Here is a 110398-nt window from a genome sequence, read left to right as displayed (position 1 = left end):
GCAGATCCGAATGGGGTTCTAAATGCAGAGGTAACATGGCCATATTGATTCCAGAACCATCGCATTTATAGACTAAATGCAGAGGTGACATGGCCATCTCGATTCCCTAACCATCGCATTTATAGACTTGGTTTTGTTTTGTTTTTGGGTTTTTTTTGTTTGTCATATTCTGAAAATGGATCCTCAGATTCTGTATAATACCCATCAGAACTTCATCTTTAAAAAGATGTCTGGTTTTGAAATTTATTTGAAACCACAAAGGATTTGGAAGAATAAACTAAGGAAAATCTTAAAGGAACTGATGAAATTGTCTGTCATTAACCCACTCATAAAGATGGAGCCCCCAGTGACCTAAATGCCTTTCAAAGGCCTTTATTCTTCCACATCAACCTTGCCACACTGAGGACTGAACTTCCAACACAACAGCCTTTGCGAGGTACACTCAGATCACAGCAAGCACACACCCAACATGGCAGGAGTGAAGATATCCTAAAGCACACATCCACTCAACTGTTGATTACTGAGACAATGAGCTCTAAAGGAATTGGCATTTCCCAAGAGTCCCATTCTAAGGAACCAAATCCTGAGACCTTGACACCAGTCAGAGAGGAGCTCGTCTCCTGGAACAAGACTGCACAGTACGCTGATGGATCACGACAGACTGAGAGCCAGCAGAAGTCCATGATGGGTCAGTGATGGGTGGGACTACATCCTGACTAGAAATACCCAGTGATGTGCACCATGTACCCTCTATTTAAACCTCATGTCAGAACTCCAGATGTGGATTTAGAGCACCACTGGGCCTCCTTACTTGTTCTTCTCAGTATGAATGCACTGAATAAATCTTTTTCTGCTCGTTACTATTACCCACCTATTGGTGGCTTGGCCTTGCTTGTTAGAGCTGCCAGGGTCCAGGCTCTGACCCTAAAAACTTCAGTAGCAGTATCAAGACACTCAGTAGAGAAAAACAGTATTCTCCATAAATTGTGCTTAGACAACTGGATATCCACATGCAAAAGAATTGAGATTGGAATTTTGCCTTACAATATGCAAAACTCAACCAAAATGGATAAAATATTTAAATCTAAGAGCTAAAATTATAAAACTTTTAGGAAAAAGCATAGTGATAAATCTTTGTGGCTTTGACTTAGTATCGGATCCCTACATATGATAGGGAAAGCACACATTTAATTTCAGTGGACTCTGAAAATTTATATGTCAAGTGAGGCTCTCCTCCCTCCCCCTCCCACACACAGAGAGAAGTGGGGGAGGGAGAGAGAGAGAGAGGAGAGAGAGAGAGAGAGAATATCTTTTTGTGCCTTGGAAGATGTTGAGATCAACTGGAGAAGCAGAGGCTTCTGGGAGAGGAAAGCCCTTGGCATTAATCTCCTTTGGCATGCCTTCAGCCTTGGTTAGAGCAGCAGCTGACAGAAAGATGTATCTTCCCTTGTCCCATCCACTTCTGCTCCTAGTCGGACCTCCTGCTCTCCCAGGGGCCTTTCCAGGTTGAGTGGGAGACGCGAGCCATAGTTCTACCCAGAAAGACCTCCAGATGGTGCTTTAAACTCACCAGTGACTACCTCGGCTTAAGCAACAGGCCACTGGAAAAGGCTCAAGGAAAAACAGCCAGTCTCTTTGCTTGGTCCTGGACACCCCCAGAGGAGCCTAAGGTGGTGCAGTCAACACATGAATGAGATGCCATAGCAGTTTTTCTCAGGTCTGGACAACTCTTAAGAGTTGTCTCACTCAGCAGGCAGAGGCAGGCGGATCTCTGTGAGTTCGAGAGCAGCCTGGTCTACAGAGTGAGTTCCAGGATAGCCAGGGCTACTCATAAAACAAAGAAACAAACAAATAAATAAAAATAAAGGTTGTCTCATTCAAAACCAATCTCCAATAAATAAAACAAGACTGACATGTTAAACTAAAGTAGTTGTTTTTGTATGTGTTGAGCAGTGTTGACATGGGAAGGACATAAGAAGAGTGGAGAGGAAGTAAACCGGTTGCTAGGGATCAAGTCGTGTGTCTACTGTATGAAGGAGCCTGAACTTTTTATCTTTAAGAAAGTGCCTCCCAGCCGGGCGGTGGTGGCGCACGCCTTTAATCCCAGCACTCGGGAGGCAGAGGCAGGTGGATCTCTGTGAGTTCAAGACCAGCCTGGTCTACAAGAGCTAGTTCCAGAACAGGCTCCAAAACCACAGAGAAACCCTGTCTCGAAACCCTCCCCCCCCCAAAAAAAAAAAAACAAAGTGCCTCCCAAACTTTATCATTAAAGTTCCCCTAAAGACGGGACAATATCGTATGAAGAACATCTTAGCGGAGACCCCAGATTTCCTTAAAAGTCTTCAAAATCATGTTGTTTTGCACTCTACTACATGTGTCGTTTCAATGTAAAAAATATTATTAGCCAGCAGGTGGTGGTGAACGCCTTTGATCCCAGCACTCAGGAGGCAGAGGCAGGTAGATCCCTCTGAGTTTGAGGTCATCCTGGTCTACAGAGAGAGTTCCAGGACAGCCAGAGCTGCACAGAGAATCCCTATCTCAAAAATAAACAAAAAGATATTGTTGTTCTTACTTTCTAGACAAAGCAAAAACCCGGAGAAAGCACTATTCTATAGCTCTTCCATCCTAAGTAATTATATGAATTTCCCACAGGTCAGTTTGTGAGGGAAAGCCCTGGGGATTTAAAGCTAGGGCTCTGTGAAAGGCTTTAGCTTGCGGAAAGAGCCCCAAGCAATGGTGTTAAGGGTGGATAAGAAATGGAGATACTGACAGAGAGGATAGGTGTGAGATAATGCCACTCCTAGGTCGGAGATGGTCCTGGTGAGAGAGATAAAGGAGGTAACAAACAGATGTGAGCGACATTTCAGAAGTAGAACTGACTATAATAGAAAATCGTCCTGGGGGTTGGAGAAGGGGTGGGTTAGGATTGTGCCCAGGTTTTTGGACCCCATCAACAACATTAGGACTAGGATGGGTATCGGTGAGTGGGAGGGGAATTATATTTCGCTTAAGCATACTGAGTGTTTTTTTTATGTCAGGGCTGCCTAGAAAGTCTAAGACTTGGGAGAACCAAAAGGATGGAGTCCCCCAAGTACAGAAGTCACGGGACACGATGAGGTCATTTAGGGAATGTGTATGGAGAGGAGGAAGCAGACAGGACTCTAGAACAGGGGGACTTACTGTTGGAGAGGGTAGAGTTTCAGTTTTACAAGATGTTTACAAGGGTTCTTCTGATGAGTGGGGGTGATGGGAACCAGGGAGACCACCCAGTGTTTGGGAGACATTATGGGACAAGGTAGAATGAAAAAAAGAAATGTCAAAAATGTCACGAGAGAGCAAATGGGCAATGAAAGAAAACATGAACACATTGTATTCCATGATTTTTTTTTTTTTTTTGGTTTTTCGAGACAGGGTTTCTCTGTGGTTTTTGGAGCCTGTCCTCGAACTAGCTCTGTAGACCAGGCTGGTCTCGAACTCACAGAGATCTGCCTGCTTCTGCCTCCCGAGTGCTGGGATTGGATTAAAGGCGTGCGCCACCACCGCCTGGCCCATGATCATTTTTTAAAAAAACTGGTGCATTAAGAAAAACAGTATCAACAGAGTGAAAAGGAAACCATAGAATGAGAGAAATTATTTGCAATTTACATATCTGATAAGAGATCAATTCCCAGAAAACATTCTGAATACTAAACACCAGGGAAAAAATAATCACAATTTAAAAATGGGAAAGAGAGACAACTCAGTGGTGGCTCACGCCTTTAGTCCCAGCACGGGAGGCAGAAGCAGGACGATCTCAGTGAGTTTGAGGCCAGCCTGGTCTACAAAGCAAGTTCCAGAACAATCAGGACTGTTGCACAGAGAAACCTTGTCTCGAAAAACAAACAACAACAAAGATGGGAAAAAGAATTCTAGAAGACATTTCTCCGCCCCATCCACAATGAACAAGTAGCCAGTAGAATACAAAATAGTCTCAAAGTTAAAGGCAAAACCAAATTACAATGTGATTCCAGCTCATAGACATTATGACAACTATCAAAAAGCAGAAAATGACAAATGTCTCCTCTAAAAACAGAACTACCCTGTGTTTCAACAATTCCACTTCTGAGTATATACCCCAAGGAATTTAAAACAAGGTCTCAAAGAGATATTTGTGTGCCCACGCTTAAAGTAGCATACAACACACTAGCCCAAAGGTGGGTCCAAGCAAAGGGTTCACTGACGGGCGAAAGGATCAGTAAAATGTTATATGAACATACATTGTCATTATCATTCGGCCTTTGTACTGAGGACAGCCTATGTGACACAGGCCTGTAGGCCAGCATTCGGGAGGCAGAGGCAGGAACATCAAGAGTTCAAGGCCAGCTTCAACTGCATAGGGAGTTTAATCAGGCTACTTACAACTTTATTCCAAAATAAGTAAAGCCAGGCAGTAGTGGCACATGCCTTTAATCCCAGCACTTGGGAGGCAGAGGCAGCAGGGGATCTGTGAGCTCAAGGCCAGCCTGGTCTACAAAGTGAGTTCCAGGACAGCCAGGGCTACACAGAGAAACTCTGTCTCAAAAAAAAAAAAAAAAAAAAAAAAAAAAAAAAAAAAAAAAAAAAAAAAAAAAAAAAAAAACCTAAATAGACAAATAAAGGATGTATCTGTCATAAATTGAGCATAAAGATAAGTTATCTGGGCTGAAGAGATCTCAATCAGGAAAGTGCTTGACCAGTAAGACAAGGACCTGAATTCCATAACCAGAACCCACATTAAAACAAAATAACAACAAAACCAAATGTGGTGGTTCGCACGTACAACCCCCGTGCTGAAAAGACGGGTGGATCCCTGTGTCGCTGGCCAGCCTAGCCTGTGTGTCAAGTTTTAGCTCAGAGAAACATCTTGCTTTTAATTTGAAAAATGTGAACCAGGCCAAGAGAACAATTCCCAAGGTTGTTCTCCCGCACACACACCTCCACACACACAAAATCTTAGGAAAGAATTATAACCCACTGGGCAAAAAAAAAATCTATATCCACATTTGTGTAAGTAAATGGAGCAATGGCAATACTGAACTGGTAGTGTGTCGCTGAATTTCAGTCACTGTGGAACAGTAACTGTGATCTACACCTTCGCCTTCCTTCCTCTTTGAAATGAGGCTGTCTGTGTCAACTATCCCACGTCTAGACTACCACTGTATGTTGACTATGTAAGAGGCAGGCGATGAGGTTTTTGACTTCATCCAAAAACTAATGGATGGACTGGTACCCAGGATTTGTAACCAGAATCCAGGACCAGAGGAGCCATATACACACTGGGACCTGATTCAGATGATGAGATCTGTCATTGGGCTGCTGGAATGAGACTTGAAGGTCTTGAGGGAAGAGATGGGTGAGTTTTGTAAACAGATGTCCAGATGTGACAAATGACACTTCCCACGCTAGTAGCATCAACATAGCTCCCATTCATATAAATGTATTGGACTTCAGTTCATAAATGCCTGCCACACAAGCTTGGGGATCCAGGTTTGATCTCCAATACCCAAGTAAAAGCTGGACATGATGGCATGAGTCTGTAATTCCAGTGCTGGGGATGGTGGAGACATGGGTCCTTGAAGCTTATTGACAATTAGTTTAGAAAATCAGTGAGCTCCAGTGGGGCCAGTGAGAGATCCTGCCTCAAAAACTAAGGTAGAAGCTGGATGTGGTGGTTCAAACCTTTAATCCCAGCATTGGAGAGCAGAGGCATTTAGATCTCTATACATAATAAGTTCTAGGCTAGTCAGGGCTATATAGTGAGACCCTGTCTCAAATAATTAGGGAGGGAGGGAGGAAAGGAGAGAGGGAGGGATGGACAGAGGGAGGGAGGGAGGGAGGGAGGGAGGGAGCAATCAGATACTGATATTGACCTCAGCCCTACACACACACACACACACACACACACACACACATACTCACACAAACACATATGAAAAAAATTGTTGCATACTTTGCTATATGACTTTGATCTTTCTTCCACTGAAACATGAGATCTATGCTCCCCACCTTGCAATTCTGTTTTTGGTTTCTTTGTTTGTTTGTTTTTATTTTTTAATGTCACATAAATTCATAGTTTATTAGTCAAGATTTTTTAAGATTTATTTATTATCTATATTTGTTGTGTCTGCATACATGCCTACTCACTAGAAGAGGGCACCAGACCTCTTTACAGATGGTTGTGAGTCATCATGTGGTTGCTAGGAATTGAACTCAGGACCACTGAAAGAGCAGCCAGAAGCCAGTGCTCTTAACCTCTGAGCCATCTCTCCAGCCCTGTTTTTATTTTTTAAATCAACAGGACATGACTCAAGTATAGGATTTTGAAGCTAGGTAATAAAAAGGGATTTCATTTTTCTTTGCATTGGAACATCTACTCTTGGAACCTTCAACTACCACGTGAGTAGCCCAATTGCCCTGAAGCTACAAGATGGTAGGAAAGCCAAAAATCTAGGAGATACCATGAAGGCAGGAGGTCGTCCAGGAAGCCCCTAATGTTTAAGCCCCAGCCACCATTTGACTGCAATGACACTAGAGACATCCAAAGGAGGTTGCCCTAAACTCCCAGCCCACAGAAATTAAGATAATGAAATGATTGTTTACACCATAGAAGTTATGGCGATTCACTATGTAAAAACAAACAAGCAAACCTTCAAGTGTTAAGGTGGGGAGACTCTGGAAGACGGGGTAAGTAGAGTGTGCTATAGCTCCTCTTGCCTCCCGTGTGATGAGAGCTGCTGACTTAGAACCTTTCATCTCGGGATTACACAGGCTGTCTGCACCACTCAGGTCTGTACCTGCAAACACAGGGCTGCAATAGAACTTCACAAGGAAGCAAAGTGCTCTGGGCCTGAAATCTCATCCTCGCTTTCCTAGCATCCAGACACCTTGTAGGTGCAGTCGGGAACCACATCGGGTTTCCAGTTCTGCGGCCAGGGGCAAATGTAAACTGGTACCTGCATTTCTAGTGGGAAGTATTTGACAGATTTCCTGAAAGTTCCTTTAGATGGGAAGGGGGATGAAGGACTGGTTCACTACATGCCAGGTTTTGTAGTTTTATTTTGTTTTCTCCTTACTCTCCTCTACCTCCTCTTTTCCCTGAGTAAACAGACCTGTTTGGGGTGCTTTGACATCAGTAGTCCTTGGGCGGTATTCATGAGAGCAAGAAACGGAGATTTATAGGAGAAAATTAGACCTCAAAAGCGACTTTTAAGTCACTCAAAGAGAACATAACATCTCTGGTGTGTCAACATGTCCAGAAGAATTCACTGATGTTCACCAAAGGGGTGTGATGAGAATAGTCCTGTGTTCATATAGAGGGTGACTGAAGTCAAGGAGGGGAGGAGGATGTCTTCAGCCAGTATGGACATACACCTCACGAGAAATGCCTGTAACTGTAGAAGGGAGGACTGCAAAAGGTGAGGATTCGGGATATAGAAAACACCAGAGTCTTGGTTAGTAGATGACGAGAGCCTTGGCAGCAAGATCAAAAGGTAAGGGTGTGGGCTAGCTAAAATAGTACCATCCGTAGTCTACAAAATATGTGCATAGACAATGAGGAAGATGTGGACTGAGAGCCTGAGGGAGTGGGGCCAGAGAAAGTGAGGGAAAATGAAGCCTTTGTCTTCGCGTGAGCCAATGACATACACACTCCTCTGTGTGTCACACTCTGTGCGAGATGCAGAGGAGGCTGATGAATAAGACAGAATTCCTGCCCACCCGGACACGTAGTCTGACGGGGGAGACAGAAGCGTAAACAAAGGATGTTACTGTCAGATGTGTGTAACAAAGGAAGCGTGTGTGAGGTGGGTTCAGGGGTTACCACAAGGCATCCATGGGAGTCAGGGCTGGGTGTGGAAGAGATGGGGAGACAAGCCAATGAACGACATCTCGTTGAAGCTGGGCATAACAAACCTGAAGAGAACAGTGTGAGTCAAGGGACTGCAGGCATTGGGAGGAAGATGCTTCCAAAACCTAGGCTGTCCATCAGAGCAGACTTGAAACAAGGAATTTGGCAACATGAATGGGTATGTCAATGAAGGATCTAGTTGTGAAGAGAAGAATACACACTGGCGTGGCGGCCAGGGGAAGGAACAAGAGCTGTTGTCAAGTGCACTGGAAGAGGACTACATGGCTGGTGGACACTCAAGGGATAGCTGATCAGAGATGGTAAGGTCAAGGCCACCAGGCTACAGAAAAGAGCCCCTGTCTTTTGTTTTTGTTTTGTTGTTGTTTAGAGAGGATATCACTCAGTAGCCTAGGAATGACTTTGAACTTTTGGCAACCCTCCTGCCTCCACCTCCCAAGTTCTAGAATCATAGGTGTGAGCCTGTAATTTACCAGGCTGGGAGGACCTGTCTCAAACAACAACGGCAAATAAACAAACCCTCGGATATGTGTATAAATGCCATTCTGTTAGCTCGACTTCGGGGTAAAGGTGCAGGTTTCCTCGCGGGAGGCTAAAAGGGATGCTTGGCTGAGGGAGTGGAAAACTACACGCCATTGAAGATTAGAGTAACAGACTGCAATTGGAAGGCAGAAAGCAAGAAAGGCCATTACAACCGGCTTCACTCCTCCAATATCAGCGAAAGAGAAGAAATAGACTCTTCTTTTGCCTTTGCTGAAGCAGTAAGAAAGAACCCATCATCCCGCCACTACGGAATCAGAAGTAAAGGTTTTTCTTTGACTAGACAGGGTGGAGGAATTGTTACCCTGTTGCTAAGGAAAAAGGAAGGGGCTGTTCCCAGTTGCCATGGTGACAAGGTAAGAGCGTTCCCTCGGTACTGTCGTACGTTTTCCTGGCGGTTTCTTGTCCTTGTTGCTATGGCGATCTAGAGCGATTGTTCTCGTCTCCCGCACCTCCCGCCGCCGTTGCCAGGACGAGTTAGAGGTAGGGGTTGTCCGCCTCTCGCCGCCCGGTTGCCGTGGAAACGGCGGGTGCTCTGGCCCCGCCCATCTCGGGCTGACAGCGGCGGCCGCATCGCGCCTGCGCACTGCTCTCTTACCCCCGCAGTCTCTGTGCGTTGAAGCCGGAGACCGCGGCGGCCTCTGCTAGGACCCTCCGCCCCGGAGCCTCCGGCCGGAGCCGCAGCCTCTGTCGCAGCGTCCCCGCCGCCCATCCCCTCCCCTGCCGCCTCCACCGGAGCCGCCTCGCGCACTGTGAGTCGGGGCCGAGGCCACGGTCGCCGTGGGGCTGAGTCAGCGGGAGGCCCGGGCCGGGCTGGGGGAGGGGAACCGGGCTCCCCATCTCCGCTGGCCCCCACCCCCACTCCCACCCGTGTCCCATTCCACCGGTCTTCGGCCCTCGGTGGCCTCCAGGGCCAGGCCTCCCCAGCCACTCCTCCTACCCTGCCCTCCTTCCTTTCTCCGTCCCTCCGAACCTCGGGGTTCTTCCCCTCTGGATGTGGCGCTGTGGCACCTTTGCCCGTGGCCTTGTATTTTCTCCCAAACTCCCTCCTGCCTGCCCTTGTCCCTTGTCCCTTCTCTTTACTCCGGGGCCTGACGTCTCCCGGCCTCTAGTTTCCCCAAGTGACATTCCAGAAAAAGAGTGACAAGTGAGACAGGCAGTGGAGACTTGGGGGAGGGGGGGGCATTGTATCTGTCCAAACCTTGGGACCCTAGGAACCAACTCACCTACCCTCTTCTGACCCACTCCTGACCCTCTCCTGACGGATTTGGTTTAGGAAAGCAGGTCTGGATAGTTCTAAGTAGCTGCAGAGAGCCGGCGCGGCTTTCCGAATAGCTTTTTGCTAAGAGGGGACAGGCTACTGTGTGATCAGCTACTGTTGGGTGCACGGGGCTCGTGCATGGTGGCCTTTTAGTGCGCTGAGCCACTGCCCTGGCCACAGGGAAGCAAAGGGAGGGGGGCATGGTTGGTTTGGGAGTTTAAGCTCATGTGCTTCCGGTGCGTTTTTAGAGTCACATTACATCCTTGGTATATGTGAAGTATATGTGAAGACCAGCCTGTAATACCTACTGCAAGTGCTTGCTGTGTGAGGGGTTTGGGCAGGACTTGATTTCCGATACGTGTAAAATTGGTGAAGTAACCAAGCAGGCAATAGTGGGTTTTGACGGCGGCGTGAGCAGAGTTGGGAGGAGGGGCGGTCGTGAGTCCTCATGAGTTGCTGGGAGACCCGTATTCCTGCCTCCTGCAGCCCTGAGTCTCAGCGGGGGCCCATGACTCCTAGGATTCCCAGGGTTGCCTTTGCCACCCACCCACTTGCCCATCTTGCCATACCTAGTGTTGAAATAGAGTCCCAAGCTATTTTCCTTTTTTTTTTTCCAGCAAGAAACTCAGCTGAAGTTCTGTTTTTGTGCTGGTAGCCAGAAAGTTCCTCATAGACATGCCTCAACTCGAGGGCTCCTAACTATTGTGTGTACCTCATTGCCAGCCTCTTTTCATTCCCTCCCAGATTTCAGTGTAGTGTTAGAAAAGGCGTGTAACTGTAAGGCAGTTCTAATGAATAAGAGGCTTTGGATTTCTTTTCTTTTTTCTTTTTCTTTTCTTTTCTTTCTTTCTTTCTTTTTTTTTTTTTAACTCCAGGCTACAAAGGGCATGGTCTACTAAAACCCTGGGTGAAAGACCCACTCATCAGGTGTTTCAGGAGTTGGAAACAAGGGTTTTGCTCCCGGGCCTGCTCACTCATGGCCTATTGGCAGCCTCCTCAGGGCCACTCCCTGCCCCCATGCCCATCAGATTCATTTGCAGCAGCAAACACGGCTGTCGCTCTAGTTTTAAGCACAGAGGTGGAGTTGAGGAAAATGACAGCCCCCATCCAACAGTGGCGTGTGTTCTGTCTCGGATGCCAGTCTGGGGTTTGGTGGGACGCACCTGCCTGTGGTGCAGTGGGAACTCTGGGGCCTGGGAGTTACATTCCTTCTTGTGGTCCCTCTGTGTCGCATAGCTTGCCTAAATACCCGAGGAGGGCAGGCAGAGACAGCTGTGCTGGAGAGCTGTGCTTCCTGGACTGAGTGTATTTTGGGAATCAGTGTTATTACTGGGGTGGATGGGGGTGAATTAAGCAAGGAAATGTGTCAAGGATAAAGCGATGAGGGGAGTGTGAAGTGCGGTGTTCCCTTTGCAGTCTGCTACGGGATAGAACATCAGCGTGGCTTTTATACGGGTTGATTTGCCTTTGAAATCCTAGCAGTGTTTTATGAGATAATGACTGGATGCTTTATAAACTGATCCTCTTAAGAAACATGGCTGAGACCTTTTTCACACACCTCTCCAACTGCTATTGAAGGTGATTGTTAAGATCAGGGAGCGGGGCATGATTTGGACCAAGTCAGACCTAAAGCTGTGTGACGAATGTTAAATGGTTTTATAGGAGTGTATTTCCTTGATCTTGAGACAAGCCTGTAATTTACCAACAGCTTTTAGGTAAAGTGTGTGTGTGTGTGTAGATTCTGAGCTACATCCTAGTTTCAGAAGCAGGAGTTATCAAGCCTTGAAGGAGATATTTGTGTGTCTTCGAGTTAGAATGGTGTTTTGTTTTTTGTGAAGATGCCAGGACTGCCCCACCTGAGTGCATTCATTGTCAAGATAGGTGTCTTCAAGCCCATGCTCCTTGTGGGCTTAGATGATTAACCTGACTTAGGTATGCTAGTAGTGTATTGTTTTGTTTAGTTTTTGTTTTTCGAGACAAGGTTTCTCTGTGTGTCTTTGACTGTCCCGGAACTCACTCAGTGGACCAGGCTGGCCTCAAACTCACCAAGATCCATCTGCCTCTGCCTCCCGAATGCTTGCTAGTAGATATTGAACAAACCGAAGTTCCCAGATGGGAGTCCAACTCAGGGCAATAATATAGTACTCTCCAGAAATTTAGCAAACAGCTGGAAGCAAACATCTTATGAATTAGCCCTGAATATAATAAGCAAGTAGCGTTTTCCAGAAGTTGAGTAGAAAATATAGGTGTTTTTCATATATTCATTTTACAAGAAGCACGTGCTCCAGTTCATTTGTAGGCATGTTTGTGAGGGTGCCAGACATATGTTCCTCTCCTTGTAGCATGTTAGAAATGATAGGACCAAAGATGTCATAATGTTCTTATCTCCGTGTTTTGACATGAGACACTAAGAAGTGATTTGCCCCAAGGTGACTCAACTAGTGTAGAAAGTATGTGAAAACTGTCCCCGTGTACAGTGTGTGAGTGGCGTTGGCGGCTCCCTGTGTCTGAGTCAGGAGCGTTTCCAGACTAGGGCTACGCTGCACCACCACACTGCTGCGTCTGTCACGTTTAATAGTACAAAGGGCTTTAATAAAAATAATTTAGTGGTCTCTAATTATCCCTGTAGACAAAGGCTTCTTTTATTGTCTGAGATGTTGCAAGGCCAGGCAAAATTTAATGTCCAAGTGTCTAATTAAATATTTATTCTTGCCACCTTAAAAATAATAATTTTTCCTCACGTGTTCCAACTTCGGGAGGCCTTCGTTTTTACAATATGCATCACCTAACAGAAAGCAGTGTGAAGCTGGGTGTTGAAGTCTTCTCTGCCCATCCGTGAGCTGCTGCATTCTGGAAAGCAAGGAGGAGAGAGCAGAAATGGGGCTGGGGCTGAGAGTGGGAGCCAGCGTGAGAGGCAGCTTCAGGGCCACCTTCCAGCTCTCAAGTGCAGCGTTTCATAGGTCCTGGGAGCCACGTGGTGTTCTCATCCCCAGCCTTTGGAAACTGAGTTGATCTGGCCTCTCAGATATATATATATCTGAGCACATATCCTAGTCTTTCTACTTCTAGCTTTGTGACATTGAGCAGGTTATGTAACTGCTGAGTGTCAGTTTTCTCGTCTGTAAACCTGGACGGTGGCCGTCCCCACAGTCCTCTGTAAACCTGGACGGTGGCCGTCCCCCAGAGCTGTTAGAGGATGCTAGTAAGCAAAGCTTGTAGAGTAGCTGCTTTATGGCTTATTTACATTTACTGGTGCTTTAAGTTTAAAAATAATATCTCCAAGTTTGTCAAGACAAATCCTGAGCTAATACTAAAGCCCCATTCCTCAGGAGCCTTCCTAGTATGTTCAGTGAGAACAAAGATTTGTTCCATGAAAAACTGAGACTTGTAGTGTTATTTCAACTGCCAAATGAGAGAGCATGTATATGAAATGGTCCTTTGTCTCTGCATTCAGCTGACTTGGTTGTCTGACAAAATGACCAGGCATGAGCAGTTGGACTGGAGCAGAGCACAGGCTGGGTGACTTGGTGTGGCGTGGAGTTGCTCCGTCCTTCTGCTGGGGAAGCTAGTCAGAAGAACAATCTTTTATTTTTTTAACATTTATTTATTTTTTGTGCATTGGTGTTTTTCCCTGCATGTATGTTTGTGTGAGGGCATCAGGTCCCCTGGAACCGAAGTTACAGACAGTTGTAAGCTGCCATGTGGGTGCTGGGAATTGAACCTGGTCCTCTGGAAGAGCAGCCAGTGCTCTTAACCCCTGAGCCATTTCTCCAGCACCCCCCACCCCAGGGATGACCTTAATTTGAAATAGAAAAGCTGAAGAGGGCTGGCGTATTAGTAAGCCTCACATGATCATTGTCGTTTGCTTCTTCTACTGTCAGGGGTGCACCTTGAACCCTGACTTTGTTCAGATCAGTTTCTCTACTTGTGAGATACAGAGGCCGTGGGAAAGGAGCCCCTCCTCCCCAGAGGTGACCCTCCTCCCTGAGTGAGGAGAAGAAATGGGCGGCCTTCTGGATGGAGCAATTACAGAACGGTTACCAGGGAATTAGTCGGGTGGCCAGACCCAGGTGGATCTAAATCCCTAGATCAAGTTCGTGTCCATCTGCAGGCCTCTAAAGACGAGCTCTGTAGTAGGTAGAGAGGCCCTAGTACGCGCAGCGTCCGGTTTGATTCCCAGCACTGCGGATAAACTTCGACAGTACCTACTTCTCACGGGAGAAGTGGGATTTGGGAGTAGAGATGGGGAAAGGAGACCAAAGGGGAACTTTTGTTTCCTGTGCTTCAGTCTTTGACCTGTTGGGAGATACACTGTTTTGTGCAGGGAGCTCAGTAAACACGTTTTAATATAACCCCAGTTGGAGGATTCAGTGATGGAGCAGATAGCACTAAATTGCTTCCTTCCGCAGACCAAGCCAGTGTCTAAACCAGGCGCTTGAGGAAGGAAGGGCCCTCTGAAGTGGCTGCTTCCCTGGCGGCCAAGAATGCTTAGTGAAATACCTACCTGTCAGTTCTTTGTCCCTTCATGCCCCTTTTGGAGGATAGTCCCCCTGTCTTGATTATCTGAAGCAAGCAGTACTTCCTAATAAGCTAATTTAATTTCAACTATTGACAAAAGTGGCATCTGCCCATGTGACCTTTACAACAAATCTGTAAGGTAGACATGGTGCTGCCCATGGAATCCCAGCACTTGGGATAACGTAGGCTACATAGTGAATCTGAGTCTCAGATAATGACAAGATATTAAGTCTTGTGCTACTCATCTCAAAAGAGCTTGAAGCTTAAGGATCCTACCACAGAGTGGGTACACTCTGTATTGGTAGCTGCAATCTAAATCAGGCCTGGCTGGTCTTTTAACACAATATTGACAGATTCTGTTAGAAATGACGAATAAGGGGCTGGAGAGATGACTCAGCAGTTAAGAGCACTTGCTGTTCCTGTACAGGACCTGGGCTCAGTTCCTAGCACCGACATGTTGGCTCACGACCATCTGTAGGCACTCATATGGTGCACATACATGCAGGCGAAACACTCAAGCACAAAAGATAAGTAAACCTAAAAAGAAAGGAGGATGAGGAAATGGCCATTACAGTGTGATAAGAGTTCACTAAGTGATGCTGAATTTTTAATTTTGTCATCAGTTGGCCTGTTGTCTCTTTCAACCAGATGTCTTGTTGAGTACAGAAAGATGACACGCTTATCAGTCGGGCATAAGCTTTGGGTACTTACCCAAAAGTAACATGGATCACGCTGGGTAATTTACAACCCATCACCCAATCTTTCCTTTGGCTAAGACAAATCTGCATGGTAGCTGGCCAGGGTTGGTGAGACATCCTACAGCCAAGGGTGGATTTTCCCTAGTGTGAAGTTGGCTGGTCAATTGCCACACACTAGATCATGTTTTCAGTAACACCATTGCCCTACCAACTTTGCTGAGCTGACTAGATGTTGTTTCCCAACTCCTTATCATAACATCTGTGTCCTACGCTCTGGATGCTTCATTTCTCACAAGTAAATAAGGACTTAGCCCATCTCAAATGTTTGTACTCCACACAAAATGTTTTCATGAAACTATTACCTATATATAGGAAATACATACTACTTATATAATATCATTAAAATAGCTGAGCAAAAAGCATGACTCCTAATCTGTCTAGTAGTTCAGACAGACATATGTACACACACATACACACACACATATAGCCTTAAAAGGAAACATATCCTTAGACCATAAATTGCCATTTTCAGACTATTTAGGACCTTTGGTGCATTTAAAAATATATGGATTTTTATTAATACATTATTAATAATATAAAATATTTAAAACAGCCAGAATTGTTGCCCTGGAAGTGCTGGGCATGGTGGCCCATACCTTTAATCCCAACATTTGGGCAGCAGAGTCAGGCAAATCTCTGTGGGTTCAAGGCCTACCTGGTCTATGTATTGGTCTATACATAGTTCCAGGCTAGCCAGGACTATAGTGTGAGACCTTGCCTCAATCTCCCCACCCCCAAATGTAAGTAAAACAACCAGAAGTGTTAAACACTGAGGACTGGGTCAGGTTCGCAGAAATAAAATACTGCATAGGCTTTAAAAACATTTGGTTAATACTGAAGCCAGGAATAGTGGCACATGTCTATAATCCTAGCACTCAAGAGCCTGAGGCGAGGAGCTCCAAGTGCAAGGCCAGCCTGGGCTGGACACCAAGTCCCTGGCCTCCTCAGCCACTGCACATACGTGGAATATACACATACATGCAGACCAGGCACCCTTACACACAAAATAAAAATAAGCTTTTTTAAAACGTGGATCTTAAAATAGCCTTATTTCCTTTTAACTTTTGCTGTCTAAATTTATCAGCTGCCACAGCCCCGACCTCTGTTTTGGGTGGCCTGCCTTCTCCCATGCCTCTCTAGATTCTCTGAATTGCCAGCTCCCCAGTGCTCTGGGCCTTCCTGTAGGCTTTCCCTTGTGTTGAGAGTACATATTCCCATTTGAACTGCTTTCAGTCTATGCTCAGGCCTTCATAGCCCCCTTCTTTTCTCTGTCCTTGGTCCCATTTTGTTTGCCCACCAGCTCAGAGATCCTTTCTCTTCCAGGGATGGATGTGGATGTCTAGGTTAAGCTTTTGCCAGTAGTGGAGTTTGTTCATCTTGAAATGCTAGGAAAGGGACACTTGTAACCTCCTCCTCCTGGGGATCGGACCCACGCGAAGTGAAGGGACATATGGCCCGGCACACAGCTTGGCCTGTGCTGCAATCAGTGTTTGCTAAACGGGGTCTGTCTCTGTTTCTGAGTGGTTTTGACTACCCAAACACTCATCCCAGATGGGACAGATGCAAGCCCTGCTGACTGCCTTTATTAGTGAACAAGTCTCTGGTTATGTCTGGCTGGAAAGACTCCACTAACAAGTGATTGTTGAACAAGCAGTCACCTTATCTAGAGGGCATTGTTGTCCTGGTTACCTCGTAACATGATATAATTATAATATAATGCCCTGTTGGCCTTGTAGTGCTGTTTCCTGGCTGGTAAGAAGTGATATCTTAGCTGCTTTTGAGTCAGCAAGATCATAGTTAGGGTTGATATGTGTGTGTTGCCATGTGGAAGAGGCAGGTCTGGGAGCCCTAGATGAAATTCAATATTCCTTCTCGTATGAGGAGTGTTGTGCTGAGGGCTTATCTCCAGGGCTGAGAAATGTACCTTGTAGCCAAACTTCCCTGTAGCACCAGACTCTTGGCCACTAGCCAGCCCTCATCCCCTTCCTTGTGGGTTAGTGCCGTCTGTCAAGCTCTCGGGTTTTGTCTCAACTTGTTCTGATTTTCGGTAGGTAGAGTTCACAGCTGGAAACTTGCCCTTTGGGTGTCACATTCAGACCCGTAAGCGACAGGACTGTGGCTACCGAGATGTGATGTGCTGGCCCCAAAATAGCAAGCTACGGTGTTTTGAGACAACCGATAAGACTTGTACTCCCCAAGAAGTAGAGTTTCCAGGTTTATAGGTTAGTTTTAGGATTGCACATGTTGTCTTCATGAGGCCATGGTGTAAGTAGAGTCAGCAGGTACTTGTCAAGTGTTTCTCTGACTTGCATACGTGATTGCTATGTGTTGATGTGGTCCAGCTAGCTTTCAGTTAGACTTTAGCGTTACAGTGATTTTGGAGAGGTCTTTACATATTTAATGACATAAAGAAGATGCACTAGAATCAACCATCTGTATCTATAGATTTAACCAACCAAAAAGCAAAACTTGAGTTTGGCATGTGCTGAGAGTCTGTGCTGAATCCGTGTGAGGTGCTGTGTAGTCACTGTGTTAGGTATTACAGGTAATCCTCTTGTGTCCTCCTGCATCATCCCCTTGACCCTGACCCTGATTTAAAGTATAAGGGAGATGGCTATACCTAGGCTGTGTGCAGGTCCTAGGTTATCTTTTAGAAGAACTGAGCATAAGACTTCAGCATCCATTGGAAGACCCTGGAGCCAGTCTCCTATGAAATTATGTACCAAGGGACATTTATATTTGGAGACATTCATTTAGTACAAAGGAGAAAGAGCGCAGAAAAGAACTGTTTTTGAGAGACCAGGGAAGGGATGCCTTCAGAGGCGAGGGCTCTTCTCCCTCTGAGACTGGTGGAGGAGTGGGGAGACAGCTCTTTCTGCCCAATAGGTAAAGTTCAGGGAAGATGGCTGGCTTCCTGGTAAGAAATGCCCTTCCCTTCTTCTGAAACTTGACTGTCAAGGCTGCCTGCTAAAGAGGAATGGGGTGTGGGGGGGGGGGGGGGGGGTTGGTGGTGGGAGATCGAGGTCTTGAAGACCTGAATTAACCACAGTGAAGATTTAGCCTGGACATTTGGAGATGAATAAAAGTCTTATTGTTCAGGGGCAAGGGCCTATTTGGGCATATGAATTCATAATGGGCCAGGTCTCCTTGCTGGACCAGAGACACAAGCAAGGAGGAGGGGCACCCGGGTTGGGGTTTGACATTTTCTAGGCAGGAATTCTGAGGAGGCAGAGTTTAGAATGGCTATGAAGCAGCCGGGCCAGAAAGGAGTGATCCCGATTTAAGCAGAGATGGCTGCCCACCAGAAAGTGGGAGCAGAGTGCAGGCCCCAATGAGAGCAGAAGACAGGTTTGCAATGAGGGATGAGCCATGAGGAGGCCAGGAGGTCTTCACTGGAGCTCTAAGTTCTATTGCAGCTGCCTTTACCTTTGCTTACCATTATTCAGTACTTGGAATTGTTTTAAGTGGACATATAGAACCAGCCACATCTGTAGTAGCTAAAATCTCAAGAGAAGACCTGGGCTTTCGTGGTCCAGCTGGCTTGCTTGGACACTGATAAGGGAGGCGTGATGAGGGAGACAGAAGCAGATCGCGGAGTCTGGCTCTACAAGTTGTCAGAACTGGGAGGAGCCTCTCTTGTCAGCTAATGGCTCTGCCGTCCCTGCTTGTCACCACTACAGAGGCGCCCAGCCATTAGCCCTTATCTGCCTGCACACAGGGTTTAAGCTTGAGGCACTGACGATCCTGGAGGCTCCAGAGCTGTATCTTAGACATGCAGTTGTGTGGCCCAGGCTGTTTCCCGTCCTCTGCCCACATGCCCTTCCAAGCCAGTCAGTCCTTCCTGGCCTTTGTCAGGGAAGAAGACGACTTCTGTGTCCTCAAGACTGATGCCGCCCCTTGCTAGAAGTGTAGTTTCCTCCCTTAGCCATCGCCTGAGCTGGGTGCTTTGTGCAGTGCAGAAACTGGACAATTTTATGTCCAGAAATCCTTCTTTTCTCTCCTGTTTTCAGTCCTAGCCTAAGGCCCTTGCCTCCGCTGACCCCTCTGTCCCCATGTCCTCCTAGAGAGTCTACTTTGACCCTGAACCTGGCCGACATCCTGCTAGACTCAGATTACTCTCATGCTGGACGACTGAAGGCATTTGCCAGCTAGTGCTCTGAACTAGTCACAGGGCTGATGACCCTGGACACACAGGGCGGAAACCTGAGGGAGGTCAGGTGCGAGTGTGGGGAGCTGGCAGAGCGGGCTGCCTCCAGTCCTGGGCTCTAAACCTAACCTAACCCTTGCCTGGATGCTGTGACCATACCCCTCCCTGAAAGCCAGGGCCCAAGCAGGAGCCTGGATCCCAGCCAGTCCCCACAGGAAGGAACAAACAGCCTGCACAGGCCTCAAGCCAGGTGGGTAGAGCGGAGGCACATTGTTGTACCCGGAGAATCAAATGGGCTCTTTGTAAACAGTCTTGTGCCCATTTTCTTCCCCTTTCTCCCACCATGCCTGGAAGAGAATCATTAGTGCTCGGCTCATGATTGGGTAAATCAAGGGAAGGATGACAGCTCAGGGACTGCAGTGGTGAACCTGGAGCTGGAGTTAGGAGACTTTGAGGAAGTCATATCTCTTTGATCTCGGTTTCTCTTCCTGTACCATGAGGGCGACCTGGTACAGGACACATCCTTCCCTGACTGTGTAAACCTCCTCTGTCCTGGCCTAACTGCTGTGCCCCCAGCAGCATTCTGCGACTCCTACCCTGTTCTCCTGGAGTTTAGGGTTCCTGGGTTACCTTTCTGTCCCTATGACAGAATCCTGAAAATCAATTTAGGAGAAGAAAAATATACATTTTAGCTCATGGGTTCCAGAAGTTTTTGGTCTATTGTCAACTGTCTTCATTGTTCTGGGCCTGCGGCAGGAAGAGCAGCCTGGCTGGGCGTGTGTGGTAGGGCAGAGCTGCTCACCTGTGATGGCCAGGAAGAAGTGGGGGGAAGAGGAAGGGCAGGGAGAATATCCCCAGTGACCTAACTTCCTCCTGATAAGTCCCACCACCTAAGGATCCCACCACCTCCCAGTAGGACCACAGTGTGACAACCAGCCCTTAATATATGGGACTTTAGGGGAGATTCCCAGATCCAAACTACAGTGGCCTCCATGATAGGCTTTTCCAGGTGGTGGGTCACAGTCATTAGCAGCTGAGAGCAGTTAATTGGGCGTATAGTCACTGTTTTTAAAATGAACAAGCCAGGGACTGAGGATATACCCCAACTGACAGAGTGTTCCAGCCCCTGCACCAGCTGGGCATGGTGGTACCTGCCTATCATCCTACTGCTGAGGAGGTGGAGAGGCAGGAGGATCAGAAGTTTAAGGTCATCCTTGTCTGAGGCCAGCCTGGGCTACGTGAGACATGTTCCCTCACCTCCCCCAAGAAGGAACAGATCAGAAAATACCGACAACAATTGCTTATGATACGAATAAGAATGTTTTAATGAATCATTTGTTATTACATACATCTCTGTCCATATGTTTATATATATGTTAAATTATAAAATGCATTTTTATAAGTAGATTAAAGGCCTATGTTTTAGAGATCTTCTTTCCCAGTACTTGTCCTTTTTGATATTTAATTTGCTATGGCAATAGCTTATAATTATCTCGAGTTATGGGTGTGATTTATCATAACTAACAGGCTCCTTGAGGCAAAGACCAAGACTAACTCACTCATCCACATAAGACTTGATGGTAATTTGGATGTGTCCTTATTTTGTGTTGGTGTGTATATGTATGTATGAATGTATGTGTGGTCTGCATGTATGTAGTATTGTACATATCTGAATACGTACGTGCAGGGCCGGAGGAGCCTGTCAGTCCCCTCCTCCATTGCTCTTCGCCTTCTTTCCTTGAGACAGGGTCTTGCGCTGAACCTGGAATCAGATGGGCACCAGCAAGCCCCGGAGACACTCCTCCTGTCTTTGCCTGACACAGCCCTGGGGTTACAGATGCTCATACTCAGGTTTCTGTGTGGTTCTGAGGATTCAGAACCTTATAAGGACTCAGGTCCTTTTACTTGCATACCAAGGACTACCCTGTCTTCTAGTGATAGGTTGGGATCAGCATGTCAGTGCCTTCTGGCCTTCAGGTTTATGCTGTGTTGTCTTTCCTTAGTCCTGGAGTCAGCACAGTAACTGTGAGGACAGAGGGAAAGCCTCACTATGTACGCAATGGACAGTAACACGGGGGAAGCAGCCTTTCCGCTTCTCCATCCTCAGTCGGGAATGACGCTAGAAAGTCCCCGCACCAGGCTGTTGGAGGCAGGAGGCCAGCTAAGACACCCCTGAGCACCTCGGGTCCAGCTTTTTCAGAGCAGCTGCTTCCCTTCCCCTCAGGCCCTTCCTGCTGTTGGGGTCTCAAGGACTGAGGTTCCCATCAGTTTCTGCCGCATGCGCAGCTTTTCCTCTAGAGAACTCCATTTCTGCACTGTAACATGAAGGTCCTGCTTACTGGGGTTTCTATCCCACCAGGTACCCCACAGTGGGCAAGCCCCAAAGAAAATCACACAGAGATCTCTATAAGTTATAAAGCTGATTGACCCATTAGCTCAGGCTACATATTAACTCTTGTAGCTTATATTAACATGGTTCGGTACCTTTCTCAGCAGGGCAGCTCACATCTTGCTTCTTCGGAGTCTGGCCAGGAGTGGGAGGAATCAACTTCCTCCTTCTCAGAATTCTCCTGTTCTCATTGCATCATTTCTACTTCCTGTCTGGTTTTCCTGCCTATTCTTCCTGCCTGGCCAATCAGCATTTATTTAAAACATGATTGACAGATTACAGACAATTCTCCCGCACCACTGCACCATCGCTTCATCTTGTCCTGGTAATGTCTGCACCCGTGTGTCTGCTTTTTCAGGAGCTGAAGGAGAAAAAAGACTACTCTCAAAAGCACTATGATTTTGCCCATGTTTTGAGAGAAACTTCCAAGAATACCAGAGGTGAAAGTTCTCCGTAACCTTGTCCCCAGAGAGTCACTGCCACTATTTAGTTGAGCAGTCCCCTTTTCTGCACACACTAATGTGACTAGTTTGTCTGTTTATTCAAGGCAGGGTCTCACTATGTAGCATTGGCTGTTCTGGAACTCATACTGTAGACCAGCCTGCTTCTGCCTCACAAGTGCTAGAATTAAAGGCATGTACCACCATGTCTGGCTTTAATATGTTTGTTTGTTTGTTTGTTTGTTTGTTTTTTAACAAACAAAGCAGCAACTTGAGGGGCTGGAGAGATGACTCAGAGGATGAGAGCCCTGCTGCTCTGTAGTGGACCCAGGCTCAGTTCCTAGGACCCACATGGTGGCTCACAATCACCTGTAACTCCAGTTCCCGGGAAAATGGTGCCCTTTCTGGGTTCCACAGGTACTAGATATGAATATGGTACACATACACGAAAGCAAACACTCAAGCACATAAAATAAAAGTTAAAAAAAATTGAGATCTTACTAATTTTCTTTCATAGAAAAATCAAGAGAGGTAAAAACTCCTTAGGCTGGGTGTAGTCCCAACACTTAAGAAAATGAGGCTAGAGGATTGTGATCTAGGCTAGCCTGGGGCTACACAAGATCATGTGTCAAAAAACTCAGAGAGTTGGGTGGTAGTGGCACATGCCTTTACTCCCAGCACTCAGGAGGCAGAGACAGGCAGATCTCTTTGAGTCTGAAGTACAGAGTGAGTTCCAGGACAGGCTCCAAAGCAACAGAAACCAAAAAAACAAAACAAAAAACAAACAAGCAAACCCCCCCCCCCCCCCAAAAAAAAAAAACCAAGCACCTCAGAAGGAAAAGAAAATTAGAACCATTTTTAATTATACTACCGAGAAGTGGTCCTAAGGGGTGTTTAAGTGGGCTTCAGCACTACCCAGTCTCTTCAAGCAGCCCTAAATAGAAACAGTACAGTGTGTGTGTGTGTGTGTGTGTGTTCTGCTTGTGTAGTTTCAAGACCCTCCAGGCGACCTTCCTGCAGAGGAAGACTTCTTGCCTCTGAGCTGTTTACTTTGGTAAAATGGATGCATTTTCTGGCACATCCTCTAACTAAATTAGAATCATCTGCCCCTAGGGTTTCCAGCAGTCATGTTCCAGTCCCAGGGCAGAGTCCCTGTGGGAAGCACTGCCGGTCGCTCCACAACTCTGGTGCTAGTTCTGCATTATTTCAAACAGGCGGAAACAAAATATCAGGAACTTTGCTCTGAATTACTGTGCCCTAGTCAGGGTTACTCTTGCTGTGATGGAACACCATGACCAAAGCAACTTGGAAAGGAAAGGGTTGATTTGACTTACACTACCACATCACTGTTCATCACTGAAGGAAGTCAGGACAGGAACTCAAACAGGACAGGAACCTGGAGGCAGCAGCTGATGATGCAGAGGCCATGAAAGGGTGCTGCTCACTGCCTTGCTCCTCACAACTTGCTCAGCCTGCTTTCTTAGAGAACCCAGGACCACCTCCTGAGGTGGCCCCACCCACAGTGGACTGTGTCCTCCCCCACCCATCACTAATTAAGAAAATGCCATACAGGCTTGCCTAGAAGGTCAGTCTGGGAGAAGCATTTTCTCAATACAAGTTCCCTCTTCTTATGTGATGACTTCTGCTTGTGTCAAGCTGAGATAAAACTACCAGCACACTCTCCCATGCTTCCGCTGTGGTCGCTGAAGAGCTAAACACTAAGGCCATCAGTGACTAGCTCCGCCCTAGCTGGACTCACCTGTGGGTGTCAGAATGCGAAGGAGCAGCAGGGGCTTCCTGGGTCCTAACCTCTTTGAGCCTGGGTACAAGTTGCTTCATGCCAGGTCCTGCTCAGATGAGCCTCTGCTTTGAGAAAGGCTGTTAAAGACATGCCATGCTAAACCTTTCTTCCCTTTTGTAGAAGGTTGTTGCCAGAGTCTTCTGGGTGCTGCCTGGTCATGCTCCATGCCACTAAGAGATGACATGATGTTCTTGCCCACAGTATTTCACGAGGGTCCTCTTCCATGCATCGATTCTCCATGAGCACATACCTTTCCAGAGGGACTTCTGAGAGAGTCAGGCTGAGCAAATGATGAAGCTATTCCTTTAGAGGTAGCATGGCAGACATAGGCTCTGGGGAGCCACCATATCAGACCAGCGCCAGCCACAGCCAGGCAACCATCATAACCACAGGAAGCTCTACAGGGCCAAGCAACAGAGAGACTTGGTGGGCCCAAGTGACAGGAGATAAGATTTACACAGTGATTTTCAGTGTTGCCTCTAACAACTTAGAAATGTGCTGGCTCAGAATAGCACGTCATCTTAGGCTTTGGAAGCCCAGAATCTATGCCAATGGGTGTAATGGGCAGAATGGTGTCTCCCAACATGTCCCTAAATCCCAGAACTAGAGTCTACTACTTCACAGGGCAAGACAATGAACATTACTTTATATGACAAAAGGTGGAGCTAAATTAAAGATCTGGTGATGGACACACTGAAACTCAGCACTAGGGGAGCAGAGGCAGACAGATCTCTGTGGGTTCAAGGGCAATGTAGTCTACACAGTAAGTTCCAGAACAGCCAGGGCTAGGTAGAGAGACCCTGCCTCAAAAACAAACAGCAAAACAAGTAACTATCTTGAGCCTGGGTTATCTTGGTGGACCCCTAAATGCAGTCATGTCTCTTTACTGGGGATGAGATGTAGCTCAGCAGCTTAGTGGTAGAGACCTTTCCCAACTGTGTAAGACCCTAGGGTTTGTCTCCTGTACGGTCTCCAGGCAGGCAGGCAGGCAGCCACGCACACGCACCCACACACAAACCCTCCTTGTCTCTGTGTCCTGATGAAGGAGAGGTAGAGAAGGATTTTACAGAAGAGGAGGAGACTTGGAGTGGTGTGGCTATAAGCCAAGGGATGTCTGAGGCCCCCAGAAGCTAGAAGAGAGGCCAGGAGTGGATCCCCAGAGTCTTTAGAAGAAGGGGTGCAGCTGGGCCAACATTTTGATCTGGGGTTTCTGGTTTCCAGGGTAGTAAGGAAATAAATGTCTGTTGTTTTAGCCACCCCGTTTGTGACAGTTTGGAATTGATTGTATCCAGAAGCTACTCAGCAGGTCAAAGTTCAGGTGTTGGCAGGGCGTTTCTAGAGGCCACAAGTGAAACTCTGTTTTCCTGCCCTCTTAGCTCACGGTCCTGAGTCACTCTACCCTCTGTCAACCATCCCCCGACCGCCAGCTTTCCTTGACCCCACTGGGCTCACCTAGATAACCCAGAAAGGCCTTTCCCTCCCATGATGATAGCTCATCCTCACCACAGGGCAAAGTCCTCTTTGCCACTTAAAGTAACAGAGCCAAAGGTTGCCTGCAAGAGGGCATGGATTCTTTGTGTGTGGGGATGCTCAACACAGTCTATAAACCTGGGTGTAGGGAGGGAAGATGGGTCTGTTCACCACACTTCAGGGTGTTCCTGGGAGAAGCTATTCTTAAAGCTTGAGAATGGTGGAATCGAGGAAAGCACTGGAGTTGTGTGGACCCACGTTACTCTTCCAGGTCCTTTAGGCAGGAAAACATAGACAGGTCTAGATGAGCAGTGGCTGAAAAGGTGAAGGGTCTGGGGGTGAGCTGTGCGGCCCAGTGGGTAGAGGCACACACCCACTGGTCAAAAGAGGACATGAGTTCAAATCCCCAGTTCTACAAGAAAACCGACTTCCAAGAGTGCTGTATGACCTCCACGTGCTTGCCATGGTACACATAACATCTGCACATACACCCCAAAAATAAAAGTGATAGATGAGGGTGTGGATTCAACCAGGCTAAGATGAAGTGCTCCCTTAAAATTTTTGAGGTGGGGCTGGAGAGATGGCTCAGAGGTTAAGAGCACTGGCTGCTCTTCCAGAGGTTCTGAGTTCAATTCCCAGCAACCACATGGTAGTGTACAACCATCTACAGTGAGATCTGGTGCCCTCTTCTGGCCTGCAGACACACATGGAGACAGAACACTGTATACACAAATTTAAATAAATATTTAAAAAAAATTTTTTTTGAGGTGACGGGGGGCCAGAGGGTTGTCTCCCATAGCACTCATGAGGCAAACTAAGCTAAAGGGACCTTTGACTTAGCCCGGTGACATTTTGTGCAGGGTGGAGATACTGGCCTCCAGAGATATGTCACAGGAAGTGTGCATAGTGGTGGGGGGGCTAGAGGTGATGGGCGAACTCTCACACTGAGTAGCATGCTCTCTGGCAGATGCTGAGGCTCTCATCGCAAAAGATGGAGCAGCCTGTGGGGTGTTGGTCAGAAGGGAGAATGAAGGGCTGAGGAGTGGCCATCAGAAGCACTTCCACCTAGACAGGAGACAACTTGGGGTCAAGTGGCGTTGCTGTTGAAGCAGGTGGTGTTTGAGGCCATTTGAAAATAAATCAAGACCATCAAAAACAAAGTCCCCATTCTGTTCCCGACTGTCTCTCCAGCTCTGGAAAATAATGATTTCTTCCTCAGAAGTAAATAAAACTTCCTTCTCGGAGAGGATGAGAAGGCATTCATTATTAATGTTTATCTTCACATTTGTGGATGAAAGGCACACTGACTGACTTCAAAGCGGTAGATTGGGACTGGGAAAGAGCGTTAATTCTCGACATTAAAATCACCTGCTAGAAAACACTCACACCAGTTTTGAAAAAGTTTCTTATGGTTGAATGTAAAGTTGACAATTTCAAAAAGAGATTTGACAACCAATAAAAGTCAGCAGTCTATTAGGACAGAAGTGTTCCAGTTCCTAGGAACCAAAACTCATTTCTAGGACAAGGCTTTAGACAAGGGTGACAGCAGGCAGCCATGGCAGGCACGTGGGGACAGTGAGAGGTTCTGGCCGGTTCTCACAGGTCCTCAGCTGTGCCACACCCCACTTACAGAAGGCCTCACTGTGTAGCCCTGGCTGGCTTACTTCCACCTCAGCTCTTCTGTCAGAGCACAGAGATTTGGAATTCTAATTGATGGATTTCCCTTTTAAAACAATACTTGCTCTGATTTAGTGGTTCTCAACCTTCCTAATGCTGTCACCTTTTAATACAGTGCCTCATGTTGTGGTAACCCCAACCATAAAATTTATTTTGTTGCTACTTTGTAACTGTAATTTTGTGACTGTTATGAATCATAATGTAAATGTCTGCTATGCAGAATAACTGATATGTGACCCCCAAAGAGGTTGCAACCCATGGGTTGAGAACCGATGGTTTAAGGTAAAAGACGCCAAAAGAACCCATCCTGCAGCCACCTTTACACAGACACACTGCCACCTGACACACACACTCCCGACAGTCTCAAGTAGGCTGGCCTAGAATTTACCGTGTAGCTGAGAATAGCTGATCCCCTGGATCACACCTCCCTAACGCAGGGATCACAGGCGTGACCACCACACTGTGTTTACGCAGCACGGACCAGGCCTAGGGCTTCATGCACACTAGACAAGCAGTCTGCCAATCAATATTCCCAGCTCCCCGCTGTGCCTCCTCACCCACTGGCCTGTGCCACAGTAATGTGGCTCCAATGTCACTCATAGACCAGCTTCCTGATGTGATGGTAGAGGTGTTCCTTGATGGTTTTTAATTAAGGCCATCCCCCCATCTCAGCGTCCTGTATGCTGCAAGACAGTATCTATCCTAACTATTTGATTTTACATGTCTAATCGTCAAGAATCGTCAAGAAAGAGCACTGCGTACATTTATCTGCTTTAGAAGAAACCAATCAGCTGATAGCCATAACCTACGATCCCCAATCACTGATGTGATTTTGGGTTTTGTTTTAGGGGGTGATTTTTTTTTTTTTTACATCTAAATAAGAAGGCAGCACTTTAAAAAAAATTCTTCACATTTTATCCCATCATAACATTCTGGAACCCAAGAGAAAATACTGAGGCTTTTGGAGATGAAGGCTGTAAAATACCATGTCTTGCAGTGACCCAGCTGTTTACTGGTCAGGCTGCTGAAGTGTCAGGAACGGGGCCAGAGGCTAGAGACTTTGTGTGTGTTCTCTGGAACTGACCTTCTCAGACATAGCCCTACCACTGAGTCACCAGGCAAGTCTGTGAAAAACGCAACCCCGAGCCCTAGCCCACATAAATCCTTCCCTGTGCTCACCTTAGACTCTTCAGTAGAAATAATCCAGTCCATTCATCCACATTGTAAATTCTGAGGACTCTGCCCTAAGGAGCTTTCCTTCTCAAGGTCAGTCTTGGTCTGAAGGGGTGTGTGTGTGTGTGTGTGTGTGTGTGTGTGTGTGTGTTCGCTTTGAGCCGGGAGAGAGCCATACACTGGCTCAGCATTCTCTGCAGGGAAGCCCTGACTTTATCTCTCATTGCCACTCAACTCTTCACAAGAAGCTGACAGTTCTGGCATTTTTGTGCTCTAAATTGATATAGCAGCCAAATCTTGGCTTGCCACTGTTGTCACCTCTTTCATTGCATGACGGTGTTCTTGAGTTTTTCTTAACTCCCTAGGAGGGAAGGGCTGTGAAGACTTTCTGGTTTGTTAGACATCAGGTAACATCCTCTAGTCTCCAGTGCCCCAGGAATCCCCTCCTTGGTTTGGTCCAAGAGAGAAATGTGTGCTTTGCTGAGCTCGCGCCGTGCAGAAAGCTCTTGCATGCACACCTTAATTCATAACGGATGCCATCCTTCACCGTGTAATTCAGGGGAAAGGACAGTGATAGGAACAGAATGACCGACAGGCTTGGCTGTGTTTTCACTTTCAGTGTTGTTGGCCTGCCATTCTGGGAGAGTCAGCTCTTCATGCCTCTACATATCCTTCTGGAAAATAGAAAAGGAGGTTGCTGTCTGTTCCCGTTGCTGCTCATGAGAAGACTTTTAATTTTTCAGATGAAAGATGATATAAAAGCCCAACATGAGGAGCTGGCTGCAGGACAGGGTGCAGGGTAACTGCAAAGGAGGCTACAGAGCACAGCTGCAGCATGTCAGGGTGTCTTCCGCTGCCATGGGGGCTGGGGCATTTGTCCCACGCTTGTCTAATGAAGGATAGGAATGCACAGTGTCACAAAGGGAGGCAGCCTAGTGGAGTGACCACAGCAAAGCCTTGGGTCAGAACCAGAATTGTTGGGGATGGAGGCAGAGCACATTCCTAAGATGATCTAATGCACCCCAGAAGTGGAGGAGCATCTCTGCCCTACCAGCGTGCTTTTACACACTTCCCCCAAAATGCACACACACACAGGGAGAGAGAGAGCATTCTCCTTTCCCACTCAGTCCCTCCTGAACAAATATCTTGCTCGTTACACATAAATCAGATGGCTCACTGCTGATGAACCAACTCTTCCTCCAGAGCCAGGGTGCACATTACCCTTTGCCCCAAGCTTTTCAGGCTGAATTACTCTCAAAAATGAAAGAATAACATACAACCGAGAGACAGCTAGGAGTTTTTCCATACCTACACAGAGATATGACCATGATGCTTTGGGAGGGAAAAGTCACACTATATTCTGATTCTCTGCTTTCTAAATATTGATTAAAAATATGTGTGCATATAGTTTAACTTATATAAAGGTTCGAAGAAAACATACATATTAAGAGTAGTTTATGCCGGGCGGTGGTGGCAGAAGCCTTTAATCCCAGCACTCGGGAGGCAGAGGCAGGCAGATCTCTGTGAGTTCGAGACCAGCCTGGTCTACGAGAGCTAGTTCTAGGACAGGCTCCAAAACCACAGAGAAACCCTGTCTCGAAAAACCAAAAAAAAAAAAAAGTAGTTTATGTGCTGGGCAGTGGTGCACGCCTTTAATCCCAGCACTTGGGAGACAGAAGCAGGTGGATCTCTGTGAATTTGAGGCTGGTCTGGTCTACAGAACAAGTTCCAGGACAGCCAGGGTTGTAACACAGAGAGACACTGTTCCAAAAAACCTAGATAGATAGATAGATAGATAGATAGATAGATAGATAGATAGATAGATATAGATAGATAGGAAGGAGAGTGTTTACATAGTTACCAGGGAAGAGTTGGTTGTCCTTATAGTCCTTGTATAGTATGTCATCTTTGTGCTTGTCACTTTCCAATGTTCAGTGCGAACTCTATAATGACAGAACCCTATGCTGTGTGTCTTCTTGTCACCAGTGCTCAGCACTGCCCCTGACACTTTGGGGATTATTGGGTTTTAAAGATCGAAACATCTCGGCCTGGCGTTGAATGCCTACAATCGTAGCGTTGAGAAGGCTGAGGCAGGAGGAGTGTGACTGAAGTCAACCTGGGTTCCTGTTGAAGAGAGGATGGGAAGGGGGAGAATCTAAAGCATGTTCTGGGTGTCTCAGATGGTTGTCCTGGGGAGGGTCAGCTCAGAACTGATGAGCAGCTGGTGGTCATGGTGGCACCAGCAGGAATGAAGCAGAGTGTGGACCACTATTCCCCTCACCAGAGAAAGAATTTGGCAGTGATGTGAAAAAGAGAGCTTGACAGTGGCAGTGGGTACACATGGTCTGGGTGGGTGGTCACTGCCACTGGCCTGTTACAGGCTTGACTTCTCAGTTCTACAGCCTGTGTCTGCCCAGGAAACTGCTAGTCTTTCAAGATACGATAAAACGCACTCTTCCGTTGTGGGACATAAAGAAATGGTGTTGTCTTCAGCAAATGTCCTCAGTCTTTTCCTGTCCAGACTCCTCCCTCCTAAAATCGCCTCGGTGGTCTCTCTGGAAGGCCACCCTCTAGGCGTCTCCTTGTCTCACGCTCACAGTCAGCTTCTCAGACCCTAAATGCAGACAATTAAAAATAGGCGCCACTTCCCATGTGCTGGTCAAGCTAGGCTGGTCACTTTGACCCTCTTCGTCCACCCACATGAGAACTGAGTTCCCGCCCTTCACTATCAAAACCAGACACAAACTTTGTGCTAACTCACTGGATGTGTCGAAACGTTTCAGACTAATGGGGGCGTTCAAAGCTGTGCTGATGGCTGTACCTAGGAAAGAACAACAAATGGGCTGTTAATGTTGAGAGTATTTATCCAAAGCTCTCGCTGTACATGAGCTGTTAATGTTGAGAGTATGTATCCAAAAGCTCTCGCTATACATGTAACACGTAATTTTAAAACTGAGGATGTAGCTTAATGCTGGAATGTTTGCCTAGCATACTCAACACCTTGGACTCAATCACCAACACTGGTTTTTTGGGGTTTTGTTTTTGTTTTTTGTTTTTTTTTAATTATTTATTTATTATATATACACTTTCCAGGATACAGTGCCAGATCTCATTACAGATGGTTGTGAGCCACCATGTGGTTGCTGGGAATTGAACTCAGGACCTCTGGAAGAGCAGCTAGTGCTCTTAACCTCTGAGCCATCTCTCCAGCCCCCTTGTTTTTGTTTATTAAAGTAACTTTAGGTGCTGAAAGACGGCTCTGTGGTTAAGAATCAAAACTACTCTTGCAGAAGACCCAATTTCTGTTCCCAGCACCCACACCAGGCAGCTCACAATTGCCTATAAGTCAAGCTCCGGGGGACCCAGTGTTTCTACTCCAAGGGTGCCTGAATCCACACGCACAACACTACTTTTAAGTGCATTTCCAAAATTTATTTTAGGATTGAGGTCACCGTGTCATGACATATGTGTAGAGGTCAGAAGGCAACTTGTGGGAGTTGGTTCTCTCCTTCTACCTAGATCCTGGGGATCAAACTCAAGTCATCAAGCTTGGTGGCAAACATCCTCACTCCTCAATCTCTCTGTCCCTCTAAAAATTGATTTGAAAGTAATAATTTAGAAGAATCATAACACTTGATCTTACTAAGAATTGTTCTTATGCCTGGCGGTGGTGGCATATGCCTTTAATCCCAGCACTCGGGAGGCAGAGGCAGGTGGATCTCTGTGAGTTCGAGGTCAGCCTGGTCTACAAGAGCTAGTTCCAGGACAGGCTCCAAAGCCACAGAGAAACCCTGTCTGAAACAACCAAAAAAAAATATATTGACTTATTGTAAGAGTTGAGATGATGTGTGCGGGGAAGAGAAGATAGGTCACCCAATAAACACTATAAATCGACGTAGGCCATGTATCAAAATGAAAAGATAAATATTAGGCAATGCTACCCATTCCTGTCCTTGAATCCATACTTTGGTTTTAATATACTCTGCCATAATCTTGAAAATGTTGCATAAGTCCCCACACTGGGGCTGAATGGAAATTGATCAATATTACTCATCAGCATCCTCGTTAAGACACTGTGTGGGCCGGCAGTGGGAAGACAGCTCAAAGCCTTCTACTTCCCTGTGTGGAGGCTGAATCTGCAAACCGCATCGTTTCTGCCCAGGAAAGCCAGGCTTCTGCTTTGTCCCCTGCACACATTGTACCTTTACGTCCTTTTCACCATTCTGTTGTCTCAGGTGGGCTCCCCTCAGAGCGTAGCTCCTACCTGATTTTCTCTGGAGACGCTGTGCTTGCTGCAGTAGAGGACCTGGCCAAGTGTGGTGTTAGAAACTGATCCTCTGTACTCCTTTCTAGCAGCCCCTTCTAAGCCATCTGTGTGAGTCACTTTAGGCTGTCTAGTGTCAAATTGGCTGGGCATCCCACCAGATTACACCAGTTTCCTAGTCACAACCTAAGTCCCTCTCTAAGATACAAGTTGTTCCCAGGGACGGGAGATCTTTGTCTAAGGGGAAAGTGCTGGAGTGATCAGGAGGAGCTGTGGGGCCTGCCTGACTTAGTGCAGCGTGCTGACGTCAGAGGTGGGCGTGGTGTGTGAGGGGCAGGAAGACAGACTCATCAGCAAACTGACTAACAGTATAGATGTAAGCAGTGCCTCCAGAAAACCCGGAGCTGGTGCCAGATGGTGGGCGCTGTCCAACATTTCAGCCTACTGGAAGGAAATGGAGTGCACGCTGGCCATCTTGACTATTTGGAGGTCAGCAGCATGACTGGATAAAGGCATCTGCAACTGTCTTAGTTACTGTCACTGTGACAAAAAACCACGACCAAAATATAAGTTGAGGAGGAAGTGTTTATTTGGCTTACCCTGCCTAATCGCTGTTCATTGTTGAAGGAAGTCAGGACAGGAACTCAAACAGGACAGGAACCTGGAGGCAGGAGCTGATGCAGGGGCCATGGAGGGTGCTGCTTACTGGCTGTTCCTCATGGCTTGCTCAGCCTGCTTTTTTGAGGAACTCAGGACCACCAGCCCAGGTGACACACCCACAATGGACTGGGACTTCCCCATCTTTTGGAGGAATTTTCTCATTTAAAGTCCCCTCCTTCCAAATAACTAGTTTGTGTGTCAAGCTGACATAAGACTAGCCAGCACAGCAATCAAACCTGAATATCTGAATTCAATTCCACAACACACATGATGGAAGGAAAGAACCGACTCCATTAAGTTTGTCCTCTGTCACAAGCTCGCAGTGGTGCGCACACACACACATACACACACACTCTCACAAACCAATAAATAAATGCAACTTTAGAATGTATTGTTTGTTGTTTGCCATGTTCCAAGGAAACCAACATAGCTCACAGTGCTAGTTTCTCAGGTTTTTGGGTCTAACAACTTTCTGAAGGTCACAGGGTCTTGAGGACACACTCTACAGTTACTTCCCAGAGATTCAGTTTAACATAGTGGGGACATGCTTCTTCATCTACTGTGGTGCCTTGGAAATCAGGAAAGTAATCAGAGCTTGCTTTCTGAGCATGAGTCGAGAGCGCCTAGAGTTGGGAGAGGCTAAGGAACGATGTGTCGTCCACATGGCTAGTCCGTGTCCTCCACATCGTGGCTAGTCCGTGCCCTCCACTAAGGAATGATGTGTCCTCCACATCGTGGCTAGTCCGTGCCCTCCACTAAGGAATGATGTGTCCTTCGCATCGTGGCTAGTCCGTGCCTCTCCACCATCATCATGACCAGAATATCAATTCCAGCTGAAAAGGATGCTACTCCACCGGACAGTGTCAGAAATTCTCTGGTATAGTTTCACTCTTCAGTTGCCCTTTCTAGATTCTGTAATGACTACCACTTCTGTTCAAAACCATCATGGCAACCAGACTCCACGTTACGCTGTATTACAGTTTTCCAAGTCTGTAGATCAGTTTGCATTGATGAGTTAAGTCAGCGCTGCCTGGTGGCGTATAGGAGCTATAGTGGCCATATTTGTAGCACACACTGTTTCTCCTGACAGGTGACCTTGTGCATAACAAGTAAATACTCCTTAGTAGGAACTTAACAGGCACTGGCTCTAAGGGCCAATTACAGAAAATTGTACCTTGGCGGGCCAGATGATCTCAGTCACAATGACTCTACTCTGCTGTTGCTGCCCACTATGGGTAAACGAGTGGGTGTGTCTGTGTGCCCGTAGAACTGCTAAAGGGAAGTAGGGAGTGCCAGCTGCTTATGAGTCACGGCCCCACAGGGAGCTCTTTCCTGGCTTTGCCACAAGCCTCTTAAATATTGGCGTGAAGCTTACACCTTTAAACTGGATTCCATCTGCCTCTCAGAAGTCTAGGAACCTGGACATGGCATGCTTGAGGCCGAGACTGGGCAGTGCCCACATGGTAGCTCACACCTGCCTGTAACTCCAAGTCCTGGCGTGTGGTACCCTCACACAGACATCCATGCAGGCAAAACACCAGTACACATGAAAACAGATTGGCGGCGGGGGGGGGGGGTGCATCAAGACAGGATTTCTCTGTGTGGTCCTGGCTGTTCTGAAACTCACTCTGTAGACCAGGCTGGCCTCAAATTTAGGGATCTCTCTGCCTCTGCCTCCTAAGCACTGGAATTAAAAGTGTGTGCCATCACCATCCAGCCAAAAATATGTCTTTAAAATAAAAAGAAAGGGAGGGAGGAAGGAAGACAGAAAAATTGAGTGCCTTCTTGAGGAATGGTGGGTTGTGTCTGAAAGCCCAGCAGGTAGCTGGGTTCCTCATGGATAACTTGTTTTCCCTGGGTTTTACTGGGACAACTAGAGTATCAAAATAAATTATATCAATGTGTTATAACCGTTCAGAGAGAATAACAGTCTCCATGGTTACAGCAATCTTAATAAATGGGACGCCAAAGCCCTTTCTAGGTTTTGGATTAGGGGGAAAGAGTCAAGCCATGTGGGGTGGCACACGCCTTTGATCCCAGTACTCAGGGCAGACGCAAGCAGAGCTCTGTGAGTTCAAGGCCAACCTGGTCTACAGAGTGAATTTAAGGACAGCCAGGGCTTCACAGAGAAACCTTGTCTTGGAAAGAAAAAAAATGTGATTGTCCAGCAAACTAGAGGGAAGGCAGCATCAGGCCATTTCACAACCTGAGCCTCTTGCTAGAGGGTAATGTGCAGGAGAAAAGCTCTCCTGGTGAGGCCCATGAGGCCCCTGGAGACCCTGACATCCAGGTCGCAAAAGACAGAGGACAGTAGAAACGCAGTGGAGACCGTAAGCCTTCCTGCTGTCCCCACTGTACTGTCTGTACTTCCCGTTAACATGCTTGATCTTCAAACCTGGAGCTCCAAAGCCAGGAACTCCTGCCTCTAGAGTCCTTGGGCAGCTCTGAGAAGACAAGAGCCTTCTTCTGTAGTGATATTTTGTTTGTGTTTTAACAAATAAAGCTTGCTTGAAGATTCAGAGTGCAGAGCTAAGCCACTAGAGGCCAAGCAATTGTGGCACACACCTTTAATCTCAGGACTCGGGGGACAGATGGATCTGTTAGTTCAAGGCCACCTGGGCTACAAGAAATTGATTTAGTCTAAAAGAGAAACAGCTCACACACAGGTGATTCCAGCACTTGGGATCCCACACCTTTAATTCCAGCACTAAGGAGGTGGAAACAGATTGATATGGCTGGGTGGAGATAGGAGCCCAAGGCAGTCTGAGGAGCAAGCAGTCTGAGGACAGGATTGCCCCTTTGGTCTGAGCATTGGTAGAGGTAAGAACTCTCTAGGGCTGGCTGCTCTGCTTCTCTGATCTTCCGGCAAGTTTTTTTGTTAAAACACAGAATATCACTATATTCTTCAGTAGCAAAGGACACAGACACATAGAGTACTTCTCTTTCTTTTTTTTTCTTTTGGTTTATATTTTGATTTTTCCAGGCAAAGTTTCTCTGTATAGTCCTGGCTATCTTGGAACTTGAACTCTGCAGACCAGGCTGACCTCAAACTCAGAGATCCCCCTGCCTCTGGTTTCCAAATGTGGGTTAAAGGCGTGCACCACCACCCCATTATTGTAAAAAAAATTGAATCCAGATAAGTCTAAAGAATAAAGTAAAAATCCCCTGTAGCTTCCCCATAGACAGAACTGTTGAGATTATAGCCTGTGTCCTTAGATTATTCTTCTGAGCCTGTTTGTTGTCTGGTTCAGTAATCCATCCCCTTAAAATGCATTAGAGGCCTCTTCACCTGTCTTCTCGGGACTTTAAAAAACATTTTAATATTTACTGGATGGCATACACATGCCACAGCATGAATGTGGAGAGGTCAGTTGACTTGCAGAAGTCAGTTCTGTCTTTCTACCATGGGGGTCCTGTAGAACAAACTCAGGCTATAAGGTCTGGAGGCAAGTGCCTTTACCTGTTAAGCCTCTTCAACCCATCAGGATTGTTTTGTAGATTTTTTTAAAGATTTATTTTTTACTTGTATTAGTGTGTAGTAAATATGTAGTCTGTTTGTGTACATGTGGTATCCAAGGGAACCAGAAGATGATGGTGGATTTCCTAGACTTTGAGTTACAGACAGTTGTGAGCTGTCTGCTGTGGGTGCTGGGGACCAAGCTCTGGTCACCTGAACAAGCAGCTAGCCATCTCTCTAGGTTTCAATGCAAAGAATAGCAAACTCTGTTAGAGACCTTAAGCAAGGGTGTGTGTGTGTGGTGTATGTGGTATGTGTGGGACATATGTGTGATGTGTGTGTGGTGTGATGTGTGTGGTGTGTGATGTGTGTGAGTGTATGTGTTGTGTGTGTGGTGTGCAATGCTGTGCAGGGTGTGTGTGTATGTGGTGTGTGTGTATGTGGTGTGTGTGTATATATGTGCTGTGTGTGTATATATATGTGGTGTGTGTGTGTATGTGGTGTGTGTGTGGCATGTGTATGTGGTGTGTGTGTGGTGCGTGTGACTGTGTGTGTTGGAGGTTGTTTTGCTCACATAATGGAATCTGGAAGAAGTTCAGGGTGGTAAAAGCTTAAGGACCTGCCAGCTCCCTTAGGCTCCTCCTGGTCTCAAGGTGACTCGGCTCTAAGGGAGGCTGGGGAAGCAAGGGTCTCCATTCCTGGCCTCTGGACAGACAGGAGAGGAAGATGGGTATTGACTCAGCAGCTCCTGGTGCTGAGGCATCAGCACATACATCTGGAATAGTTCTCGTACATAGTGTAGCTGAGATGTACTGTGATGTGTTGAACAGTTTGTAATTGAGCATTTCTCCTGCTAGCTTTTCGTGGTTATAGATAGGCTTATGCCTAAAACTGGGTATGGCAGGGGCATCTTTGTAAACTCGTCACTCTAGGGGTGGAGGCAAGAGGATGAGGAATTCAAAGCCAGTCTTGGCTACATAGTCAAGGCCAGCAGGAACTGTAAGAAATCATGTTTTGAAACAATAAATAAATACATGCCTAAAGTGTGGATATGCCCATAGTTATTGATTTATTATAGAATTCCTAGAAATGAACTTAAGGTCAAAGGGTATATTGGAAATGTAAAGGCATTTGATTTTTCTCTCCTTCCTTCCTTCCTTCCTTCCTTCCTTCCTTCCCTCGTTTCATCAAATTGCCCTCCAGAAAAGGCAAGAGTGGGCCAGTGAGCCAGCTCAGCTGGTAAAGGCACTTCTGCCAGGCATGATGGCCTGAATTCAAGCCCTGAGATACCACACGAGGTGGGTCCAGAACTGACTCTTGGTAATTGTTCTTTGAACTTCACACACACACACACACACACACACACACACACACACACTCATGGCTCTTGCACCCATAACACATGCACAAACAAAATAAATACAATATTTTGAAAGGTGAGGGCATACTATTACTCTTACCAGTTGTGTATGCCCCAGCAGCAGATATTTTAATTTTGTCATTAAGTCCTATGACCACTATCCATAGATTCATTTTGCCTTAGCCCTGACCACACTCTGAAATGCCCACTGGCCTCTTAGAACCTAGAGCCAGGGACCTTGGAAGCCCTGGGCCAGTTCTCCCTCTAGCCCTTTGCCATCAGGAAGTGGGGCTGCAGGCTCACCGTGTGGCTTCACAAGCCCACCTGTCCCTGTGCTGAAAACCCTTGTTTTCCGTTTTGGAACTGGGGTCTTTCTACATATCCCTGGCTAGCCTTGAACTCACTTTGTAGACCAGGCTGGCCTCAAGTCTCAGCAGTCCTCCTGTCTCTGCCTCCAGAGCGCTGGGAGTACAGGTCTCATGCTAACATAGCCCACTCTGAAGTCTTTTCTGCTCTCTCGTCTGAGCCCTCAGTCAAAGCCATCTGACTTGTCTAGATTTGTCTGTACCTGGTATCTGGCCTAATTAGAAATAACTGCCCCCATATCCTGTCACAGCTCCTCAGGAGGGGACCCGACAGGTTTCTGACCTTGTCTGTGACAGAGAACTGGGTGTAGCTCAGTGGGGTAACTCATGTTTTGCGTGTGTGAAGCAAGAAGCAGGACAGTGGGGGTGGCTGCGTGGGAGAACAGACGTGGCCTTACTCCTGACGGACGACTGAGAAGATGGTGTCAGTAGATTCCAAGGCTGTTCCAATCATATTGTGCTGTGATGTGCTGCGGTTTCCTGGGAAGCAGTCAAAAGAACAAGTTACCCCAGGCATCACCACCGTTCAGAATGCCTACTAACTAGTGAGCACTTCGCCACTGTGTGTAGTCGTCCAGTGAGGACCAGCCACCCCGTGCTGCAAGGCCTTGGTGCAATGCCCGTGGTGGAGCCGCTGTGCCCACAGCTGCTCTATGATGTCCACACCTGTCGGCAACATCATCCTGAGTCAGCAGAGGAGCAGGAAACAAGCAAGGCAGCTACATCACACGCCAGCACCGTACCACACCACTCTAGAAAGAACATTTCAGAATCCTGATATTGGGGGAGGAGGGTGACAAGGATTCCATTTTAATGGTCCTTTAGGACCTTACCCAGACCCAAGGGTGACTCCAGAGTGTGAGAGGCGCTGTCTTACAGAACACAGGTTCTTCGGATGCCTTATTGGGTGTGATTTTCCTCCTTATTCATGATTACCACCACTGGAGAAGAGAAAGGAAAACCAAAATCCATGAAGCAGCTCTTGGGAATCCAGCTAAAGCCAGGACTGGTGTCATGTCCCGTCACTTCTGTCTTAACTCCCAGCTCATGGCTTCTTCTCAAAACCCTCCCTGACTCCACTGTTGAATGTTGCTTCATGCCACACACAACTCTAGCTATGACAGCCTCCAGTCTCCTCCTCCCTACCTCAGTAGCCCATTCCTGGCCCTATGTTAGGCTTCCTAAGAGTCTCTTGCAGTCAGAATTGCATTTAATAACCTCTGACCTGTAACCATTACTAACCCAGACTGGTCAAAGTCAAGTCCTGTGTGACTACCACACTACCTGAACTTTGACCTTCATAAACTCTGTTGACTTTGTTTGACTTACGTTCTATAAAGTTGAGTTTGTATCCTAAATTAGCCATTTACACTCACTTTTCCCTGGATCGTCTGATAACCCCATGATGCCTGAAAGGCACTGTATTATATAGTAAGAACTGCCCTGGAGAGGCCACCGCCATCCAGGGCACTGGCAGTTCTGAGAGGCAGAGCAAGTGGGGTATGTAGAGTTTTTCTTACAGCTTTTCTTTCCTTTAAAAATTTTTTATTTTTATTTCCTGTGCACTGGCGTTTTGCCTGGATGTATGTTGGACATCAGATTCCCCTGGAACTGGAATTGTGGATAGCTGTGAGCTGCCATGTGGATGCTGGGAATTGAACCAGTGTTCTGGAAGAGCAGCCAGCGCTCTTAACCACTGAACCATCTCTGCAGCCCCCTCTTATTGCTGGTTGTTTTTACTCTTTGTTTTTTGGGGGGCCTACCACCCAGCTCTCAAAATAAATGCACACCAGAGTCTTATTATTACTTATGAATGCTCAGCCTTAGCTTGGCTTATTTTTAGCCAGCTTTTCTTAAACTAGCTCATCTATTTTTTGCCTCTGGGCTTTTTTGTTTTCTTCTGTGTATCTTAACTTTCACTCTTACTCCATGGCTGGACCCTTGTGTCCTCCTCTCCTTGGTCTTTTTTTTTTTAATTTTTTAAAAAATATTTATTTATTTATTATGTATACAATATTCTGTCTGTGTGTATGCCTGCAGGCCAGAAGAGGGCACCAGACCTCATTACAGATGGTTGTGAGCCACCATGTGGTTGCTGGGAATTGAATGCAGGACCTTTGGAAGAGCAAGTAATGCTCTCACCCTCTGAGCCATCTCTCCAGCCCCCTCTCCTTGATCTTACTCCTTCTTCTCTCTTGCTTCTTTATCCCTCTTTTTCTCCTTCTGTTTATTCTGTCTGCCTGCCAGCCCTGCCTATCCTTTCTCCAGCCTTCCTGTTGACTGTTCAGCTCTTTATTAAACCAATCAGGTGTTTTAGACAGGCAAAGTAACACAGCTTCACAGAGTTAAACAAATGCAGCGTAAAAGAATGCAACACACCTTTGTATCATTAAACAGATGTTCCTCAGCATAAACAGATGTAACACATCTTCATATTCTACAGCACCCTCTCACGGCTTTTCTTTCCGTGCACCACACTGCCTGTCTGCATAGCTGAGTGTGGGTGCATACACCACATCATAAGGCTGTCCAGAATATTTCTAGGTATGTACACCCCACAAGGCTGTCCTTGGTAGTTTTCAGTCAGAGTTTGTTCTCCGAGTTCTGCACTCCCTACTCACATCAGCACCTTGAGAAACCCCACATCATTTTCTTTTTCTGAACAAGTCCTTCCCATTTAACTTTTTTCCCTTGACAAAAATTTAAGAGGGGAGTATCTTGGGCAAGCTTCAGCTTCTGCTTGGTCCCCTGATAATTTGTGTTTTTCTGTTGGTATCAAATTCCCCCTTTTTTCAGTATAGCGGGAACATTCTGCTTGTTTAAATAATTGCTTTCTGTGGACCTTCAAAACCTTCAGTAAGTCTAGTGTCAAGTTCTTCAAATAAAACTCATAGACTAGTGAGTAAAAGATAAAATTAAGTATTGTGGATGTCCAAGGTTCATACAGATTTGCCTCAGGAGGCATGACTTGTGAAAATTCATCAGGATTCCCAGATGTTAGACATGCATGACCACACAGATTTCCAGATGTTAGACATGCATGATCACACAGATTTCCAGGTGGTCACTAGATATTACCATCTCTCAAATACTACAGTCAGAAACAGTTCACAGAAGAGTAAATGTGTGTGGGCAATAAACATGAAAATAAGTAAACCTTTACCAGTCACCAAAAAATAATAATTAAAAGAACAAAAACTATCAATTTTATTAAATCAACCCATTGAAAAACAATAATACTCAGGGCCTGGGCCTGATTTTATCAAGAATATTTAAAATTATACTGTTTAGTTCAGGGGTCTTGGATATGAACAAAATGTTTTGAGAAACACCTTGGAACAGTTCAGAGGACCAAGTGACAGCTATCCAGTTACTCCTCAAATTCTTAGGGCTGGATCTACTGACGTTCAGAATCATCTGCCTCTCGATTTCTCCACAGACTTGAACAATGCCCTGTAAAGTCAGAACAAAGAGGGACCAAAGCATAATCGAGAGAGGCCTTATGTGCTCCTTGAAAGACCCTGACACTCCTCGCAAAGCGTGCCACTAGGTGGGATTATAGATTTGCTCAGAGCCCTGAAACCCTAAATCATTGCTTCCTCATTAGAACCAAAAGAAAAACAGTGTTTCCAGTTTTTTGTTTAGTTGTTTTGGAGACTTCCTGGGATTGGATTGGTTGTTTGTTTTTTAGATAAGGTCTCACATAGCTCATGCTAACGTAAACTCACTCTGTATTGAGCTCCTAATCTCTGTCTCTGAAATTCTGTGATTACCCGAGTGTGTCACCACTCCCAGCTTGTAGTTTAATTAATGATATATGTGATGATCGGGTTTAATTGTCAACTTGGCACAGCCTAGAATTCGCTGGGAAGAGTGTCTCAGTGAGGGATTATCTAGATGGAGCTGGCCTGTGGACGTCTGCAGGGTTGGTCTTGATTACCTACAGGTGGCCGGACCTAGGCTCTTGAACTGAGTGAAAGAAATCAGGTTGAGCACAAACAAGTTTGCACCCATTCAGTTTCTGTCCTGGACTGGGTCTAACTAGCTGTTTCCAGTAACTGGGGCCTTGACTTCCCTGCGGTGTTAGGCTGTGGCCTGCAACCATGAGCCCAATAAACCTTCTTTTAAGTTGCTTTTGCCCAGGTGTTTTATCACAGCCACGGGGAACAACACGAAGATAAGGTAACAAATGTAATGACCTGTTGTTAGTAATTGTGTACAGCCTGACAGGAGGAAGCTGGGAGAGTCCAGATGAGGACGCCTGAGAACCCTATTTTTGTTTGAATTTCAAGACTTAAATCACTTTAAAATAAAAAACTTTCAAAACTTGGAGCAGTCCTTGGAATCAGTTCTTTTTGGTGTTTCATAGAAAAGACGATATAAAACGAGAGCTCTGGAAGTTGTCCCTGGAGTCAGGTTACTAAATGCTGTGGCTCGATGGTTTCTCTTCAGAAATGGTATTGTTGTTCTAACTGTGGTGTTGTTGCCAGTACTTTGTATTGTTGCAAACATATTGTATTCACAAGAAAATAATCTTTGGCGAATGTCCGCCTTGACCCTGGCATCCAGAGCCGCTGGCGATGTGGCTTCACTTTGCTTTAGTCGTCCTTACCCACGCGTGCATTCTGGGTAGGCTCTTGGCTGGCCTCTCTGCCCCCATTCATTTCCCTTCCTCCTCACTCAGTTCAGACTCTGCTTTTCCTAACAAGAAAAGGAGAGCAGCTTACTCAGCTGAGTGTGTCTCCTCTGGTCATTTCTCTCACTTCTCCCCAGCACCAGCCTGGGTCTCATGGCTTCCTATAGGCCGCATGCCTTGCCCAGTAGCTGGCATGGAGCCCTGTGTGGGGGGCACATGGTTCCACTGCGGTGGGCGGACTGGAGGGTGGAGAACAGGGCAGTCTCTATATGTCCCTAGAAATCCTTTTGTTTCTCCTTATCGCCTTACAGTAACTTTCCTTAAAACAAGAAGTCAGAAGGGCTTCTAGTGAACCATACAACTAAACCAAACACCAAGTTAATCCTGAAAACATTAGTTTCTGGGCTGGAGAGATGGCTCAGTAATTAGGAATGCTTGAGGACCCCAAGTGGGTTCCTAGCACCCATACCAGGTTGTTCATGGCCTCCTGTAGCTGCAGCCCCAGGGCATCTGAAACCCTCTTCAGACCTCCCAGGTATCTACCTGCACACAGGCAGCATACACAAAACACACACATACACATAAATAAAAATATTTTTTAAAAAACATTTCTTCCTAAATATTCAACTTCATGTAGATTTTATTAACATTTCCCCTCATTCTTTGGGGTACTGGCAATTAAAACCAGGTCCTTACCCAGCTAAGCTGGCCCTGTAGCTGAGCTATACCCTCAGCCCTGTTTATCCTTTTCTTCCTTCCCTCCTTTTAACTTTTTTTTGTTTGTTTTTCTTACTTTGAGACAGAGTCTCACTAAGTTGCTCAAGCTGGCCTTGAACTTGAACTTCACCTTTTTCTTTCTTGATCCCGTGTTGTAAGCATGGGGGATATGCTCCACTCCTAAGCCTCCTTGCGCAGAGATCTAGAACTGACCTGGGCGGGTAGACCATGAGTTCTGAAGGAATGTGGGACCTACCAGGCCACAGAGAACAAGTCTATATTTAATCTATATGACACTTAAAATCTCACCGCTCTCCAGGCTGCCAGTCCCTTGTCTGCCACAGGCACAAGTGATCTTGATGACAAACTCCTGAATTCCTTCCTTAGCATTCCTCTGGCTGGGACTTCCCAGTCACTTGGAGGTCCAGCCTCCTTCCTCACGCAGACAGAATGACTCAGGACTCCTTCTCCTTCTTGTGCGCACTAATGACCACTCCATTAAGTTCTGGTCACGTCATTAACTGGACTGCCACCCTCCTCCTGGAACCAGCCCCTCCCTGGCTCCTGAGACTTGCCCACCTGGTCTGGCCTCCTCTCCTTTGATGGCACACCCTAACATTCCTCCTCCAGGACTTAGTCACGGGTCTCATGCTCACTTTGTCAAATAAAAGTGACAGTAAACACACTTTCCATACCCCAGGTTCCCCGTGTTCATTGCTCTCTGACATCCTGTCATCTTACAGGCCCAGAGCAGGGATCCCTTCCCCCAGAATTGCCTGCCTACTGAGCCCACTCATCCTTTGCAGGCCAGTGGGGTGTCTGAAAGTCAGATGTGCTGTTCTAGTGATGTGGTCCCTCGTTCTTTATGAATGACTTTATGTCTTCAACCAAACAAAAGACTCCTTAAAGACAAGACCTGGCCTGGTGGTGCTGGGGCTGCAAGGTGCCTCACTGTGTTGAACGCATGAGTCAGTGGTCAGCAAATACTTGTTGGTTGAAAGTAAGGCTGTTGAAATGGTATGTTAGAGAGAGACAGACGAAACCTCTAGAATTCCTTCCCTCCTCTTCCTGCTTAGGAAGCCGAGTGTAGCGTTCTGCACTGCGGCTATGCAAACATCAACCCTTCTTCCAGTCAGGGTGATGGTGTTGGAAAGAGTTATCTGCAGTCAGGAGGCCTGGACTCAGCCCTCACTTGGCCAGTAGATAATCATGAACATGGGGAAATCGCTTGAATCCAGAGCCTTCATTTCCTCATATGTAGAACTGAGTTGGTGATTAAAGCCTTTGGTGGAGAAATGCTCTGACCTCTGTGAGTGATGCTCCCAGTAGGTATTTCAGGGCCTGTGATAGGCCAGAAGAGAGGCTCCAGGAAGGTAGGCGGGCTTTCTGGGACCTCACCAGTGTGCATCCTTAAGGTGGAATCCGTCTCCACCTGGGGTTAATCCTGTAAGGTAGGCAGGGAGGATGGAGTGCTGGACAGAGGACAGAGGACAGAGAATCAAACAACACTGAATCCTAAGTTTGTTCTGGACAGCTTTATCCATGTAGGTGGATAGAAAGGCTGGAGGATAAATGAGCAGTCTGTGCTCTGTCGAAAGGGCAAGGGGGTAAAACTGGAGGATTCTAAGGGGACACTAAATAGGGGGAAGGAAGGAGAAAACAGTGAAAGTGTCGAGCCACGGCCAGAGGAAACAATCAGTTCATGAAATCCAGCATTTGGGGAAGGCCAAGAACTTAACACTGTGCTGGATTACTATAGTAAGGTTCGGATCAGAAGAGATGTAGCTCTGCTTTTTGGTTTTGTGTGTGTGTGTGTGTGTGTGTGTGTGTGTGTGTGTGTGTCTATGCACATGTGTGCCATGGTGTAGATGTAGAAATCAGAGGATAATTTGGAAGAGTTGGTTCTCTCCTTCCTCCACGTGAGTCCCAGGGATTGAACTCAGATCATCAGGCTTTGCTGCAAGCACCTTGACTCACTGAACCATGTTGGAAGCCCAGATGTAGTTTTTTTTTTTTTTTTTTTTTTTTTTTTTGGTTTTTCGAGACAGGGTTTCTCTGTGGTTTTGGAGCCTGTCCTGGAACTAGCTCTTGTAGACCAGGCTGGTCTCGAACTCACAGAGATCCGCCTGCCTCTGCCTCCCGAGTGCTGGGATTAAAGGTGTGCGCCACCACGGCCCGGCCCAGATGTAGTTTTAAAAGAACATAAAGTAATATGGTTTGTATATGTCTGCGGAGACATGGACAGGCTTTGGGAGCATGGAGAGCCACGAAGGAGATGCCAGACCCAATAGGTCTCTGGAAACGGGAATGTTCTCCTCCCAACATGTCCCAGTTCCATTCCCTGTCCTTGGGCCATCTGCAATGGGCCAGCTATCTGTTTCTCTGGACATGCTAGGGGGAGAGACACTTCTGGAACATGGCCAGATCCTTCTCTGGAACCATCCTGCAATCCTTCTCCGAGTAACCTGGGGAACTGTGTTGTCTGCTGCTGAAGAAAAGGCTTCAGACTATGCTGAGAGTCCCAAGGCTACTGTTTGAGTATCCAGATACCAAGTTGGTATTTCTTCTCTCCTTGTAGCCAACAGCACTTCCTTGGAGTAAACACATAAAAAAGAACAGAAAATCATCTTTCTGAGCCCTTCTCTGCCGTCTGAACCCTGACCTCTGGTGATGCCTCTCTTACCACTCAGCAGCTGTTGCATACAGGCTTCTAGGCCCACTCTAACTGAAGAAAAAAGAAGGGTGCCCGGCTCCCAAGACACCTCTCTGCTTCCTGCCGAGATCCTTGGCAGCCAGGCAGCAGAGAAGCAAAATCCAAGTCTGTCCCTGCCCTCTGCCTGCTCAGGACCCTGAGTCAGGAAAAGGAGTTGAATATATTGATGATACTCAGAGTTGCTCAGCTGCCAAGATGATGCAGCCTTCGGTCCTCACAGCAGTGCCTCCTCCTTCCCCTCAAGACAGCCCCACATTCAGTATTGTCACAAATCTGGTTCTTCGGTCATGAAAGCCGGGCCTCCTCCCTGGGCTGTCCAGGAAGGAGGATGCTTTTCTCGCTGCACACATCCTCACTGCATCACATCCTCACTGTACCACATCCTCACTGCACCACATCCTCCCTGGACCACATCCTCACTGCACCACATCCTCCCTGGACCACATCCTCACTGCACCACATCCTCCCTGGACCACATCCTCCCTGCACCACATCCTCCCTGCACCACTCCTCACTGCACCACATCCTCCCTGGACCACATCCTCCCTGGACCACATCCTCACTGCACCACATCCTCCCTGGACCACACCCTCCCTGCACCACATCCTCACTGCACCACACCCTCACTGCACCACATCCTCCCTGCACCACATCCTCCCTGGACCACATCCTCACTGCACCACACCCTCCCTGGACCACACCCTCACTGCACCACACCCTCACTGCACCACATCCTCCCTGGACCACATCCTCACTGCACCACACCCTCACTGCACCACATCCTCACTGCACCACACCCTCACTGCACCACACCCTCACTGCACCACATCCTCCCTGGACCACATCCTCACTGCACCACATCCTCCCTGGACCACACCCTCCCTGCACCACATCCTCACTGCACCACACCCTCACTGCACCACACCCTCACTGCACCACATCCTCCCTGCACCACATCCTCCCTGGACCACATCCTCACTGCACCATACCCTCCCTGGACCACATCCTCACTGCACCACATCCTCCCTGGACCACATCCTCCCTGGACCACATCCTCACTGCACCACATCCTCCCTGGACCACACCCTCCCTGCACCACATCCTCACTGCACCACACCCTCACTGCACCACATCCTCCCTGCACCACATCCTCCCTGGACCACATCCTCCCTGCACCACATCCTCCCTGGACCACATCCTCACTGCACCATACCCTCCCTGGACCACATCCTCACTGCACCACACCCTCACTGCACCACATCCTCCCTGGACCACATCCTCCCTGGACCACATCCTCACTGCACCACATCCTCCCTGGACCACACCCTCCCTGCACCACATCCTCACTGCACCACACCCTCACTGCACCACATCCTCCCTGCACCACATCCTCCCTGGACCACATCCTCCCTGCACCACATCCTCCCTGGACCACATCCTCACTGCACCACACCCTCCCTGGACCACATCCTCACTGCACCACACCCTCACTGCACCACATCCTCCCTGCACCACATCCTCCCTGGACCACATCCTCACTGCACCACATCCTCCCTGCACCACTCCTCACTGCACCACATCCTCCCTGGACCACATCCTCACTGCACCACATCCTCCCTGGACCACATCCTCCCTGCACCACACCCTCACTGCACCACATCCTCCCTGCACCACTCCTCACTGCACCACATCTTCCCTGGACCACATCCTCACTGCACCACATCCTCCCTGGACCACATCCTCCCTGCACCACACCCTCACTGCACCACATCCTCCCTGCACCACTCCTCACTGCACCACATCCTCCCTGGACCACATCCTCCCTGGACCACACCCTCACTGCACCACATCCTCCCTGGACCACATCCTCCCTGGACCACATCCTCACTGCACCACATCCTCCCTGCACCACATCCTCACTGCACCACATCCTCACTGCACCACATCCTCAATGCACCACATCCTCAATGCACCACATCCTCACTGCACCACACCCTCACTGCACCACATCCTCCCTGCACCACATCCTCAATGCACCACATTCTCATTGTATCACATTCTTCTTGGTTTGATGATGGGTCCATGGCGTTTTGTTGGCTTAAAATATGTTAATGGGGCTGGAGAAATGTCTCAGTGGTTCAGAGCATTTGCTGCTTCTACAAAGGATCCCAGTTCAGCTCTCAGAACTGACATGGCAACTCACAACAGACTGTAACTCCAGTTCTGTGTCTTCTGGTCTCCCCTAGCACCAGGCATGCACACGGTGTGCAGACTTACATGCAGGCAAAACATATCATCCACATAAAATTTTCAAAACCTTGTCTCAAAAAGTAAAAACGTGGCCTGGTGTGGTGATACACACCTCTAATGCATTTAATCCCAGAACTCAGGAGGCTGAGGCAGGTAGATCTCTGAGTTCCAGGCCAGCCAGTCTATAGAGCAAGTTCCAGGACAGTTGGGGCTACACAAAGAAACCCTGTCTTGGGGGTGGGAAAGATAGATATTCAGAGAAAAGCCTTTAAAAGAAATGGTTGTCTTTTTCCCTGCCCATTCAGATGGGCCTTACTAAAAGGGCTACTTTGGGCAATAAGAGCTATTTCTACACGCCTAGCTCTCCCTTAGCCCTTTGAGTTATGATCAGATAGAGCACACTCACTGTGACTCCCCCAAAGACACCATTCCCTTGGCAGTGACCAGCCCATGGAAACACCTGTACGAATTCAAATCCTGTTTGACAAGACAAGACCCATTACCCAGCACTGAGACCTCAGCAGGGCTCACAGCAGGGGAAGAACTCGGCTATTTAGGAATGTTGTGAGGATGGACTTCTGAAGAAGCCCTGGTCCCTGTGTGCCTCCGCCACCACCCAGATTTTATGCTGGATCTGCCAGAGTGGGTGCACGTGTGTCCCCTGGTAAAACCCTTAAACCACTCACCTACCCACCTCTGCTTTGACTGATGCAGGTTTTTGCCAGTGAACATCTCTGTGAGTCAGGTCTTCACTCAGCCATGAGAAGAAGGTGATTGGCTAGGCATGCCAGGGCTTTGTGACCCGCTGGCAGAACCCTGTGTCTCTGCCAGCCCTCAGAGCCCTCCATCCCTGCTGTCATATATTGCCTCCACATATCCCAGGAATAGCATGAGTGTGTGAGCCAAACGGGGAAGGAAAAGCAATTCTTCAGTGTTTTCAGACAGGCGACTTCAGCCCCTGGGCCTGGCAGGAAGGGGTAGCCCAGAGACAATGGGCATAACCCCATATCAGGAGTGGAGATATTTTGGCAGGATCCACAGAGTTCTCTCCTCTCAGGTCCAGTTTTCCTTCAAGGTAGGATACCCTCTGAAAGCAGATATATGGAGCTGGGCCTGGTGCTGCACACCTTTGATTCCAGCACTTGGGAGGCAGAGGCAGGTGAATCTCCCTAACTTCAAAGCCAGCCTGATCTGCAAAGTGAGTTCCAGGCCAGCCAGGACTATATAGTGAGACCCTGTCTCAACAACAGCAACAAACGGCTGCTATATGGGGAAACTTGGGAGGGGATCATATCAGACCCTGATGGCTATCCCAGGCAGAAGGGCGGAGAACAGGACAGTGTTGAGGTATCTTCTGAACCACTGTTAGGATCTCTGAAACCTGACAGGAGTTGTGTGCCAGGTGCCCTCTCTGAATCAAGTGTTCTTGGACTCTGTCTTCTCGGTAAAATGGTGACACTTAGCAATACTGGGCACCAGAGTTTGTATGTGCTCGGAGCTCGGTACATACGTAGTTCACTTAGCTCTCAATAGCGCCATCTGGTGGAGCCACCCATTTTATAAATGCGGAAAAGTAAGGCCTAAAATAGAACAAGACATATGGAAGAGACAGGATTTGAACCTGAGTGGTTTGACGAGAGATCCAGGACTCTTTCAACAAAGGTTTTGGAGCTGACACCATATCAATCTCAAACTGTGGGGAGAAAAGCTATGTGAGTTTATAGCTGTGCTGAGCGGAGCTGGTGACCTGGGACCTGCAGAGAATTCTCCAGAGCCAGGCTGAACCTGAGGGAAAGGGATCTCTAGAGATTAGAGAAAATGGGAGCCTCCGAATTGTCTTCGAGACATGGGTAGAGGATGGATGTCCACTCAAGATTTCAAAACAGCAAAAACGAAGTGTAGTTAAGATGATGATAAGGCAATTAAACACTAGAATGTGAGACCTCAGGGGCCTCTAGACATACTGTCTGCAGTTTAGGAGCGGAAGTGCCAGCCAGGGAGACCAGGTATCTGAGAAGTACTGGGAATCTATAGAAACCCTTTAAAAGAATTATTTATTTGCATGTGTGTGTACGTGCTTGTGCTACAGTCCATGCGTGGAAGTCGGGAAAACCTCAGTTCTTTCTACCTTATGGGTCCCAGGGATCAGTAAAACTCATGTTATCAGGCATGGCAGCTGAGGTCTTTACCCACTGAACCATCTCACCAGCCCTCTAGAAACCCTTCTGATCCGAGCTATCAAGGGTTGTTCCTGGTAACCATTTTTCAAGGCCCCAGCCAGCAGAATAAGCAGCAACTCCCCTCCTATCCAAAGCCGTGGGCCCCCAGACCCTGAGGATCCTGGCTCAGGCAATGACTTAGCAAAGTCACAGGATTATACATCCTTTCTGACTCTGGAGCTGGTAACAGGAGTCAAGGCCCTGGAAAGCAGGCTTTTCCCAAAACCACATCTTGGTGTGACCCTCGAGTTTCTAGCTAACCTGGAAGGACATTTCTCCAGACAGTCATCTTGTCACAAGAATAGTAGTCCTTCTAATAAGGACATTAGAAGACCCGGCTGGTGTAGCCCCTGGGAGGTTTCCTGTCACCCTCTTCCGGGAGTTAAAAAGCTCTTGATGGCAAGTCTGTTACTATTACAAGGTATGGCAGAGGGTGACGCTGCTGCCGTTCAGGCAGCTGCTCCAATGGGAAGCAAACGTCTGGGCCAGTGCTTTATACGCCTTTGCCCCAGCCACTGAGTGCTGGGCCTGGGTCAGTCCTCAGTCCAAGGGGCCATCACACGCTGAACCAGTTGTTGAGTTAATGGCTTTCGGAGAAGTGAAGGCTAGAGTCATCCCAGAATCTGAGTATAAACTCTGCTTGGGCCACTCCAACTGACCTGGCTCTGAGGTGACAGGCATCCCATTCACCCCCTTCCATGTTGTTACCAGATTGGGGGGGGGGAACTTGGCCTTCTTTGGGGAAAGGGAAGCTCAGATCCAAGCTATTAGGGAGAAGGCCCTGACTGGGAGAGACAGTGCAAGAAAGGACCTGGGTGCCACCTGCTGGCGTGTCTGTTTCCATGCACAGGGCCAGACTCAGGACAGGAAAAGAGGGCGCCCGTGTGCCCCTGTCCCCAAGCCTAACAAGGGGCCACAAGGCTGGCTTCTTCATGGCACTACAGGAGGTGTGTAGATCTCCACAGGACCCATCAGATGAGTCCCCCTGACCCAAGATGGACCCAGCCAGAGCAGAGAGCACCCCACCTGCAAGAACCACTCTGGTTCTGGTATTGGCTGCTCTCTCACAAAGGCCAGTGATGAGGGGTTACATGATTGGTTACTTGGCCCTTAAAGGAGCTGGGAAGCATGGGAAATGCCCCTTCCCCCATCACGGGGCACTGACAGAATGGGAGGTTTCTGGCCAAGGAGGAGACCTGGACACAAGTAGTCATGTAGCTTCTGGTGACTCCTGAGAGCAGTTGTAGTCTGAACTCTAAGGAAACTAGAGATTTGTCTTGATACCAAGGAGGAAGACACTAACATTTTCCCTCAAGAGCGGTGGCAAAAATAAATAAATGCTGCTGTCCCAGCCTATGCCATTGCCAAGATGATGACTGTGGTTCTCTGACCTGGCTTACAGCAGGATCACCTGGGATTTAAAAAACAATGTGTGATAGATAGATAGACGGATAGATGGATAGACGGATAGACGGATAGATGGATATAGATGGATATAGATGGATAGATGGATATAGATGGATAAATGGATTGATGGATAGGTGAGTGGATGGGATGGATGGATGGATGGATGGATGGATGGATGGATGGACAGACTGACAGGTGGGTGGATGGGTAGATGGAGAGACAGATAGTATGCATATATAGTACAAACACACACACAGGCACATGCAAACACAGGTTTGGTGTTGAAATAGTAGCGGCGGGCTGCTTCCCACCACCCGGCTAGCTTTACCCGAAATAATTACACGGAAACTGTATTCTTTTAAACACTGCTTGGCCCATTAGTTTTAACCTCTTAATGGCTAGCACTTACATATTGATCTAACCCATTTCTAATATTCTGTGTATCACCACGAGCTGGTGGCTTTTCAAGGAGGATCTTAACCTGCATCTGTGTCCGGTGGGAGAATCATGGCGACTGCCTGACTCAGCTTCTTTCTCCCAGCATTCTGTTCTGTCTACTCTGCCTACCTAATTTTCTGTCCTATCAGAGGCCAAGCAGTTTCTTTATTACTTAACCAATGAAACAACAGATAGAAAGATGACCCTCCTCCATCAGTTTGGCTTCTCCTAGTGTGGAGCCTCTGGAATGCATGGAGTGGACCTAAACCTTCAGCAGGTCTGGTTTCATAGAACCAGAAGGCCTCCCCCAGGAAGGCCTCCCTCAGGCTAAAAACCCTTTTGAAGGTCATAGACTGTAGAGTGAAGTATAGGACCATTGCCTTTGAAAGTCTTACCCATTACACAGAATAAAATCCCTTATTTGACTCAAGAATTCCCATGGCAAAACTAAGAACAAGAACCACCCCACCAGCCTAGACCCTTTTAGGCCTGCCCCAGAGTGTCAGCAGACTAGAGCTCAGGGGCCGCCTGGAGAAATGAGTCCATATGGGAGAGGCTCATTTTGACAGCTACCAGAACGAGGTGTGCCCACTGCACCCAGCCCAGCAGACACGCCCACTTGGTCCACCTCTCTCTGAATTACATGCCTCCTCGACTTCCCGTCGTGCTTTGGTTTTGCCGCGCATTGTGGCGTTTGATTCGACTGTTTATCTCCCTGAACATGGGGCAGGTTTTCAACCCCCACAGTCCATAACATAGGAGATAAAATGTCATCCTTGACTCTTTCCCATTCTGCCTCTCGAAAGGCTTAGGATCCACCCATGCTGTTCACCACCCTGCTTGTACTTCGGAGGACTCCCCTAGAGGCTCAGAAGCCTTGACTCCAGCCTCCACCTTCCACCAATGTGGTTAGGCCATTACTGCTCACCAAGTGCTAGCAGGGAATCCAGGGGTAAATCACACAGCCCGGCCCTGAGGAACTTGGTCAAGTAGTAGGGGCAGACACACTGATGCTTTTGTGAGTGCAAGGACACCACTGTTAGCTTTGCCCAGAATGCCACAGAGTCCCATAGTGAAGTTCTCTGTGGACCCAAGGAGTGGAACTGGGGACCCAAGTCAGAGAGTGACGGCAGACACTGAGAAAGGGTGTCACCCATCCCTTCAGCAGCTTCCCTGAGTGGCAGACCATGTTTCCGGGCCCTTCCTGCGGGGGAGCCAGGCATAGAAACATGACTAGTAGTGAGTTTGAGGGTCAGGCACAGGGCAGCGGGTTCAGACTCAGTCAAAATTATCCTGGGAAACCTTTGAAATTGCCAGATCCTGAGTCCTTAGAAAGTCCCACGATGATAATTTTTGTTTTTCTTGGCTTTTGAGCCCCACTTCGTCTCCCTTTCCCCCAGAGAGTGAAGGAAAGGGCTTATTTTGAAACAGAGAAGAACTAGGAGTAAATAACAGGATTTTTCTTTTGTGGTTTTTATGCTGAAGGAAAGGTTCATTTAAGTTAAAGATGCATGTCATAGGCTCCACTAGACAGCGGTGGTGAGGGCCAGGGACAAGGCAGCCCACACAAAGCTGAGTGAGCCCTGTTCTACAGCTGGACTTGTCACACCTGCCTGGCCTAGCGTGAGCGGCTTGATCAAAGTCCAGTTTGATGGTCTAGCTAGGTCTAGCCCATCAAGAGTGTGTCTCCAGGTCTAGCTAGGTCTAGCCCATCAAGAGTGTGTCTCCAGGTCTAGCTAGGTCTAGCCCATCAAGAGTGTGTCTCCAGGTTGATGTGGAGAAGGACGGTACTATGTCTCATGCTACCACCTCCGGTTTTTCATGCAGATCAAACCCGGGGCTTCATGCGTGCTAGACACCCCACCAACTGAGCTACATCTCTAGCTCTGGAAATATTTTAGTGGGACTCCCTTCCTACCATTTGTGCTACTCCTAAACAGACCCTGTCTCTCTGCCTTACCTCCAAATTCTTCCAGCTAGGAGCCAGAGGTAGCTCTCTCCTCAGCCTGCCTTTGGCAGTCTGTCCCCAGTCCCGAAGTCCATTCATTTACTCCCCCAGTGGTTTACAACATGTCATCCCTGGTCTCACAGCACTGGGCTGTGTGGACACCATCTCATTAGAGATGATAGTCCTTGTGCATCTCTGCATATCAAGTTGGGGGTACTTGTGGGAGGGGATGGCTGCCTGCAGGGTACTAGGAATTGGGGCCATATTGTCTTCCTTACCAAAGACACTGCACATTAAATCTAGAAAAATAGCCAGGGATGATGACCTTTAATCCCAACACTTGGGAGGCAGAGGCAGGTGGATTTCTGTGAGTTCGAAGCCAACCTGGTCAATAGAGCTAGTTCCAATACAGTCAGGGCTACACAGAGAAACTCTGTCTCAGAAAACAAATGAACTAACAAAAAAACCTGGAAACATTTTTTATTCCAGAAATAAGAGCTCTTCAGTTCTTAGGGCATATAGTGCTTTTATCTCACTTGTTTCTCCGTTTCGAATAAAGACCAAGGTATAGGAACTTATTCCCACTTTTCTTTGCAACGACCAAGCGCAGCTGATTCCTGACTTCTGTTCGGGGTGGTAGGTAGCGAGGCGCTCACGCCTGCCTCCTGGATTGGCCTGAATGCCTCTGCTCAGCGCCATCTGTAGGAGTGGGGAACATTTTGGCCCAGAGTGGCAAAATAAAATAAACCTTCAGAAATCATCAGTGGTCTGTGCAAAGCATCCTAGCCTGTGAATATCGAGCCCAGATGTTTCCAACATTGCCATGGCTAAACAGTTCAAGTTTGCCAAACGAACGCATGCCTGGGCGCCTTATTTACCACTGTTGGCTTGAAGTTGGGGTGTGGGTGTCCTCGCCTGCTGTTAAATAAATTCAGGGGTGTTGGAATGGATGTGGGAGAAGGGATGATGGCCGGAAGGCTTTGTAGGAGGTACCCAGTAGCTGTGGCTGCCAGAAACTATGAGAAAAGTCAGAGGGAGGGAAGAGCCTGGACCATTGAGGAGGGGGAGCTGAGGAATGAGGCATACTGGAAGATGGCAGAAGAGAGGGTTGTTGGGCTAGCAGACTTCACAGGTTTATAACAAGACTGATTCAGGTCTGGTGTTTATAGTCTCTGCAGTTGTAAATACCGAAGATGTTTTATGAGACAGTTCTGGACAAATGGGACTTAGTTGCCTTTGGGTGGGTCATCTAGTAGACCGCTGGCCACAGGAATGGGGATGCAGAGGCAGAGGAGAAGCAATGGCTAGTTGGCTTTAGAACAGAAATCTGATCAGGTTACTGTCTGTTTAAAACCTTCCAGTGACTTCCAGTTGACTAAATAGAATTTCCCCGGGGGTAAACAAAACCCTTCCAGATCTGTCCCTGCTAATCTCACTGCATCATGCCTCAACACAGAAACCTATGCTCCAGGCCTGCTTAGCAACTCAGGGCTCTTGAAATGAGTCATGCCTTTGTTCTTGCCAGTTCTTGGGCTACTGGGCCCCTTCACCCCATTACTTGGTCTGCCCAGAAAATCTCTTCCCATCTCTGTTCTGAGCCTTCACAACCCTAACAAGCCAAAGAGATTCTCTCTCTCTCTCTCTCTCTCTTTCTCTCTCTCTTTCACACACACACACACACACACACACACACAAACGCATACACACGCACACACCCACGCATTCACATACACATATACACACATGCACACACATACATACATACACACACACACCTTTTTATTTTTTTATTTTTTGCCATTCTTGACCTTCATGTGTTCATCAACTGCTCTTCTCTCTGTGCTGAGGTTTGCCTGTCTCCTGAAGGTAGAAACTTAGTTAACTTTGTATCATTCATCAGCTCCTGGAGAGAGCCTAGGTATAAAAGACACTAGTTAACTTGTCTAAGGAATCCATGTAAGCCCACTCGTTCTCTATGGGAATTGCAAGACTGTGTAAAGAGTGCTCCTTGTGTCCCCAGGGCTCAACCAGGCTGGGGAGAGCTCAAAGCCATCATCTCTTCTTTCTTTACAGCTGGGGTATGGCCGTCAATGTGTACTCCACATCTGTGACCAGCGAGAATCTGAGTCGCCATGATATGCTCGCGTGGGTCAATGACTCCCTGCACCTCAACTATACCAAGATCGAACAGCTCTGTTCGGGTAGGTGACCCATGGGAAAGGCTCACATGACTGTAACTAACGTGAAGATGAAGAGCAGGGAGAGCACGTGATACTTAGAGTCGGAATCAGAAAACTGAGGCTGCAAAGGTGGAGAGCTGATGGGGCATTCCTGGGTGACCAGAGCCAGGACAGACAGGGAAGCCACCATTTAACAGCATGGGGGTCCCATGGAGCCACTCTGAGTCCAACTCTGTTCTCTGCTGCAGCCCTTGTAGGTGCCAGTTTTCCCATCCAGTCAAAGAGCCATCCTCTGTCTCTGTCAGGTGGCATAGGGCTCTCCTACTTACTGAAGTGCTTGGAATGGCACCAGTGCATGGTTTGGATCAGTATGGGGGCTGGGCAGGTAGCTCAGTGGTACAGTGCCTGTCCCATATTTGCAGGGCCCTGGGTTCAGTCCTTAGCACCACCACCAGATAAATACAAAACTGGTGATCATGGATGTTCTTGTAAAGCCAAGGAGAATTTAACTGTATCTAACATCCCAGATGGACAAGCCCTAGCTGCAGGACAAAGGGAGAGGGGCTAGGCTTTGGGAAGTAGAGCAGCAGGGGCCCAGGTAGTGGGGGAGGCCCCTTCGTCAGCCACGCCTCTCTCCTCACAGGGGCAGCCTACTGCCAGTTCATGGACATGCTCTTCCCTGGCTGTGTACACTTGAGGAAGGTCAAGTTTCAGGCCAAACTAGAACACGAATACATCCACAACTTCAAGGTGCTGCAAGCAGCCTTCAAGAAGATGGGTGTCGATAAAGTAGGTGTCTGTACCCCTGGGGTCCATGAGGAGCGGTGTAGCCCTGGGGAAGAAGATGACCCACCAGCCAGGGTGACAAGGGCTACTTGGTTTATTCCATCACATGTCTTTATACCCTGAACCCTAAAAAGAATGCTGTCCACCCAGCTCAAGTCACAGTGAATGCACCGGCCCAGACCCCACCGAGACAACACCTCCTTCCCTTTCTCCTCATGGCCCGCCCACTCCAGATGTTAAGGCTCTGAGTATGACCCCTGCCACATCTCTTCAGAGGCCCACAACATGCCAGCTGGCTATGCTGCCCATATGGACCCTGAGCCTCCAGTTCACCTGCGGGCGGCAGGGACACCTCCCACACAATTTTTCCTGTGCCTGTAGGAAAGGAATGTCCCTGAGTTCCTCCCTGGTGGGGCCTGCCAGCCTGCTTGTCCTCTCTGGTGCCATGGGAGGGGGTGCAGATGGAGAAGGTAGACAATGCTGTGGCCTAGGCCGGCTTTCCTGTGCTCACAGTGGAAGGCCGTCCTCCACAGCAGCTGCCTAAAATGATGTGCTTCTGTGGTCTATTTCAGATCATTCCTGTAGAGAAACTAGTGAAAGGAAAGTTCCAAGATAATTTTGAGTTTATTCAATGGTTTAAGAAATTCTTTGACGCAAACTATGACGGGAAGGACTATAACCCTCTGCTGGCGCGGCAGGGCCAGGACGTAGCGCCTCCTCCTAACCCAGGTGATCAGATCTTCAACAAATCCAAGAAACTCATTGGCACAGCAGGTAACATGCCCAAGCTGGTGGAGGGAGTTTGGGGGGCTGGGCCGGCAGGGCTATCCAGCCAGGAGTGCTCCCTGGGCTACCGGCCCAGCCCTGCCAGCCTGGAGGAGACTGTTATCTCGGAGTTCAGATGACATCACCTGCTGCTTACCTAGATGGGGAGTCCCATTTTGGGGTGAGAGGGCTCTAAACGTTGTCCTGAGAGGGGAGCCACCTGCACCAGGTATGGTAGCAGCTTGCTGAGACCCAGGATGCTTTGTTGAATAACATGAGCTAGCTTGTTTGCCTCAAGCTGGGTGGGGCCTGGCTCCACTGTCCAGAGCCATCAGGCTGAGCTCCCGGAGCCCGGACCCAAGCCCCTTGTGTATCCCTGCCCACTGGATACCCGAAAGCAGGTTCCAAAATCCCACAGCCTAGAGATTCCTTTCCAGAAATGAAACCTTGCTGGGCTGCTAGGAGCAGCAACAGAAGCAATGAGGCCTGTGGTGACAGCAAGTGTGTGGCAAGAAAGAGGGGAGCAGCTCCCAGCCGCATCTGACCCGTCATAGCAGAGCCACCTCCTCCGTTTGCGCTGCTGTCCTGCCTGGGCCTGGCCCACCCAACTGCTTGCTTTGCACTAGAAGCAGCTGCTGTCTAGGGAGGTGCCAGTTGCTAAGAGCAAGTAGCCACAGCATGCAGGCTGTGCTAGGGAGGAGCCTGTGTCCTCCACCACTGTGCAATACCGGTCCAGCCCAGCAGGGGGAAACGGAGCCCAAACTGAGAGGGAGCTGGAGGAGTGGGGCTGAGATTCACTGAGGGTGGCTTTGGCTTCTGCTGGGACAGACTGCATCAGCTGCTCTCTAGGGTCTCATCTGTCAGTATAGAGCCAACCAACTCCACTTCATCAAATTCACCATCCAAGTGTCCTGCATCCCGCCCTCAGGCCAGCTCTCCTCAGGTCCCAATACCCAGATCACCTTTCCTTTCGCTTCCTGTGGCACTCACGCTCTCAGGCTTGCCAAAGGGCTGTGCAGTGGCTGTAGTGTCACATGTGGCTGAGGCTGGAGGCCTAGATGTAGCTGCTCTTCTGAGGGAGAGTGCCTGTCTGTTGCATGGTCCTCATACCGGGGTCTCAGGGGCTGTGCCGTGTCGTCTGACTCTTGTCCTCTGTACAGTTCCGCAGAGGACGTCCCCCACAGGCCCCAAGAACATGCAGACCTCTGGCCGACTCAGCAATGTGGCCCCACCCTGCATCCTTCGGAAGAATCCCCCATCAGCCCGAAATGGTGGTCATGAGGCTGATGCTCAGATTCTTGAGCTCAACCAACAGGTGAGTGGGATAGGAAAGGGGAGTTGACGCTGGGGATAGGAGGAAGGCAGGCAGAAGCGTCAGAGGCAGGACCATCTGGCATAAATACTTCTTCCTGCCTAAGCAGCTGCTGGACTTGAAGCTGACGGTGGATGGGCTGGAGAAAGAACGAGACTTCTATTTCAGCAAACTGCGTGACATCGAGCTGATCTGCCAAGAACACGAAAGCGAAAACAGCCCTGTCATCGCGGGCATCATCGGCATTCTCTACGCCACTGAGGTGAGCCCTCACTCACCCCTCCCACTACTCTACCAAGATTGGAAAGCAGGCTAGACCTCTGAACCTGGGGCCACTTGGCCCTGTCTCTAGACTGTGTGTGGAACCTGAACCCTCAGTCTGGGCAGCTGGCTCACTGTTCTCTCTCCTCCTCTCCAGGAGGGATTTGCACCCCCTGAGGATGATGAAATTGAAGAACACCAACAGGAAGACCAGGACGAGTACTGAGGGCGGCACCAGCCCTGACTGACTGTGGCTTCCCTGCCCCCCCATGCCCACCCCACATTATAAGTCCTTTCCTACAGCCAGTCAGCCAGCCGGGTGCTTTGTGTCAGTGCCGCAGCACTGGGGAACTGGGCAAGTGGGGTTCGGGAGGTTGGGGCTGGTAAGAGGATGAGGCTCTGTCTGGGTCCCTCAAGTGGCACTGGCCCAGGGGACGTCCAGGACCCCTGTCCACTCCCCACTCCTATTTATTTCCGTTGTCTCCATGCTGTGTTGGCCAATACTTTCCAGGGTGCTGCCGTCACCCACCAGCCAGCCCCCTGCTCCCCGACAGCCAGCAGCTGTATATTTGACAAAGGCATTGGTATATTTTTACTTACTGGATTGTCCTTGCACTTTACTGCTCTTCTTCAGGGCTGACAGCAGGGCTCGGGGCAGTCTTCCTGGCTTGGCTCCCCTTCCCTATAGCCGAGACTGGGCAGGACTCACCAATTCTTATTTATTTTGTCTTTTGACTTCTCTCTCAGTAGTTGAGGGAAAGGCTGGTATGAGGAAGGGGGTAGGGGGTTGAGGAGGCAGTGCTGTGAGTCCAGGGATCAGGGAGAGAGAAGGGAGCATGTGAGGGATAGAAATGACCTCCTGGCACTGGGCTCACTCACCCAAGGCCCCTGCCTCAGCACTGAAGCCCAGCACTGCCCCAAGGCTTCCTAGCCACTCCCTCCTGCAGCCTGGTTATACCACACAGACTCTGCCTGGCCCCCATTTTCTGTCTGTCCCCCATTCTCCCACCTCCCCATCTTTGCCCCCTGGGCACTAGCCTGCATATGTGTTCACTTTTATTTAAATAAATTTGTGTGGTAAAAGTCCTTGCCATGTTTCCCTCAACTGAGCCATAGCCAGATATCAGAGCACATCCCCTTCTGTCCTCCTCTCTCCTGAGGGACAGCCATGCAGCACAGCTCACATTATCAGAAGCCACCACTGTCACTGGGCTTCCACCTACACCCAGCTCCCAAGGCTGCTAACTGCTCTTGAGGCAGGTTTTATGTGACTCCTAGAATGGGTTGGCAACAATAGTCCTGAAAATGACTTGATCAGGTTGATGAGTAGCATGAGTTACTCATGGCTGTTATTTATTATTATTATTATTACACTCACATTATCTTGATGAGTAGCATGAGTTTATTAGGGATATAGTATTACTGTTATTATTATTATAATCACATTATCTTGATGAGTAACATGAGTTTATTAGGGACAGCTTACAGGCCAGTGGATGACAAAAACACCTTCTACACATACCCCTACTGTAAGCAGAGGTTTTTGTCAGGACCACCAGCTCCCAAAATAACCATACAGTGACTTACTATTAATTATAAATGCTTGACCGATAGCTTAGACTTATTACTAGCTAGCTCTTTCAGCTTAAATTAACCCATATTTCTTATCTATGCTCTACCATGTGGTGGTACCTTTTTCAGCACAGCGTGTTCATCTCCTGTTTCCTCAGTGTCTGCTGGTGACTCTGCCCTTCTTCCCAGTGTTCTCTCAGTCTGGCTCTCCCACCTAACCTCTTCCTGCCTACTTATTGACCAGTTGGTTCTTTATTTGGTGGTGCCGCCTTTAATCTTAGGACTTGGGAGGTAGAAGCAGGCAGATTTCAGTGAGTTCAAGGCCTGGTCTACAAGAGCTAGATCCAGGACTGGCTCCAAAAACTACAAATAAACCCTGTCTCGAAAAAAAAATGAGAGCAAAACATCTTTACAGTATACAAAAGGATTGTTCTTCAGCATTTCCCCCTTTTTATCTGATTAAAAAGGAAGGCTTTAATATGCAAGAATTTCAACTGCACTATCCAGTCCATTTGTATTTGGCAAATTTAGGGAAAATACTCTATTATCTATCTTATCTTTGTGAGTCTAAAGTTTTATGCCTAATTTATTTTTATCATAACTAAGGAAAGCTGAGTCTAACTATTTAGTCTTTAACTCCATCAAAGACCATAGAAGGATATAATATTACCTAATGGCAGAGACATCTGGCTGCCTGGACAGTCACCCAAAGTTCCTCTGTAATGTTGGCATATCCATCTTTAACATACAGGCCTAGTATATCTGACAGACATTTCTGAGAAATAAGGAATTTTGATGGATTGTCCTGCCTTGTCAGAGTTTGGCAGTCACTCTATTTTGCATCCTCTCAGCAACTGAGGCAAGGACAGTTTCTTTGCATAGTGGCTAGCTTTTTGCCACAAAGAAAGCAAACTCCATGCAGAGTTTCTTCGATGTCCATCATCTTCTCTGAAGTAAATTGGTGCTTTTAGGAGCAGATGTGTCTCACTGTCAAGAAAAGCCTTATATTATTAAAACATTTTAAATGTTATACTCTTTAGGTTTTTGAAGTATTTGAAGATCACCTATCTATCTAAATATATCTGTTTAACCTTGAAAATATACTTAATAAGACTACAAGTTTGATTACTATAGATGACTACAAATCTGTATTTCTTAATTACACATTACATTTTTAATGAGCTGCATAAACACATAAACCCAAACAAGAGTAGAAACACACATACAGTGTAACAAAAATAACTTTAAATTTGTATCAGTAAACCAAAATCCATACCAATGTAAAATATTTAAGATTAATAGTTGCTTTTTGGATTAAAGTAGATTTAAAAATCTACCTTTTTATTTCATCTTGTCTGTATTCCCCCCCTTTTTTAGAAAGAGATCTTTGATTTAACTTTTTTGTTTAGCTTTATTCCTGACTATGACCAACACAACTTGTAACCAACTCCCCTTAAATGATGACAAACATCCATAACCCATCTCTTGGGAATGTGGACATTGTTTTCTCTAGAGTGCTTCCTATTGTCCTTGGCATTTTGGGGGGAACCTTGAGGATATCAGGATAATGGTTAAGTCTTGGCTGGAGTAGTCTATAAGGGTAGACCACCTCAGCCAGCAGCCTTGAAGTTGTTCTGGATGCAGAACTCTGAAGAAATTACAATAGAGGTGTTCTGAGATGCTGGTTCACCTGAGCCATTCATTTTTATTGTTATCTGGTTCCCTTTCTCTGAAAATACATAAACTTTCAAAGGTAACATATATATCTGCATCAATACAAGTATAGACTTGTGTTGTACACAAGTTAGCCAAAGATAATTTTTATTTTATGTTTGAGTAAGTAAAATATATGTTGTATGTCATAGTTTTCTAGGTTTATTTCTTTATGTCTGTAGCCAAGATTTTTAGGGGGTCTTCCTCCATCAAACATGATCTTCTCTAACCCTGAACAAATCTATAGCCTTTCATTTTCTATGGGAACAAAAGCATAACCCCTTCCACAAAGCAACACACCTTTTGATCTCCATTTTGAAGTCAAAATATTTAAAAAATACATAGGTTAGATTAATCCAGCAGCCATCACAAGCCAGTGTCTCTTAGCAACTATCACTTGTTCATCAGCAATCAAAAAAAAAAAATCAAGACAGCCCAGTAACATACAGAATCCAGACTCCCTTAGTATTTTTCATCTTTTCATGGCCTTTTTCCTTTATATTACTTTAATGTTTCTTTAAAGAGTTTATTATTTTTAATTTTTTTCTAGGACTGTCTATACTCTTTCTCTTTTCTCTCCCAAGCCTATGTACATTTGTGAACTATAACCCACTTAGAGATTTTTCCCATCTGGATCTGTCTTTACTGCATATCTGCAATCTTTTCTGCCTGCATGACCAAAACCTTAAACTACTGCATAGTTTAGCTCATGGTGTGCTGCCAGCTGTCTTCTCCCCCCTCAATTCCCTGAGAGCCTAGCCTCATGCTCTGGGAAGTTTTTTGTTCTACGCTGCTTTGAGCATTTTTACCTAGTTTCTTTATCTTGACCACCGGTTTCCCAAATAATCACACAGAGACTGATTATTAATTATAAATGCTCAGTCAATAGCTTAGGCTTATTACTAACTAGCTTTTTCAACTTAACTGTATCTCTTATCTACGCTCTGCCATATATGGTGGTACCTTTTCTCAACATGGCATATTCATCTCCTGTTTCCTTTGCATCTTCTGGTGACTCCTCCCTCCTCCTTCCCAGTGTTCTTTCTCCCAGTCTGACTCTCCCACCTAACTTCTTTCTGCCTAGCTATTTGACGTTTGGCTCTTTATTAAAACCAATGAGAGCAAAGCACCTTCACAGTGTACAAAAGAATTACTCCACAGCACCCTACTGATCAGTTTTGAACAGTTCTTAAGTCTAGAGCAGAGCTGATGCAAACCTGGGCTCAGAGTACTGCTTGATGCTAAGACACCAAAGGTGACTAAAGTTCAGACAGCATAAGGCTCAGACAAAACTAGACAGTAAAATAACTGTTTACACGTACTCAGTCCTTGCCCTTGCCAGGAACTGAGCCAGTTGCAGCAAACACCGTCCAGCTGAAGTGAGGAATGACGTCAAGGATGGCCTGTCTTGCTGTAGTCGGGCACGTAGACCCACCAAATGGTAGCTTGCTGCAAGGCAGTTACTCCAGCTAGGATCCGGAATGGTCTCACATAGACCCACCAAATGGTAGCTTGCTGCAAGGCAGTTACTCCAGCTAGGATCCGGAATGCTCTCACAACAGGGGGCCCTCAGGAGGAACGAGAAAGCCTGCAGCTGTGGCTGTAAGATGGGCAGCCCAGAGAGCGGCTGTGGGGTGATGGGGTATACTTGGCTAAGGAATGTCTACATGATAACCCTCGACTGCTTGTCAAAGTGCTCGTACCTCACAGCAGCTGTGCAGTAAACAAGCCTGGGGCCCAGAGGACAGCCATGTCTTTGTGGTTCCCTTTGCTTTATCTGTGTCTGTGTGTGCATGTGTTATATACTGGGGGTAAAAACCAGAACAATACCCAAGTACCCATCTGATGCCCCAGCCCCCGAGCGGGTTGTTCTACAGAGCAAAATGTAGAAGGGAAGAAGGACTCAGGAACAATTCCATGCCGTCCACACGGACCCACACTCCTGGAGCATGTTTGTTGAAGAGCCATGGTAGCCAAGGCCTTGGAAGCCCAAGAATTCTGAAGTGAATGCCAGCCCCTTGGGACTCTCTGAGAGCAGTGGTTCTCAACCTGTGGGGTCAGGACCCCTTTCACAGGGATCGCCTGCTGTAATTTTTAAAAAGCAGCATGAGAGGGAAAGATGCCATGCAACAGAGCTCAGGTGGAGAGGTTTTTTATTGGGGGAAAGTGAATGGGAAAAGGGGAGGGAAGGAGAGAGTGAGACTGGCCTCTGGGACAGGAGCAGAAGGGAAGAGAGAAAGAGAAAGATGAGTGGTGGGCAGGGCTCTTTTAAAGAGGAACATAGTAAATGTGCACAGAAGGTGCTCTTAGTGGCTACAGCTGAGGACGTATACCCAAGATCAGGCCAGTACAGATGCCTGAAGACTAACATCACCTAAGACCATCAGAAAACACATATATTTACATTATGATTTATAACAGCAAAATTACAATTATGAAGTAGCAACATAACTTTATGGGTAGGGGTCGCCACAACATGAGGAACTATATCCAAGCACCACAGCTTTAGGAAGGTTGAGAACCATTGACCCAGGCCATGCATAACGAGGCTTGCTTAAGGTGGTAGAGATCTTGGACTAGAATTCGCTATTTATGTACATGTGTGTATCTGTGTGTGGCTATGTGCACATGCATGTGTGTGCTCTCTGGTGCCAGAAGAGGGCATTAGATCACCTGGGGCTGTAGTGGGAAAACCAAGTGTTTCTCGTCATAAAATAGGGCCTCTTCTGTGACCATATACATGTGACATCGGCGATGGAACAAAAGGAGCATTGTTGGTGTCTGAGTAGAGGCGAACAGTGACCTGAGAAGTTAACAGATTGGTGATCAGCTCAAAGACATTTCATCTGAGACAGTCAGCCATGCTCAGGCCTGACTGGGATGGAGGATCCCAGAAGGAGGCTGCAGGGGTTGGTCATCCCTCACCTGCCTCCCCCTCTGTGACTCATCCTTCACACAGCTCCGTGTTTTGTTTTTGTAAGGATCATGTCACCTAGCCATTGTTTTCTAAGGTCTAGAGAATAAAGTCCAGATTTGGCAGCCAAGACCCTTTTATAGGGCTGGAGGGATGGCTCAGCAGTTAAGAGCACTGGCTGTTCTTCCAGAGGTCCTGAGTTCAATTCTCAGCAACCACACAGTGGCTCACAACCATCTTGGTGCCCTCTTCTGGCCTTCAGGTGTACAAGCAGGCAGAAAGCTGTATACTAAATAAATAATAAATTTATTTACTTTAAATAATAAATAAAGAAAAAGAGGAAGATTCTTTTTGAGCCCTGTCATGTTGAACTACCTGTAGTTTTAGCACCCTAGACCTTTGTCTAAATTAATAAAGCCATACAGGTGAAGTAGTCTCTCCACTGGCCGTGATCCCCAACCAATGAAGATTCTCCCTTCCTAGGAGCCATCTCAACTGCCACCTGTTTCAGGAACACTGCCTTCGTCCTTCTAGGGCTTCATTCATCCCCACAATTGAACTGTACTGCCTTTAATCCCAGCACTCGGGAGGCAGAGGCAGGTGAATCTCTCTGTTAGTTTGAAACCAGCCTGGGCTACAGAGCGAGTTCCAGGACAACCAGAGCTGCACAAGAGAAAGCCTGTCTCGAAAAATCCAAAATAGGAGGGAAGACAGAACAAGAAAAAACGGGACTAGTCTCATTTCCAAGCAGGCCCAGGCCGCAGGTGCGGGCAGAGTAGTAATTTTTAGCCGCTGGAGCGGGGCCTGGCTGCCGCCGGCCACTCCCCAGACCCGCCACGCGATGGCACGGACGGACTACGAATCCCAGGCTGCTTTGCGGCGGCGGCAGCGACGACGTGGCACCCGGGGAAGGCCGTGTGGGCTCGAAAGCCAGGAGGTAGTGGAGCCGAAGTCATGTCGGCCAAGGCAGCGGGCCCCGGGGGCTGGGAGGTGGTGAAGAAGGGCCGGCGACCTGGAGCAAGCAGCGGTGGACGAGGAGGCGGCGGCGGCGGTGATCGCCGAGCGCTCGGGGAGGCAAACGGAGTGTGGAAATATGATCTGAGCTGTGAGTACCCGCCGCCGCCCACCTGGGCCTGTGGGGCAGGGGCGCGGCGGAGCAGCTGCGGAAGCCGGGAGCGGATCCGCGGGACCCCGGCCACCCCTCCCTGAAGTGCCGGGAGAGGTGGCCATCCCCACCGCACTGGTCAGGAAACGGAGGCCCAGCGAAGCCGACTCTCGAGTCGGAAGAGAATGGAATTCAGATCTCCATCTGTTAAGGCCTTTGCACACAGCACTTTGAGCTGTCCCGGCCCTCGTTGGCCAGGTGTCTGACGAGTGACTGGACAGAGGCATTGGGGATCCCACACTGTACTCCTTTTAAAGTAACCAGCGTATCTGGGAGGGGTGGATGCGAAGCCCAGGACTGGAAGGAATGACCCGAAATACACTCCGACCAGAAGTTAATCTCTGTGTCACCGACCCCATAGTCTCCAGAGTTGGGGAGAAAGCTTGCCACTTGTTGAGTATAGAGCTGTCATTTTAGAACCAGCAAGAACTGGGAGTGGGGGGCTGGAGAGATGGCTCAGTGGTTAAGAGCACTGACTGTTCTTCCAGAGGTCCTGAGTTCAATTCCCAGCAACCACATGGTGGCTCACAACCATCTGTAAAGAGGTCTGGTGCCCTCTTCCGGCACCAGAATATTGTATATAATAAATAAATAAATAAATATTTAAAAAAAAAAAGAACTGGGAGTGGGAACCATGCTAGGGAAATTCCACCCTCAGAGACTAGCAGCCAGAGCCCTTGAAGCCCACCAGTCTGCACCCGAGACTGGCTGAACTCCCACGTGCTTTGCTTTATCTGATAAAGAACTGGAAGAGCCAGGGACCTGCTGGTGGGGACTGAAATCAGCCACCACAAGGGCTCTTTGCTGTGCTTCTAAAGCTCCCAAGGGAGAAGCTGGGGACAGCATCTCACAGTAAATGACTTAGGTGCCCCTGCAGAGAAGGGACCACTGTGCCTTGAGCCCTGGGGTGTTAAGGGTCTGCTGTTTTCTGCCTGTCATCATTCCAGCACCAATCCAGACCACGAGCACTCTTTATGAGCGTGGCTTTGTGAAAGTTGTGAAGGGACAGAATAAAGAGCAAGTTCCACCCCCTGCTGCGGAGCCTAAGAAGCCAGCAAACAAGAAGCAGCCAAAGAAGGTGGCAGCTGTCAACAGCCAAAACCAGAAGCAGGGCCCATTCCGAAGCCTGGAGGATGCCCTGAGAGCTGTAAGTGGACCTAGGCGTAGGGTGCAGAGAAGATGTGGGAGGTAGGACTGTCAGACGAGAGGAGTTCCAGCAAAGATGGAACGCCAAGGGACAGAAGGAAGTAGGATGTTCCTAAGAACCTTAGGCAAGAAGAGTGATAGAAACCCAAAAACAAGATGGAGGTGATGAGAAGGCTGGCTTGGGTCCTCTGTCCCTTAGAAGCTGTCATCTTTCATTCCCGTCTGCCCTCTGTTCTCTCCCTCGAACGTGTGAAGGGCCTACAGGTGTATGGCGTTGGGACCAGCATTCTCAGCTGTCCTGCCCCACACTTACTTAGGATCTGGGTGTGGCAAAGTCGTAGCGTCCACATACGCAAGCCTCCTTCAGCCACCACCGACCTGCCCCTATTTGCCTTCCCTGCCCCTGTTCACTCTCCTTGACAGCTGGATGTGACAGCTCTGCAGAAGGAACTGGACAAGAGCCAGAGCGTGTTCACTGGGAACCCCTCTGTGTGGCTGAAGGACCTGGCCAGCTATCTCAACTACAAGCTCCAGAGTCCCCAGAGTGAGCCCACCCTGAGCCAGTATCCGCATGGTTAGTCCCCCACCCCTCAGCTCAGATAAGGATGTTCTGAAAGGGTGAATGTTCCTGAGAGCCCAGTACCTCCACTGTCCTGACTCGGACGTGTGGCTGTACAAGTGGCGGGATCTTCTTGGGGAAGAGAAAGAAAGCCAGCCTGGGTGCAAGGGCAGCCTGTCCTAGCTCTCACAGAGGCCAATGGCCCCAGATTATCCCTACAGCCTCGTGAGCCGAGAGCTGCGTGGGATCATCCGAGGGCTGCTGACCAAAGCTGCAGGGTCTCTGGAGCTCTTCTTCGATCACTGTCTGTTCACCATGCTGCAAGAGTTGGATAAGACACCAGGTAGGAATGTCCGTGAAAGGTGACCGTCTTGAGAGCCTACCCTTTTTTTCTTGCTGCTGTAGTCATCAGTTCCCTTCCCAACAAGAAATGTCCTAATCGCCTCAGACGTTTCTGGGAGAGAAGGGAGGAGGAGATAGGGCTTGGGATCGCAGCTGGGGAAAAAAAAGTGTGGGGTGCCAAGTCATATGAGTGGATCTAAGAGCATACGTCTCTCTAGGGGAGTCGCTACATGGATACCGCATCTGTATTCAGGCCATTCTGAAGGACAAGCCCAAGATTGTCACCTCAGACCTGGGCAAGGTGAGCCTTGGGTGGTACTGGGGACACTAGGGGTAGGACTAGGGAAACTAGACAGAGTCTACATCGTTAGGTTTGGTTCTGGGAGGGAGTAACACATAATACCACTAGCATTTACTGTGTGTCTCTGTTGGATAAGGTTGGCATTATGGAATACTCTGTTGGTATTATAGAATGGCTGGACCATAGAGAAGTGCCATAGCCTTCCTAGAACTGGTCAGCCAGTGCGTTGAGAGTCAGGGAGAGCATCACTGGGCTCACTGTGCCACACTGCCATAGGGTTCCACTGTTCTTGACACCCTTCCCACCTACACCTGTCTTCCCACTGGGATCTGTAGTTCTGGTGTGCTAACCTATAACCTGCCCCTTCTACCCATCTCCTCAGTTCCTAGAACTTCTGAGGTCCCACCAGAGCCGACCAGCAAAGTGCCTGACCGTCATGTGGGCCTTGGGGCAAGCAGGTTTTGCTAACCTCACCGAGGGACTGAAAGGTAACAGACAAAGAAGGATGGATTGGTCTCTTCTCTGATGCCCCTGTGCATGAGCCTGAGACTTGCTGACTTTTGACTTTACAGTGTGGCTGGGGATCATGCTGCCTGTGCTGGGCATCAAGTCTTTGTCTCCCTTTGCCATCGCATACCTGGACCGGCTGCTCCTGTGAGTAATGGGGGGACAGCGAGGGGAAGGCCCAGGGTGTCCACAAGAGGCTGTTTCGGCAAAATGGGATGCCGTGATCCTGGTCTCCATAGATGCGAGGAAACTCAGGACCAGCTCCTCCCACCTCCAAGTGTGATGGTGAGGAAGGAAAGGGAGGGAGCCATTGAGGGTTGGGGATGGGGTAGAGTTTATGCCCTTCTCCCTGGACACTGGCTTAGCCAAGGTCATGACTGGAGCACCAGAGTGCTTTCCAACAAGCCTGTTTCTCCTTTCTCTAGGATGCATCCCAACCTCACCAAAGGCTTTGGCATGATTGGCCCCAAGGACTTCTTCCCACTCCTAGACTTTGCCTATATGCCCAACAACTCCCTAACCCCCAGGTAGGACTGCTTTGGAACATGCATACAGGGAGAGTTCCCAGTGCAAAGTTGAGACACCACAGTGCATTTCCATCCCCTTTCCCCCAGAAGCCCTAGATTTACATCTGGAAAGTTCTGCAGGAGGTTTCAAGGGGCCTGTGAAGCCCAGAAATTATATATGTCTTTGAATGCGACAATTTTTTTTAATGCAACATCGGGCAGTGCTTAAGGAGACAAACTTTGCAAGGTGCTTCTGTGTGCAAAGACTCAGAACCATCCCAAGACACTAGGTGACTCTCCCTTCAGGCCAGGGATAAACTCAAGTGTCACAGTTCCATTTACAGCCTGAGCCTGGCCCTCCTCCCTTAGCCTGCAGGAGCAGCTGTGCCAGCTCTTTCCCCGATTGAAGGTGCTGGCGTTTGGAGCAAAGCCAGAATCTACCCTGCACACCTACTTCCCTTCGTTCCTGTCCAGAGCCACCCCTAACTGTCCTCCCGAAATGAAGAAAGAGGTGAGCAGTCCTTCCCTGCCCAGAGTGCAGCTGCACTTAGTCTCATCATGGATGTTCCCTGGTTCTGCAGTTCACTCCACAGCCACCTGCGCCCACACTCGTGCTTTCCCAAGCGAGTATGGGCCTGAGAGGTAGGAGGGTGGTCAGTGGTGGCCTGTCACTGTAGACAAGATCTGTAAGCTAATGCTGCAGCTCAGGAACCACACCTACCCTGTGATAGCATCTCAGCTTCTCAGGAGTCTTGACAGGCTCTCTCAGCCTTCATGATAGACATGTTGTTACCAGAAGCCCCAGCCCTCCTTTTCATCATCATCATCCTCTCTCTTGTTCTGTGCAGCTCCTGGGCAGCCTGACCCAGTGCCTGACTACGGACCCCCTCAGCACCAGCGTCTGGAAACAGCTGTACCCCAAGCACCTGTCACAGTCCAGGCAGGTGGGGGTGGGGTCACCTGTTCTGGTCTACACAGAGAAGCCTCCTAGTGTATGCTTCCAGACTAGGGCTGGTGTGTCATACCAGAAACACCAGTCACTCTTCACCAGGCTCCCACCTCTCCGTTCAGTGAGAACACAGCTGGGTGGCCTTAAAGAACTACTGTGGGTGGGGTCTTTCGGGACTCAGAACCCAGGGTCTTGGTGGCAGAGAGGGGAGGCAGGCCCAGTGGGCTGCTGACTGACAGGAGCTTGCTCCTCCACAGCCTGCTGCTGGAACACTTGCTCAAGTCCTGGGAGCAGATTCCCAAGAAGGTGAGGAGCTGAGAGGATGTGGGAGACCAGAGTTGTCTGGGTTCTCAGTTGGTCCCCTTGACCTCTGCCCTCCCTTTTTTGTGCCTTTGACACTGAGCATTAAGCAAGGTTGCGGCACAAGATGCTGTTATAGGCCAAGACTCACACTCTCATCTCATCTCTTGATATTCTGTAGGCTCGGAAGTCTTTGCAAGAGACCATTCAGTCCTTCAGGCTTGCCAACCAGGAACTTCTAAAGAAGGGCAATAGCAGCAACGAACATGTTGTCAGCTGTGATACAGCCTGCAAGGTGTGATACCCAGCCTCTCCAGTCCATACAGTCCTGCATCTGTCTTCACACACCCTGGGTTGTGCTTGGGTTACATCCCTGTCCAACCTGTCTGTGGATCCCCCTTTACCTCAAGTTTCTGTGTAGGCCTAGCTTGGGGCTTGCTTTTTTTTTTTTTTTTTTTTTTTTGGTTTTTCGAGACAGGGTTTCTCTGTGGTTTTGGAGCCTGTCCTGGAACTAGCTCTTGTAGACCAGGCTGGTCTCGAACTCACAGAGATCCGCCTGCCTCTGCCTCCCGAGTGCTGGGATTAAAGGCGTGCGCCACCACCGCCCGGCTGGGGCTTGCTTTTAGAAGCAGAAACCAGGCCTTCTACCTCTGACCACTGTCCTTTTCTCTGCTGCCAGGGCTTGTTGCAACAGGCACGGGGTCCTCGACCACCCTGGGCCCGGCTCTTCCTGTTGCTTCTGGTCTTTGCAATAGGATTCTTATGCCATGACTTTCGGTCACACAGCTCCTTCCAGGGTAAGTAGTGGTTGGTAGTCTAGGAAGAGAACATGGTGGTAGGCACAGAGCTATGTGTCGCATTTCCAGAGCCCACCTTGTCCTGATGAGTTCTCGGTGCCACAATGCAAGCCCTTTGACCTCGGTGTTCTATGCAGGTTGGATATTCCCTTCAGGTTGGACGATACTCTGCAGGAGAGACATGTTTACAAATCTACAACTCCTAAACACATGTTTTCTCCTTTTAACTCCTGAGGAAGAAGAAAGATTTGGTCTCAGATTAAGATCATAGCTAGTAGGAACAGAAAGATAACAGTGGCCACATGTACTTGCTGCCACATATGACAGTCTGAGTTCCATCCCCATGGTACACATGGTGGAAGTCAGCACAAATCCTGACCTCACGTACGTGCTGTGCCATATCCACATGCGTGCACTAAATAAATCACTAAGGGTAGTTTAAAAAAGGAAGAAAGATCACAGCCTAGTAAAAGGCAGATACTCAAGCCTGAGGTCTTCTAACCACTCAGTCCAAAACTCCACCAATGGCCCATTCTTCCTACTCTTGACCCAGCAGAAGTTATTCAAATCTGGCCTGCAAATCTCCCTCCCAACCTGTCTAGTTAGACCCGAGAGCACACGAAACTGTCCCACTGCCTCCCTGTGCCTGCCCCAGCACCTGTGATGTCTGTCTTCCATGCCCTGCCCCTGCTCTCCCAGCTCACCAGAGGTTCCCTTTGCAGCCTCCCTCACAGGCCGGTTGCTTCGATCCTCTGGTTTCCTGCCTGTTGGCCAGCAAGTGTGTGCCAAGCTCTACTCCTCCAGCCTGCAAAGCTACAAGTGAGCTCCTACCAAGGAAGGCAGGGTGATGCCGGTGGTCGGGGCAGGCATGGACAGTGGGAAGTACTTAAACTATTCCTGTCCTCCCTTTTTTGTCCTTCCTTTGGTGAGCAAGTTGGCCTGGGGAAGCTCAGAGTATGCCTCTGTCCTCCGATTTCTCCACAGCTGGCTGCAGGAAACATTGCCAGCCTATAGCTCCCACCTGATTGCTGTGGTACAGCCCGGTTTGCAACTGGCCTGGACATACACCAATGCCACAGTCAGCTTGCTTTCTGCCCACTGTGCCTGTTTTGGTGACAGCTTCACTGGCTTCCTGCAGAGGGTAAGTAAGCTGGAGATCAAGAGTCAGAAGATCCATCCCCCCAGAGACAGAGTTCTTGGGAGGGAGCAATCCAGCACGGGCAGAATCTCATTGCCCTGGGTATCTTGTTCCAACCACTCTCTATGGTCCTCTGCAGGCCCAGCTCCCTGAGGCCCTGCACCAGCTCTTCCACTCCTTGAAGGAGCTGCTGCTGCTCTTCCACCACAGTGTGCTGCTGCCCATGTGGCACCTGCTGCTTGTGGCCCTGGCCCAAGCCCAGGAGTACTGCCACGAAGCCTGCAGGTAAGACCTCTACTACAGACTCTACAGGTTCCTGGTGACCCACTTCTGACCCTGGGGATAAGGGTACACCATTCGTTTTTGTTACAGCCACTCTGGGATGAATATTATGGGTTCAAGCTGCACCCCTATGAAGTGACACAGTCCCACACATGACACCCAGCCCTCTCAAATGTTCTGCTTTTCTCGTAGAGGAAAAGTGACCTGGGACTGCATTAAGACACAGTTCAGCGAAGCTGCCCGATGGACATGGCTCTGCCTACAGGATGTCACAGTGGCTTTCTTGGACTGGGCACTCGCCATGATATCCCAGCAATAGACCCTGCTTGCCTGACCACTGGTTTCTGTGGTGGCAAGCTGTCAGAGACTGTTGGAGGGTAGAGAAGGCAGCTCTCTCTTCACCTGGTGCCTGAGTTCTGTCTCCTAGACGAGGGGCCAGGTGCCTCTGCCTCACTTCTCCCATCTTCAGGGCAGTGGCCAGAGTTTCTCAGCCTCCCGCTCACAGGTCTGCTAGGTGTCTCAGGCCCGCAGCAGCTCCCGGCCTCTTTGGGCTGGTCGCCTTGCTCTACATCTCTCACCCCTCTCTGTTCCTCCATCTCACCACTTAAGCCCCCACAACCCACCGCCAAAGAAGGGACATAGCCTCCTTTCCTCATTCCTAGTCATAACTTAAGCCACATCAGGAAAAGGGAAAGGACTTCAGAAGGGCCAGCACCATAGTGCTGGGACAGCAGCGTCACCTCCACCTGCAGCCTGGGTAGCCATCAGTGGACATGCAGGCCGCGTAGAAATGCCTGTTACCTCAGGTCACCCAGAACAAGCAAGCCTTCTGAGGCCACTGGGGCCCTGCTCTGTCGGCATCCCGGCTTCCCAGTGCTGTTCCCCTCAGTGCCAGAGTCTCTCTCACCCCTCAGCAAGAGCTGTCCGCAGCACCACCCACCTGGAGAGCAGCGCCCTTACGTCAGCCTGCCAAAGAGTCAGCGGATGGCTCCTGGGTAGAATAAAGGACAGAGTGGATTTCTAGCTTTCCTTTCTTCTTATCTTCGTGGGGATTTCCATGGTTGGGGACAGAACAGCAGTCTTGAGCCTCTGCCCTGGGTATTGCACTGATGATTGAGCTTCTGCCAGAGAAAGGCCATCTCTGTCACTCACCACGAGACTCCCAGGATTCAATTGGCTCTGCTGATTTTGTCTGACTTGTCAATGATTTCTTTCCAGAAATTTCCTCCATGTGAATGGGGAGACAGGCAGAGCTGGGAGATCTCCCAGTCCTTCATTTGGTTTGTTTTATGAGACTGGTTTATACACCGTAACCCCTGGTGTTCCCAGTGAGAAAAAGTGCTGTCCAAGGGCCAAATGTGGCCTGCTAGGCCAGACTGTCGAACAATGGTCCAAGTGTCCCACAACATATTTTGTTTGTTCTTGTCCATCAGCCACAAACAAATTAACCCTATCTCATAATTTGGAGAGGACTTTTGACAGCCTGGGGCGGTCACAGCACAAGACAAGATACTTTACTATCTCAAGCAGAGTTAGAGAATGCTAGCCTGGTGTTTTGTGTTTCAGTTCAGCATCCTTGAGCATGTTACAATTCTCTGTTGTCTTCTACTCTGTAGTGATTTAACTTGAGTTTATAATTTCTGGTGTTAAAACCCTTAAATGTACCAGGTGCACACCTTTAATCCCAACACTTGGGAGACAGAGGCAGGCAGATTTCTTTGAGTTCAAGACAAGCCTGATCTACAAAGTGAGTTCCATAACAGCTAGAGCTGCAAAGAAACCCTGTCTCCAAAAACAAACAAACCTGATGTACTGTATTATCTGTAAGTGATGCTAGCACACTGGTAAATTGATTTTGAATATGTGTTATTTTAGAGCAATTTCAGATTCAGGTCAAGGGCAAAAATAGAGGCTTGTCCTTAACTATCACCACCACATGTGATAGTTATAACTAGGTTATACGAAATGCCCGTATAACTATAACTGGGTTACACGAAATGCCTGTTGTGGATCTGGGGGAGACTACTCAGTGGTCAAGAGCATATACCGCGAGAGGACCCGTGTTCAGTTCCCAACACTCACACTGGGTGGTTCCCAGCCATCTATAACTCCGGCTCGGGTCTCTGATGCCTTTGGTGTCTTCAGACAGCTGTACTCGTGCACACACATACACAAATACATTAAGTCTTAACTGTGATAGCATGTGTCCACCACTCTGCAGTCAGGTGGGTGTCACTGACCTAGAAATGCTTCCTCAGAGACACTGGGGGTCATTGATCTTGACAATCTCCAGATTTTTGCCTTTCTCACACTGCCATATTTTAAGTTATCTCTCCCATCACAGAGAAAAGTTTCTTTCCCAAAAAGAGCCACGGGTGGTTCAAAAGAGGTAGAACCCCTAACTTTAAACTTCAGCCTGCAGCGCTAACAACTCAGAAGAGTCAGTTCAGTAAGTGGTTCCCGTTACATTCACCATGTTCTTATTACACCCCAAATTTCTGGGCCATAGCCACATCTCGGTGGTTTGGCTCGGCACACTCCTGGACCCCCTGGCATTGTAGGGCATTATACAGGAACAGAATGCTGCTGTAAAAGACTGTCACGGTAAAGAGTTGGAAGTGACCTAGAAATGTCTTTCTAGAAATGTCTTGAGATTGCAGAAGCAAAGTCATATTTGATACTTTTGAGAATGGATGACAGAAAGTTGTGTGTGGTCTCACGTTCAGTTAGATGTCATATTGCTGTCAGCACAGGTTGGTGGGAGAAGAGCCATTGTCCATACAATTTAGGATGGGAGAAAAGGCACAGGCAAATTCCACTGTGATGGTAGTGTTGAAGTCAGTAGGAAGCAGTTAAAATTCCTCTCCATAGCTCATAAATCCACTAAGTGAATCTCATAACGCCCAATCAGGACCATCAGCTCACTGATCTCACTGAAGCTAAGCATTTGGGACTATAACAAGTTGTGAATTTGGACAGGCCTACAACTATCACTGTTAAACTTGAGAGGTGGAGGCAAGAGGCTCAATCATCAAGGTCATTTTCAGCATGGTCTATGAGAGATGCTGTTTCAAAAAAAAAATAATAATAATAATCCCAGCACTGAAGAGGCAGAGGCAGGTGAATTTCTGAGTTCTAGCCAGCCTGGTCTACACAGTGAGTCCTGGACAGAAATCCTCTAGAATTCAACTGTGCTCATTAGGATGCTGAGACGTCACTTGCCTTTGTGACCGATGCGACACAGCTGGATTTAAACACAAAGCTGCAGGGCCTCAGTGGGAGTCCAGGCTGTGATGCTCAAGGGTTTGTCCTCTCCTCTCACTTAAACTGGCCTTGGGGGAGTGGGGGATGGGCTGTGATACCAGAGCAGCGACCAGACAGAGTTCATAAACTCACTAAACAGAAAAAGTCAGGGTTTCTGAGCAACTTAACCATTGTTAGGGAACCTAAAACAGTCTTTCTTCAAATAATACAGCAAAAAGGCAATAAAGGGTTCCTTTTGGAGCGAGGTGTGTGAAAAGTCTAGCGACAACTAATAAGAAGTGTACAGCATTTACTCAGATCATCTTTTAAAAAAGATTTTTCTAGCCAGGTGGTGGCAGTGCACGCCTTTAATCCCAGCATTCGGGAGGCAGAGGCAGGCTGATCTCTGTGAGTTCGATGCCAGCCTGGTCTAGTTCCAGGACAGGCTCCAAAGCTACAGAGAAACCCTGTCTTGAAAAATCAAAACAAAAGACAAAACAAACAAACAAACAAAAAACCAAAAATCAAAAAACAAACCAAAACAAAGCCAGAAAGAAATATCTGAAGCAAACCTATGCTGATTTTATCAGACATTTTGATAATCGGTAGTGTGGGTCCTTCAACTTTGTTGTCCACTCTCAATATTGTCGTGGTCATTCAGAGAACCAGGTAATTCAACATGAATCTAAGGATTATAGATTTCATTTATGAAAATAAAATGTCATTGGAATTTTGGCAGGAATTGCATTGAATTTATAGATTTTTCTAGGTAGGGCTGCTATTTAAACAATATTAAACCTTCCAAACCAACTGGCGTGTGTTTCCATTTATTTAAGGTCTTCAATTTCTTTATTATTGTAAGGGGGCATGCATGTCCAAGCGGAGGGAGTTGATTCTCGCCTGTAGTGATATTTTATTTGTATTATTAACAAGTAAAGCTTGCCTGAAGATCAGAGAGCAGAGCTAAGCCACTAGTTAGTCACACACCTAAACCACTAGTTAGCCGTAGAGGAAAGTTCTTGAATCCCAGCACAGATGCAGGCAGACGGACCTCTGTGAGTTCAAGGCCAGCCTGAGCTACTTGAGCGTGCCTCAATCTAAAAGGGAAACAGCTCACACCTCTGATCCCAGCACTTGGGCTGACGTGCCATTAGTCCCAGCTCTAGAGAGAGGCATAAGGCAGGAGGAGTTCAGAGCAGTCTGAGGTCTGGTGGAGAGCATGGCAGTCTGCAGGCAGTCATTGGAATTTTGGCAGGAATTGCATTGAATTTATAGGACAGGATCGCCCTTTGAGCTGTGGTGAGGTAAGAACTCTCTGATAGCTTGGCTGCTTTGCATTTCTGATCTTCGATCTCTGTGTTTATATTGTTCGCGCTACACTCTCCTTCCACTGTGGGATCCTGGGGCTTGAACTCAGGTCACCAGAAACTGACTTTCGCACAATGAAGAGTTTCTTCTGCTTTTGGATTATGTTCATTGCTCTTTATGTATTTGATAGAATTCACATTGAAGTTCTCTGAACTTCTAAATTTCTGATGGATGTTTCTGAGTACTGAAATCCTTTTCCGTTCTTCAAGTTTTTCTGTATCTTTCTGAGTCATTCTAGATAACTTGTGTGTTTCCAGGAATTTGTCATCCGTAAGTAGATTGCCTAATTTTGTTATGTAATCACATGTAGAACTTATTTTTTTTTCTTTTTTTTTTATTGAGAAAAGGAGAAAAAGAAAGAAAAAAAAAAAACAAGTTTCCACCTCCTCCCAGCCTCCCATTTCCCTCCCCCTCCTCCCACCCTTCTCCCCCTCCCCCCACTCCTTTCCCCCTCCCTCTCCAGTCCAAAGAGCAGTCAGGGTTTTCTGCCCAGTGATAAGTCCTAGGTCCTCCCCCCTCCGTCCATTTCTAGGAAGGTGAACATCCAAACTGGCTATGCTCCCACAAAGCCAGCACATTAAGCAGGATCAAAACCCCGTGCCAGTGTCCTTTGCGTCTCATCAGCCCTCATTGTTCGCCATGTTCAGAGAGTCCAGTTTTATCCCATGCTTTTTCAGTCACAGTCCAGCTGGCCTTGGTGAGCTCCCAATAGATCAGCTCCACTGTCTCAGTGGGTGGGTGCACCCCTCATGGTCCCGACTTCTTTGCTCATGTTCTCCCTCCTTCTGCTCCTCAATGGGACCTTGGGAGCTCAGTCCAGTGCTCCAGTGTGGGTCTCTGTCTCTATCTCCATCCATCACCAGCTGAAGGTTCTATGATGATATGCAAGATATTCGTCATTATTGCTCTAGGATAGGGTCATTTCAGGTAGAACTTATTTTTAAAATTATTTTACTTTATATGCTTCTCTTTCAAAAGTACATCATTTAGCATGCCTGTGTCCATATGTGTGAGTTCATGTGCTGCAGCATCAAGTATGTGTGTGTCTGGGGATGGAGAAATAAGAGGACAATCTACAAAAGCTGGTTCTTTCCCCCTCCACCACGTGGGTCCCAGGGGTCAAACTCAGTTGTCAGCCTGGTAGCCATCCTGACAGTTTAAGTGCTTTTGTTTTAAAGTGGATCGCCTATACCTAAGCATATTTCAAATAGATTAGAAGAAAATAGGAAAAAGTTTAAAAGAAGTACGTGAATATTTAATCCTCATTTGCATAACATGCTAGATTTCAAAGCAATGGAGAAAGGTCCTAGAGGAAATGGTTGATAAATGACTATACACAGAGGTTTAAGATGTGTCTATATCATAAAGCATCACACACAAAAAATCAGAGAAAAATATTTGCCAGAAATACATCCCTGATGTTAAAAATATAAAAATCTACTCTAAATAAAAAAAGCACTGAACACAAAATTGTGTGTAAGAGACATAATTCATAAGTAATTCTGCAAGTGAATGGCAGGCTTGTAAAAAGATCCATTACATCAATAAAGTGAAAATATAAAATAAGACACAACTTACTTTATATTATGTATTTTATATTATAAGATGCATATATTACATATTTATTTTATATTATAAGACGCATATTTATATATTTCTATTGTATTATTTATATTATCTATGTACTATGTATATATTATATTATTTATATTATAAGATGCATATATATAAAAGATATTTACTTCAGAGTATAAAATGCATATCACTAATGAAACATTTCTCTTTTTTACATTCGTTTATTATTTAGTGTTACATGTGTATTGTATGGGGTGCATTGTGTTCTTTTTTTATTGTTTTTATTGAGCTATGCATTGTTGTCTTATTCCCCTTCCTTACTCCCTTTTCCTTTCTACTAACTTCCTGCCCCTCGTCCTCTCAATTTATTCAGGAGATCTTGTCTTTTTCTCCTTCCTAAATGGATCTATGTATGTCTATGTATGTCCTTTTTGTTGTCTAGGTTCGCTGGGATTGTGGACTGTAGGCTGGTTGCCCTTTGCTTTATGTCTAATATCTGCTTATGAATGTGTATATACTATATTTGTTTTTCTGGGTATGGGTTACCTCACTCAGAATGTTTTTTTTTTTCTAGTTCCAACTATTTGCTTGCAAATTTCAAGACGTCATTATTTTTCACTTCTCATTAAAAATTTACACTTCTGTGTAAATGTACCACATTTTCCTTATCCATTCTTTGGTTGAGGGGCATGTAGGTTGTTTCCAGGTTCTGGCTATGACAAATAATGCTGCTATGAACATAGTTGAGCAAATGTCCTTGTGGTGCAATTGAGCATCCTTTGGGCATATGCCCAAAAGTGATATTGCTGGGTCTTGAGGAAGATTGATTCCTAATTTTTCTAGAAACCACCATATTGATTTACAAAACAGCTGGACAAGTTTGCACTCCCACCAGCAATGGAGGAGCATTTCCCTTACTCCACATTCTCTCCAGCATAAGCTCTCATCAGTGTTTTTGATCTTGACCATTCTGACAGGTATATCTGTGATGGTATCTCAGAGTTGTTTTGATTTGCATTTTTCTCATGGTAAGGAAGTTGAGCATTTCCTTAAGTGTTTTTTGGCCATTTGAGATTCGTCTACTGAGAGTTCTCTGTTTAGATCTGTACCCCATTTTTTAAATTGGATTATTTGGTATTTTGATGTGGTCAGAGGCTGCTCGTTAATTCCAAGCCGCTCAGAACCTAAATAATTACACAGCAACTATATTATTTAAAATACTGCTTGGCCTATTAGCTTATGTATATTTCTAGCTAGCTATTATATCCTAAACTAACCCATCTCCATTAATCTGTGCATCACCATGAGGTTGTGGCCTACAGGCAAAGTTTTGGTGTACTCAGGTGGAGGCATCTGTCTCCTGCAGCAGCTTCATGGCTTCTTCCCAGCTCTGCGCTCTCTCTCTCTCTCTCTCTCTCTCTCTCCCTCCCTCCCTCTCTCTCTCTCTCTCTCTCTCTCTACTCTCCCCCCCCCCCCCCGTTTCTGTTCAGATTTCCCACCTGGCTTTACTCCATAAAGCCATTGGCCAAAAGCAGCTTTATTCATTAACCAATAAAAGCAACACATATACAGAAGGACTTCCCACACCATTTTGGAGCCCATTTTCTTGAATTCTTTGTATATTTTTGGAGAGCAGACCTCTGTCCAATGTGGGGTTGGTGAAAATCTTTTACTATTCTGTAGGCTGTCATTTTGTCTTGTTGACTGTGTCTTTTGCTTTACAGAGCTTTTCAGTTTCAGGAGGTCCCATTTATTAATTATTTCTCTCAGTGTCTGTGCTACTGGGGTTATATTTAGGAAGTGGTCTCCTGTGCCAATGAGTTCAAATATACTTCCCACTTTCTCTTCTATGAGGTTCAGTGTGGCTGGCTTTATGTTGAGGTCTTTGATCCATGTGGACTTGAGTTTTGTGCATGGGGATAGATGTGGTTCTATTTTCATTCTTCTACATGTCGACATCCAGTTATGCAGCACCATTTGTTGAAGATGTTTTCTTTTTTCTATTTTATAATTTTAGCTTCTTTGTCAAAAATCAGGTGTTCATGGGTGTATAGATTGATATCTGGGTATTTGATTCAATTCCATTGATACTTCTGTCTGTTTTTATGCCAATACCAAAAACTGTTTTCATTTCTGTAGCTCCATAGTTTGAAGTCGGGGATTGTGATGCCTCCAGAAGTTCCTTTATTGTGTAGGATTGTTTGGGCTATCCTGGGTTTGTTTTTCCATATGAAGTCGAGTATTGTTCTTTCAAGGTCTGTGTAGAATTTCGCTGGGATTTTTATTTTTGGTAAGATTGCCATTCTTACTACATTAATCCTACCTATCCAAGAGCGTGGAACATCTTTCCATTTTCTGATGTCTTCTTCAATTTCTTTCTTCAAAGATTTAAAGTTTTTGTCATACGGGTCCTTCACTTGTTTGGTTAGAGTTATCCCAAGATATTTTATGTTATTTGTGGCTATTATAAAGGGTGATGTGAAAATGGACACTATAAAATAATCCCACACTAACTCAGAATTGAGTATAATAAGGGGTAATTTATTTAGGGGTAGACTCACAGATCACAGTCCTTTCCACGAAAGGGGAACAGGAAGCAAATCCCGAAGTTGGGAGAGAGTGCGCACGTGCTTTATGTCAGCGTTTATAGCACAAGAGGCCACGCGACAATCCTCCTACATTACTGAAGGCGTTTATCAGTTGTAGGAGTTTCCTGGTAGAATTTTGGGGTCATTTATGTATACTGTCATATCATCAGCAAATAGTGAAAGTTGAACTTTTTCTTTTCCGATTCCTGTCCCCTTGATCTCCTTTTGTTGTCTCTAGAACTTCAAGTATAAGTTGACTAGATATGGAGAGAGTGGACAGCCTTGTCTTGTTCCTGATTTCAGTGGGATTGCTTTGAGTTTCTCTCCATTTAGTTTGAAGTTGACTGTTGACTTGCTGTATATTGCCTTTATTATATTTAGATATGTACCTTGTATCCTTCCCTGCTATCTCCAAAATCTTTATCATGAAGGGGTGTTGAATTTTGTCAAAGGCTTTTTCAGCATCTAATGAGATGATCGTGTGTGGTTTTTTCTTTTTAATTTCAGTTTGCTTATATAGTGGATTACATTGATAGGTTTTCATATGTTGTGCCATCCCTGCATCTCTGGGATGAAGCCTACGTGGTCATGGTGGATGATTTTTCTGATGTGTTCTTGGATTCAGTTTGCCAGTATTTTATTGAGTATTTTTCCATCAATTTTCTTGAAGGAGATTGGTCTATAATTCTCTTTCTTAGTAATGTCTTTGTGTGGTTTGGGTAACAGAGTAATTGTAGTCTCATAAAAAGAGTTTGGCAATGTTTCTTCTGTTTTCATTGTGTAGAACAATTTGAAGATTATTGATACTAATTCTTTAAAGTTCTTGTAGAATTCTTCACTGAGACCATCTGGCCCCAGGCATTTTTTGGTTGGGAGACTTTTGATGACTGTTTCTATTTCCTTAGCAGTTATAGGTCTATTTAATTTGCTTATTTTGGTCTTGATTTAATTTTGGTATGTGGTACTTATCCAGAAAATTGTCTACTTCCTTTAAGTTTTCCAATTTTGTGGAGTACAGGTTTTTGAAGTATGACCTGATGATTCTCTGGATTTCCTCCTTGTCTGTTGTTATGTTCCCCTTTTCATTTCTGATTTTGTTAATTTGGATATTCTGTTTGCCTTTTGGTTAGTTTGGATAGAAGTTTGTCTGTTTTGTTGATTTTCTCGAAGAACCAACTCTTTGTTTCATTGATTCTTTGTATTGTTCTCTTTGTTTCTATTTTGTTGATTTCAGCTCTCAATTTGATTATTTCCTGTCATATAGTCCTCCTGGGTGAGTCTGCTTCTTTTTGTTCTATAGCTTTCAAGTGTTCTGTTAACTCACTCATGTGGGATTTTTCCAGCTTCTTTATGTAGGCATTAGTGCTATGAACTTTTCTCTTAGCACTGCTTTCATTGTGTCCCATAAGTCTGGGTATGTTGTGTGGTCATTTTCATTGAATTTTAGGAAATCTTTTATTTCTTCCTTGACCCAGTGATGATTCATTTGAGCATTGTTCAGTTTCCATGTGCTTGTGGACTTTCTGAAATTAGTATTTGTTATTGAATTCTAACTTTAAGTCATGATGATTCGGTAAGACACAGGATTATTCCAATGTTTTTTTTTTGTTTTTTTTTTTTTGTATCTGTTGAGATTTGCTTTGTTACTGAGTATGTGGTCGATTTTGGTGAAGGTTCCATGAGGTGCTGAGAAGAAGGTATATTCTTTTGTGTTTGGGTGAAATGTCCTATAGTCCTATAGATGTCTGCTAAGACCATTTGAGGCATGACATCTGTTAGTTTCCTCATTTCTCTGTTGTTTCTGTGCGGCAGACCTGCCCAGTGGTGTGAGTGGGGTGTTGAAGTCTCCCACTGTTAAATATATGGGGCTTGATATGTGCTTTGGGCTTTAGTAGTGTTTCTTTTATGAACGAGGGTGCCCTTGTATTGGGGACATAGATGTTCGTTATTGAGACTTCATCTTGATGGATTTTTCCTGTGATGAATATGAAATGAACTTCTACATTTCTTTTGGCTAATTTTAGATTGAAGTCGATTTTGTTAACTATTAGGATAGCTACACCAGCTTGTTTCTTAAGTCCATTTGATTGGAAAATCTTTCCCCTATCCTTTACCCTGAGGTAATGTCTTCTTTGTAGTTGAGGTGTGTTTTGTGTATGCAGCAGCAGAATGGATTCTGTTTTCATATCCAGTCTGTTAGCCTGTGTCTTTTTATGGGTGAATTGAGTCCATTGACATTAAGGGTTATTAATGACCAGTGATTGTTTATTTATGTAATTTTTTTTTTTTTGGTACTGATGTTATTGTGTGTGCATTTCCCTTCTTTGGGATTTGCTGGTGTGGGAATATCTATTTCCTGTGTTTTTGTGGATGTAGTTTTGGGTTTGAGTTTTCCTTCTAGTACTTTCTGTAGGGTTGGATTTGTGGATAGGTATTGATTTAATCTGGTTTTGTCATAGAATATCTTGTTTTCTCCATCTATATTGATTGAAACTTTAGCTGGATAAGTCTCTTATGTGTCTACATGATGCCTGTTCAGGACCTTCTGGCTTTCATTGTTTCCCTTGAGAAGTTGGGTCTAATTCTGATAGGGCTGCCTTTATACATTGTGTGACCTCTTTCCTTTGCAGCTCTTAGCATTTTTCTTTATTCTGTATGTCTAGTGTTTTGATTATTATGTGTTGAGGGAACTGCTGTTGCTGCACTGCTGAGGCTTCCCAGGGCCTGGTGACCCGACCACCAATGCTGCTGAGATGGCCTGGCTCTGCAGTAGGTCTGTTCTTGAGCATATCCTGGTATTCACGTGGAGGTCAGAGGACAACTAGGAAGAGTTGGTTCTCTCGTCCTCCATGAGGGTCCAGGGAATCAAACTCGGGTCCCTCTGGCTTGGCAGAAAATGTCTTTACTGCTAAGCCATCTTAATGGCGCTGAAGGATTCTTTAATACTTAAACCAGTGAATGCCATGATAGAATTTTGTATATTCTAGAAATATACTTGGCAACTTTTATCAAAAGGTAGAAAAGTCTCACATTGTCTGGCCAAACAAGTACGCTCCTAAAAGTTTTCTAGATGAGTAAGTAGAAATATGGGCAAAGATTTCTAAGGATGTGCACCTTGGGCATGGAGGTGTTATGCCCAGATTGCAGGTCTCGGGGACCAGCTTCGACAAAAATACCACTTGCCAGGGACATGGGGATCAGAAATATACGTAAAAAGTATGAAGACGCAAAAATAATAAAACAGAAACCACAGAATAGTAGCGGGAGGGTGTTCCAGAGAATGCTGGAATCGCCTGCGTTTAATTTCCAATTATTTAAAATACCCCGACCCCAAAAGGTAGGAGTAAGATTTTTAAAAACTGCAATAACATGATACAAGGAAATGAACAGAGGCGGGTGTGGTGTTGCACGCTTTTATCTCAGCATTCTGGATGCAGAGGCATGTGAAGCTCTTCGAGTTCGAAGCCAGATAGACCCCAGACTTAAGCCCGAACACCTAAAAAAACGGAACAAAACAAAAACACCAAAAAACAAACCTCCAATAGAGCGGTGACATTTGTACAGACAGCGTCGTCATTGCACTAAAAGTCCTTAAACCACTCTGATCTAAGCAGTGTTGGGCCTGGTTAGCACTCGCGTAGAAGACCCCTTTGGGAATACTTTGTGCTGTAGGTTTGAGAAACAAATAGATAAGTATGTTTTGTGAATCTCACATTTTAAAGGCGTCGGAATTAAATATAGCAAGGGAGGAAGGAGAGGGGGCGGGAATAATGGGGACAGGAATAATGGAGGAGGAAAGAGAAATATGAATTACTTAAAAATGTTAAACGTGTGCCCTGAAAACTCTCCACAGCTGACGTCCAGGCACGGTGGGAGCATTCCCCCGCCACCAGCAGAATGAAATCAAACAAGATTTCAAACTATCATTCCACCTAGCTGGACGTTTCAGAACTGGAACTGGAGGCCAGGTCTCTGGACACACCCATTCCGCCAGACAGAGCCGGCTGCGCGGAGGACCAGGGGGTTGAATCTGTTCCTTAAAAATAAATAAATGAATGAATGAATGAATAAATAAATAAATAAATAAATAAACAATCTCGTAGCTTTCAGTGAGCCAACAGTGACCTGGCCCTGTGAGGAAGAGCAACAAATACTTGAGCTCACGTAAGGAGCAGGGTCGGGGTAGACACAAGGTTGACCCATCCAGAGGACACCCTTGATTACAGGGAAGGAGTCCAGGTGGGGCGGAAATCCTTCCCAGATCTCGAAAATCAGTGAACTTGTTTAACAAGCGCAGGGCACTGCAGATCGGGCAGTTCGGGAGACTGCACCCAGCCGGCCCAGGGTACTCGGCATCAGGAATCCGCGTCCCCCGCCAAATCCTAGGGTCTGGGACACAAGGATCGCTCATCTCCCGCGGCTCGGCGTTTCCTTCTGGAGAGGGCCTGAGTGAGTGTCTTTCGCACCATAAGGAGCATGCTTTTTACTTGCACCGCGCCAAAAACCAAACGAAACCCGGATCTGAAGCAGCAAACACGATTCGCAGTCCCCAAACTCCAGGAGTGGTGTCTGCGTAGCGGGAGGAACGCCTGCTCAGTTCGGCCCTGAGCCGGCTCGCAGCTCGCTCCCGCCGCACGGTACAAACCGGAGAGCCTGCTCTTTCGTCTTTCCTTCCGGCTCCGGCTCCCCCAAGACTGCTGAGAAACAAGCCAGAACTCAGAAAAATTCCCGGTAAGCATTAGAAGGAAAATGGCAAGTTCCGGGAGCAGCGGAGCCTTCGATAGCTCAGTTGGTAGAGCGGAGGACTGTAGTGGATAAGCTCTAGCAATCCTTAGGTCGCTGGTTCGATTCCGGCTCGAAGGACTTCGTACATTGTTTTTAGCTTCATCCTATCTCAATTACTCGCGGAGTAAAAGCTATAATTTGGTTATAGGCAATGTGTTTGCTTGACGACTGTTGACCTGGGGTGCGGCACGTAGGCAGTTTAGTAGTCGAAGTACAATGCATTTTGTTCGAGCAATGGGTGTAAAGATGATTACTGCAAGAAAAGTCCTTATTGCTTTTGTGTTTATTACATGGCTCGGTTTCAAAACCTTGCTGAGAGTTCCAACATAATTTATGTTAGAAATTTTCCGTTCAATGGGCCCCCGGCAAACCTTATAAAGGCAATAAGAAGGCAAGATCCAGCAGATGGGGGATTAGCTCAAATGGTAGAGCGCTCGCTTAGCATGCGAGAGGTAGCGGGATCGATGCCCGCATCCTCCACTTGCCTTTTGCGATCAAATACTAGACAGGTCAACACTGGCAGGTTCCTGGACAACTTGTTGTTCGCCTTTTGCTAGACAGTAGAGTAAGCAAGGATCCGCTTCCCACGGCGTCTTCTTGTCCGCAGGTGAGTCTTCCTGTTGCCCGCGCCCCGGCTTTGTCTTTCCCGCCTCGGGGTGGCGGGCCGTTAACCGCCTCCAGAGAAGACGCTGCCTGAGCGGCGGATGGCGCTGGCCCGCGGGAAGCCCCCAAACGGCCCCCTCACAGGTACCTGCCAACGTGCACGGAACCCTGCGCGCCGGCCAATGGCAGCACGCTTTACTGGGCGGGTAGCCAGCTGCAACTGCGGCCAATAGGCAAGAGACTTCTTGTTTCCTGGCAGAGCGGGGTCCCGGCACCGCGGCTCTCTGGTTTTGTGTGGGTCCTGGGTGGAGGGCCCGGGTGCCGGGGCCCGAGGTGCCGCCTCGCTAGCGGGACAGGGAGCGGGAGCAGCGGCCCGGAGAGAGGTGAGGGGCTCTGCGCGGACTGCGGCCCCGCGGCCGGCCCCGCCCCCTTCTTCAGCCCGCTCCGCCCGAGCCCCTGTCGAATGCCACCCCGCCCCCCCGGCCTGGCGCGGTCAGCCGACCCCGCCTCTGGCTGACCACCTCCGAGCCCGTGGCCTCACCTCTGACCCCTAGGACCAGCCTTCCCATCCTCCAGTGTCTCTGTCTCGACCCCTCCCACGCCTCCAAACCCTTCCCTGCCCTGGACCAGCCAGTCAGTGCGAGGGTCCTCGCGAATCAAGGAGCTGCTTGCTGCTTCCAAGCGCGATTCTACTGGCCCAGCCTTCCTAGGGGTGCTTAGGACACCCGTTACCCACATCTTCGAGGGTAGCTTTTGCACAGGCTCCAGTGTCTACAGGGCGGGAGGATGGAAACAGACCCTAATTGGAACTGAGGTTCAGGGCAGGTGAGCAAGTGGCTTTGGCCAGGCACAGGCCATGTTTTTCTAGTTTTCATAATAGGCATAGTATAGAAAGGGGGTGGCAACAACAGAAACGGCTCTTCAAGGTCTCATAGAAACAACAGCATGATTCTAGTCAGTGCTTGTGAAGACAAAGGGGTAAAGAAAGGAAGCCACCATTTACACTTAGAAATTTGGTTCTTTCTGCTCTGGGCCGCACAGTACAAAGTCAATCTAGGAAATGTTAAAATGGCCCCTCCCTCATAGAGTCGGTGGCAGCCATCTGACGTCCAGTCTCTGCTCTTTAGGTTTCTGAGAAGCATGAGAGTCTAGAGTTTGCCAACTCAGCCAAAGAAGCCATTGAGCATTTGATTTGGCAGCAGCTGTGTGTAGTTAAATGGGGTCTTTCAGGTTACTCATAACCCTTGGGTGTCCAGGGACAGAGTTCTGCTTTCTCTTGATCTTGCTGGAAGGCTACTTCCATGTTTTCTAAGAAAGGGAGTATTTTGCTTCACAGAATACTAAAAGCATTTCTCATTTATCCAAAGATACCCAAAAACATTGTTGCATTTTTCTCTCCAGCCTGCCTACAAACCCTTTCGTTTTTCCCCCAGCTCTCAGGGCCTGTGTGGGGCAAGAGGATGCTTTCCCAGCCCCACCATGGAGCTGCGCTGTGGGGGATTGCTGTTCAGTTCTCGCTTTGATTCAGGGAACCTAGCCCATGTGGAAAAGGTGGAAACGGTTTCTAGCGATGGGGAAGGAGTAGGAGGGGGGGCTTCAGCCCCCACTAGTAGCACTGCTTCCCCTGACTACGAGTTCAACGTGTGGACCCGGCCGGACTGTGCTGAAACAGAATTTGAGAACGGGAACAGGTATGAGAAGTGAGAGGGTGGGCGGGAATGTTCAAGTGCCCGGATGCAGACTGTAGTCAGTCCTTTGACTTATAGACCGTACAGTGTCTCGTTTCCAACCCCTCCCGTCCTCTCTGCAGTTTTGACTTGACACCCATTCCCCACACATTCTCTCTCTAGCCCTCCCACGTCTGACAGCTGGTCTCTCTTGGTTCTCAGGTCATGGTTCTACTTCAGTGTCCGGGGAGGAACTCCAGGGAAACTTATCAAGATCAACATTATGAACATGAACAAGCAAAGCAAGCTATATTCTCAGGGCATGGCCCCCTTTGTGCGCACGCTGCCTTCCCGGCCACGCTGGGAACGCATTAGAGACCGGCCCACCTTTGAGGTAAGTTCTTCATTGGGGGAAAGACCAAGTGCTAGTACAGGAAACAAGTTCCTGAGAGAGAGTACGAGGCAGGTAGCACCCCTGAGTTTAGTATCTTCTTTCTTCCACCCCTAGTTGGGGTCCAGGATGAGCCCCTACTTCAGCAAGCCTGAAGAAGCTGGCTTTCATATGGAAAGTATCAGAGGGAGGGGAGTTGGTAAAGGTGTTCCTAACAGGAGGAGCTCAGTTCTGACAGATGAACATTCCCCTCCTCTTCCTCCTCTGCTCCCCAGATGACAGAGACACAGTTTGTGCTATCCTTTGTTCACCGTTTCGTAGAGGGCCGGGGAGCCACCACCTTCTTCGCTTTCTGCTACCCCTTCTCCTACAGCGACTGCCAGGATTTGCTAAGCCAGCTAGACCAGCGCTTTCCAGAGAATCACTCTACCCGTAGCAGGTACTAACCAACCCTTACCCCTGCCACACTGCCTTAGATCCTGTAGTACCTCTACTGCTTCTGGCATTTGTCCTAAGAACTCTTAGCCAGAACTTCATCAGTCTTTTCCCTGTGTGAATGTGGCATTTTGAAAAAGGTGTTCCTTTACAACCACGATCAGCATACCACCACCTACACTCCTTCTCCCACGTGCCCAGTTCATGTCCTGTTCGGTTCTCACGAGTTATCTAGAATTTGGCCAGTACTGTGACTGCCCAGCACGTCTTCTTCAGCTGCCTCCAATGACAACTCTGTATACGCAAATCTATCCTAAAGCCCCACAGACTAGGAAATCAAACAGAAAGTTCACCCTGAATAAAAGGGGTGGAGGAACGACAGCAAGATGGCTCAGTGAGTAAAGAAGGGTGCTTGCTGCCAAGCCTGATGATAGGAATTCGTCCCCAGAACTGACATGATAGGAGAGAACCAACTTGTGCAAACTACTCCAACGGGCTCGTGTGCACGTGCGCACTCCCATTTCAGTCCTGTATTCTGCATCTGGCAGTACAGGCCCACAAACATCCTTAGACTCACCAGTTGACGGGACTAAGAGGTCCCAGAGGTTATGGGGAGGGACCAGATAACACAAGTCCCGAGCTGGTGACGCTGCTCTTTCCAGGACCTCAGGGACTTATGACTAATGATTTTATCCCCCATAGTCCTCTGGATAGCATTTATTACCATCGGGAGCTTCTCTGCTATTCTCTGGATGGACTTCGGGTAGATCTACTAACAGTCACTTCCTGCCATGGGCTTCGAGAAGATCGGGAGCCCCGTCTAGAGCAGCTATTCCCTGATCTTAGCACTCCCCGACCCTTCCGTTTCACAGGCAAAAGGGTGAGTGGGGAGAACATAGGAGCAGTCCTCTTGGGTGGAGAAGACGGCTCAGTGTTTAAGAGCACCTAATACTCTTACACAGGATCCTTGTTTGGTTCCCATCACCCACGCTGTCTGTGGTTGCCTTTAACTCCTGCTCCAGGAGGTATAACAACTTCCACACTTCACAGGCACTTGTAGACAGACACACAGACATACACATAAATAAAACAAAACAGTACTCTCGCCTTATTCTAGCTCCAGCCACTGTGGATAATTTAAAGCTTTACCTCTACGCATTCTGGATCCAGCTTAGCTTGTAGCCCAGGGCAGAGGGCTGCAGTGCTGTACCTCTGGCAGACAGCCACTCCTGCCCACACACGTCAGAGTGGAACTGCAGCACTACTGACCTTCGTCTGCTTTCTTCTCCACCTCAGATATTCTTCTTAAGCAGCAGGGTACACCCTGGAGAGACTCCATCTAGCTTTGTCTTCAATGGCTTTTTGGACTTCATCCTTCGACCTGATGACCCCCGGGCGCAAACCCTACGTCGACTCTTTGTCTTTAAATTGATTCCTATGTTAAACCCTGATGGTGTGGTTCGGGGCCACTACCGGTAAGTAGCCTAAACCTTTTTGGATTTCCTCAGTTTCTCTTATGTCCCACGTCTCTGTAACAGATAGATAGCCTTCTGACTTGTCTGTATTTCTAGTCCTCTTGTACCCTAACAAGGACGAGTCCTTTTAATGTTCCAGTGAGCTGAAAAGGGATGGCATCTCCATACACTCCTGGGCTGAAGCAAAAGTAGGCTAGGTGAAGACTACTTGGGTAGAGGGAACTGTCCTTGGATTTCTATAGTAGGAGGACAACAAGTCAAGGAAGGGTCATGTCCTCCTTTCTTTCCCAGCATAATTTAAGCCGTGCACTCGACAAGTCTTCCAGCCTCCTTGTCACCTACTCTAGTGTCTCTTGCTGGCCCAGACACCTAGACCCTGTTCAGTCCTGTCTTCCTACAGCACGGACTCCCGTGGGGTGAATCTCAACCGTCAGTACCTGAAGCCTGACGCCATCCTGCACCCAGCCATCTATGGCGCGAAAGCTGTCCTCCTCTACCATCACGTGCACTCCCGGCTCAACACCAGGAGTCCCTGTGCCCCGCAGCCCAGTCTGCATCTCCCGCCGGAGACTCCTCTCGCTGACCTTGGACAGCCACCTGATGGGGAAAGCCCTGAGGCCTGGGCCGAGACAGAGCCAGCAGCAGAAGCGAAGACTGACACTGTGTGGGTTCCGCCACAACAGTCTCCTGAACTGGAAGAGCCAGCCCCTGACACCATCCCCCCAAAAGAGAGTGGTGTTGCTTACTATGTGGACTTGCATGGACATGCTTCCAAAAGGGGCTGCTTCATGTATGGAAACAGCTTTAGTGATGAGAGCACCCAGGTAGGACTCTAGGTACTGTGTAGCAGTCGGGAGATGAGGGTTAGGTTACAGGCAAGGTGGGAAGGTGGCCTTCTGGAGAAGCAAGCAGGAAGGCCTGTGCACACTCCCTCTGCACAAGCTTCAAAGGACAAAGAGATGGCACTAGCACCTTACAGCTTAGCCACTGAGTGAAGAACAAGCTACCGGCACCCCAGTTCTATAGAGCTTGAGAACCAGAGCAGGAAAATGTAGCGGGAAATCTAAGAGCTTAAAAGAAATAATATTCAGCAGTGAGACTTTCAAGAAACATTGATTACTGCTGATGGCTATAATGGTATATCCTACATAGTCACATGACTGTCTACCTTATTTTTCTTGCCCCTATCCCTTTTTTCTGTATTGTCTTCTGAGTTGCCTTTTCCTCCCCCCAAACAGGTGGAAAACATGCTATATCCAAAGCTCATCTCCTTGAATTCAGCCCACTTTGACTTCCAGGGCTGCAATTTCTCAGAAAAGAACATGTATGCCCGAGACCGTAGAGATGGCCAGTCCAAAGAGGGAAGCGGTCGTGTTGCAATCTACAAAGCCTCAGGGATAATACACAGGTTGGGAGGAAACTGGCATAGTTGAGAAAATAATTTATTTAAAGAAAAAAAATACTTATTCCTAGGTGTTTGAGGGGCTGGAACCATCCAAGTCTTAAAAAAGAGAGTCTCAATTAGCACAGTTGGCATTAATCACGAAGTCTTATTTTTGGAGGACTTTCTGGGCACACGGTCAGTAGTTAGTTGGGAATTATTAGCACTTTCTCTTGGTCTACTTGTTTCCAAGTGATCACCTTCTTAAGCCATCTCACTGCCCCTCACTGTTCTGTCCCAGCACCTGTTCAGACAGGACACTCACAAAGGTCTCTGTGTCTTAGCTACACACTTGAATGCAACTACAACACTGGACGCTCAGTAAACAGCATCCCTGCTGCCTGCCATGACAATGGGCGCGCCAGCCCCCCTCCACCGCCAGCTTTCCCCTCCAGATACACTGTGGAACTATTTGAGCAGGTATGAATCCATAGACTAAGTGGGGAAGTGGGAACAGTTGATGCTCTGCAGAGTTGTGTGATTTTCTTCAGTTAACTGTCATGGTAATGGCAAAAACATAGGCATGATTTCTGACCCCCAACCAGACATTACCCTGGGACAGCTAACTAAATCACCTGGCCTGAGCTGATATTCCTCATGGATTCATTCACTCCTAGGCTCAAAAGCACCCATTATTATAGTCTTGGAATGTCTGTTTCTAGGCATGTAAGAGAAATAAAACTTGAGGTTGTAAAAGATACAAACTCATAGTGTCAACCAAAAGCACACCAGTCCCTGCTCAGAACAGCAAGCTGTAAACAGACTTGAGATAAAGAACCTGGGCACAAAATTCAGGGTACTCACTGTTACGTCTAGCCTCCTCTTGCCTGTTGTGCTGTGTACCGCTCCCCCAAACAGCAGCTAGATTCAGAGGACAAAGATACTAAACCACACAACTCCCCACAGGTGGGACGAGCTATGGCCATCGCAGCTCTGGATATGGCAGAATGTAACCCCTGGCCCCGAATTGTGCTCTCGGAACACAACAGCCTCACTAATCTGCGGGCCTGGATGCTAAAGCACGTGCGCAACAGCAGAGGTCTGACCAGCACTGTGAGCGTGAGCGTGGGCGTGAGCAAGAAGAGAGGAGCTCGAACTCCACCCAAAAGTAACAAGTAAGACCAGCAGCATGGCGAGTGCAGGGGTGCTGTGTTCTGGGTAAATGAAGACTGGTGGGCCGGGCAGTGGGGGCACACACTTTTAATACTGGCACTCAGGAGGCAGAGGCAGGTAGATCTCTGTGAGTTCAAGGCCATCCTGGTCTATAAGAGCTAGTGCCAGCCAAGACAGGCTCCAAAGCTACAGAGAAACCCTGTCTCACAAAACCAAGAAAAAAAGAAAGAAAAAAACTGGTGAGATTACTTCAGTTTTTGAGAATGGGAGCCTAGTCCCTTTCACCTAGAGCTATATCTAAGGGAGCTGAAAATCAGGCCAAGGGACTCTTAGATCCAGAGCAGTGTGGCCAGAATGTGGCAGGTCTGATCCCAAAGGTAAATGACTTAAGTGAAGAGGGTTCTGGAGCCAGCACCACGGCTACTTAGGATGACCGCCAAGATTAGGGGGTATGCCCCAAGTTAGATGCTCCATCCATGGATATGTATTCCCTCCTTTCTTCCTGGCAATGGATTTTTATGCCCTTTAACTCCGGAAGTGAATTTTAATTGCTACATCCTAAGGAAGCCTTAGGACACTTCTTCCCAGGTACAGGGTAACTGGTATCTGCTTCTTTGCAGTGGATTGCCCATTTCCTGCTCTGAAAACACCTTGAGCCGGACTCGAAGTTTTAGCACTGGCACAAGTGGTGGTGGTAGCAGCAGCAGCCAACAAAATTCTCCACAGATGAAGAACTCTCCCAGCTTTCCTTTTCATGGCAGTCGGCCTGCAGGGCTGCCAGGCCTGGGCTCTAGCACCCAAAAGGTCAGCCATCGGGTGCTGGGCCCTGTCAGAGGTAAGCCAGTCTGGGAGCCCCTGCAGCAGGTGTTCGGTTGTTTGGGGCATTGCTGGGGGAAAAGAGCTTGAAGACGTGCAAGGGGTAAATCAATAAAACTAGTCTGTAGCAGAAGAATCCACAGTCTCTCCTGCGACCTTGTTGTTCCCTACGGCTTGACTTCAGAACAATACTGTGTATGGCCGGCCACAGGAAGAAGTCCTGGGGATTGTAGCTTCAGCACATGCTAGGAGCCAGGGACACTTGCAAGGACAAAACACTAGCTAAAGCAGTGCCAAACACAGACATGGAACTTCCATATCAAGGACAATGTAGCAGTGTCTTCGTGTTGGCAGTAGGAGGAAATTCAAACTGTAGCACTGTCCATGGCCTCTGTGGGCTGAAACTTCCTGGCTTCACGGCTACTCAGATAGTAATATCAAGATTCCATTCTTCCAAGGAAAAACTGAAGCAGCTTGTCTCACAGACTTATAAACCAGCAGTCTATCCTCATCAGTGTGCACAGCGGCACAACTAGGCAATATTAAGTTTTAGATCTCACTTGTCGAGATTCTGGGTAGGAAGTTTATGACCAAATCATGGGTTTGAAGGGATGGGGATGGGGGCAGGGAACAAAAGCTGGCAGGAAGCTGGATTGTGATTGGGGAAGAGAATTTTATAGTATTAATTCTAGAAATAGACACCACAAATCAGTACTGTTGTCTTGTGGGCTATAGAAATTTGTCAAAACATGGAGACTTGTAAGCTGGAACTAAGAGCTGTTATTTTGTGAGCATGTTTCTACTGTTAAGTTTACGCCCTCCTTTTGGAATGCCCTGATATGCACTGGTTAGTGTCTGTAAATCTGATTGCTAGTTAGAGAAGCTGCAGAGGAAGCTCAGCTTGAGCTAATTAGAATGTTCTTATTTCTGATACAAAACTTGGTTCTGTTTATATTCCAACCCCGTTGACAGTCTAACTCATAGCACTATGCTTTAACATATTAGTAACAGTAATGCTTCATATTAGATAGCATTTGATAAAGAATAAGACAGTATCATAAATAGCTTCATTTCATCCAAGCAGGTCCTGTGGGATGCAGAGTGCACCCATTTTTCTGATGAGACTTAGACTGCTTTAGGAAGGGCTTGTCCAGCTAGGTGTGGTGGCACAGACCCGTAACACTGGCTTGGTAGGCTGAAGCAAAATGACAATTGAAGGCCAACCTGGGCTCCCTAATGATTCTTCTCCCAGGGGTGAAGTGGTGAAGAGTGGCTTATTCCTTAAGTGGCAATTATTCCAGTTTGTCTTCTAGGTTTTTAGTATATCTAGTCTCCCATAGCCAAATCTGGATGAAGTTTTGTTTTTTGTCAGCCTTTCCTAGATCATAGCTCATTGTTTTATCAGCATTATAAATTTTCCTTCCTTGACCACAAAGGGCCTTTTCTATATCACTTGCACGAGGATTCAAGGCAGGGTTTTTTTTGTTTTTTGGGTTTTTGTTTGTTTTTTGTTTTTTTGAGGCTGGGTTTTGTTCTGTAGCCTAGATTGGCTTAGGATCCTCTTGCTTCAATTTAACAAATGCTGGGTTATAGGCAGGCTATCATTCCCAGTTTGTAATCAGTATTTTAGTGACACCCTCCAGTCCCACTTCCTGATGCAGAATTTTTCTGAACTCCTTGATGTGAGGGCCTAGTATTCTTTCTCTTGTTGCTTCCCCAGAGAACTAACAGAAAACATGCAGCCTGAGCACCAAGTAGTTCTTGCTTGATTGACGAGAAGCTTCACAGAGGAAACAAGACAGTAAATACACAGTAAAAATACATGCACATTATAAACATTCAGAGCATTTGGGGGGCTACTGTGGTAGGTCATGAGTAATGAAGCAAAGAATGTTCAGTTGAGAAACGGCTTTAAAAAACAAATAATATGTGGCTTGACAAAAACATTCCAGAAATGAGAAATGACAGCCATGATCAGAAACACATCTCCTGGGTGGACAAAAGCGTGTATACTTAGCTGACATACAAGGGCTACAGCCTTCACCACAAAATCTGGTGAAGAAACATGGGAAGTAGAAGTGTTTTGAAAACAAGGATGTTTAAAATAAGGCATATGGTAACAACGATATGCTTCTAAGAAAAATAGGAACAAAATACTGCACTGCACGCCTGAAAGGGAGAGGGGAGACTGGCTTGCAGGCATTTATTTACGCATGCGCTACTAGAGCCTGGACCAAGGCCTGCAACAGAGACGCCTAAGCATTAGAACAGAAGCGGCAAGATTCAGTAATGGTAAAAGACAGGTGAGCTAGGAACCTTCACAGTTATGTGCAGAGGAAAGTTATGGTGACACTCAGACACTTTGGGGAAAACCATGAAAAACTATTTTAGACACGCCTATATTCCTTAGGTTATCTGTGGAGATGCCCTGTAGGCAAGTGGAGGGTTGGAGAACTAAGTCACCACATCGAAGTGCCAGTATGCTAAGTGAGAAGGCATGCTTGCGTTCTTAGGTGAACGAGCTTGGAACAGAAAGAGCTGGCTAGAGAAGAGATGCCCCCAAGACTTGCATAAATACTTGTAAAAGCAGAGAACTATGGCTTTGAAGTCAAGGGTCAAGATAAAAGTTACTATCAAAATAGTGTAGGGAGTTAAAAGTTAAAAAGTAGGAATCTTAAAAGTGTTCTGCTGGGCATTTGCTGGCATTGTTCTTTGAAGGCCCTCAGGAAGGGAGGCTGGTTCTGATTTTAGATAGGGCTGCAATGCAGACTAACATCTGGACATGGCATTTTCAATCAACTCTTGAGAAAACTTACTTGTCTAGGGTGATCTGTCCTGCAATGTTACAGTGTGACATTTGTTTTCACGTCTCTGGCTCTCTGGCCTCTACCACTGCAAGCTATATGCTTTGTTTATTTGCATTTATTTATTGCGTGTGAGTGTATGTTGTCTATGGGCAAGGGCACATGCCACGGCCCCCAGTGGCGGTGAGAGAACAACTGATGGGAGTTCTCCTTCCCTCCCTACCATGTGGGTCTTGGACACTGAACTCGGCCATCCTGGCTTGCCTGATGTTTTCAAAGCTAGAAAAAAAAACATAACCTCCCAGAACACAGAAATTTTAACTGTAAATGAGCTATACTTTCCCAAAATTTGAACTGTGGTTTGATAATTTTGTTGATTTGTGAATTTATAAAATTTCTATGTCAAATGTGGCGGTACATGCCTGTAATCCCAGCACTTGGAAGATAAAGAAAAGGTCACCCCTTCGCTACAGAATGAGTTTAAGGCTCTACCCACCCACTCCCCATAAAAAAAAAAATCAAGCCGGGCGATGGTGGCGCACGCCTTTAATCCCAGCACTCGGGAGGCAGAGGTAGGCGGATCTCTGTGAGTTCGAGACCAGCCTGGTCTACAGAGCTAGTTCCAGGACAGGCTCCAAAGCCACAGAGAAACCCTGTCTCGAAAAACCAAAAAAAAAAAAAAAAAAAAAAAAAAAAAAAAAAAAATCAATTACTGTATTACCATATTTAACTATACATTTTATTGACTAGAACAAACATGATATTGGGGATTCCAGGGAGTTTTCTCAGGGTAAAGATCTGGGCAGCTCAGCCAGCAGCTTAAGGCAGACAGGGAACTGGTCTGAAAGGCTCCATTTCAAGCTGGGAGATGGTGATATAGAAGGCCCATGAAGGCCAACTTCAGACAGGAAAGATAAGAATCACAGGAGGCCAAATAGTTCTGAGTCGGTCTTAATTCCCGTGCCTGACCTTGGGGCCAGAATCTACCTGACTCCCAGCTACAAACCGTGCTCCTCCTACCTTCCCAGACCTGTAGCACAGCTATAATCTACCATCTCACAGACACCAACAAGCCTATCTGTAGCTGCCGTGACTGTAGGGAAAGAGGGCACTGGAGAGCAATAGAGTGAAGTGAGAAAAGGCAAAGGCATGCAAGAAACTGCAAAAGTTGCCAGGCAGTGATGGCACACTCCCAGAACTTGGGAGGCAGAGGCAGGCGGATCTCTGTGAGTTAGAGGCCAGCCTGGTTTACAGAGCAATTTTCAAGACAGGCTCCAAAACTACAAAAAAGAAAAAGAAAAAAGAAAGAAAAGAAAATAAAGAAAAGAAAAAACTGCAAGAGCTAAAGGGGCCAGGGTAACATTATACAGAGGCAGGTGATGCACCCAGGACACAAAATTCCATAATCATGCAGTTGCCCCTTTCAGTTTTGCATCCAAGGTTTCTCACTTGCATGATTCTAGTCTTGCCCCTTCAGCCTGTCTATCCAGCCAAATGTTGTGAAAGGTGAGGCAGAAGCCTTTAACTGTCGCCCTCTCACCAGCACCTCTCATCCGACTCCCAGTTCTGTCACTTGAACCTGCTATTACTAGAACTCTTGCCTTGGCTCAGCTAACAGGCAACTTTTGGTAGAGTAGCTAATGGCCAGCTCTCAGTGGCAGTCAGTTCCTCTGGGGTGAGTCAATAGGACTTGCTGTCTCTATCACCATTGCCACTTTGACCAGTATCAGGAAATCTACCAACAATAGGACCTAGCACTATGCCTAGCACTTCAGTATTTAGCAAATGCTTACTATGTGATGAAGGAAAAGTTTAGCTGAGAGTTAAATTAATGCTTAATCTAATCTTTCTAATTTTCATAGGGTTGTAAGAACCAGCTGTGTTAGCATTCCAAAGATTCAATAATATCTAGGGTACTACATTGAGAGATGTCCCAAAGATGTTTGGAGAGATGATGTAGACTCTAGGTATAGAGCAACAGACTTAATATTTCCAACTATGACACCTTAAGAATGTGCATCCTAACTCATTCCACAACTGGCTCAACTTAGCATGGCTGCCCTATCCTGCCAGTCCCAGCTTGTTACCATAAAATACCGTTTTACCACTGTGGAAGCAGAGCCGATCACAGTAGTCTGCAATCGGCATTACACTGTTGACTGTAACTCAAAACTAAATTCAGAATTGGGGCTCCTTTTATCCTCTTAACAGAAATAGGGTAAGACCTGGATTAAGAGGAGTCAAAAGTCAAAGCACAAAGTGAGCTAGAACCGGGTGATGGTTCATGCCTTTAATCCCAGTACTTAGGAGACAGAGGCAGGCGAATCTGAGTTCAAGGCCAGCCTGGTCTACAGAGTTCCAGGACAGCCAGGACTGTTAAAGAGAGACCTGTCTCAAAATACCCTCTCCCCTTTCAAAGTGAGCCAGCTGTGTTTCCATTGACAAATTACAGGAAGGTGTTAAGGCAGTCTTTAAATAATTTATTGAAATACTTGTCTTTAATACTTTATATTTTCCAGACTCACCAGACCTTGCCTTTTTTTTCCAAAACCTGATTAGGGATAAGACTCCTGAACTTTAAGCCTTGCTTTCCTTCTCAGGTTCTAGTCTCCCATTTTGTGTTGCCTTTTTTTTTCAATCTTTTTATCTGATTTGCTTCATTATTTCCAGAGTGACACTCAGCACTCTATTACTAGAACCTACCTGTGTCCCAAAGGTTTGTCTTTTTTTTTTTTTTTTTTTTTTTTTTGGTTTTTCAAGACAGGGTTTCTCTGTAGTTTTGGGGCTTGCCCTGGAACTAACTCTTGTAGACCAGGCTGGCCTTGAACTCAAAGAGATTCACCTGCCTCTGCCTCCCAAGTGCTGGGATTAAAGGCGTGCGCCACCACCGCCCGGCTTTGTCTTTTTTTTTTTTTTTTTTTTTTTTTTTTTTTAATGTGATAGAAGTTCATATAGTCCAGGTTGGGTTCAAACTCACTTTGTAGACAACTGGCCTCCTGCCTCCACTAGAGTGCTGGGATTATAGGTGTGTGTTCCCATACTCTTAACCACTTTCTTGCTTCTTCATTACTTGAGGGTAAGGTGAAGGATCGTGCTGTCACAGGATTTTAGCTTGCCTGTATGTAGACATGATTTCTGATCCACACACCCCATTATTTCTGCCTACTGTGCTGAGGAACATGCCTTCATTTGTATGACAAGGTCTCACTGTATAATCCTGGCTTGTCTAAAACTTGCCGTGTAGATAAGGCTGGCTTCAAACTTGAGAGCTCTGCCCACCTATGGGGTTGAAGGTACACAATCTGCCCTAAAAGACAATTTCAGTACTCACATTTTCAATCCAAACCACCAGATCTATACACTTGAGTACCACAAGTCACTGAGGGTGACTAATGTTACAGGCTGATGTGGCCACAAGTCTCTCCGACTCCTGTTCTTACCAGCATTTCTGCTCTCACTAGCCCCCTAAGGTCTGGTTGTTTTGTACTCTTACAAATCTAATTTAGAAAAAAAAAATCTAATTTAGACTTTAATTGCTATCCAGTGTAGGGACACATAGCAAGAAGGGCTCCATCCTAAGATCGATCAAAACAGTCTTTGAAACAGGGCCTCATTATGAAGCGCATGCTGGCCTGGAACTTGTAGTCCCCCTGCCTGCCACAACCTTCTGCATGCTGGGATTACAGGCTTGCACTGGCACAGCCTGCTAAAACCCAGTACAGACACCTCATACCTGTACTTTTATTAAAAGACACCTAGAATACTGACACCAGTGTTTTGTTTCTATGACAATTCAAGAGCACCTGGCACCTGCTAAAAAGCTACTGAACCTGTACTGTAAGTCCCCTGTCCCATTCATCTACCATCTGTCTCTGGTGCCACACCCTTCAGAACCTGTAGTAGCCAAGTTCAGGCCAAAGGAGTATGTCGGAGTACTACCCCTAGAAGTTAAGTATGCCCATAAACTTTAAGAGGTGACTGATCTATAAACAACTATACTAGCCATGTGAAAAAGGGAACTAATTTTGCCTGTAAATGGCCAAGGGAACATTTACAGGGAGCTGACATTTGAGATGGAACATGGAAGAGACTCAAGGTACTGCCTAAAGAAAAACAGAAATTTCAAAGGAACCACACAGCTAGTAGCAACCATGGCTGAGGTATGAGCGATGAAGCTAGCATCCTAATGATAGGCAGCCAAGAAACATAGCACAGGACCCTGAATATAAGGGTTTAGAATGGACTTTATCTTTAAAAGACCTTCAGAATTTAGCTACATGTAGTGGTGTGGTGAATGCATACAGTCCAAGCGTTTGGCAGGGTGTGGCAAGACCAAAAGTTCAGGTCTAGCTTAGGTTATACAGTGAAGACAGTCTGGGCTACACAGTGAGGATCTGTCTGCAGATAAACTGTTTCTCCCTTACCCAAGCCTCAGTGAATAATAATTAAAAAAAAAAAAGTTTCTATTTTAGGATAACTTGGTGGCACCTATGTAAAAGTATGATTTTTTTTTTTTAAATCAAACCAAGGGAGAGGATGGAGAGTGAAAATATCCATTTATACCCTGGCAATTGCATGAATAAGATGCAAGTGTCGAACCATCAGGATTTGACTAAACAAATGGAAATGCAAGGGAGAAAATGAAGTGAAAAATGAAGTGAGCTTCCTAGCAGACAGCAAAGGAGTGGGGAAAAGGCAGTAGGATTTGGTTTGGCAATCGGAGACTTAGGGAGAAAAGGGCCTTAGAGATTACAGGACTTAAGAGGAAGGCCAGATGGCTGGAACATTGGTCCTCAGTGAGAAAAGGAGCAGTTAGAGGTGAGGGAAAAGTCTAGTAAGGCCATGTTCTAGAAGCTGTAACTTTTAACCACAACAAACTGGTAGGATGAGAGCTGGCTGAGATTTAGATGGCTGGAGTCAATAGTAGATGTCTTTCATCTCAGTTGCTCCAGAACAGGGCAGGTGACTGCTTTGTTGACAAACTTGAAAACAGGCATCTTCTGACCATGCCTGGCCAGGGGAAGTCAGCAAAGTCAGTGAAGCCCATCATACGTGTCTCACTTATTTTATCTTTACCTACTGTGCCCTTTCCACTCAGAGACCCGATGCCCAGACAGAAGACGGCGGCAGCAGCCACTGAACCATCGTCCTGCCACAAGCAGCCTGGCCCCATCCCCAACTCTTGCTAGTTCTGCTCCAGCCTCCTCACGAAATCTGGGCTCCTGTCTACTGCCCAATTCACTCAGCTTATCAGGTCTGTACCCACTGCCCCTGAAATCCGAGTTGCCCAGCTTCTTGTCTTCTGTACCACCCAGGGCTTAGACAGGCTACCAACTTAAGCTTCAAGAAGAAACCCTTCAGCCGTACTGCTACTTAACCTAACTTCCTTTCTTGACCTGATGTATACAGGCCACTTCAGAGCAGGTGTGAGTTATTCTCCTGGTACCTCACACTCCTAACACACGTGCCTTTGTATGGGAGGGTGGAATTCAATGAAATGAATTTGTAAAATAAAGTAATAGTTAACATTTATTGAACGTTCACTCTGTGCAGGAACTGCTCTATACTATCTAGTCCTCACTTATAGCTCAAGAATGTGAGGACTTTCTACCTGCAAAGTGCTACTTAATCAAGTTCCCTAACTCCAAGAGCTAGGAGTGGGGATAAAATTGGAACATTTGAAACAACACAAGCTTTTCACCTATGGTTATAAATGGCATCCTATACTCTAACTAAACTTAAAGGCACCACTTCTATTTTAAGTTAGAGACCCAGAGGTATAAGGAAATAAATGGGATTATTTTCTTTTTCTTTTGAAACAGGGTCTCTCTTTGTAGTCCTGGCTGTCCTGGAACTCTTTGTAGACCAGGCTGGCCCCAAACCCATAGAGATCTACCTGACTGCCCTGAGTGCTAGAATTAAAGATCAACAATTAATTATAAGAAACAATCCATGCCTAGCAGGATTGTTTCCTATGATTGAGTCCAACATATACTGTACCAACCTATCAATTTCTAATCAAGTTAGTCCTCAGTCCAGTTGTTGCACATAATGGACTCCCCCACTCCCCCTTACAAGGTCTATGTAGCCCGCTGTCCTGGAACTCATATAGACCAGTTGGTCTTCCAGTTCTGCCTCTGGAATGCTGGGATTAGAGGCATGACCACTATGCCCAGATGGACTTTTTTCCGAAATACCTAAACATCTGATTGGAGTGGGCTCTAAGGTTTACAAATTGAGTCATTAAACTTGAAAGTTTAATTTTAACTCAAAGTGGCAGCTTCACTTCTTGGGTCAGATTAGAACCCCTCAGAAGCAATTCTGCCACCCAGAGAACATATGACAACATCCAAGGAGGTTCTAGCTATTACAGTAGGGAAGGATCTAGGGAGGAAACAGCACACACAATTTGAGGTAGGGATGTTGGTAAACATCGTACTATGCACAAAATCACTGCAACAACAAATGATTGTACCGCTAATTCAATGATGCGGAGTGAAGGGCCGCTGGTATATAGCTCAGTGGTTAGGGATCCTAGGTTTAATCCCCAGCACCATAAACAAAACAAGGTCAAGAAACTGATGTAAATGAAGTTACCTTCTCTTCTAGTCCTGCCTTGATCAGTTTCCTCTGTTCTCTAGGGAGCAGCTGCTCATTCTCGTCTTCAGGGGACAAGTCAGAGGCTGTCATGGTGATTGGGAAAAGTCTGCTAGGGGCTGGTGCTCGGATCCCCTGCATTAGGACTCGTTTGCAGGTAAAATTTGGGGGGGGGGGGGGGTCTTTCCTTGTCCTTAGCATTAGCAGAGCCCAGGAAGATACTATTCTCCTGAGCACTGGGAGGGAAATGCTGAGTCCTGCTTCACAGCCTCTGTCACCAGCCTATCAGAGCTGCATGGTACCTGAGTGTTAACCTACCCACTCCCAATCAGCCAGGTATCTCGCTCTTCTCAGACTCCATTGTCCCTGCCAGATGCGCCCCAACCGCAGCCTGCTAGTTTTGGCTTTCCCTACCCGTCCTTAGCGTCTCCTCTCTTTCTGACCAGACCTGCCCGAGGAGAGTTTCCGCCAGGAGGGGTCCCGGATTCCCCAGGTAACACATCTGGTTACTGCTCCTAGTAACAGCCCTACCATCACCTCCAACTTAGACAAGCTCCTCTGGATGGGTGAAGTTTAAGCTGCTCTGGCAGGGGCGGAAGCACAGAAAGCTGAGGGAGGTCTGCCAGTCCTCTACCATCTTTATTTATACAGCTTCTCAACTCAGCCATGGAGGTGAAATGCTGGACCCTTTGTCACCCTTAGATAAGTAAGACCTGGCATGTTGTCATAAGCTGAATCTGAAAGTTCTTTAGCTGCCACCCCGCCTCATCCTCTCAGCTAGGAACAGTGCTCAGGACTCCTGTGCTAGATTCTTATGCACGGAAACTCTAGAAGCAGAAAAGCCTCACGGGAGAAAAAAAAAAAAAAAACTCTTAGACTACCCCTGTCCACACAGGCTAGGCCCAGGTTGGGCCGGAGCTCACCGCCGACTCGCAGAGGGATGAGAGGCTCTTCAAGCCCCACATCCCCTATCCCCCAGACCAGAGAGAGCAGTGAGCTGGAGCCGGGACCCCGCTCTGCTACACCAGGGTGAGCACCGGAGTCCAGTCCTTCATCCTTCATTTCTACTATTCCTTCACCCCATTTCCACATTCAGGATAATTTTCTCCTTTTCTCAATGATCCCAAAGACTAAATGCACTTTCATTATTAATTTAGTTCCTGATTTTTATTCCACCATGGCCTGTCTTCACACCACAGCGTAACTTGTAGTTAGGCCCTTAAGGCCCAGGCACTAGCTAGCTAGTTCTAATAGCAGACTTCTGTGCAGTGGTGAATCTGCCTAGTCCTACCCACCTTCACATTTCCCTCCTCACCTCCCAGCCCCTGGCTAAAAGACCAGAAATGGGGCTGTTTCCACAACCCTGATTTCCTCTCTCTTCTCTGTTGCAGGCTGCCTCAGGCCGGCCCCCCACGGCCCCACTCTGCCCCTGCCTTTTCTCCTATTTCCTGTACTCTATCTGACTCCCCAACCCGGATTTGTTACAGCAGGGGGCCCCTGAACCAGTGTGAGGTTTGTTTCGTCCCTAAATCTCCATCACTCACTATTTCTCCCAGGGTCTGACCATGCCTTTACCTCCATGCCCAGGACATAGACCTAAGGTGAGGGAACACAGTGAACGATATGTTAGTACCGTCTTCCAGCTGCTGGTATCATGTGACAACATAGCTCCTTGGGATACCACGCGTCCGAGGCCTTGCAGAACATCAACTTGAGACAGAACAAAACAGGGACCTGCCACCCCTTCCCTCCCTCCACAGCACAAGATTTTGGGACCACAAAAAATATATATCTATATTTTTGTATTGGGGGGAGGGAATAGAAAAGAAAGCAGCCCCTATACTGGGCCCTATTCAGTGGCAGCTTCTTGTTCCATAGAGTTAAGGAAGACTTTGAGGAAATAAAAGTTGTTTGGAAAAATCCAGGTGTAGTTGCTTTGTATGCTGTGATGGGTAGGAGGGATGCAGTGAAGTGTGAAGGCCCCGCACACCCTCCATCTTGCCTCAGACTATGTCCTGGAACCCTAGAAAAAAGGGGAAAGACCCGAAGTAAGGAAAACGCTTTCTTTCCCTGCAAGGGATCTTTCAGGAGCCCACCCCCATCTAGCCCGGTTTCCCTTACATTCTCAAACACACTTGGTTCCCAGACTCTGCCCCGTCCCTTTTGACCTCTGGTTTGTGTTTGTAGATAACCCATAAAAACAAGGTCCCCGGTTTCAGAACAGGGAAGTCTACATCTTTCACTACCATGCTCCTCCCCCAACCCTGCCTCAGGCTCCGTGGGAAAGTGAGTCTTGGGGCCTGATCCCACTCTTGGGTGGCACAGTTACGGCCTTTGTATTGGTGTCAACGACTATTGTAAATTGGCACTTTATCAACTGGGGACCTCAAAACTGGAGCCTGAGTAGGATCCGGAAACCCACCCTCATTGTAGTAGGAAGCCGTTTAGGGGAAGAAGCAGTGTTTCAAGGCAGTGTACAGAGTGCAAACAAAGGGGCCCGGTTCTGGATTAAGCTTGGCTAGACTCGTTCTGACTTCAAGTTCCTAAGCCTGCAGGCTCTGGCGCGGCCTCACCACTCAGCTCTCTGGGGCCTGGGCGCTACTGCCCGGACCGTTACCTGGGGCGGAGAAAGCGCTACTTTCATTCCTGCTTCTTGGGATTGTTGACTGCCACGTAGTGATAGAGAACCACAAGCAAGAAAAGCGACACGCCCAACATGTTGGCGAAGATGGCGAGCTGCACGTCCGTGATCATCCTGCGGACAAGGGGAGGGACTGAGCCTCGGGTCGCGCTCTCCTTGCCCTTAGCAAACCCGGTCCTCGCCACCGCGGTCCAGCTTCCGCCGGGCTCGCGTATGAGACGGCGCCTGCGAGGTTCTCACCTGACCAGCTCCACTCGGCTCCGATGCTACCGCTCGCTGTACAGCTCGAGGTAGGAGACCTGAGCCGGAACTTCGTAGCGCTAGTCCGGGGAACGGCAAGGAACTTCCTGCTTCTCTACCCCGCCGACTCCTCTGCTCCGGCGGCGCGCGCACACAGAGAGGGCCTTGGGCGGAACTTCGAGGATGCCGCCCAGCTGCGGGGGGCGGGGCGGGACTGGGATTTCCGCAGCTGGCAGCAGCTGGCGAGGCGGGAGCCGCGGTTAGCTAGCGCTGCGGTGGTGGCAGCCTCCCTGGAGCCGAGGAGTGGGCTAGAGCGAGGGCGCGGCGGGCGGGGGGCCGGGCCTGACCCGCAGACTCCGACCCACTTTCCTGCATGCTGCCACCCTTCGCTTCCCTACCCGACCCAGCCAGGTGCTTCCTTTGGGTCCTCCCCTCCCGGTCCCCTCCCAGGCTCGCCGGCGGTGGGGATGGATAGATAGATGCAGAATGGATAGGATCGAGGATGCTGGTGCTCTCACGGGTGCCAATCTTTCTGAATCCACCTCCTACCAAACAGGCGGATCATTAACTACTTGACCAGTGCCGGTCTCAGGCCGGCTCTCCGCCTCCATCCCACTCCTGGAGGTGGGCGTCGAAATTAGGGCGGACCCTTTCATAATCAAAAACCAAACGTGGGACCTCGGCCAAGTGGGAAATCACCCCCCGGATGTGAAGGAGGGGGTAGGAAAGGAAGGGCTGGGACAAGCCAGAGGGGTCGTGGATTTGTGGTGAAAAAGCTGCAGTAGACATCCAGACAAACGAGGGTCACTGGTGAGGGGGAACAGCACCCTGAATCTCTACAGCCCTCTATTCAGCTAGAAAAGGGTTTCCCCTTTCTTGCTTTCTCTCGGCTTCACCATAAAAGGGAATGATGTGGAGCCAGACAGGGCCGGGGGCTGGACTGTTACTCTGGAGCTGTCAGGGGTAATGGAAGCCAGTTGCTTTGCGGTAGAGGGGGGCCGGGGCTCGGGGGAGGCCTCTGCTTCTCTGAGCCAAAGAAAACTGTACGGGAGCTGCTATAGGACTGAAACAGCTGGGACAGGGGACCAGATTGCCTCCGGTGTGCACAGTGAGCTGGATTTGCACTATTCCAATGTTGCTTTCTCTGGTCTCAGACCACCAGCAGTTTGTGTCCAGTTTGCTCCTAAACTCAATACTTGCCGTCAGTAGTTAGTTTATGGCTGTCCATGCCTCTTCCCACTTCTTGCCCCAACCCCCACCCACTGTTCCCAGAAGTTTCCTATTTAGAAATCCCAGGCCTACTGCCCTCCACATAACATGGGTGAAACCCCAGGCGTGTTTTCCCCAGGCGTTCCTCCCTGAGCTGGTGTGTCCCCAGCTCCGCCCTGAAGGAATGATGTCTAGATTTTAGGATTACACATTATTATGCTTCATGTCTCCTGGAAAATTGGGGCAGATCCAAGTCCAACCACTTAGGTATGCTATTGAATCAGAATTAGACTTTAGTTTTCAAAGAAGCTGTACCTCAAGAAAAGGCCCAAGAAAGTACCTCAGATTTTAAGCTGAGCCAGGTCCATAGCATCCTAGACAACCACAGCTGAAAGGCACCTCCATGATTTGTCATTTCATTTATTTATTGGTAAATAAGTAAACCGGCCCAGAAGGTTATCTAGTCAAGGTCCCACAACTGGCTCCAGACAATGTCACCTGTTCTACCTCCCCCCACAGTAGGTAGCCTTAGGAGGTTGTCCAAAGGTCAGGGAGAAACGGGAAAAGATTTAGTTTAGAATTGCCCAGAAATGTCCTTTCTCTTTCCCTTCCTGTGCCTAGGTCAACGACTTTATCAGCCTTCAACGGGTCATTTGGCCTAGTGCCTAAAGGAGCTGAAATAAAACTGAACTAGACTCAGCGGAGAAATGACAAATCTCGATTAAAAGCCCCGATGGGAAAGTATGTGGGAAGTGAGGCGGCCAGGCCCCAGCCTGGCAGGACTTGGGGACGGTGCTAGGAAGATACTTATGAAACTTAATCTCTAATTTATATGATGGTTCTGTTGTTGCTGCCTTCTAAATAGGACTTCGCTATATAGCCCAGGCTGGCTTCAAACTCAGGATTCTCCTGCCTTTGTTGGGATTACTGGTGTGAGCAAGGACAGAACAAGAGTCCAGGGTCAGGTTTAGGAGTGAGAAATCCTTGGGAAAGGAGGGATATTGGTCTCTTGAGTCCCAGGATGGTCAGATCCTAAAGCATTATACCTGGAGAAAGGCCTAGAAGACATGCGTGTGTGTATGTGTGTGTGTGTGTGTGTGTGTGTGTGTGTGTACACGCACGTGCGCACGCGCACACACGTGCTTGCATTTGGGCAGCCATGAAGTTTGTCTTAAAACTTCTCGTGAGCTTGAATTCCCCATCTATGTTGGCATGACACAAGACACAATTCACACGATTCTCCTTCTTCCCGTCCATCATTTAGTCCTTTAACAGGAGACCTTAGATGTAAAATGTTCCTTATTTCTGAAGCTCCTTGCTATCCTGGCTCTGAGAACTTCAGTTCGTTGCTAAGTCAGTGATGGCTGAAATGGCCAAGATTTCCCACAGGCACTAGGTCACGGGAAATCCCCCACCTTACAG

At 47.4% G+C, this 110398-nt stretch overlaps 4 protein-coding genes and 2 non-coding genes across 12 annotated transcripts; 5 read left to right on the top strand and 1 right to left on the bottom strand.

The window, feature by feature from the left end:
- The first annotated feature begins 9010 nt into the window (after positions 1-9010).
- On the top strand, positions 9011-60877 carry LOC121439773 (microtubule-associated protein RP/EB family member 3). 2 transcript variants are annotated; one of them, XM_041640404.1, is made up of 7 exons: positions 9011-9174; positions 56564-56691; positions 57314-57459; positions 58029-58185; positions 59382-59536; positions 59643-59795; positions 59952-60877. In XM_041640404.1, exons 2-7 carry the CDS (start codon positions 56571-56573, stop codon positions 60018-60020), a joined length of 801 nt encoding a protein of 266 aa, XP_041496338.1. In that variant the 5' UTR covers positions 9011-9174; positions 56564-56570; the 3' UTR covers positions 60021-60877. The 2 variants fall into 2 exon arrangements, with proteins under 2 accessions (XP_041496338.1, XP_041496337.1); XM_041640403.1 differs by having other exon boundaries at positions 58029-58230.
- Positions 60878-66906: 6029 nt separating this feature from the next.
- On the top strand, positions 66907-75002 carry LOC121439759 (transmembrane protein 214-like). The gene is made up of 17 exons (XM_041640377.1): positions 66907-67098; positions 68106-68305; positions 68728-68878; positions 69072-69206; positions 69424-69506; positions 69889-69994; positions 70079-70160; positions 70439-70540; positions 70889-71030; positions 71368-71459; positions 71726-71774; positions 71950-72063; positions 72448-72565; positions 73288-73384; positions 73550-73706; positions 73843-73988; positions 74178-75002. Exons 1-17 carry the CDS (start codon positions 66948-66950, stop codon positions 74302-74304), a joined length of 2052 nt encoding a protein of 683 aa, XP_041496311.1. The 5' UTR covers positions 66907-66947; the 3' UTR covers positions 74305-75002.
- A 12531-nt stretch (positions 75003-87533) lies between these two features.
- On the top strand, positions 87534-87622 carry Trnay-gua. Its single transcript is given in 2 exon segments — positions 87534-87570; positions 87587-87622. It is a non-coding gene; the product is annotated as a tRNA-Tyr (tRNA).
- Positions 87623-87951: 329 nt separating this feature from the next.
- Trnaa-agc lies at positions 87952-88024 on the top strand. Its single transcript has one exon. It is a non-coding gene; the product is annotated as a tRNA-Ala (tRNA).
- Positions 88025-88061: 37 nt separating this feature from the next.
- Positions 88062-106806, top strand: LOC121439658 (cytosolic carboxypeptidase-like protein 5). Of its 6 annotated transcripts, none has more exons than XR_005973276.1 (16): positions 88177-88530; positions 89581-89838; positions 90037-90208; positions 90481-90644; positions 91343-91520; positions 91937-92115; positions 92516-92939; positions 93354-93523; positions 93841-93976; positions 94463-94671; positions 95290-95504; positions 103388-103543; positions 104931-105043; positions 105333-105379; positions 105782-105915; positions 106443-106806. XR_005973276.1 is itself a non-coding variant. In XM_041640224.1 (15 exons), the coding sequence occupies exons 2-15, from the start codon at positions 89627-89629 to the stop codon at positions 106447-106449; spliced, it is 2634 nt and encodes an 877-aa protein (XP_041496158.1). In that variant the 5' UTR covers positions 88062-88151; positions 89581-89626; the 3' UTR covers positions 106450-106806. The 6 variants fall into 6 exon arrangements, 4 of the variants coding, with proteins under 4 accessions (XP_041496158.1, XP_041496159.1, XP_041496155.1 ...); XR_005973275.1 differs by lacking the exon at positions 106443-106806 and adding an exon at positions 106278-106411; XM_041640224.1 differs by lacking the exons at positions 88177-88530; positions 105333-105379 and adding an exon at positions 88062-88151 and having other exon boundaries at positions 106278-106806.
- Positions 106661-107773, bottom strand: LOC121439659 (dolichyl-diphosphooligosaccharide--protein glycosyltransferase subunit 4). Its single transcript, XM_041640226.1, has 3 exons — positions 107768-107773; positions 107504-107641; positions 106661-106909 (listed from the first exon to the last, which is right to left on the bottom strand). The coding sequence occupies exon 2, from the start codon at positions 107638-107640 to the stop codon at positions 107527-107529; it is 114 nt and encodes a 37-aa protein (XP_041496160.1). The 5' UTR covers position 107641; positions 107768-107773; the 3' UTR covers positions 106661-106909; positions 107504-107526.
- Between the last annotated feature and the right edge of the window lie 2625 nt (positions 107774-110398).

The sequence above is a fragment of the Microtus oregoni genome, unplaced genomic scaffold, assembly GCF_018167655.1.
Source record: "Microtus oregoni isolate MIOR12 unplaced genomic scaffold, Mior012 000062F_ref0000492, whole genome shotgun sequence".
Classification (NCBI taxonomy): domain Eukaryota; kingdom Metazoa; phylum Chordata; class Mammalia; order Rodentia; family Cricetidae; genus Microtus; species Microtus oregoni.
The sequence above is the reverse complement of the archived record's forward strand: the minus strand, read 5'-3'. Positions and strand labels throughout refer to the sequence as shown.

What these genes read in the sequence shown, in the direction of transcription:
- LOC121439773 (XM_041640403.1), top strand. Translation starts at nt 56,571, where the DNA reads ATGGCCGTCAATGTGTACTCCACATCTGTGACCAGCGAGAATCTGAGT. An exon ending in GATCGAACAGCTCTGTTCGG is followed by an intron (nt 56,692 to 57,313) that starts GTAGGTGACCCA and finishes CTCTCCTCACAG; the next exon opens with GGGCAGCCTACTGCCAGTTC. An exon ending in GAAACTCATTGGCACAGCAG is followed by an intron (nt 58,231 to 59,381) that starts GTAACATGCCCA and finishes TCCTCTGTACAG; the next exon opens with TTCCGCAGAGGACGTCCCCC.
- LOC121439759 (XM_041640377.1), top strand. Translation starts at nt 66,948, where the DNA reads ATGTCGGCCAAGGCAGCGGGCCCCGGGGGCTGGGAGGTGGTGAAGAAG. An exon ending in TACCTGGACCGGCTGCTCCT is followed by an intron (nt 70,161 to 70,438) that starts GTGAGTAATGGG and finishes TCCTTTCTCTAG; the next exon opens with GATGCATCCCAACCTCACCA. An exon ending in GTCACACAGCTCCTTCCAGG is followed by an intron (nt 72,566 to 73,287) that starts GTAAGTAGTGGT and finishes TTCCCTTTGCAG; the next exon opens with CCTCCCTCACAGGCCGGTTG.
- LOC121439658 (XM_041640224.1), top strand. Translation starts at nt 89,627, where the DNA reads ATGGAGCTGCGCTGTGGGGGATTGCTGTTCAGTTCTCGCTTTGATTCA. An exon ending in CTGTGGAACTATTTGAGCAG is followed by an intron (nt 93,977 to 94,462) that starts GTATGAATCCAT and finishes AACTCCCCACAG; the next exon opens with GTGGGACGAGCTATGGCCAT. An exon ending in CCCCGCTCTGCTACACCAGG is followed by an intron (nt 105,916 to 106,277) that starts GTGAGCACCGGA and finishes TCTCTGTTGCAG; the next exon opens with GCTGCCTCAGGCCGGCCCCC.
- LOC121439659 (XM_041640226.1), bottom strand. Translation starts at nt 107,640, where the DNA reads ATGATCACGGACGTGCAGCTCGCCATCTTCGCCAACATGTTGGGCGTG.